Raw genomic sequence first — 144179 nt, 5'->3', positions numbered from 1 at the left:
ATCTCCTCCTCGAGGGCCCACTTGTACCTGTTCCAAAATGATGCATCTCAGTTGGGCAATAGAATGTCTTGCTTCAACAAAGTGCATTGACACTGGTGATCTTTGATTCTTAATGTATATATTCGCAACACTAGTACTGTATATTTAATAAGAATTTTTGTTATTGAAGAATGATCCTGTCTACCTTTTATCATTTATTGTCAGGTTGGCTTCTGACTGTGTTGAATCAAGGGCAATACTGTGCATCAAATGATACCACGAAGTAACTAGAATATTGAATGCTTAGGTATTTTGAATTACTGAATTGACCAGTCTTGACTGTGCTCTCCAATTTGGGGGTATGGTCATCATATACTGGCTTTAAAATATTAGGGTCCTTGTCCCAATCAGAGTGCAATTCTGGGTTATCGGCTGGCGACAGCCGATGTATGTGGTTCTTTTGTGTCTTTTTGCTTTCGAGTGGCCTCGAGAGCTACCCAGTTGCACCGGACGTTCGAGAGAAGTTCGAGTGATACGCCTTCACAGAATTAACAAGAGAGGGGGATATGTACTCTTCATTTATCATCTTCTAAACACAACCACTTAACATTGGTAGTGCTTCCCTTCCCATTTTTGTTTTGGAATTAAGACCTTTAATATTCAAAGTGCCAGCCCTAAAAAATCCGGATTTGCCTGCTAAGCTGTCAGTTATCATGGACATAGTTGCTATCTAGATGTATGTTTGTGGGCCCGAACCAATAATCAATCAACAACCATGTTATGACTCTGCATGTACCAATGTGATTACCTGCCTTAATCACTCCCTCTCCCCCCTCCTACCTCTCCCACCCACAGTCCCTATGCGGCATCCGATCCAGCTGGGTTATCCTCACCCAGTCAGTCTCGGAACACCAGCGAAGATCATACCCCTTTTGGTCCCATTAACATAACACTTCTAATAACAATGAGCCCCCCGTGTTTCCTCCTACCCCCGCTAAGTTTCCCGTACAAATCCTGCTCTCTGGTATCCTTGTCTACGTTGCCCGTTGGTTGATTGTGGCTGACCTTGATAAGGGAGTATTTTATCTGGTAAATGTCAGTGAGTTGCCATCCCGGGACGACATTCCAGCAACGTCATCGGTTTGTGGCAAAGGGTTCAATGTTCCATGTCTGGGGATGAGTTCATTCTCCTGAACTTCCTTGAACCTGGAATCTTTCTTCACCTTGGTCCTTTGATTCTCCACTCTCTGTCCCTATTTCTTCCTCCATCCAGGACCAATCCTTCCTCTTGTTCTCCGACCAATTCTGTTATGCAACTACCAATGTCCTTTTCGGTTTTTAGTTTTATCGTGCTCCCCTCCCATTCAAATGTCAGCGAGAAGGTGTATCCCCATCGATATCGTGCTGCTTTATCTTTCAGGAATTTGGTGAGTGGGAGGCATTTCCTTCTCATGGCCAGAGTGAGAGAGGAGAGGTCTTGATAAATAGATACACTTGCTGTGTCCAAGGGGATCTGTGTGCCACTTCTGGCCTTGTCGAGAACTCGAGCTTTGTCTGCATAGTTGTGGAATCGAGATAATATTGTTCTTGGGCCCCCGGTGAACCACCAGCAGGGTGGATGCGGTCAAGTTTAGGTTCATCGACAGAGTCATATTCGAACAGTAGTTTCATCAGCGTGTGCAAAGTTCTTTTTAAATCGATCTCTGTTTCCCCCTCTCTTTCCGGAACGCCAAAAGCGCATATATTATTGCATTGCTCGCGATTTTCCAGGTCGTCGAGCTTCAGGCGAAATTCCTCTTCCCTAGTTTCAATATCTGCGATCCTGGCGTCCATCTGGGATTCCAAGTGGAGAAGGAAGTCTGATTGTGCTCCATTTTGTTGATCCTATGAGTTATTTTATCTATTTTTCCACTTATATCGGCTCTCATACTTTTCATTCAGATAACAGGTCGGCTATGTCTGCTTTGGTTGCGGTGGCTTCTGGTCCTGAGGATGTCATTGCGATGTCAAGGGGGGGAGCGTTGTGAGCGAGATGTGGGGAAAACTTGTAAGCTGCAAGCCTTTCCTGAACGTTCATGTGCACAAAGCTCAAGGTGCTTGGATGGGTGGTAATTGAGAAGATGTGCGAGGGCACTACACGGCCCGGTCCGTTGTCTTCCTTCCTCGTGGAGAGAAGAGGGCACACGCCCCTACAGAAAGGGGACCCAACCTTCTCGGTAGATTATGAGGTACGAGGGCTACAGAGAAGGTTAATATTCCCCTTGGTAACTGCGTCCGATGAGAGAAACAACCGCTCTTGGTACACACTTGTCGTGCCCCACTGAGTGTTTGTTAGTTACCGGTAAAGTGTGAGGTCTTACAATGCCACAAGAGATCTACAGGAGCGGGGAGAATTATGATCCATGGTCTGTACTGTTTCGGGGGAGAGTGCCCGGACTGTAGGACTGGGGTACTGCTCCCTTTTGAGTGGGTCCGTAGGAGAGCACTTAGGAGTGTCCCAATCACATGGTTGTTGCCTGCCTTCTCAGGATGCAGATTCATTCACGTTTAGCAGCGTTGTGGTTTTCACTGGATTTTTGTGGTGGTGTGGGAATGCCTGTGTGTCGCTGGGTGAAATGCCTAACCCCTGTGGTCTTCTGTTATTGTCTGTTAATTTTGCTCTATGCGGGGTGGATCTTGTTACACCACTTGAGTGATTCCAGGCCGGCTGACCACGTGTTCAACGCTCTAGAATGCGGACAGATGTGTCCAGAATGATTCCAGGAGTAAGGGGTCTGAGAAGTACAGTGATCGAGTATGTAGCGGGCCCCTAGAGTAGGGGAGCTGCGGTGCTCCGTCCGGGTCCTTCAATAGGATATATTGCGCTGCAGCAGAGTCCCACCCTTCGTTCACTTCTGTGGTCGGAGAGAGTCTCCTGTTTGCCCACATGATATGGCTGTCCAGGGTAAGGTCCACAACGTAGTGCCGGAGGTCACTCGGGCAGGGGTCTTCATCCGTCCACGAGGACGGAACAAAGTCAGGGTCCAACAGGTTACAGTTTTAGTGTCGCTTCCCTATAAAGGGTGGGGATCAGCATTTCTTGTTACCCAATTCCCCCTCTCTTATGCAGCAGACCAGAGGTCTGTGCATACGAGGGCCAATATTGTTCGTGGGGATGTCAGTCGTGCAGAATCCCAGCTTACCAGATTCTATGCGGCGTCCGAGTGAACCCAGGAACACAATGTTTGGTTTGTCCCCTGCCTGCCAAGCACACATGTAGTGCGTAGGGTGTAGAGTTCTGGGCTGAGTTTTAACTACGTATCTGTATACATGCTATCTCCTACTTATAGCTCCAGGTGGCCACATCCCTCGCCAGAGTGTATAGTATAGGGTAGGTCTGAAGCCCTTACTAGCCAATGTGTCCGAGTAGGGTCTGAGACCCCTGGTATTTTCCCCCAGGGGCCAGTGGTGATCACTTACTGTGTCTTTGATCGCTCGTGTATCGAGCTGCCATAATGCAGTCAGAATTTCTCCAGTTGTCCGGGGTGACCTCCAGTCGGTGGGCACACCGCCTCCGGTACTCAAGTCCTCCAAGGGTGTTTCACACGCGCCTGCTGGGGTTATACAGGTCGTCCAAAGTCGGCTAAGCCCACGGGACGTCTCTTCAGCATCTCCTTATGTGCTTGCAGCCAAGGGAGGGCCTCTCCCTGCGTGTGGTGAACGATTTAGCAGTTCTCCTGTGTCTGCTGTTCATCGGGCATTCAAGCACGGTGCGCCACTGGGGCCCTCTGATCATTCACCCCAGCCCAGCCCCCACCAAGGAAAGTTACTAGTGGTCCGCTCGAGGAAGGCAGAACGGTGCAGCATCAAAGGTGTCAACAGAGCTCACCTTCAGCGCCTCGAAGTATTCGTAGTGTGCCGTTCTCTCCAGCCACTGAATTCACTGCACATCGTTCTGAAGTTGTGCGGGACGGTTGCAAGACTGGGTTTCACACCGTACTTCAGAGCGGTTCTCCAGTTCCACCGCGGGCCTGTAAGCTTCTTGTCCAGATTAACGTATGCCGCAGCGTAGAGGATCGTCATGTTCATTCAGTGATTTCTTCACAAAATCTTGTCCTGAAGGAATATATTGAGAAGGCCCTGGCCATGGGCTTCATCAGACCCTCTAAATCACCCACCGCCTCTCCCCTCTTCTTCGTCCCTAAGAAGGAGGGTGACCTTCGCCCTGTATCGATTATAGGGCATTGAACACAGTCATGGTAAAAAAACAATATCCTCTGCCGCTCATCTCTGTCCTTCTGGATCAGTTGGGGGTCCTCTGTTATCTATACCAAGCTGGACCTACGTGGGGCATACAACCTTGTGCTCATGAGAGAAGGGGATGAGTGAAAGACCGCCTTCAAAACTCGCTATGGGCTTTTTGAATACCAGGTCATGTACTTCGGTTTGTGAAACGGCCCAGCCAAATTTCATGATATGTTTCATGATTACCTTGATCAATTCATGGTGGTCTACTTAGATGACATTCTTATCTATTCTCCCTCGAGGGAGATGCATACGGAACACGTCTGCCTGGTCCTCCAAAGGCTGAGGGATAACCATCTTTATGTAAAGGAGGAAAAATGCGTGTTCAATACCACTGAGGTCGAATTTCTGGGTTACGATTTGACCAGTCAAGGCATACGGAGGAGTCAATCTAAAGTTAGGGCCATCCTCCAATGGCCTGTTCCCATCTCTTTCAAGGCACTCCAGTCGTTCCTGGGGTTTTCTATTTTCTATAGACGCTTCATCCATTCCTTCTCTGACATCTCAGCTCCCCTCATGGCTTTGACTAGCTCTAAACCTTTTCAATGGAACCCTGCAGCCCAGGAGGCCTTTGAGACCCTGAAGGCGGCCTTTTCCTCAGCGCCTGTGTTACAACATCCTGATCCTCTTTCACCCTACCTGGTTGAGGCTGATGCTTCTGGTTCAGCGATTGGGGCTGTTTTGACGCAACACTGTCTTGATTCCGGGGAGGTACACCCTGTGGCTTTCTTTTCGAGGAAATTTACCCTCTATGACTGGAACTATCCTATCACTGAACGTGAACTATTGGCCATCAAGGAAGCATTTTCTGAATGGCGGCATCATTTATTGGGGACATGTCATCCATTGACAGTATTTTGTGACCACCGCAGCTTCTTGGTGTTTAAGTCGATGAAATGCCTCATTGCTCGCCAGGCACGTTGGCATCTTTTTTTTTCCCAGTTCAACTTCTTGATTACGTACCGCCCGGCCCGTCTCAACTCATGTGCGGATGCTTTGTCGTACCTGCCTTTGGAGCCGCGCTCACCCACGGACAAGCCGTCCTTACTGCTACTCTGACGGGTGTTGTGCGGCTGCACCCCAAAACCTGTCCTGCGCTCTATCATCTCGGAATGGGTTTCCACACACCCCAAGGACAGCACTGCCCTCCATCTCGATGTGGTGCAGGGTCTCCCGTATATCCAGGGGTGCCTGTTCATTCCTCCTGGTGAGGCACACTTTCGTGCATTGGCCTGGTCTCATGACTCCGTGCTGGCTTCTCATCCTGGACAGCAGAAGACCCTGAATTCCCTGCATCATTGGGTATGGGGGCCCACCATGTCTAGAGACGTTGTTGATTATCTGGCCTCCTGTTCGATATGCACTCAATGCAAGTCCTCTCACTCTAAACCTGTCGGTCTATTTCATCCTTTGCCTGTGCCACACAAGCCTTAGTACATGTCCATGGATTTCATCACAGACCTCTCTCTGGTAGGGGGGTTGGACACTATCTGGGTCATAGTCGACTATTTCACGAAGATGGCCATCTTTGTGCCCTGTAAGGGACTTCCGTCTGCTTCAACCTTGGCGGACTTATTCCTACGAAATGTTTTCCGGTTCTTTGGCCTACCGGCTATCATCATATCCAACCGTGGCCCGCAGTTCACTGAATGCTTTTGGAAGGCCTTGACCATCTCTCTCCGCATTGATGACCGATATATAGCTCCGCTTACCATCTGCAAACCGATGGGCAGACCGAGCGGTTCAGTCTCCCTGTGGGGTTTCCCCATTATTTGCCATGTATGGCCAACACCTGCGTTCCCGGCCTTGGATCCTGCTCGTCCTGTGGTCAACCCGGCTGCATGGGCGTGCCTACCTGACATGGACACCAATCATCGGAATGTGCGCTTGCATCTGCTCCGTGCTCAGACAGGCACCGGACTCTGGCACCGGCCTACAGGGTGGGCTCTAGGGTTTGGATTGCTACTCAGAACCTAAGCATACCAGGTAAGCGTTCTCTCCTCTCTCGCTTCATTGGCCCGTTCTCGGTCTCGGCCGTAATCAATCTGGTCGCGGTACGGCTTCACTTACCTGCCTCCTGGAAGGTGCACCCGGTGTTCCACATCTCCGTGCTCAAGGCATGCTCCGCAATGGCCCGCCTCCCGGTTGGTCCTTCCCCAGTGGTTGTGGACGGTGAGGATGACTTTGAGATGGCTGACATTCTGGGCTTTCATTGTCGTAGAGGTCGGCCCTTTTACTTGGTCGACTGGAAGGGGTATGGCCCTGTGGATCGCACATCGGAGTCGCTGGAGAACATTCACTCGGCCGTCTTGTTGTGCTGCTTCCACGTCCGCAGCAGGTTGCTGCCACCTTTGGGGGTGGATGCTGTTACGGTTCAGGAGTCGTCTGTGCCCCACAGAGCACACACATGCACTCACGCTGCTGTCCGGAGTCCTTATTAGAAGCTGCAGACTCTCTTTTGCTACAGAATACTGCGCTTCTCGGCTCCATTCCATAGGCATTGTATTTGTATTTGTATTTATTTATTTATAAAGCGCAGCCAGGCCCAGGGGCATACGGGCGCATAAGTTAGATCTGGTTACAGTTGCAATTGAAAGCAGTCAATAAGGGTTACGTTACATTGCAGTTACAGGTGGGTACAAACTTAGTCGTGCAAATGAATATATACATAGTCTAGTATAAGTACATTAATTACAAAAGTGTGCCAGTGACAGTCGATCATGCTGGGATCAGGCGGTTAGGGTGTCAAAGAGTCCATGTTGTGAAGCCAACACTTCGTGTTATGTTTAAATAGGTTAAATGAAGGTTCTGCACGCAAAAGCGCAGGTATTGTGTTCCATAATTTAGAGGCTTGTACAGGGAAGCTAGCACCACCCGAGTTATGAAGTTTAAATCTCGGTATGGACATAGTGTTAGCTTGTGCTGCTCTAAGTGGTCTTGAAGAAGTGTGAGGTGTAAGTTGGTTGGTGAGGTAGGCTGGTGCAAGGTTGGCCCTGGCTTTATGTGTAAGGGCCAGAGTTTTAAGGGATATTCTGTGCTTGACTGGAAGCCAACGTAGTTTGCGTCTGGTCTCCGCGATGTGCATCTTTTTGGGGATGTTGAGGGCAGCTCTGATGGCATTATTTTGAATTACTTGCAGTTTGTTGATATTTTTGTGGCTAGTGCCTAAGTAAAGGGCATTACAATAGTCTATCTTGGATAGGACTAATGCTCTAGCAAGAGTAATGCAATTGGGTGAGGAGATGAACGGCCTACATGCAGTGATCAGCTTGCAGGTGTAAGCGGCTGATGATGCTACTGCATTAGTTTGTTTGGAGAAGGATAAGGTGGCATCGATGTAAACCCCAAGGGTTTTGGTGTTATTTGACACGGGGATGAGATTGCCATCTATGGTGAAGGATTTAAATGCGGGATTGAGATTTTTGAGTTTGGCGTGAGTGCCAAGGATGATCAACTCGGTTTTTTCGTCATTGAGACAAAGTCCATGATGTGCCATCCATGCTTGAATTACTGAGTAGATTTCATTAAGGGTTTTGCGATCTGTTTCATAGTTCCCCGAGATAGGAATGAGTATCTGGGTGTCGTCCGCGTAATTGGTATATGTGACACCCAGATAGTCAAGGATATCAAAGAGGGGCTTTGTGAATATATTATAGAGTGTCGGGGACACGCAGGAGCCTTGCGGGACTCCACAGGGTACTGGTGAAGGTTCAGCAGAATCAGTGGGAGAGAAGACCCTCATGGTTCTGTTCGCCAAGAAGGAACTGATCCAGGCTGTGGCTGCGTCTGAGAAGTGTGCTGCAGTTTGCAAGTGGTGACATAGTGTTTGATGGTTGACCCATAGCTCTCAACTCACCCGCTTTTGGCGGGTGTCACCCGCCTTGAAAGCAGATGAATCACCCGCCAAGTCCCTGAGGCGCCCATTCACTTCTATGGGCCTCTCACCCGCCAAAAAGAAAATCGGGTGTTTTCACCCGCCTTGGAGACAAAAAAGGTTGGGAGCTATGGTTGACCAGGTCAAAAGCTGCTGACAGATCAAGCAATAAGAGGAGTGCAAGTTTACCATTGTCTTTCAGGATTTGGATCTGGGTAGTGAGATCTATTAATGCAGTTTCCGTACCGTGTCTAGGTCGGAAACCTGACTGCCTAAGTCCTAGGAGATTGTTTGATTCTAAGTAGGCCTGTATTTGTAAATAGGCTGCTCTGTCCAGTATTTTTAATAAGAAAGGTACAGTTGTTATCGGTCTATAGTTAGATGGGTTGGCTGGATCAAGAGTAGGTTTTTTAAGGAGTGGGATGACCCACGCATCTTTTAGGTTATCAGGCACTACTCCAGTTTTGAAGGAGGCATTGATGAGGTTGGTTATGAATGGTGCCAGGTCGTGCGCAGCAGCTTTGATGATCGGGGCAGGGCAGGCATCACCTTGGCAATTTGAAGGTTTAAGTTTCCTGATGATGTTTTCTACTTCCCAGATTGAGAGGGGTGAGAAGCTGAAAGGTTTACAAGTTGACATAAAGGTAGGTGATTTGTTAGGTAATTGTTTGTAGTCCGGGTCAGCAAGTAGCAGGGATTTTTTTGCGTTGATTTTAGATTGTAGGCGAGCTATTTTATCTAATAAGGCCTTCTGAATATTACTACACCATAGTGCATCTGTAACATATTTGTCTATGGGGGCAATGGGGGATTCTAGTTCTTTCAAAATCTTAAAGAGTTCCTTTGTGTTGGATTCCGCTTGTGTAATCCTTTTGTTATATGTGTGGACATTGCCATGGAAACGGCCCGTTGCTGCCGTCTTCCACATCGGGCCCGGACTACTTTTCCCATCTCACCCACACCACATGCCTGCGGTATCCAATGTGCATCCAGTGCCTTGCTTCCATTGTGACAAAATCATACGCGCAACAGGAAGCGCTGCTTCCAATTGAAGTTGAAATCAGTGTTTCTGAAGTTCCGTCTTCAACTCTCTGAATCTTTTTCTGTGTACCGAACCTTCCGCATTCTCCATGGACTGCCCTTAAACCACGTCTTGTTACAACTGCGACCTCCTGTGTACCGACTCCTCGTTTTGTCCACGGACTGCTTCTGGCTTACGTGCTTCTGGTATCTGCGACCTCCTGTGTATTGACTCCTCGTTTTGCCCTCGGATTGCTCCTGGATTACGGATACCAGCTCCAGTACACCATTGCACGATTCACCTGCAGGTACTTCTCAGTTCTCCGTTTACTGCCACTTTTCCTAGCCTGTCTTCTGCATCTCCACTGCTGTTCTGGACTCTTCAAGATTACCACACGTTTCATCCACTTGGCATTTGAATCTAAGGATTGTTGTCACACGTGCACAACCGGAACGCTCTGCTGTATGTTTACCTCCCCGACACTAGAGCGATCCGCGAGCGGTCCGGGGTAGTCCCCTGTACTAACCCCCCCTTTTTTTATTTTATCCTTTCATTGTAGTACTGCTCAAAACATCTCTCCTACCCTTACCAGTAGAGGAGCAAGATAGCATAGTACATGTATTCATTGGCTATATCCTATTGCATTGTGGTCTTTTGTTCCATCCAAATACTACCCTGTGACCTTTCCCTTGCAGCTGGTTTCGTGGCGGTGTGTGCTCTCGCTCTTTTAGGTGATCGGCCTTCCTTGTCTGTCTAGCTAGACCAGTCTGGGGGCATATCATAGAAAAGAGTTTTCACCCTCAACAGAAAGGAGGCCTGGGTTTAGGTCTAACCTGGGCTCTACAATAAAATCAGGACCAGGGCTGACTCCGGTCTCTTCAGGCATCCAACCGGTGAGTGACAACCAACAGTACGCAGGAGCACTTTCCAAAGCATTGTCAGGATGTATGTGCTCACAGTTTAGTGCAGCATGTTCACTCTAATCACACAGTTGTGTTGGTTTTGCTGAAGAATGATAGTACTGCAACTGTAAGAACACACTGATGACGGCTTTGCCCAATTATCCCAGTGTTACTGGCCACTGTCTGACCCCCACGGTCTTGGCCTTGCACAATAATGCCAGTTCTTTCCCAGTGAGAACAGCCCTTTCTTGCTTTTGCTCCATAAAGCCATTACTGTATGAACACACCAATGAGCCTACGGCTGGTGCGGCCAGCCATGGGAAGTACACACTTGTCTTGACATTGCCTGATGAGGCTAGTTCTGAAACTGTAAAAATACCCCTATCTTGGCTTTACCCAGAAAGCCCAGTACAGTAAGTGTAAGAATACACACAAATGATGGCATTCCCAAATAAGACTAAGGCAATTACTGCCAAGCCCTTGAAGAACACACTTTCCCTATCTTTGCTCAATAATGGCAGTACTATAACTAAGAAAACATATGTCTTGGCCTAGCCCAATACCCTATTTGCCGTCCAAACAGGTCAAGTTCCCCTATAAATATCAACTGGTTACCCCTTTTAGCAGACCTACATCAACCCTGCACATTTTTCACTGTCAAAGTCTTTACATGACCATCTTCAATACCCTCTGACCTAACACCGAAAGCTTGCCAACTTATTTGCATTTTTATGGATACGTATCTAATATGAATATTGCCAATCTGTCATAGTTCAAATGCTTTCTCATTGACAGCGTCCACTAAGGTTACTGGAGAGAGCATTGTGAGAAGTTATTTTGTAAGTCCAATACGCAACAGCATGCAGTGTGCTAGAAACCATTGTGAGCTCTTTTTGATTAACATCAGTTAGTAAAATGTGCTCACTGTTGGCCTGTGGCATGCATTTGGTCTCCGCGATTGGGGTTGGGAATAGCAGGTTTTCTGCAGCATCCCAACATCTATCCATGAAGCCACGGTTGTGGATAGAGCTCTTGCAAGATACGGAAAAGCGCCTTTGGCTAGAAGTCGCCCTTTGGGGGTTGGTGATGCATATAACCTACTGAAGCGCCCTGAGATAGTACTGAAGCGTCCTGAGATAGTACTGAACAGCCCTGAGATAGTACTGAACCGCCCTGAGATAGTGGACTTAGTGCCAGACCCGCCTTGCGAGTTCGCTCAATCCTCGCTTCCTCCTTGAATCCTTACCCTACCCCAAACCTTTCACCCATTTGAGATTAAAAATGTATTATAAAAGTGCGAATGTTATAGCACTTAGCATATTGTAGCGCTATGTAAATATAAGGCTGTCCCTCTTCAGAAACCTAAAAAGACACAGAAATATATAAATCACAGCGTGCTCATGTTGTTGGTGAACATGTTTAGTTTTGGATGTTTTAGAAAAACATCTGAAAGTAAACATATTGCTCACATTTGTGTGACCATCAGGACTGCACTCAGCTGCAGCACTTATGGGCAATGCTGCAGTGCCTCACAAAGCGAGGCAGGGTAACTGCTGTTACCATCAGCAGGCCCGCAGAGGGGCAGCCAAACCTCTCCCCTTCACTGCTCCTCTCCTCCCCCCCAAGTCGAAGAGACACGCAGTCTGACCTACACAATGCTGAGGAAGGGTGAAGTGTGAACAATCACTTCACCCTTCCTTCATGCAACAAGGTGCTAAGCACCTAGGAAACCAACAGGCAGGCAGGGACCAGGTTCAAAGACCTGCCCCCCCCGGGTGGCCAGATAGTCGGCTATCCATCCGGGGGCTGAAACCTAACAGCCCCCACTACTATGCATAACAAATACAGAGCAACATGCTCTGAGAAAACACAAACAGTTTGTGGACCCTGAACGGGGACCCAAACACACAGGAGGTGCACTGTTTACTTAGTGCCTTCCAAAACATTTGCTTCTTTAGCAATCTTTAAGTTTGCTGTATCCGCAGCGGCTTACTCCTCTGAGCATTGTACTGCTCATGAACTTTCCGCGACCGCGAGCGAGCAGCGGATTGTTGAACAAACAAACACAGAAGCAGAGCGGGGTTTTCCACTTACCAGCACGAACGAAGAAAACTTCAGCGAAGCCCGGTGAGAGACCGTGTCAATTTCCAAGGTAAGCCACCTCACCGGGCGACGAACACATAAATGGTAACACTGTTTCCAATCGCGAACAGTTTATTTTAAACATCCGCAAGACAGCCGCTTGTTCCCGGCTTTTTGAGCACGCGCAGCATGTATCATTGACTTCAAAGCAGCAAATGTGATAACCTGAAACTGCTGGAAACCCCGGACCGGGGGCATTATTCATAGGTCCCTCTAACGGGCTACTGCTTATTTGCACGAATAGAGAGTGTGCACAGTTTATATTAACTACTGCTGGCATACAACGATCTGGTTTTTACTAGAACCCAGCCCAAAAGTGGGCACACACGAATTATTGAGAACTACACTCAAAAATACAAAGGAGTTTTGGTTGGGAAGCCAACTGAATAATCCTACGAACAACATAGCAGTTATCCAGCACGGGTGACCCCATCAACAAAATTCTAATCAGTCACAATAGCACAGCGATTAGAACTCGCCCTTTTTGACATCGTGCAGAACCTACTGATCCAGGTTCAAATCCCGGCCGGGAAAAACCCAGCCCTTTGTTTTGATGCAAAACATTTATTTCAGCAAGTACAAAGTTTAATTTGACATCTGTACAGGGACCGCTGACACGGGTGCAAATCCTTACAGGGCCAAAAATCAGCCCCCCCCCCCTTTTTCAAGATTTTTCCTTTATAATCAAAACAGGCGGAAAGGAAAGCATGGGTCCCAAACGAAAAACACGGGAACCCAAAACACCAGCACAGAAGCCCAAATCGCCCCACCTGCTGGCAGCCCTCGAGGCAGCAGAACATTACGGTTGGCCATGGGTAAGAGAAAACATGTAGTACGGACTACCAAGGGAGGGGATCCCCTCACCGCCCAGTCAAGATGACGGCATACCTCCATCAAAGAGACAGAAACTGACAGATGACCCTAAAAAAGGTAACAAAAAATCTAGCAAAATTGTGTAATAATATGTCAGAAATGCAACAACTATTGCGGGAAATGAGGCAGAAACAAGTTCCCCATACAGGGGCTCCGGGGCCCACAAATCACAATAGAACCCTTGAACCTATCATATTGGTGACCCCCACTACACCAACAACAACACAAATAACAGCCCCAGTCACATCAGTGACACAAGCGCCAGCAACGCCAGCGGCAGCTACCGCAACTGCTCCGGCAGTGGCCACGGCAGCCCCAACAGGTAGCTTGAAAGCATGGGCAACCCCCAGCACGGAACCAGTGGGGCAAACAGGACAAATCAGTTGGAATCCAGACATAGCAAAGATCTGCAATGACCAGTTAGAGGCAAAATTGAAATTCTTCCAGAGATACTAAATAGATATAAAAGATGCCTAGCATGGAATATTGATACCACAATCAAAGAAGCCATATGGGCCAAACAATTCATAGAAATATTTTCACTGATAGAAGCTGAACGCAAAGGTAAGGATGCCTTCAGGGACCCCAAAAAGATAGAAGAGAAAGCCATAGCCAGAAACTCCCAAGTAGAGCAAAACTGGGACAACTGGCTGCAGGCTGTCGCCATCCTGCCACCAATTTATGAGGAGAAATTCCCCAATGATGGCAGAAAATGCTGGACTTACATGGATAAAATACGAGAAGTAAAAGTCGCTCATAAAGGGAAGACCTGGCTAGCTTATGACATCAGATTTAGGAAAAGCATGTCGGAGAGGCCAGCCATAGAATGGGATGAAGTTCAAAATGATTTATATATGCTAAATACTGAGCCTCCAGCAGAAGAAGAGGCACCACAGAACTCCTTCAAATATAATAAAAATACCCAAGGTGCCAGGAACGATGACAATGACGAACACAAAAAGAGCGAAAAGCCTTTTCTGAAGAACCAGCCATGGAGGGCGAAGTCTAATACCCACAAGCAGAACAAAAATAACTCTGCAAAAGCCAACATTCCATGCAGGAATTTTGGAAATAACCAATGCACCTGGGGCAAAGAATGATGTTACAAACACAGTTGCACAAACTGCAACGGCGACCATGCAGAAAGTAATTGCACCAGATTACCGGCCAAAAATTCAAAAGACTAGCAACAATCATCCCCCGCCAAAATCCAGACTTGCGCCAGGCAGAACTCCCATGAACCCAAACAATTTTAGAGAAGCGCTCAGCAGCTACCCAGACTGGGTAACCAGCGAGGCAATCTGGCTGTGCTTTACCGAGGGCTTTAGGAACCCTTCTAAGGGTATGGGATCACTGAACATCCCATTGAACCTAAAGTCCGCCAGGGACAACCCCCAAATAGTGGAGAACAAAATCAAGAAAGAACTGCTGTTAGGCAGGATTTCTGGACCCTGGGATCACATGCCCCTCAAAGATTACTTAATATCACCTTTAGGCCTGGCCCCTAAAAAAGAACCAGGGAAAATGAGGCTAATTCACCACCTATCATATCCCAAAGGCCAATCACTAAACGACGGCATTCCACACACGGAATCCGCAGTATCCTACAAACAATCCAGGAGGCGGTAAGACTCATTCAAGAATGTGTAAGGTATGCCCTGATGGCCAAACTAGATATCGAATCCGCATTCAGACGTTTACCAGTCCATCCAGATTCCCAACAATGGTTAGGTTTTACTTTTAATAATAAGTTCTATGTAGACAGATGCCTACCCATGGGGTGCTCAGTTTCCTGCATCCTATTTGAGCAATTCAGCTCCTTTTTCCAATGGGCTTTTCAGAAAGAGAGACCAGGGGCCAACGTGGTACATAACCTAGATGATTTCATGGTTATGGGTCCAGCAAACTCAGAAGAATGCCATTGGGCCTTAAGGGAACTAGAAAGAATGGCCACTCAGTGGGGCATACCTCTTCAATAGAAAAAATGACCAAACCAGCCACCGATATAATTTTTCTAGGCATTGAGATTGACTCCGCTCAAGGACTATGCAAGATCCCAAAATCAAAAATTGCAGAACTCCTGGAGAAAATACAAGCCCTGCCAATAAAAGACAAGGGCACAGTTAAGGAAATTCAATCGTTAGCAGGCAGTCTGAATTTCGCTGCCAGAATAATCCCGCAAGGGAGGGTCTTTTCCAGGAGTCTGGAATTTAAAACCAAATCACTTACCAAACCCCATTTACACATCCGACTAGGCGCAGAGGTGAAACAAGATCTGGAAATTTGGGGGAATTTCCTCAATAATTTCAATGGGATATCGCTGTGGCGAACGCCTTTGAACACATGGACAAAAAGGGTACTTTTCACTGATGCAGCCGGAAGCAAGGGTATTGGAGCCATACTAGATTCAGAATGGGTGGCATGCCACTGGCCCAACTCATGACAACAGACAGGGTGGGCAAAAAACATCATCCTTTTTGAAATATTTCGCATCTGGCTAACATTATACATCTGGGGCAGGCAGCTAGCTAACACGGAACTCTTGGTCTGGTGCGATAAGATGGCAGCAGTAGGCTCCATAAACAGAAGGTCTACCAAATGCCCTCTAGTGCTGAAAGTCCTACGAGCCATCACAGCAATCACACTACAGGAAAACATTGTAGTCAAAGCAAAGCACATCGCCGTGGCGGATAATAACATAGCAGATGCTTTATCTCGTTTTCAGTGGCCAAGATTTCGGGAGCTAACGCTGCACGCCCAGGAACAGATGACCCCGATACCGGCAGAATGCTGGGATATAATGGGAAATTAATAATAACGGCATCAACGCCAACGCCAGAGAGCACAGGCCGGGATGCCCAACAAGAACCAGGCACCTCAAAAACTGGTGCCAATAATATAACGGCATCAACGCCAGCGCCCGAGAGCCCAGGCCGGGATGCCCAACAAACACCAGGCACCTCAAAAACGGGTGCCAATAAAATAACGACATCAACGCCAGCGCCAGAGAGCCAAGGCCGGGATGTCCAACAAGAACCAGGCACTTCACAAACGGGTGCCAACAACTCCCTAGGCTTCCTCACGGAGATGGCAGGGAAAGCACTGGCAAGCACCACAGCAGCTCAGTACAGTAAGTGCTTGCAAACAGTTTTTAAAGCCACAGGTATAGAACACGTAGAGTTAATAACGATTAAAGACATAGAAATATTCTTAAAATGGGCACATGAACAGGGTTTTAGGAGAGATTGGGCCAAAAGACACTTAGTTGCAGTCTCATATTTTTCAAAAATACGGGTTGATTCAGACCCCACCCAAAGTCCCCTCATTAATTATGCATTAAAAGGTTGGGGCAGATTAGAGGGCCCTCAGGTAGACACCCGCCGCCCCCTTGATTTCAACAAACTGGTACAAATTGCAAACCAACTGGAAGCCATATGCTGGCATCCATACGAAATCTTACTGTACAGAACAGCCTTTTATCTGGTATACTTTGGGGCTTTCCGTGTGAGTGAACTCATTGCGTCCAGCACCAAGGCCAGCAACGGGCTGGGCGTGATGGAACTCAGGGCAGAAGGGAGAGCATCAGCATAGAAATCCAACAATCAAAAACTGCGGCAAAAAGAACCATCAACATTTGTTGTATCGATGAGGCGGTAAACTACCCAGTATATATTACCAACCTCTACTATTTACAAAGACCCAAAGTTAGGGGGAGGTTCTTGATCCATAAGGATGCCTCAGCACTAAGCCGCTACCAATTTAAAGGGGTGCTGATGAAAACAATCACCAATGCTGGGTGGGATCCCAGGGGTTTCGGCATCCATTACTTCGGAATAGGGGCCGCCACATCAGCATGGCAAGGAGGTTTAGCCCCACAACAACTGAAAAACATAGGGAGCTGGAAATCAGATTGTTACAAAAGGTACATCAGACCGCAATTAATTTAGCCAGCTATCCTCACCCTTTCTTTCTCCCCCCCCCCTTCATAAAGAAATACCAGGCGAAGGGAGGACCACGCTTCAATCAGCATGGACAGTCGGCCACTCTTTTATCTTCAGGACGGGCCGATGGGCAGAGGAGACCAAAGAAAGGCCACCTTTCAGGAACACCATTGCGTCATGGTGGGGTTACAGAGGCCTACGATGGGCAAAAATCCACGAAACATTAGCAGAACTAGTCGCATACAGAGACCCGCCGGAATTCCTGATGATACACTTAGGTGGTAATGACCTAGTATCTTTTGGGAGGAGGAAGTTACTTGAGGACATGTGCTCCTCCCTTGCAGGCATCGCACACAATTGGAAAGGAACAGAAATATACTTCTCGGCCATTGTACCAAGAAAGAAATGGCAAGGGGACAACTGCTACAAATCTATAGACATTTCTAGACAGAAAATCAACAGAGGGTTAGAAAAATTTTGCACGGCAAGAGGGTTGGGTTTCATAAAGCACCCAGCCATCACTTTGGGTGACCCTGACCTTTTTCACAAAGACGGCACCCATCTATCAATCAAGGGCATGGAACATTACTTTCGAGAAATTACAGCAACTCTAGCCTCCAGGGGTTGTAAATAAGATATCATTTTGGGGGAACGCGGTCAGCCGTCAACCTGCCCACGTGTGGCGGCACGGGCCAGAGGGGGTAACCCCAAGTCCCGGTGCCCAAAAAGTATGTTATTTATCATGATATGTGATTATTGTTATCTGCATAACCATATCTGTACAATAAAACCTACAGCCTTCTATTGCCAACACCGACAAACAATGTGTGAGACAAATCATTCTGGTGAGGGTATGGGATCGGCAATGTATAAGTATGCATGCATATGGGTTCAGCAGTTATGGGTAATGCTGCAGTGCCTCACAAAGCGAGGCAGGGTAACTGCTGTTACCATCAGTAGGCCCGGAGAGGGGCAGCCAAACCTCTCGCCTTCACTGCTCCTCTCCTCCCCCCCAAGTCGAAGAGACACACAATCTGACCTACACAATGCTGAGGAAGGGTGAAGTGTGAACAATCACGTCACCCTTCCTTCATGCAACAAGGTGCTAAGGACCTAAGGAAACCAACAGGGAGGGAGCAGGGGCCCCAGGTTCAAAGACCTGCCCCCCCCGGGTGGCCAGATAGTCGGCTATCCGGCCAGGGGCTGAAACATAACAGCCCCCACTACTACGCATAACAAAGACCCAGGGCTCCCCTGGGTCTTATACATACAGAGCAACATGCTCTGAGAAAACACAAACAGTTTGTGGACCCTGAACTGGGACCCAAACACACAGGAGGTGCACTGTTTACTTAGTGCCTTCCAAGATCTTTGCTTCTTTACCACAAAACCCTCCCACCCTACAAATAAGGGAGAAGAACAAAGAAAAAGAAGTGCAGGGCACTGTACGGTGCCCACAACAAGTCGTGGGACATGAGAAGGCGGGCACGGGCCAGAGGGGGTAACCCCAAGTCCCGGTGCCCAAAAAGTATGTTATTTATCATGATATGTGATTATTGTTATCTGCATAACCATATCTGTACAATAAAACCTACGGCCTTTCATTGCCAACACCGACAAACAATGTGTGAGACAAACCATTCTGGTGAGGGTATGGGATTGGCAATGTATAAGTATGCATGCATATGGGTTCAGCAGTTATGCCGACTTCAGACGGGTTTACAAGGCCCTGGCCCTGTGCACATGTACAATGTGTGCAGTCATGGGCTCTCCCTCGTCTCAATGTGGCATGCTCTAGCTGTACATGTAAAAGATAAAGTTGCTGAAAGCCACAGGTTTCAAATCTGGTTGGGCCGATTGGGCCTCAGACCATTCACCGCCACCATCACCTCTTGTAATTTAATTTAATTGCATGTTATTTGATTTTCTACTGCTGATGCTGTCATCTGCATGCTTTAAAGTGCTGCGACAGAATAGGCTAATGCCAGCGTAGTGTGTCCCATCAGTCTTCCAGGTTCTCCAGTACTTTCCAGGCCCTTTGGGGTGCAGGCAGAGTGGCAGGAAGACGTGGGCAATAGGGCCCGCCAGGGGTGGACTGGATACCAAAAGAGCCCCGCGAAAGAATGTTCTAATTGGCCCCATATTAAATATTTTCAGAAATCCCCACCCTTTTCTTATGAGAAATTTGGGAGTATAACAGGTTACCATACAAAAGAGGCCCAGGATGCAAAGGTCTACCGGGAAATCTCCATAGTTCCCTATAGGCCAGTCCACCCCTGGTGCCAGCATGATCACGGAGGTCTGCGCAACAATCGGGAATGCTCAAGTGAGCATAACGAGAGTGGGGGAGCCTGACCATCTCTGAACCCTCCCTCCCCCTCCTTCATGCGAGTGAATCTCTGCTACTGTTTGAGGAGCCCCGAGCCGGCCTCCAATGGGTGTCTCGGTACTCTTTCGGAGTGAGTGTTAAAGGGGCAGTGTAGTCATCGAGCGTCCTGTTGCTTTGGCACCACGAACGGTCAATAGGTCAGAGTTCTGCTCCTATTGTTCTGACCCAGCCCTGGCTCAGGCTGCTCCGTGTCCCAGACTTCTCCCAAGCCTGCCCATGCTGCAATCGCTCCTGAACACATATAATTGAATTGGTTCTTAAACAGCCAGGAGACCTTTATGACTGTGGCTGTCAGCCACATAATTAAGGACTTAGTAAAGTGTTGTCTCCCAGTCCAATGCTCTTTGCGCATGACACATTAGTGGAGGGGCCAGATATCTGGGGCCAGATTACAGAAATTTTGCGCTGGTGCATGTGCAAAGTTGCACGGTATTAGCACTAGGGCAACGTTTACCCCATTTTTAAAAAAAACCCTGGGGCATATTAGAAAACCATTGCATCATGACAAGTGCAGTTTGGCAAGATATAACCAGCCCTGGTGCAAAATTGCAGTGGAAAAGTATACGCGTTCTCTTTTTTGCACTACAGCAATGTTTGCCCTAGTGCTTGTAACATGCCAAACTGAACTTGTCATGACGCAATGATTTTCTAATATGTCCCAGTGGGTTTAGAAATAGGACAAACTTTGTCCCAGGGCCAATACCGTGCAAATTTGCACTTGCACTGGTGCAAAGTTTATGGAATCTGCCCCCTGTCACCCGGCAAGCCTCCAAATGGAAGGATTCCATATAGAAAACACATCCGTGGCTTGGGACGTGCCCCTGCGCAGAAAGCCACCACCAAATGCTGTATCTGAGCGGGGACCTGAACACAAGCAATCATTATTTAATTATACATTCAGCATGTCCTCATCTCCAAATTCTGTGTACCCTGCTTCAGTCTGATGGCATGGGGCATTGTCAGTCAGCCTCCTCTGTGTTCAAAGCGAGGGTTGGCGCCCGCCGGCCCAAAGCTACCAGCCGCCATTACGTGTGGGATTTATGTACTGCTAACAAGCTGCTTCAACGCTGTACAAATTTAGGCAAGAATACGGCGAGGGGAGAACAGGGTATGGGGGGCAAGGAGGAATATGTGCTTTAGTGGAGTAAATGTTCTGATATCTCTGGCAGGTTTGATGGGCTACTTCAAAAGAGAGTAAAGGTCTCTTTGGGGCAATTCATGTTGGGCACACTCTCTCTACCCTACGGCCTACAGACATGATTCATTTACATAACCCTAGATTTGCATCATCCCATCAGCCCAATGGTTTGTCAAACTCTTGTACGGAATAAATGCATATATCCTATCCACTTTGTGTCATCAATAAATAGTTTATTGTGATATATGTTATAAAGAAATGTGGGTGACCTAATAAACCACGAGGCCCAATGATGAGTTATTTCTTTATATCACCCAAACCCTGAGATGGCATTTGACTACAACACACATGTTACCGGTTATGTATTTTCTAGATTTGTCACCTATAAGCCAACATTATTGAATTGAACTATAGCTAGGAGGGAGATGATGTATGAGGAAGGATACACAGTTAGTGTGTGTTTGGTTTTTATCCCACTATAGACTGCATGGCCATGCCACCCTCTATGGCCGAACCTTACCCACTACCTGCCCTCTCTGCCCAGTGCACTTCCACCTGAGATATCTTTGAACTCACTCTATCAAGAAGTAATATAAAGCTGTGGCCTGCCAGTCTTATGCCTAAGCAGTCTGGTGAGCATGTATGGCTTAATTGCTGCTGTAAATGGGCAGTCTCAGTAACATTTTTGTTTTCAAGTCCTTATTTAAAGGAATAGTGCGCTCAAAAATGTTATTGTCCCGATTGTTCGGGCAAGTCGTTATAAGCATACAGTGATCGATCGTAAAAATGTTTCCTATGCATCTTACCTCAGTTTTCCTCACTTTTACACATGCGAAAACAACGCGTTGGGCACGGCCATCTTGTGCTAATCTTATCTGTGGATCGATCGCCCTAAATTCAAGTGCGCTTGCGGAAGAAAATCCAAACACCCTCCCCTGAAGCTGACATCGCTAGATGCGTTCGGCCCATTCCACAACACCAATGCACGTCTCGTTTCAAGGTTCTCTGCAAGTTATTGACGTGTCTCCATGGAAATGGCAGGACACCGCTTTCCTCAAGAAGTATAAACAGACCCTTTCTGATCAGGCAACACTCTAGTTTCTTAGTAAACAGTTTCACTGTATTTAGTTTAGATTCCCTGTGGCTCGTTTCTGCTTGGTTGAGCTATCTTACTAGTACGAAGCCCCTGCGAACCGTTACAGTAGCGGAACGGATTTCACTCGTTACTTGAGTTTTGGTTAAATCTTTGTCGTACAATGTCAACCATACAGCCCTACCAGTACGAGCCTGAGTATTCAGAGGAGGAACTAATGGAAAGAGAAGGCTGCCGAAACGATGGGGAAGCAGACAAAAGTTTACAAGTTCAATTACCCGAGCGTGAGCCGCAGCCGAGTCGCATGGGAGATGTTTCAACGTGGTCTACCTACAATCATTGCAAGGTCATGCCAACCGAGGCAGAGAACTGCTGCTGCTGAGAAAACTCTGGATGCTCGGCCTACATAGCTGAAGAAGACACACCACCGCTTTGCGTCACAGAACTGCATGACTTCAGGGCAGCCTGCCACACAAGGTCCGTGTTGAGGATTATGATGGTGCTTATGCACGAACTTTGTGGAACAGTTCGGCCGTGCAATCCAAGTAACGAGTAAGTATACTCTAGATGTGATGTGAGTTTTACTATCTAGACCATTTGAATTTCATGTTTTTCTCCTACTTTCTCCGAATTGTGATCCATCTCTCTGTAGAAAAGCAGCTCTACCTTCCCCAGTGTCTCGCACAGCAAGCCCACACAAACCATCGCCTCCCCGGTCAGCTCCGAACGAGCACTGTTCTTACGAAAGTCCTGCCATGCCATTTTTACAATTCTGAAGTATCATTACCGAAAGAATGTGCTCTGCGGAGAGTGTGAGACCATAACAAGCCATATCCCAAGTGTACATTCATCTCCATTAAAAAGCTTGTGCCCGCTCAACCCTTCCAGTCCAGGGTCCCACCAGCCCCGACCTCACAGTTACTTTCATGCTAATACTCATCTGACCCCCTTGCACTGACCATTCCAGAACACCCACTACTGCCCTAATGCCCTAATACTAATACTAATGCCATGCATCAGTATATTCTCCCAAAAGCAACACACCTCCACCTATAACACCAGGATCCAAGCGAGGCAGATGGTAGATCAAACATCTGTTGTGTGTTATCATTATTTCTTTCAGCATATAGTGTCGACTTGTGCTGTATGGGTTCCCGCCTTCATTTTACTAAGATATGTATGTTTCTCATTCTCACGTGGTACTGGCCTATCATTCGTTTACACGGTGGCTTTATGGGAGGGTTGGATACCGCAATCGATGAGTAATACCCGCCTGTGTCGTTCGAGCCATTCGCAACAAAATCCCCAGTGACAGCGGACAGTACAGGGAATTTTCTCATATTGTACTTCAACTTCAAGTATACAATTTATAATTTGTTGGTGCCATCAAGATCACCCATTTAAATAATATACAACTGAGTAAATAAGGATATTTTTTGAGTTTTTCAGTGAGTCAAGAACACGTACACTCGTCTGAGTGTCATGCTAGAATGGTTGTTGCTGGGTGGACTGTGAATGAATGGAGGCACTGGAAATAATTTGTAAATTGGTCCTATATTACAGATTGTGATTTAACTCCACCCTTTTCCTATGCTATAATGTGAAAATAAAATACAAAATAGGAACATAGTGCAGAGGCACACAGGGAAATCTCCACAGTAACCCAGTAGCCCAGTCCAGCCCTGGCTGGTACACTTTTGTGCTCACCTTGTCCCCATCTATCCACCTTCCAGTATCGATGGTATTTCGCACCTATGACCGTGGGCTCCCAAGGGGGCAGGGTGGGTGTGACCGCTCAAGTTGTCAAACACCATGTACACTTCAAAGGCATCTGCCACATGTTCACCATTGTTCTCATGGCCTCCCCAGACCCTGAGTCTCTAGACTCCCCTCTTCAAAGCCCTGCCCCTGCAATCAACAAATATTTGTGTCCCTTCAGCATTGTTCCAGCCTTTTTTGCATTTACCTCATGCCCATCCACCCACCCTTCCAGTACCAATAACATTTCGCACCTATGACCGTGCGCTCACAGGGTTGAGGGGTGGCTGTGACTGCTCAAGCTGTCAAACACCATGTACACTTCAAAGGCATCTGCCGCTTGTTCACCATTGCTACACATGGCCTCCCCAGACCCTGTGTCTCCAGACTCCCCCCTTCAAAGCCCAGCCTCTGCAATCAACAAACGTTTGTGTCCCTTCAGCATTGATCCGGCCTTTTTGTGCTCGTCTCATGCCCATCCACCCGCCCTTCCACTACCAATGGCATTTGGCACCTGTGACAGTGCGCTCCCAAGGGGGCGGGGTGGATGTGACTGCTCAAGTTGTCAAACACCAGGTACACTTCAAAGGCCTCTGCCGCACATTTACCATTGTCCACATGGCCTCCCCAGACCCTGTGTCTCCAGACTCCCCTCCTCAAAAGCCCTGCCCCTGCAATCAACAAACGTTTGTGTCCCTTCAGCATTGTCCGCCCTTTTCGCGCTTGCCTCATGCCCATCCACCCAACCGTCCAGTATCAATGGCATTTCGCACATATGACCGTGCGCTCCCAAGGGGGTGGGTCTGACCGCTCAAGTTGTCAAACATTGATGACAACCAGGTTTGTATTTGTGTTACAAGCCTGGCCCTATTGCCCTATATGCTGTACGATTAGGCCTATGCCTGTGTGCTGGAAATTCAGCAATATGGCAGATGGGAACCATTGGGATGGAGGCAGAGTGGGTGTCTATGAAAACGTCATCCATCCACATACACACCCACTTGTGTAAGCCTTTTTAAACACATTGATGTTTACCTTTATAACATCTGGGAGATGTACTAGGTATATCGTCATCAAGCTACCTGTTCACCGGATACTTGTTCCTCTGCTTGCTGAATCTGCTTATCTGTTCGCCAAAGTAAGGGTAAGTCAACTAATTGCTTCCCTATGTTCATTGAACATATGAACATTTATGTCGATTTCCACCAAATGTACCCAAGATTTTAATGTTCATGTATCTCAAAGACTTATGCATTAGCTTTTAGTTCAGGTATTTTCTTCTCGAGAACTACCACAATTCATCACTGTGTGTTTTTTAGTTTAGTTTAGTTTAGTTTGTTTATTTGTAACACGCTCCAAGCCCAAATGCATCTGGGGGCATTGCTTAAGCAGACAGTTACAGTGGATACAAAGGCAAGATAAAATTACAAGTGTTACAGGGTACGTTATATGCGAGACATTGATATATACAGCAAATTAAATAATTACAGGGTGTGGCGGTTGTAGGCCAAGTGGCTGAGTAAACTGCAGTAGAATGTGCAGTATAATAGTGTGCAGTAGAATGTGCAGTATTACAATTGTATAATAAAGTTATCGCACAGTTCACTGGTCTAGGTCACACTGCTTTTCTGTCTTTATTCTAATTAAACTTTAAAGACAAATCTCTGGTGCAAATTGCTTTATTCACATTCATCCTGTGTTATTCGTGCTAATAGTTCATATTTCGTTATACAGATCTCACACACTTTTCAAGAATTCCATCATGTGTGGTTGTCGGTTGCACTTCTGCAAGCCACGTCAAAGATCCGGGTACCATCCTGCATGTATTCCCAGAGGATATTGATTTAATAAGAAGATGGCTTAGAAATTGCGGTTATAAAGTGGACGAGATTGAAATTAGGGCCCAGGAAATCTTGGCCGACATGAGGACCAATCGATTCCGTGTCTGCAGCCTGCTCTTCACCGAGGATATGTATGACCAGTCAAGGTACACAAAAAAAGTCAACTGCTAGTTCCTACTAAATTGCTTCCAAATGCCATCCCAACTCAATTTTTGCATGCAGTTGATGAGGTGAGTAGTGAACGTTGAGTTTGTTATGTTTGTTGGTATGTAGGACGATATTCTGCATTAATAAATATTATCTTCCATCTGTTTATCTACATCACGGTTGTTTTACTCCATTTTCCACAGTCACCGGATTCAACACAAGTGTCAAATATTTCATCTTAGTATACTTCATCTTTCGCCACTTTCTGGTGCCTCTAACCAGTAAATGTGATCCTTGATGAAAACTTCCACACTGCCCTTTAGAAATTATGTTTGGGAAATGTGTTGGTTGACATATCCTTCTTCACCTAGAGCACATTGATGGAAGAACAGACCCTCAAAAAACCACCGACACACCTTCTATCCCAATGGTGAGCCCTACCGACCGGCACAAAGTGAAATTTTATCGTGTTGCATAAGTCCACTTTTCAAGTACTCATTTTCCTATTCCATTGTACTATTTTCGGACATTGGGCTGAAAATGAAGGAGCAAGATTCTGCATCAATTTCTTTTCCGGAGTCAACATTAACCTCATACACATACCAAGTAATTATATTACTAGAGGATAAGAAAGAAAAAAAATCCATGCACACCAACTCCTAGTTCACAGAAGAATTAGCAGTCCTACGCAACAACAAACGCCTTGCCCTAGCTAAGTCGCAATCATCACCCACCCCCTCCACCCTGACAGAATTCAAAACATGCTCCACTACGTACAAAAAAGCAATTTTTAAAGCTAAATCTGAATCCTTTAATCTCAGAATAATCAATGCCAACTCCAAAACTATCTTCAAAGATCTCATTACCCCACCTACCAAATCAGATGAAATATCTAAAGATGAAGCCTGGTGCTCAAGCATTCAAATAGCCCTTGTTAACAAAATGAAACTTCTTAAAAGAAAAATCCATTCTCAATGTAAAGCCTTACCCAACCAGGGTAACTTGCCTCCATCCACCCCCTTCCCATCTCAACACCCCGCTATTCTCATTCAGAGACGTCTCAGAAAAGGAAGTCTTTGACCTCCTCCAACACATCAAACCTTCCACTTGCAAAGGTGACATTTGCCCACCTACTATCATCAAAGAGTGCGCCGACACTCTTACCCCTATCATCACTGCATTCATCAAAGTTTCTTTTCATCAGGAATTGTACCTCAAAGCCTAAAAGAAGCATGGGTCCGCCCTCTCATAAAGAAACCGTCCTTGGATCCCACATGCTCCAAAAACTACCGTCCCATTACCACAGTCCCCTTCCTCCTCAAAATCCTTGACAAAGCTTCCCACACTCAAATCCAACACTATATGGAAACCAACGCTATCTTGGGTAATAGACAATCTGGCATCCGGAAAGGTCTCGGCACAGAAACCGCCCTACTAGATCTCAAAACCCAAATCACTTACATCATGGACAAGGGCAAACCAGCCCCCCTGCTTCTCCCAGATCTCTCAGTTGCGTTTGATCTCATAGGACACAACATTCTGACCTCCCACCTCTCCAACGCAGCCCACTTCTCTACAGAAGCAACCTCACGAATAACCTCTTTCTTAGAAGGTAGAGCCATGTAGGTCTACTCCAACCAGGCCAATGCTGCCCCTGACACCATTCACTACGGAGTACCCCAAGGATCTTGCACTGCCCCCACCCTTTACAACGTGTTTACCAAGCCACTGTTTGACTTACTTGACTCGTTAGGAATAGCATACACAAACTCTACCAACGACACACAAGTACTGCTCCCCCTCTCTGGTGACTAAAACCATGACGCAGCAGCCCTCCTCCAAATCTACACCAACATACAAACTTGGATGGCAATAAATGGTCTCTGCCTTAACGGGGACAAAACTGAGCTCATACTCCTGGGTCCCAAAGAAATCTTACCCAAACTCAACAAAAAGTATGACAACTTCACTATCGACAACACTCCCATCCCTGTTTCCACCTCCTTAAAAGCCCTTGGAGTCCACCTAAATTCGACTCTCTCTATGACACGACAGGTTAGCGCCATTGCCTCAGCCTCATCCCACATCACCAAACTCATTACTGCCATCAATTCTTTCCTCTTCCCCCAAAACTACCTCTCCATCGCCTGTGCCACTATCGGAGCTATGTTGGACTACTGCAATGCCATCCTTGCAGGCACCTCAGCAAAAAATCTCAACAGGCTCCAAACAATGCAGAACAATGCGCTGCGTGCAGCTCTCAGCATTCCCAATACAGTATACATGGTTGTATACGAATTGTTCCAATGTCAATTGTTCGAATAACAATTGACCTTCTGCACAATTGACCGAATTTAAACGGTCAATTAGGATATATATGCGGGGGGAAACCTCCCGCAGCCTCCCACCCAATCCAACCCCCACCCCAACCCCCCTCCCAATCCCCTTATATTATTATTACACCAACCCAACCCATAATATATATTAAAATGACCATACGATCAATTGTGCAGAAGGTCAATTAGGACCCCTATTATTCGAACAATTGTGTCATTCGAACAATTGTAAACTTACATCATGGACGGGTAATACCATATACATTACTTAAGACAGACGAGCTGCTCACTGGCTACCTGATAAGGTATGGGGTAAATTTTAAATCCTAATCATCACGCACAAATGCATGAGTCGCACAGCACTAGCCTATCTAACTGATACCATCAACAGTCAGCTCCACCCGTCCCACAAGTAGTCACCATGCCAACCAACTGCAAGTCCCACTCATCAAAAGAGCTAACGCCGGAGGTCTAGGCTCCCCCCACATAGCTCCCAAACTATGGAATGCTCTCCCTAGCGAACTTGGAGCAGAACCATCCCTCTTCATCTTTTGCGAAACACTCAAAACTACTCTGTTCAACTAACCCTGCTCGCTCTCCTAGCAAAATCTGTAACTATTCCCCTCTGCCGCCCTATTAACCACTCAGCCATGCCTGTATTCAACAGCTACTGTATCCAATGTAAGCTAAACATGTAACTAATATCCACTGTAACCACCATGTATACTATGCCCTGTAACCACAAGCAAAGCTGCCCTGTAACCACTAAGCTAAGCTGCGGCATGTAACCACTATGCTCTCCACCTTCTTTGTAACCAGCAAGTCTCTACCGTGTAATAGTGCCACAATGCCTAAGGGCTGCTGTGCACTCTATAAATGCTAATAAATAAATAAATAAATATTACAATACTCTTTGTATGCCATTGAACTACTTTCATGTGGTATGCTTTCAATGTATACATATCAAAATGTATTATGTGCAGTACTGGCTATATGTACAAATTGGCAGGTATGGGTTTGTTTGTGTGTACCATTGTCTGCATTTCAGTTCAGTATGTACCTTCTTCTGTATTGCATTTTCTCTGTTTCATTTAGCTTTTTAATCCGTATTAAAACAAGTGCTGTATTATAGGTCGATGGTGGAACTTCGACTACTATCTCGTCCTCTTTTGGAACAGGTACACAGCTTGTGGTATTTCTATTAATATTTTGCTTTCACGAATCACAGCACATCCAAAATTGGATATACTTTGAGACATAAATGTATGTGACCATGCACTGTTTAAAACCTTTCTGATTTTGGTAGTAACGCTGCACTTCCTCCCCCCTAATGCAGAACAGTTACCAAGGACACATTACAAAGCAAAATACTTTGCAGGGCAACATTGTAATCACTATGTTTTACAGGGTGACTTCAAATCAAGTCCATGTTTGAACTCGGATGGAGATCAGGTGAAATATGAACTGAATGTTATGATATAGTCACGTACACTCGATTCGAGGTTTTGTCCATACTAACGTTCTATTTGTGTTGCGACAGCAACCGTAACTGTATATGGTTCAAAGTCTATGTAAAATACTTAGCTTGGAGGTGCTCTGTCGAATGCAAACTTTTATTGTGCACTTTGGCTGACATTGGCCCTCAATACAGGCTTTCCTGTCCGGAAACAACGGTACTGGTAACCTGTTTCTGGACCGGCAAACTACCAGCTCATTGCGGTACTGCAGACTTTCACGGAAACACTGACACCGTTATTAACAGTGCCGGTGCTTCCGTGGTCCCATTCCCATGGGTCCTATGGGACTCAAATGGGAATGGGCATTTACAATTACCGGCCCCTGACTTACCTTTGTTTGCTTTGAAATTAAATTTGCTGTATTAAAACCATATAAAAATGTTTTTTTGCAGCTTGATTTCACCGTCTGCAAAGAGAAGGCCACTGTTTCGAAGCAAATCAAGAAAACAAGGGTAAAGAACGTACCAGTTTGTTTTGCACAAGCTTCTGTGCAGATGTTTTAGTCTTTCTAGGTTTTTAGTTGCAACATCGCATGTTCTGTATGTGTGCAACACATTCAGCATCTTCTTCTATTTTATTCTTTTAGAAGCCCAGAAGTGAGAGGAGTATAAAGTCACAGACATTGCTTGAAACCAAAGATGTTGCTTGCCAAACAGATTTCACATTGGAGCAACTAATATCTCAGGCGCAGTGTGGCACAGTCAACAAGCAGACTAGTGATGCATTTGTCCAGTGGCCGGAAAATGAATGGAATGTCACATGCGACCCTTACAAAGTCCGCCTGGACCATTGCTACTTTGTGCCAGGTCGAACACATAAACATGAAGAAAGTGATGATGCATTGCAACTGCTTTCTGACCCCTCCACACAATCTACACCCACTAAAAATGTTCTGCCAAAAAAACATTCAAAGTTAGCTGTTTCTCCAATTCATGTTGAATTATCACATCATGAACTGACAGAAGTTGAAGCTTCAACGAAATTGACCGATGATCTTGCACAAGATCTCGACTTCAGTTTGCAAAGTCTTGAGGATTTGTCCACTACCGTCAACTCACAAAAATCAGTACTGCAGGAAGATTGGCTACTAAAGGAGCAAAAGTACATTGTGTTCGATAGCTGCCTGATAGAGATTGTATGCATGCTCAAATGTGAGCATACAATCGGGGCCAAGAGATGCGGGGAGCCATTGGTGAATTTGTCTCGAGTATTGAAAGGCACCAACCTGAAAATCCAAGCAACCTGTGCCCACCTCCATCTCCATAATACATTTACATGTCTGCTCAACCGATGCTTGACAACGTGCCAGCTGGGAATCTACTTTGTTCAGCAGCTTTACTGTTCAGCAGATCGACTTTCAGCAAGATTTCCAGTTTTTGTCAGTTTATGGGTCTTGAGTTCCTTGCTAAAACTCAATACTACAAATACCAAAGGGAATTCTTATTCCCTGCTATTAGTCATGCTTGGAATGTTCAACAGATGTCAATGGACAGTACATTCTCTAGCAAACGTTTCTTGCTAGCTGGTGATGCAGAGTGTGACAGTCCAGGATTTTCCGCAAAGTACTGCACTTACCACTTTCAAGACATGGAAAGTAAAAGAATTGTGAGTTCTGTCATGGTGCAGGTGTCTGAATGTTCATCGTCTGTTGCCATGAAGAAACATGGTTTCATCAAATCCATTCAACTTATGCAATCCAGTGGAATGGAAATAGAAGTGATAGCCACCGACAGGCATGTTTTGATAGCGAAGGCCATGCGAGAGCAGGCTCCACACATTCAGCATGAATTTAATGTATGGCACATTCTTAAATCAATAAAAAAAAATTAAGCTGCTGGGAAAAATAAGGGTCCAGAAAACCTTATAAAATGGTGTCAGTCCATCAGCAACCATCTTTGGTGGAGCTCAAAAACTTGTGATGGATCTGTGGAAATTCTACTTGAGAAATGGCATTCATTGATGCACCATTGTACTAAAGTGCATGCCTGGACAGAAAACCAATATTTCCACAAATGTGCACATGGAGCGTTGTCGAGGGAGGTGGAAGGGAAGAAGAAGTGGTTGGTGCCATTTTCACCTCCACCCAAAGCACTTGAAAAGATTGTGTACGATAAAATGCTTTCGAGAGACCTGAAGGGACTCACCGATTTCTGTCACACTGGAGATTTGGAGGTGTTCCATAATATGTGCCTAAAGTACAGGCACAAGAGGTTGCACTTCGGCATAGACGGTATGGAGGTGAGAACGAGACTTGCTGTACTTTGCCATAACAATAACATAGGTAGGGATCAAATGAGAACTTCAGGAAAATTGGGGGTGCCACGTTACTACAAGGCCTTTACAAAATGAAGCAAACAATGGCTGGCCAAGCCAATATACGAGGAAATGGATTTTGAATTTGTCAAAGAACTGACATTGACTGTGTTAGCCATGCATAGTCATGGACTGGAAACTGATTTTGTTCCCAGGACCTATAGAATGCCATAAAACATTGCAAACGAGCCTTGTCCTCCAAAATCCAAACTTGTCGTAATGCGTAGTTCTAGATTCAAATGATTTGTAGCTCTCTGTAAAATGCATTCACATACACATCTGGAGGTGTTATAAATGCCAAAAAATTAACTTTGAATTCAAAAGTAACTGTAATTGAATATTACACCCCTTAGTCAAACTCCCCTATATTAAATGTGATATCCTGCATCAGAGTTACTGATTTATACTGTGCGTAGCATCTGAGTTTCACTAGATCATACACATTTATTGTCCAGTTCATTCTAGTATGTGATTTCTTACAGAAAAAAAAAAAAATCATGAAAGTTCTCTCAGTACAGAGCGAATGTTGGTGCCTTTGGAAAGGCCTAGACAGAACAAGTGCTCTCCACACAGTGAGCATCTGAATGAGGATGAGATCATTGGAGGCACACCACTCTGGGATAGCAGACAGACAGTCAGAGACATACCATGTTGGCTTTGTTATCCTGTGCCACCCAGGCCTTCTGAAAACTGATCTGACGCCAAGGGCACACCCTACTCGAATAGTGCAACCAATTCGATAATACGCTAGAGCCGGCTACTCCATCAACAGGTAATCCGCTCGGTTGAATGAAATAGTTCTGGAGGAGGGTGAGGTCAGCTTTATTTGGAGTTTCCTTTTAGGGCTGATAAACACTTGTGCGTTGAATCACCACACACAAATCGTGAATGTTGACCCATTAATGTGCCGTAACATATCTTTACATGGATGTTTCAAGCTGTCCTTCCAGTTCTGAAACACTGTACCGCATCAATTCCTTTTCATTTTTTGCACCGCATTCGTTGCCGAAATCAAACGCTAAACGTCTCTGCCTTTTGAATAGGACAAATGCCTTTTTTTAATGTGTCCTTGAATGCTAGCCAGTTGCGCGAAGGACATAAGTTGTGGGGAATAGAAAAAAAAGATAAGTTTCAATATATTGAGAGCAGACATGTACCGCCAAATTAGTGTGAAAGTATGTGATACATGGTAGAGAGAGGTTGCTGATCGACAGAAACTAACCATGGAATTTCCATAAATTATGTAAATTCAAGTTTACATAAAATTGTTATTGGGATTAAAAACAGGTAGGGTGCTGTATGCATAATAACTAATTGACGGTGGGGTAAACGTCTGTGTGCACTGTGATTGCTTTTTGAACAGAAATCTTGCAAGCTTCGTTATAATGACATCTGTCCGGGGTTCAAGCTGAATGGTTGCTATGTTTGTTCTTTGTTTTCTCCATGTGGTTCTCCATTCCATTGGGAGCTATACCTACTTCACACCACTCAAATTGTATGCAACTTGTGGTCTCAAGTAGTATACCTTGTTTTCATTTGTGTTTTAAATACTGGTTGTATTGTGCTTACGATTAGGTTTCAAACAGTTATGAGTTATACAGTAGCTTGCTGTAGTAAAATAAGAACAGCTACTGAAATGCATTTTTATTGTGTTTTGTTTGCAGATACTTTGTAGGGTACTGCCCGTGCCATAGCTTCCAGGTGCCAGCCGATGGCTTCTACAATCAACACTGGAGGATTACCATAAGCAGTGTTTTTTTCGATCAGCATTATGTGGGACGATCGATATGGCCCTATATGTCCTTTGGCATTTCCAGCAATAAGAAGCAACATGTCAGCATTCATGATGTAGCAACACAGAGAAGCAAGAGCGTTGGGCTTTGAAAGTGAAAAAAAGAAATGTCTTCACCCACACGGAGCACCAAGGGGGGGTCATTAAATTGTTTTGCTGCTGTGCCATATGGCAAGACAAGGACATAAAAGGACAAAGAACATTGAGTGTTCATCATAATCTGCATAGCTGGAGAGTCATGCGATGGTCGTCACCTCTAACTTACCTGTACATTTAATAATCATTTATTTCCTATAATTTCTTGTGAACATTCTTTGAACATTGCAGACTATTATTGATTTATTATTGAAATATTCTATGCGCAAATGCTATTTAGGGAAAGACAGAGAAAGTACACTCTGTGTGAGGATGTCTGTGTTTGTCTTGTGTTTATCTTCCTGTTTCTGCAGGGATGGGTGATGACGTGGCACGTTGGGCTACGCTGGCCATGAAGTTAATGAAAATAGGTGGCGCAGATTGTTGGGACAAGTGATGTCAGCTTCAGGTGCGAGTGTTTTGATTTATTGCAGCAAGCGCACTTGAACTTAGGGCGATCGATCCACGGATAAGATTAGCATAAGATGGCCGCGCCCAACACGTTGTTTTTGCATGTGTAAAATTGACGAAAAATAAGGTAAGATCCATAGGAAACATTTTTAGGATAGATCACCGTATGATTATAACCTCGTGCCCGAACGATCAGGACAATAACATTTTTGAGCGCACTATTTCTTTAATTTGTATTGGTGATTATTATTGATCATTAGAAATTAAATAAGGACTTGAAAACAGAAAAATGTACTGAGATTTCTCATATGCAATCAGAAAATATTGCATCTGTTAATCAACAGTGACCTTATATTTGGAAGGAACTGGACAATTGTCTGTGCGCAGTGGATAAACCAAGACATTTTTGTTTTTATACTGTGTGTTAGGCTCATAAGGGGACCCTGAATCTGGATTGGCAATCCTTGCAGCAAGGACATGTAATTTAGTGGATTCAACACCTAACCAATTTAGAGGGTAATTCATAGAATTCGGCGCACAAGTGGCGCACGCGGCTGGCGCACAGTGTGCGCGTGCGGCAGTCTGTGCCAGCCGCGTGCACCAAAATCCATTTCCACGCACAGCATATTCATGGATTTTAACACCCATAACCAGCCGTGGCGGAAAGTGGCGTAGCGACCCTGCAGCAGCGCCAGTTACGCCCCCAAGCCCGCCCCGTGCGCCATGAACAGCGCACAAATCCCGTAGATGGCGCACAGACCAGTGGACCAGCATACAGACCCCCAACCACAAAAACGTGTGTAAAACTCCCCGCGCACCCCTCAGAATACAGGTATCCCCCCCGCGCTAGGGAATTTGCGTGTAAAACTCCTCGCGCACCCCTCTGAATACACGTAGCCCTCTCGCTGTAGCAAAATCGCATGTAAAACTCCCCGCGCACCCCTCCGAATACATGTACCCCGCTCACGCCAGGTAAATTGCATCCAAAAAGCACCCCCCTGTGTTGTGGGCTGCCTGTGGGGCATGCCAGGGTGGATGGGGTGCCTGCGTGTATTTGGGGGCTGCGCAAAAGGCCTTGTGCGAGCGGGGTACGTGTATTTCGGGGGTGCGCATGGAGAATCACACGCGATAGACCTTGGGGAGCGGGGTACGTGTATTCTGAGGGGTGTGCGGGGAGAATCACACGTGAAAGGCCTTGTGCGAGCAGGGTATGTGTATTTCGGGGATGCGCGTGGAGAATCACATGTGATAGGCCTTGGGGAGCGGGGTATGTGTATTCCGAGGGGTGCGCGGGGAGAATCACACGCAAAAGGCATTGTGCGAGCGGGGTACGTGTATTTTGGGGGTGTGCATGGAGAATCACACGTGATAGGCCTTGGGGAGCGGGGTACGTGTATTCTGAGGGGTGTGCGGGGAGAATCACACGTGAAAGGCCTTGTGCGAGCAGGGTATGTGTATTTCAGGGATGCGCGTGGAGAATCACATGCGATAGGCCTTGGGGAGCGGGGTACGTGTATTTCGAGGGGTGCGCGGGGAGAATCACACGCAAAAGGCCTTGTGCGAGTGGGTACGTGTATTTCGGGGGTGTGTGTGGAGAATCACACGCGATAGACCTTGGGGAGCGGGGAACGTGTATTTCTGGGGTGCACGGGAAGTTTCACATGTGATAGGCCCTGTGTGAGCGGGGTACGTATATTTCGGGGGTGCGCATGGAGAATCACACGAGATAGGCCTTGGGGAGTGGGGTACGTGTATTCTGAGGGGTGCGCGTGGAGAATCACACGCGATAGGCCCTGTGCGAGTAGGGTACGTGTATTTCTGGGGTACGCGGGAAGTTTCACATGCGATAGGCCCTGTGCAAGCGGGGTACATGTATTACGGGGGTGCTCGTGGAGAATCACATGCAAAAGGCCCTGTGCGAGCGGGGTACGTGTATTTCTGGGGTGCGTTGGAAGTTTCACACGCGATAGGCCCTGTGCGAGCGAGGTACATGTATTTGGGGGGGTGTGCGTGGAGAATCACACGTGATAGGCCTTGGGGACCGGGGTACGTGTATTCTGAGGGGTGCCCGTGGAGAATCACATGCGATAGGCCCTGTGCGAGCGGGGTACATGTATTTCTGGGGTGCGTGGGATGTTTCACATGCGATACGCCCTGTGCGAGCAGGGCACGTGTATTTCGGGGGTGCACGTGGAGAATCACACGTGAAAGGCCCTGTGCGAGCGGGGTACGTGTATTTCTGGGGTGCGCTGGGCGTTTCACACATGATTTCACTTGCAGAGCGGGGTACGTCTATTCTGAGGGGTGCGCAGGGAGTTTTGCACGTGAATTGGCAATGTGGGCCCTCCCAGGTGTGCCCTCTACCGCCTCCCCAGCCCCTGCAGACAGCCCACACCACAGGGGACTACCCTGCACCCCTGGTCATGTCCCGTAGGCAGCCCATCCACCCTGGGCATGCCCCCCAGCCAGCCCACATGTCACCATGCACTAGTGAGCACCAACTCATGTCCCCCAGCACCCCCACCCATCCAGCATTGACGAGCACCTGCCAGCAGGCCCTGACCCATGTCCCCCAGCACCCCTACCCATCCAGCATTGACGGGCACCTGCCAGCAGGCCCCGACTCATGTCCCCCAGCACCCCCATCCACCCAGCATTGAGGGTCAGGCCCCGACTCATGTCCCCCAGCACCCCCATCCACCCAGCATTGAGGGTCAGGCCCTGACTCATGTCCCCCAGCACCCCCATCCAGCCAACATTGACAGGCACCTGCCTGCAGGCCCCGACTCATGTCCCCGAGCACCAGCACCCATCCAGCATTGACGGGCACCTGCAAGCAGGCCCCGACTCATGTCCCGCAGCACCCCCACCCATCCAGCATTGACGGGCACCTGCCAGCAGGCCCTGACTCATGTCCCCCAGCACTCCCACCCATCCAGCATTGACGGGCACCTGCCAGCAGGCCCCGACTCATGTCCCCCAGCACCCCCACCCATCCAGCATTGACGGGCACCTGCCAGCAGGCCCCAACCCATGTCCCCCCAACATGTCATAAAGATGCACAATCATGGGCCTCATGTCCACCAAAATACCACTGCACGCCACCCCAGTCTTGAGACCCAATCAAGTTTAACATCTACCACACACTGAAAGGCCTATTTCATGACACAAACCAAAAGTCAACTATGTACATCAACACATGTCCATCACACACACAAACACACACATTGGGTGCCAGTGATTGTGTAAACCCACATTGTGACATGCAGTAAACCAATTAGCGAATACCACACATGGAAGTAATAAATCAAAATGTATTTTGCACAAAATGAAGGAAATGGAATGAAAACATGAAAAATATTTTAAACAAGAAAAGAAATGCATGTCCAAAAATGAAAAAAAGAAATGAAGTCTTATTCCAAAGTAATCGAAAAGAAAGTTAGTCCAAACTCTCCGTCCACCAAAGCAAATGAAACGTAAATTGTAAAATCCATTGATCCATGGTGATTTAAAATACATTTTTTGTCATAAATCCACAGTTCCACTATGTACAACGATTGATTCCAGGGTCCATGAGCCCAACGAATGAAATGAAACCTATCAAAAAACCCTACCTAATGAAGAACTATATACAAAAACGTGGGGCATTGTCCAAGCGTCCCAAAACAAATAAAAACAGATAGGAAACCTAACACTAACTAACTATATACAATGGCGGCGGGCAAGTCCTACGGCTCACTCTTGTTATGTTCCGGGCCAGGACATCATCGAACTCCATGTCGATGTCCCGAAGTCATGGCCTGTTCCAACTCCCTGCGAGTTGCCTTGAGGCACTCAGCCCGCCTCAATGCCCGGCGCATGGAGAACTCCGCCCTGACCATAGTGAACCACGCATCTTTCGCCCGCCGCCTCTCCACATATATCCGCTGGCCCAACCGCAGCCACACAGAAGACACTCCCATTCCAGGGTCCTCCTGCCCTCTGGCCGATGCCTGCCCCTCTGATGCTGATGGCCCCGAGCCATCATCGCTCCCACCTTGAGCCTGCTGCTGCTGCTGTCCATGTGCCCTGTCCGATGATGCCTGTACATTCTCCATTTGCTGGTCTCCAGTTGGTGAGGTGTCCACCCCTGCTGGACCTCCGATTCCCGACTGTGGCAGGGATGGGATCTCCACCAAGCTGGCTGTGTTGGTTAGGCCAGGTCCACAGGAGGCCCTGGTGGAATCTGAGCGGGAAGACGGCAGGGAGAACGACTGGCGTATAGTCTCCGCAGAGGACGAGAGGTCTGCAGAGTGTGCGACACATGTAGGAACCCTCCAACCATGGCCCCTCTCAACTGTGCCACGTTGCCACGCAGCTCTTCGTGATGGCATGCGTGGTCCCCCCAGGAAGCACACACGTCATCACAAATGACACGCGTGTGCAACAGGACACCAATGAGGACGGAGCCCATACGGTCATGGGACTCCTCGCCCACAGGTAGTGGAGAGCCAGATGACGTGGGCCTCCCCCCTACATGCGGACGGGCCTGGGATGGGGCATCCCTGCTGGTGCACGGTGATGCAGTCACAGGGTCAGGGACAGTGACATGCACAGGCCCCTCCGCGGCGACCTATGCTGCCTCCTGACCCTGGCCCTGGACTGCACCACTTGCACCAGTGGTACTACCCCCACCAGGCCCCATGTGTGGCTCAGTAGCGGGCTCCTCCTCCTCTGTGGAGACCACCAACCTGGATGTCTCTGCACCGTCTTCCGCCATTACAAGCCCCTGTGGGGCTCACCCGGCCCTTCTGCTACAGCGTAGTGGCAGACGCGGCACCAGTCCCCTCGCTCCTGGATAATGGCAATTCCTGGGAGGGTTGCTGGGCCTTGCGTCGCTGCCCGGTGGAGGCATCCCCGCCGCTTTGCTCCACAGCGCTGTCTCCGCTGCCTTCTTCACTCGACGCTGCGTAGAGGGAGACATAGAACACAAGCATCAGGGTACTGTACAATAGTCCCCTAGACAGGAAGCAATAACACATGAGTGGCACTGTCAAACGTCACTTCCATCCTGTCCCTCCACAACACATGGGTCAATGCAGGCGACACACATGCAGAAACAGGCACGGAGCATGCAATGAACATCAACATCCATGTACAAGGGCCTCTATTGACATAAAGGTTTGGCTTCAAACTCACATGCATCATGGCTCATACATGCCATGCACACACATCACCGGAGGGTCATGCATCAGGGCTCGTACACCACAGACACAATGGATACAAGGGTGACTAGACTGCATAAGTGAATCAACACATCATCACGGAAATGTGTCATGCATCCATGGCATTTCAAAGTCACACACTCGCTTCTCAGACACACAGACATGTACACCATACATGTACATGAGAGCAGCACCCATCTCCCACCCCCCATCCATGTCCAAGAACAGAGACAGGCATGCATTCATGTGTGCATACCGCATGCAGCTCCCCATGTTGCATCGGAACACATGCACCATCCATGTGGTTCCTGCATGACTGGTCTCACATGCAGCACCATGATGTCCCTACACACACACATCCATACATGGCCCATGTCATACATACAGGCAATTAGCTGACTACCAGCACACTGCAACATGCCCTGTTTCACACAGCAATGCATGGCCACTTACCGCTCAACTCCAGATGGGTCTGCCTGTCAAGGACCTGGGCGTGGAGCGCTGGGCTAATGCGTTCCAGGACCCTCATCTGGATGTTGCTCAGGCTGACCCGGCACCCCTCTGCATCCTCTGCCTTCATGAGGCACCGGGCCTTGCTGAGGGTCCTAGACCTGAAGTCCTCTCAGCGCTTCCGGACGTGCTTGATGTCGCGGGTTGCCACCCCCTCCGCGTTGATGGCAACCACTACATCCTCCTAAATCCTCTCCCGTCCTTCCTTGTTGGCGCGCGATGGTGTGAAGAGGGCATCATAATGCCCCAGAACTTGCTCCACCAGGATACCAACTTCCTTGTTGCTGAAGCTGGTAGCCCTCTGCCTCTCTGGCTGGGGGTTGCCAGTGGTCTCAGATGGTGTTTGCCCTGACATGGAGACCCCCGAGGGAGGTGTGGGTGGGCAACTGGGTCCTGGGGCTAGGCTGTGGAGCAATGGTATCCCAGTGGGAGTCTTCTGTTCCAGCAGGGGTGGACACAGCAACTGGACCCCTGCAGATGGCAGACGTGCAGGCACCAAATAGCAGGGCATGTGGGCAGCAGGCAGGCAGGCAGCAGCAGATGGCAGGTGGGAGCATGCTCGGGGCTCTTTGGGGCAGGAAAATGGCCTTTTGGGCAGGAGCATGGTCTCCCGTGTGTTGTCGCGTGGCCAGCTTGATAAGGAGTGATTTAGCACGTGAAAAAACTGCACGTCAGCGTGTAATTCGAGTAAAGGCCCTTAGCGCATGAGCACGTCTGTGACATAATGTGCATGGTTATTCCCCTCGTGACGGGTGCATAGCGAAACAGCTCGTGAGAAAACAGCACGTCCGCGTGATAATGCGTGTAATCCAAGGAAAGGGCCTAAGCGCGTAATTGACGCCAACGGGCGTTTCCCTCATCACGGGTTAAAGGTGAGCGGGGCCAGCAGTTCACTGTATGTGCCTTTCGTGCAGACCAACATGTGTGTTGCTACTTTGTGTTGTTTCGCGCGCCATCACAACTTCACAGCGGATCAAGGATGTATCTCTTCTTTTGGCGGGGGTATTGGCTATGCGTGTTTTTCATGATCACGCTAGTCTGACGGTGAGTCGCGCACGCTATTTTTCCCACTGCGGGTGCCCCTGTGTATCGCGTACCCGTTTTCGAGGTCATAGTAGCTTGCGTGTTCCACGCGTACGCGTTTTTTGTGTTCCTGGGTGCCACCGCGTACTGCGGGAGGTTAATTCCACGCGCGTAGGCTGCAGGGGTTGCGTGCACGGTTTTACATCAGTTTTGGGGTGCCTGAGCATTGTGGGACCCGTCACTTGATCACCGGGGTCACACACAGCCTTGCAGGTGCAGGGGTGCAGTTAACATCTTGCATCCCACCCCCTTCACCCCAATTACCCAGGACAATTGCCTTGTACACCTCCCATTGGCACCACTACATCTGTGCCGGCGCTACTCCATCTGTGCCATGGTTGGGAGGCCACGTAAGGTGAGGGGCGCCTCAGCTGGGTGTACTCCACGTGGTGGGCATGGTCAGGGATGTGGCTGGGGTGACCAGGGAGTAGGGGGACTTCAGGGTGTCCAGGGTGGCTGCAGAGGGGGAAGAGGCAGGGGTGTGCCAGCTCCGCACGATGTTGTGCCGCATGTTGGTGCAGTCATGCCACCACCCCCTGCGGCTCATGGAGATGCAGTTCTTGCATCTGACACTGGCACCCATGTGACCCGGCAGTCCGTTTCATCGACTGCCATGGGCCCGAGGGTAGTGGTAGCTGCAGGTGCAGCTGTGGACACCACCACCCAGGCTCAGGGTCTGCCGGCACGTGCTGCGTTGCCACATGAGGAGTCCATGGAAGAATTCCAGGTGCTCAGGAGGCACAACTTAGGTGCACGCAGGGCTGCCCTGACAGAGGCACGTGTCCCTGGGGCAGCTATGTCATCTGCTGCCCTGACCAGCCGGGTGTTGGCAAGTGCAGGGGCAGATGCAGCCGACACAAACCCGGTTGTGAGTCTACCAACCAGGACAGTCCAGGTCAATGACCCTGGCACAGCGGATGTTGCTGCGCAGGGTCCATTCCAGGGCACCCAGCAGCCACTGACACAAGTCAGGGCTTCACTCCATGTACCACCTACCACTCCCTCGGCTCATTCCACCAACGCCACTGCCCATACTGATCAGGGTGTCATTTGCCAGCCAGGGTCCAGACCAGCGTCCAAGAGGAGGAAGGTTGCACCAGCAGAAGAGACTGGGACCCCAGACACAGCTACGGCCTCCAGCACGTCGAGGAAGAAGCCTTTCTGCAAGCAGGAACTGGACTTCCTTGTGGACTACGTGCAGGAACACAACCATGACATGATAGTGGGGCCGAATTGTCAAACTACGGCTGCCTATAGGAATACCCACTGGAAGCAACTTGCGGATCATGTGAGTGCATTCGGCCATGAGGTGCGCACAGCGTAAGAGTGCAAAAAGCCTTGGAATGACCTCAAACGCAGCGCTAAGGCAAAGCGTGCCTCAAATTACAACATGACTCTGGTGACTGTCTGTGCGCCACCACCTGAGGAGGAAGACCTCACTTTGCACGAGGCTTTCGTTGCAGAGTTCATACCAACAGAATTGGTCGAAGGAGTGGGAGAGATGCCAGACTTTGATGCCCAGTCCAGTGAGTGTTGATGCCTGTTGTTCCATGACATGTGTGTTTTGCATGTGTGATGTGTTGTGCTTGACCGCAGCAGCATTCCCTGTTTACATGGTTCTCATGTGCAAGTAATGGAATGCTTGTATGATACGTGCCTGCTGTGCAGGATGTGGACATGTAGAGCTGACAGGACTGTCCTCACCACCACACGTGCACCCTAATCAAATGCTAGTCACCCAGCTGCCCCTACAGTCCATGTTTCAGCTCTGTGGCCCTTCTGCATGTAGCCTGGGGTGTGTTTCCTCTCAGCACTGGGACTGTGTCATTGCATGACTGACATGCATGTGTCCTCTGCAGGCATGCGGGTACTCCACATAGGCATGCTTCCTTGCCCCTCCACCGACCTGTGCCCCAATCTCGTCATTGCAGAGGTGTGCATCACGTTGGTGTACTGCAATGGCCTGTTCAAGACTCCTGTGTACATGCAAACTTCCACCAGCCAACCTGCCAGACACATGCAGTGGTTGTACGTCCTCTGCACTTCATGCAGGTTGTATCACTTGTACTGTGCAGCTGGCAGATGCTCTGCTGGAACATGATTGCACGTCCATGCTCCATGTGTATTACATGCATCCCCCTATATGTCCTTGACTGGATGATCATTGTAGTACTTGTACAGGATGCGGTACATTTCTTTGATTTTGATCATCCATTCCATGCCCACTATGGATCAGTCCCGCACCACACACATGTTTTGGGTGCCACAGTCTGTGCAGGGCACAGGCCTCACCACGTTTCAGGCCCACTGACTCTGTTCAACTGGTTTAGGGGCTTCTGCATACATGTCTGTACTACTGAGGGGTCATCATTTGTCCTGCTTTCTGTCCCAACATCATCTGCTGTGTTGTCAGTTGAGTCAGATGATACAATTGATGTTAGACAGCACTGTCTGCCAATGCACAGGTCTCTGGTCGCCCTTTCGCTGACAAGCAAAGCATCGCTTAAGTTTCACTGGGGGGCTGGCTTCTGGCAGTCATGCAACACATTGCATGCACATTGCATGTAATGCCTGGACTTGCCCTTGCACTGCCTTCAAGTCAATTGATACACATCACGATGCACTTGTTCATGTGGATAGTGGATAACGTACGCATGTCCTGCACTGCATCAAAACACTTCACAGCCATGTACCAACTTTCTGCAGGCCTAGTCCTTGATGCTATGTCAAAGCGCCGGCCATGCATGCAAGCTTCACATTTGTGTGTGACATGTGTGAATCATGTGTTTGCTGTCAGTGTGATGTCTATGTCTGTGTCTGTTATGTGCTTCAGACATGTGTACTAATGATATATTTTTCTACACTTTCCAGATGATGATGCAATGGAGCCAGAGGGTGGTGTTGTCATGCCAGACACAGGTTTGATATCACACCAGCAACCGGGCACAAGTGGGGGTCGTGGGGTGGAAGGCCACGAGAACCCACATGTGTTGCAGACCATCTTGTCTGTAGCTGGCAATGAGTCAAGCCCGGACGATCACTCTGACGACCATATCGAGTTGGATGTGCATCGGGTCCATTCATCTGGGGTGAGTGATTCTGATGTGGACGCTCCTCTGTCCGCGACACCTGTGCTGAGGGTCCAGATGGTGGTGGGACCTCCGCCTGTGGTGAATCGGGATGCATGGTCACCCTCCACACCAGTTTCTGATGTGCCTGGGGCATCACGTAGATGGGGGCTGTAGTCCTGCAGCAGCGGGCGATGCCAACCCAACAAGGTCGTCAGCGCCTTGGGCACCGCAGGTGTCAAGCCCAGCAACATGGTGGCCGCGCGCCACTGAGGTATACTGAGTGGGAGCAAGACATGACTGCCAATTCAGAACGCCAGGGGGCAGCAATGGAAAACATCGCTGTGAGCATGGAGCGTGTGGCCCAATCCGTGCTCCCCCCTGCTAGGCATTTGCTTCTCCAGCAGCGGGCGGCACAGTCCACGGCCCGCTCGCTCAGGCTGGGCATGGCGGCCTCAGACAGGGCACGCCGGGCTGAAATGTTGTCTTTGCGTGAAGCAATTGCTGCTCACGCACAGGCACACATGGAGGCCCTGAGGGAGGAGTATGCTTCCATCAGATCTACTTTGAGTGTCTTCCTGATGTCCCAGAGGGAGCGGTCAGAGGAGAGGTTTTCGCAGCTTGAGCGTACCATCTCGGCTGAGCTACATGCTTGCCGGGAGGTGCATCAGTTGTCCAGCCAGGCCACACAGGAAGAACTCTGTGTTACACGTGCTACCTTCCAAGAGGAAGCATGCGTATCACAAGAGGTTCTGCATGCTGACCTACATGTCATCGCTGCACAGAACCAGGCTCACCCGTCCGGCAGACTTGCTGCCGAGGAGGGGCAAGCTGCACCTAGCCATGGTCAGGCTCCTGTACCATGTCTACCTTTTCTGGAGGAGGCTGACTCGGAGGACGAGATATCTCCCACACAGGTCTAGCTGTGCAGGCGTTGAGCCCATGGAGGTTTTTTTTTTCTCAACATCATCGCATGTGGGTGTTCAGCAACACCCTGTACCTCCCCCCTCCTGGTTGCCTCCCCCCGGGTCGTATGTGGCCTTTTTTGATTTTTATTTTAGTTTAGTCAGTTAACATTCTGTTTGATAGTTAGTTTAAATAGGTAATGTAGGTTTTTCATAGTTAGTGTAATTAGTTAATATAGTTTAAAATTGCTTGTCTATTGTGCTTTCATGTGCCGGTGTGGTGCTTTGCAGCTTTTGAAAGCATCCACTGTCTGTTCCAGCTGGGCCCTTCAAGCTTGTCTCGTGTATGTGTTTGCAGCTTGGGGTCGTGACTCACGTAGGCCACTCCTGCTTCCCTTATCCATGAGCTTGCAAGGATGATTCAGTGTTACAGCCTATTTCACAAGGGCTTTGGACTGTCATATCTGTGGCTTGTCTGCTGCTGTACTACTTGTGTTAACACCCCTAGTGGGGATTATAGGGGTCTTATCAACTGCATTTATTCATTTGAGAGATGGGTGGTTTAATGATTCATGTGTACATTAATTGCCATACATTGTGTAGTATGTTTATTATCTTTACTGTACATGTGCTTAATGCAATTCATGCTGTAGACAGTGGCCACCACACTTTGCCTGTCAAAGTCACACTGATGGCGTGGTGCATTCTGATGTACGTCTCTGACATGGTCCACTCATAACCTGCACGAAGAGACACACACAGGGGAATTTCCAGCATTAATTATGTGTTTTGTGCCCTATCTGCAGGGGAATGAGCCTTCAGACCACCTTTGCCAACAGACATGGGCCATTGGATGTCTGGCAGATGGACACGTTCGGTGGTCCAGACATGCACATGTGTGCACAAGCAGAGCCACAGGGATTGCGCTCATACATCCAAATGAAGCAGATGTGTTTCCAGGCACTCCAGGTAAGGTGAGCAGCACAAGGGGGCCACACCGCAGCCATCCTTCCACCAGGCCAGTTGCACATGCATGCTAAGTAGCGCCACTGACGGTGAGCTTGGACAGATATTGGTGTTGAGGCGCACAGTACAGCTGAGATGCGTTGGTGGACTAATGGCAAGTTGATGTCAAAGTTGTCAGGGGCACACGCAGGGGCAGTTGCACATATCCTCCGGTCCACCATGCTCCATTGAGGCAGATGTATTAGCCCTGTAGCGTTCAGAGCCAGGGAAAGAAGCAGCGCACAGGGACACCCAGTGAGGGACAGACTCGTGTGCAGTGCATGTCATTTGCATGTTGAAATTGACACATGCACTACCTACTTTATTTGGGAGATGCCGGAAAACGACTTGTACTGAAGTCGTACCTCGCTGAATGCGTCTAGCTGTTTACCCAAGGAACATTGCATGTTGTGTCCATCTTGACCCATTGGTCTTCCATTTGCAACTCACCCACGTGCACCTGACTTACTGCATTGACTGTGTATGAACCATCATGGGGGGAATCTTACGTATGGGTACAAAGCAGCACACAAGATTGTTTGTTTGTGGAGGAGTTGGTTACTTTGGGGCATGTATGGCGGTGTGTGTGTGTGTTATGGGCACACACAGATTACTAACTCTGACTCTCTTTGCAGCATTGAACTGCTCCTGTTACCAGACCTGAGAGTGCACAGGCAGGAGGCCAGCACTCACCCCAGAGGTAAGTTTCTCTTTGACTTTCATTTGAGTCATTTGGTACTATGTGCATGATGAACACTTTTTGTCTGATTGTGTATGTGTTAATGTGAATAGTAGAAATGTGTACATTCCCTACTTTCCCTTGACAATCCTACTCCCCTCTCCTGACCCTCTTTCCGGTTATCCAGAATACCAATGCCTGTTCAGTCAACATATCCCTGACCCTCCTTCCCCACCGGGGTCTCATGGGCTTGTGTAAGTTTGACCTTACAGGCACACCGGTTCATGCCACTCCTGCGCCTGTACACCGGAGCTGTGTCACTACACATCAGTTTGTGGTGCATCATTGTTTATTATGTACCAAAGATGGTACACATCCTGTTGTGGCATTGGTTTACTGTGCTACCTTGGTTGTTCCATCATTGTGCTAGTACTTGTGCTCTGTGATTTACTGCTACTTCAAGTCATCTACTGGAGACTCTTCTGGTGTATTTCGCTGCCTACAGCCTTTTTGCTTGGCTTGTGTGTTTGGCTCCTTTGACTTCTCTTCGATTTGGTATATTTGCCAGTCAAGGTGGCCTCTGAGGGTGCTGGACACTTTCTACACACAAGGTGGAAGATGGAAACAAAGGGGAAGGGTTATCCTGTGGCCAGGTAGACTTCAAGTAAGAAGGCTACATACCCCAGGCACAGTTGTTCAGTGGGTCATGGTGATATGTGAGGGAGGGGGGCGTATTTGGTTGTTGGACAGTTGGCCCTGCCTACAGTGTGATGGTCACCCTGACATTGTAATTGTGGTGTCCTATGTACATGATGTGTTCTGCTGGTCAATGCCTGTTCATGTGTTGGGTTTTCCTTTCAGGTGTCAGTGGATTGATGTGCTTTGACATGCTGGGGTGTCCACATGGGCAATGTTCACATGTGATGTGTAGAGGACACTGATGGTCACTTGATTGCACATGCATGTATTGAGTGCATGTCCCTACTGACACACACACTCGTACTATGATCCACAACATGTACAACCACCCTTCCATCTCCACATGTGCACTCAGTTAGCCTTCTGGGGACCGCTGTGTCCCTGCAGCACATGATCTATGACCATTTGTGGATCCTGTACATGCGTCAATTGTTTTTTTATTTAGTTTGTCCTTTTCATGTGATGCTCAAGGTGTGCGTCACACACAATGGCTGGTGACTATGCTGTGTGCTGAGCAGTGTTTTGCAGGAGATGGACACAGCACACAAATTCACAGGAGGGATTTTGATGTGCCCAATGTGCATGTAAACAGGCATTCATTGTTATGTTCATGCTACAACTGTTGGTATGCATTTGGGTATTACTTGTTTTGTGTGGGAGGTAGTTGGTCAGTCATTTTATCTTATTCCATGACATGCATCATTGTCTGACGCCACTTTCCATTTTTCACATGTCAATTCGTACTTTATTGGTACTGTGTTGGGGTTATGATATTGCTTGCCATGTCATGGTGTGGCAGGCAAGGGTGATGTGGTTTTGGAGGGTTTGGGTGATATACCAGTGATTGTCATGGCCTGTTTTGCGGAGGGGGGGTGTGATACACACCTTGCATGTGTTCCTTTCGGTCACACAGGATTGGTTAGGTTTGGGTAGCTAGGGATGCACACAAAGAGGCACTTCCATGGCAACATTCTCACGGTGGTAAGGTTGTGACAGTTGACTGTGTCTTTGTCATCATCGAATGTCACCTGGTATGTGCCAGGCCTGTGTGCACTCCGCAGGGATGGGAGTTTAGGTGAAATATGTGGCCACAAGCTGGGTCCAGGCTGCCTTGCCACGTGCCCTATCTCCTCCCATGGGCAGCGCCTGTGCCTGTGGTTGGGGATGTGGGGGCACCACCATGTCCACCAGTACGCCCTGCCGTGTTGCAACACTGTGCAGGACACATGCTGTCACAATGATCCTGCACACTACTGGGGGTGCATATAGTAGCTGCCCGCCAGAGGGGTCAAGGGAGCGGAAGCGTGACTTGAGCACTCTGAATGTGCGCTCCACTATGCCCCTGGTTGCAATATGGGCAGCGTTGTATCTTACCTGTGGTGGTGTGGTGGGGTTCCGGATTGGCGTCATCATGTGGTTGCTCAGAGGGTAGGCACTGTACCCTGGAGTGCACGGGCATTTGTACTCACCTAGGAGCCATGTGTCGCCATGCTGCCCAGCTTCCAGGGACCGGCTCAGGGTGGACATTCTGTATATGAAACTGTCATGGGTTGAGCCAAGGTAGTTTGCATAGACAGAGGTGATGATTCCCTTTGCATCGCATACCACCTGCACATTGATGGAATGCCAGTGCTTGCGGTTTCGATATATGTGCTCAGTGGCTCTAGGTGGATGTAGGGCCACATGGGTGCAATCTATGGCACTGAGCACTTTGGGGAAGTGTGCCACCCTGTAAAAGTTCTGGACAACGGCCTGCCTTTCTGCGGGTGTTTTGGGCATGTATATGTGCCTGCGGACTGAGGGGCGCACAGTCATGATTCTCAACACCTGTTGTAGGCAGCGTGACTGCGTGGCCTGAGAGACCCCCCCACTATGGCAGTAGTCTGCTGAAATGACCCAGTGGCCAAAAAATGCAGGACATTGAGCACCTTCTCCAAGGGGCTCAATGCTTGGAAGCAGAGGGTGAGGGATGTAAGGTCATCTTCCCACTCCCTGACCAGGTCCAGGATGATATGAGGTGGAAACCTATACCTGCCGTAGACCTGGTCGTCCGGCATCCCAAAAAGGCTATTCCGGGGGGAAAAAATGCGGGCCCTGGCTATTCTCCTCCTCCTGCAGTGTCCTACGTTCAGTGCTGCGACAAATGGGGCATTCATCGTAGCTGGATATACGTGTTTCTTGTTAGCACGCACTTTTATACTGTGCGTGGGGACGCTTACGCCTGCCTTCCTTTGGCAGACGTGTTGATGCCTGTGAGCGGCTTTTAGCGTGCGCTTGTTTCCCGTATTCAAATCCATGAATATGAGTTGTTCGCGTGTGTGTGGGAGTTCCGTGTATTTCCCTGCAGTACTTCCCCAGTTACGCCTTCTTTTTCACGCGTTGTTCCCCATTCCGCGTGTTACGCCCTGTGTCCCGCCCCCTTTTTGGTGTGTGCGCCGAGGTCGTGCGCTTTCCCTGTGAGCGTCACGCACGGCATTCGGGTTGTTGCAATGATGTGTGCGCCCGTGTGCGCCGCGCACGGATTTGGCACACAACCAGTGGAAAACACGTGCAGGCCCTTCCTTGAATCGCACGCGTGCACGTGCGCTTGCTTTTTCACGCTTGCACCACTCTGCGCCAGCTTGCGCTTAGATTTTCGGCGCACATTTGTTCCATGAATCGGCCCCTTAGCATTTATGTTTAGTGGTTTGCGCATCAGAGTAGAAGTCCCCCCTCCCTCAGTCTATTGAGGGTTTACCTGTTTAGAACTGTATCCCACATTGTCAAGAGTCAAGAGACTATAAAGAGAAGCAGTTGTTATTCAAACCTCTTCACAGAGTTCAATTGTAGTAATAGGGGGTTTATCCTGGCAGGTGAGTGAACCAGGGAAGGGACCAGTAGCAGTTAGTCCTGGCAGGCGAGTATACAAGGAAAGAATAAGATGATTTAAAGGGTATGCAGAGAATTTACTGAATGAAAAATAGCGAATATCATGTTTATCTAAACAATTTTGCAGAAAAAAATACTGAATTGTTTAAATGTATATATGGGGTGAGGTAAGGGGTTAAAATGGGTGGGGATGGGGTCGGGGTGGCATTATAAACAAAGGGAAATGGAGGGCTTAGAGGGGTACCCCCCCAAATAAAAAAAAAAATGGTATTAATTTTGGTAAAAATGTTTAGTTAAAAAAATTTGTCATTTTTTAATTCAGTAATATCACGTGTAACCGATTGAAAGTACTGTGGCTGTGGTAAAGAAGTGTGTTGGAAAAGGAGTGTTACCTCAATCACCTTATCGTGATGGACTGTGGCATTTAAGAATCCTGACTAAAGTGTTTCTTTTGAAGAAGTATGATGTACTAACAATTGCTTGGGCTTTGTGAAAAGAGCAATTGTCCTGGGTTATGAACTTGTGTTTTGAGGAAAATACATTGGTTTTGCCAAGCAATAGACTTTGGAAAAACAAAAGTTGTTTTGATTCATGAACAAGCCTTTGGAAGCAAGATACTCACTTTGCGAAGTCAAAGACTATATTTCATGGAAAAGACCTTTTGTCCTACGTTGAATGGAACTTTGTTATTGCACAGAACTTTGTTGAATCAGAACTTGCTCAAGGTATTCCTGATTTGATCCAGGGGAAGGGAGTCCAACACGGGTCATAAGGGTTACTTTCTAAAACCTTTCAGTTTGATTGATATGTTATTTTGTGGAACTTAAGAGAGCCAAACAGACCTTACATAACGTTGCTGTGTATAGTGTGAGGGTGTAAGTTATGTCAACCTGGCACTTTACCTAAATCAATGCCTAGCGTGGGATGCACAATTGAAACCCTTAATTATTTATTTATGTCTATAAGTTCTTTTATTTCTGAATGATGTACCCTTATATCATGCCCCTCTCTTTGAATCCCCCCCGGTCACACTGAACCAGGAAGCAGGCTATTTTGCAAAGTTAAAATATTTATTTATGGATTTCACAATGTATATATATATATATCACCAATGGGGTGATGTCACGATAAATCTCTTTAATTACACAGAGTATTGATAGGAAAAATAATGCAGCATAGAAATAATACTTTTGTGTGGGTTCAATCAAAATGCAATGTGATTACTCTTTCCCCCTGCACACTAATCAGTCCCCCCCAATATGCAGTATAAAGAGGTGGAAGGAGGGAAAACAGGTTTCAGGAATACACACTCAACAAATACAGTATCAATCCCAATTTCCTCCGAGCAAACACAGAGAAAAACAAGAATGATTGCAACTTATCAAAATGGTTTTGGATGTGGCTTTGAATGGACGGGAAACACTAAAAATGGATTTAATTCACTAAAATGGTTTCAATACTATTGGGAGCCGCTTTGTATGGGATCAGATAAACACTATGAATGATTATTGAGTAACTAGCAGGTTGAAAACTTAATTCTGAGGTTGGATGCAATGTACAGCTGTTTCACACGTGATAGAATTGAGCCAAACAAAAAATGTGTGGCAAACTTTTCCCCATGTGGATTCGTTGGAAAGCTGAGGATGTTAGCTTCAATTTGACACTGAAATTTCATTTCTAGTATACACGGTGAGGAAGTTATGAAGGTTATTGAGGAGGTTGTTTTTTTTCAGAAAGAGTCAAAATTGGTAAAACAAGGTTGCGCTTTTTAAAATTACAAACAAGGTTTTTTACACGAGGGAGACTATGAAGCCACAAACTACACGACAGCACAGCCACCAGCTCAGCGACGCCTCTGGATGGTATTTGCCCGCCGAGACGCTTGCCTTTCTTCAGCAAATATATTAGCGCAAAGATGATTTTAACACTACTATTACGAAAGGACTATAGGGATGAGAGAAAGAGTTCAGGTAAGACAAAAGATTTTCTACAATGCAGTTCTGGATATAATAGAATGGGTTTGGATAGGATTACTTATGGATAATACATTTCTAGCGTCAATCCTATGCTATGGATACTCACTAACAATGTTGGGAATGGACCCGTTAGGGATCTGGTCAAATATTTCTGGACTGGAATTCTGCTAGCACACCGGACTGGACTCAAGGCACTCTGGTTCTGCAATCAGCACGGCACTCTGGACACTGCATGGTAGGATTGGACTGGATCTGACGGGTTGGTTCTGGTTCGCAGCTATCTGGTCACAGCTCTGCTCTACTAGGTTGGATCTCTGGATTCTGGCAAGTATTCTTAGCAAGAAAGCAGCAACAGCTCAGCCAGGCTGTTCTTTTGGGTTCCCCTTGGAGGTCTGGGGTAAAATCTGGTTTCAGGATTTATTAAAGGCCAAGATGAGAAGGGTTCAGCTTTGGAAATGGGCCTTTCTGCTTTCAAAGTTCTGGAGTCTGGAATATGGATTTCTCTTGCAAAGTGCTCTGCCAGCAATCGGATGGGCGGTGAATGTGTGTGTCCATCTAGGTCCTAAGCTATCTCTATTTATGTATTTTCTAAATGGGTGGGTATGCTGACTTCTACTAGGCACACCCCCTAGATATTCTATTGGTTAGGGTATTTCCTCTCCCCTGATTTGAGAAGCAAACAGGGTGTCCTGATGATGCTGTATTTCATGATCTAGGGAGAACCTCCCCTTTGTTTCTGCACATGAAATCTATTTTTCATACAAGACATATTTACAATTTTACAAACTTGCTAGCAACGGCATATTGATATCACAGATTTGGTGGAGCAAGTATTCATCCGAGCCCCATCATGGTGAGAGCTTGGGTCTATATTTGGCTATTTTTCACACTTTTGGTCCGGTACCCAATGTCAGATTTGTCCACAATTTTACAAATATGTGCGCATGACATCTCGGCATAATCATGTGAAGTTTCATGTTTCTGGCATCACCACAATTGCTACAAAACCACAAATTCTGTAGTCATGTCCCTGAACATAGCACATAGTTCTGAGTAGTTTTAAAACGTAACCAGAATTTTCATATTAAAATAATATAAAATACTGTCATTTTACACATTTTTACACTTTTGCACAGTCCTCTGTCAGTCCTTTTCAAAAATATACTTTCTTGTGCTTTAAGAATACACATAACTGTCTGTCCCTGCCCCCAAAGTTTTTGGTGGGTCAAGAGCAATCCCCGCCTCTGTCATTTGGCAGGAGTTTCTGTTGACAGTTGCATCTGCATATCTTTTGAATCAAGGGAGTCTTTTGTCTCTCCCCAGAGCAGCAGAGCAAAATCCCATCCCCTCTTCATTAACACCTGACTAGGAGTTCCTGGGCTTTGATGAGAAGCAGGAGAGATGCCTTTTGTTGGAGCAAACTGTGGAATTTGCTTTGAAGCTGGCATCAGATTTACTTTAACGTCAATTTGTTTAAATTTGTCTTTGATAAAATAAACTTACATTTTAAAAATAGGAAAACATATCTCTAATTCCAGTCTTTTTAAACATAAAGATTAAATAGTTGCAACCTATATTGTTTTTGATAGCAAGTCACTTAATTTCATCCATGTGATTTTAACTGCACAAGTTAAGCTTCCAATGTAATTAACTGACACCTGTCACACAGGCAGCCGGCGGTACTGTGCCCATATTCTGACAGATTTTTATAGACAAGCATTCCTTTTAATGTGGATATTCCTGTGATGGAATCTGCTTTTCCTGACATTGTGTGCTTATGTGGATTCTTTAAATAAAGTGACGGGTAACACCCAGCAAGGATGTTGGATCTTTTCTGATGTTTGGGAACCATTATTTTGTAATTTCAGCAATGAAGGAAAATGGATTTCAGAGCACTTCTGGGTTTCCTTGCAATGAAGTACTGCCTTTCATGTAGTTTCCCTTTTCACTCTTTGGGCAACCCAATGACAGGTTTTAGCAGTGTGGTCTCCTTTTCCACCAGTGACACAGGCAAAGTAGATTGGCAGCCAACTTTCTGGTTTCACAGCGTAATTCTCAGAGGCTTAGTGCACATAGGGCTTTTTGCGGCCATTTAGTTAGTTTTGGTGCCACCAGCACACAGTGATGTCGCAAGGCAGAGCTAGTGGGTCAGAACATCCCACAAGGGTCAGATGCTTTTTGGACACTACACATTTTTCTTTAGTCTTAGTTTGTTAGGTAGGGACATCCTTGTTAGGCTAGGGAAAGATAGGCATTCAACTCACCCCTTTCTATTTAATAGAATGACATTTTGTGAGAAAACTCTACCTTTGTGTCCATCTCGCATTTCTGACTCTTCACAGCATCCCTCACTCAGAACACCATACAGCTATAGGTCACGTCATGTAGATATCATTTCGATATGTTGATCTTTTTGCTAGGTGGCCATCACTAATTTAACAACACCTAGTATACAGTGAAACCACACAATAAACAGGCTATTTGTAATCAAAATTCAAATTTATTAAAATAACATGAAGACAAAGGTGGTCCTTGTACTTTATGCAGGGTAAATCACTGCAAGACATCAGATATACATTACATGGGCTTATTTGGTGAATTAAACTTGGCCTGCTTGTGACAATCTTGCTAAATGTAAGACACACATTCCGTCACACAATAGTACTATTCATAATAATTCTAACAATTCCAATCGTAAATAATACAAGGCCTCCTCTAAACAGCCTTTAATTCTATGATAATGGTACTGCTTATCGGCTAGTGTATTAAAGCGCTGTTCAATTAATAATTACATAAAATTGAGCCAAAACATATCAAAAACAGGACATTTTATTTCCTCCAGTATCAACAACAAACATTGGTACCTGTGGCTTACCTTTCATTTTCAGGGGTTAAGAAGCGGTGTATCTGTTTGTGCTAAAACTCCATTATCCATCAGTTAAGGTGGTGACTGTTGGGCTCCACTGCCGTTTGAACTACCCTGATCCTCTTTGCCAACTGCATTACACGCTGAAGCAGTGCTTACTTTTCATTTTCAGCAGTTAACAAGAGGGGCAGCTGTTTGTACAAGGACTCCACTATCCATCAGGCAAGGCAGTGACTGTTGCGCTCCAGTGCCCTTTGAACTGCCCTGATCCTCTTCATCAGCTGCATTACAAGCTGAAGCGCCGCTTCAGTGGCATGACAAGCCCACAAAGCATGTCACTGCCATGCCGGTAACCGTCGGCAAGGTGATGGCGGATGTGGCAGATGTGTCTCTCCATCTGAGTCTTTAGTTCAAGAACCGCTTGTATCAACTGTTGTTGCTCAATATGGTAACTGAGGTTTCTCTGACATCTCTCAGCACCAATGGCTCCAAGATATGAATCAAGACATTCTAGTACCTGTGTACCAAAAGTAATTGAAACCCCAACTGTGATACTTGTGGCTCACTTTACCTCCACCAAGATTACCAGTTTCTTCTCCTCACCTGTAAGCTTGAAGCCAAACTCCAGTTCCAGTCTCGACATAAACATCCGCATTACATTACTTCCTCGTTGTGTTTGGGAAGCAAAATGACGACGTCATTATTTCATCCTTTATTACAAATCCTCCTAGGTAAGTAAATTGCATTTCCAACACCTTGGTTTTACCCACAGATACTTCCGATTCTGTGAGCCCTGATCCCCTTGTTCATGGACCCCATAACACTGACCTGGTTGTCTCTCAATCACTTGCCCCCCTTTTTTGCTCACTCTTCCTCTATTTTTAAGCAAATAACTATGAGTATGAAGGCCCTCAATATTCATCATACTTCAGATGAGATGCTAGAAAGAAGTTTGTGGACTCCCGTCCTGTCCTTTCATAATTCCACTCTCTCAGATCAGAACATATCTGAGGCCAACATATCTGGCAGCAATATCCCTCACAATTCCAACCCCTCTGTTGTCAACCAATCAGTGGCCCTCATTACGACCCTGGCGGTAAGTAAGCTACATTACCGCCATGGCGTAATCATCGTTTACGCCATGGACCGATGGCGTAAAGAGCGCCATATTCCGACCCATCGCGCACGAGCATTACGCCATGGCGGTAATGTAAACAACGCCATGGCGTAAAGAGCCCTTACCGGCATTGAATGCCGTGCTGGGTGACCTACCGCCACCCATCATAGCGGCGACCGTAATCAGCGGGCCCCGTAATTAGCGGGCCCCGTAATTAGCGGTCACCGCAAATAAGCAGAACCGGAAGTAGCGTCATTGCGGCGGAACGGGAAAGAGCACAGCGGCCATATTTAAAAACACAATCCATTGCCATCCCACCCAACCACACTACATCCGACCCTGAAACCCTGTGAATCCCATTACCCACCCATTTCCTCACCTAACCATGCCAAAAGTTGTTAAAAAAGCCTGCGACAGGCAGCGGCAGGACCATTTCAGTCGCGAAGAACTGACTATGCTGGCAGAAACGCTGCAGGAGAAGGCAGACGTCGTCTTCTCATCAGAGATGACGAGACCAGCCATAGCCCGGAAAAAAGCAGTATGGGAACTCGTGGCACAACGCGTCAGTGCCGTAGGTACCACCCCACGCACCGCCAGACAGTGCCGCAAAAGGTGGGATGACCTCCGGCTCCGAGTAAGGGGCATACTGTCAGCAAACCGCAACCTGGGACTGGCAAATGGCGGTGGAGCAGACTCCCCACTGAAGATGCAGCCATGGGTGGAGACATGTGCCTCATTGATCGGCATAGAGTGCATCGAGGGCGTCGGCGGAATGGAGAGAGGAGCCCCGACATCAGGAGACACAGGTAGGTGCCTCCAAATCAGCCTTGCAAAACACCCTGAATCACACTTACATGGGAATCACAATGTCGCCCCATATGGCAAACGCAACACATCAGCAGAAGACCCACACCCTGCACACATGCAGCATGTACACTCTACAGCAGGCACACACATTCCTGCATGCTCAACCCACCCAAAAGGGAGACAACCTGTATGTCACGGCCTGCAAAGTCCACCATCTATCCATCTAAACCATGGCACTCATCACAATGCCTGCTCAATGTCCGCTGAACCATCAATAACACTTTCCCTCCTCTGCTCCACCACAGGCTCACACTCGGACACCGGCAGAGACGAGAGTGGCACCACCCCAGCCAAGAAGACCAGGACAGAGGGAAGAGGCCAGCAACCATCCACCTCTGCTGGACCCATGGTCAACCCACAGCAGGCCAATATTCCTGTTGCCGGACAGCCCAGGGCAGCAATTCCCCCCGAGGAAAGGGACATGATGGCACCCACGGCAGACCCACAACCACTGCTGCCCACTGAGGGGATCGTGTCTGCGGGGAGCAGTACAGTCGGGGAGACTGCAGCCATCGCAGCCTGTTCCGACAGCGATGTGGCGAATGGGGATGATGACATGGAAGGTCCCCGCCACACCCAACTTACCTCCCCACACCTGTCCCCATGTAGCCTGCATGGACAGGACACACAGGGGCAATCCCCTGGAGGTTCATGGCCATTCATGGGGAGGGGTGATTGGGTGTGTTGGGGTGTTCAGGGGGGAGGGGGGATTGGGTGTGTTGGGGTGTTCAGGGGGGAGGGGGGATTGGGTGTGTTGGGGTGTTCAGGGGGGAGGGGGGATTGGGTGTGTCATATCTGTTCAGGAGCACAAAACACTTTTACGTTTATCACAAACCAAATGTGTGGACATTGCTCATTGTGTATGTGTGCTTTATTGTTGTACAGTCTACAGTGTGCATATACCAGACACACACAGTGCCCCAAGTGCCGTCCACATGTTACATGCACACGCAGTGTGTGCTAGAAGCATTGGTCAATGAGATTCTCACGCATTTCACGGCCCTCCTGTGCATCGCTGCCTCCTTAAGGTGCTGCCCCATCCCCACCCTCATCATCCTCATCATCAGGTGGTTGCAGTTCTGCGTCAGGGGGCAGAGGCACGTTACGTCTGACGCACATATTGTGTAGCATGACACATACCATGACGATCTTCGCAACCTTCTCATGGCGGTACAGGAGTGCCCCGCCAGACCTGCTGAGGCAGCGGAAACGTGCCTTCAGTAGGCCAAAGGCCTGCTCTATCACCACACGGGTACGTGCATGGGCACGGTTGAAGTCCTCCTCATGCTGGTTCTGTGGGCTCCGGACTGGTGTAAGGAGCCACCTCTTCAGGGGATAGCCTGCATCACCTGTAAATGGGCAACAATGTATGTGTCAGGAATGAGATTGCTTTCTGAACATGACGCGCCACCATGCCTTGCATTCAACTGTTACTTTGCACCAGATTTAGTTGTGCTAATGGATTCACACTATGCAACCGGTATGTGTTCATGGCTCTCATGTACTGTTTTGCATGCCAAGACACAATGCAGGGGGGACAATTGCCTTGTGAGTGCCCATCCACTGTGTCCGTTCAGGCCATTACTTTATGTGACCTGGCACGTGTCCTGTGAGGTCAATGCTCACATGATTGCAACATTGCTGTCTGGCTCATTATGACCCCAGGGAACAATACTGGTGTCAATGGGGGGAGTTTGTGGGTCTTGCTGTCTGTGTAGTGGTGCATTGATGTTCCTGTCCGACATGTGCCTCCTTTGTGCGCAGTTATGGGGGACAGGCCTTTCAGTTGATGGTGTTTGGTGACGTGCATGTAGGTGCGTTCCTTTGGAGTCAATGTGGTCACATTTCGTACAATGCACTTGCAGATGGTTGTGTCATGGTTGGGGTACACTTTCATTCACATGTTAGGGCTGATTAGATCAGGCATCATGTATACTGTTGTCAGATGACGTGAGTGCTGCCTCAGGGTATGATCTGGCTACTGCTAGTCGCAGCCATGTGACGTATGCATCATTCCCCCCCCCTTTCTGCCAGGTGCAATATGCATTGGTACGTCGATCACCTACACACTTCGCATTTCCATGCTCATGACATTAGACTCACCGAGTAGGCAGGATCTTGGGCCTGCATGTCGCTCCATGTAGCGTGGTATTGTGGAGTTCCGAAGGACCATTGAATCATGCGTTGATCCGGGGAATCGGGCACAACAATGTGTGAAGATCCTGTTGGAGTCACAGACCATTTGCACGTTGATTGAGTGAAATAGTTTACGGTTGCGGTATGGTACCTCCATGGCATGTGGGACCACCAATTCAACATGGGTGCAGTCGATGGCACCAATGCATCCAGGTATGCCAGCTAGTGCATGGAAACCCACTTTGGTGTTGCCAATCTCCTGGGCAGACCGTGGCAATGAGATGTGGTTGTCTGTGTGCTTGAGGAGGGCATCCAGGACTTGGATCAGTGTACGTGAGAATAATGGTTGGGATATGCCATGCAAGTGGCCCACTGTGTGCTGGTAGGTGCCTGTGGCCAGGAAGTGGAGCACGGACACGACCTTCAGTAGGGGCGGGATGGCGGTGGGTGTTTCTATCATGCTGACGATGTCGTTGTGTATCATGTGCACAATGTTGGTGATGGTGTCCCGGTCCAGTCGGTACAGGGTGTGGATCTGCTCTGCGGTGAGGTTGAATGGACTGGCTCTGATGCGTGGGATTGGGGGCTGCCTGTGTGGTGCCACTGGCTGTGCTGGTGGGGCTTGCTGGCCCTGCCTTGCCCTCCTTCTCCTCCTGCGTCTCCTCTGTGCAGGTTGTTGTTGTTGTTGTTGTTGTTGTTGTTGTTGCAGTTGTAGCACTCGCATTGCTATCAGGTCCTGCAGCCCCAACATTGCTAGTCCTATTGGTATCATTGTGGAGTGTGACTGGGGCTGGTAGGGGTGGGGCGTGCTCTTTTTGCACTGGGAGAGTCTGTATTGCCTCCACCTGTGCTGATTCTGTGCAGCTTTGGCAGCTGGGAACAATGCACATGGCCATTTACGGTTGGTTCGCGATGGCGGAATTAGCGCCATGGCGGTAAGGTACTTTACGGCCTTGGCGATGGCGTTAGGGGCATGTCCGCTTGGTTTGTGATCTGCGTAGCTTTGCGCCATGCCGGTATTTACAGCATGGTGGGTCGCGCGCGCGCTACCTTGGTGCGGTTAGCGGCACCGTAAACTACGATGTCGCTATTTGCACTATCGCGGGTCATAATCGGACCTAGCGGTAAACGATTCATTTACCGGCATCGTTTTCCGCTTACCGCCTGGGTCGTAATGAGGGCCAGTGATTAGTCTTGCATGCAGTTCTTGGCCTTTGCGCATTTCATGAACGTATTTATAAATAAATGTCGGGACTTGCAAAGCGCTAGTGCGAACCACACCATTCTTCTAAATACCACCTTGGTACAGCATATTCCACGCCACCTTATTTTGAATGTGGCCTGTGAAATACCCTATATAGTGGAAATCAATGACATTAAGTTTAATGACTCCTCCTCGGATCGGGGAATTATGTTGGTTAAAGATGTGGCTTAGTCCACAAATCCAGAATCTGAAGGTAGTTTCCCCAACAATGAAAATCCATTGTCCGCTGCTGTAGATAATTAAATTACTTCTGACCTTTGCACGCTTAGTGAGGACTCTAGCGTGGGGATGTAGATTAACCAATGTAAAAATAAGCGCAAAAAAAGACAGCACAAGGCATGTTTAAAAAAAGTCAAGGCCAGGCATTTAATGGTTTTGAAGGAGCTTGGCACATTAAACAACACAGATATAATTAACTCCAACTCCAAACATTCTAAACGTGTTGTCCATGAACAAGGGGGCTATGATATTATTCCATCTGTTAGCCCTAAGGAAAAGTTTTCTCGTGAATCATGCCCTAACCAACAATCTCAATAAAAAAGAAAAGGCAACATAGAAAACAGACTCTGGGCCTTTAGGCCAAGCAACTAATACTCCCCCTCCATGCAATGCCTCTAGTAATAAAGACCTATCACAGTTTCTAGTGAAATCAACTGGTGTTCCTGCTCGATCTGACTGCTCTAATCAGGAAACCTTGTGTTAAGATGGATTTCTGAACTCTGACCTGGGGGGCAGAGGTTCAGAAGGCAACCTAGTTTCTTGGAAAAGGGTAACATCTGGACAAGCCAGACCAATCAGGGTAGCGATGGCGGCAGTCAAGACTAAGTCTCAAGAGGGGTGAGGGTGACGGAAAGACCTCAATGAGCACACAAAGCAAGGACACTTACAAATTACTCCAGACAGGTGTTATATTAAAAATATAGACACATTTATTACAAGGCCTTTGTAATATCGGCCATAGCAAAGAATCACAATAATACTAAAGTAAACCAACACATCACAATCAATACAATATGTATACAAGACCGAGGGGTCTAAGGAGTTAGGCGCACGTAATATGTAGACCACCTAGATGGGGAGGACAACAGGCAGTGCAAGTAATCATTAGACCCAGTTCGGCATTAGAAATACACCTAACTAGGAGGAAGTCCGAGCCCTACGAAGAGAGGAGCATTATGCTCCAAAGTACCGGCACGCGCTGGTGCCAATGGATAAAGTAGAGTCTCTTCAAGGGTCTCAGGCAGTTCAGGAAGGTGAATGAAGCGATGCAGATCAAGTCCCCACTACTCAAGCAAGGCCTCCACTTGTGGGCTGAGGCAGGGTGAGAGTGCGGGATAGAGTCGCTATTTCGCAACAGAGGTACAAAAGAAACAGGCTCCTGCGCGAGGGGCCACCGGTTGGGGTATGGACTACTCACCGGTCCCCGACGCAGGCAGACCTAGACTTCTCCAGTTCAGTTTGCGTTGCTGGCAGGTTCAGCTGCGATGATCAGGACGTCTCGACACCGTGTAGATTCTGTGTAGCAGGGTTGAGGGTGTCCCAAATGCAGCGGACGTGCACAGGTTGTTACCACAGCAGGGCAACACGGCAACCGCGTTTACTATGGTTCGGGCACACTTGTCTCACTTCAGAACTGGGAAAGCCATGTGTACGGAATTCGGTGTGAGGGTGCCGTGGATGCAGAGCAAGCAGTAGACCAAGTTTCAAGGGCTTCCCGAAACGGCGGCAGTGACAGAGCAAAGCGTCCTGCGTAAGCTGGTCAGCCCACTGGTTGGCCCAGGGACACTTCCGAAGAGGCTTACTTGCAGGGTTTGATGAAGGTGCCGGGAATAGTTGATCCCACTATTCCAATGGGTCAAAGCGCCTTCGCTGACCTTCTAGGACGATCAGATGCAGAGGGGTCTCACAGGACGACAGCGGCTCAGGGTGCCAAACCTTCAGCGGGTCACCAGCAGTTCCTCGACTCAGCTTCTTGTTGCAGGATACTTGGCTCCTTATCCCTTGTTTGGTGTGAACTCAGGAGATCGACATGGTAGTGGTGTTTTCAGCCTCCTCTTATCCAAAGTTCCCTTCGCGCCAAAAGAGAGAGGTCCCAATGGGAGATCGGCTCACAAACACACACACCATACGTGGACCTATCACGGACCACGGTGTTCCCAGGCATTCAGGACACTCCAGACTCTCTGGCACCCAGGATGCGTATTGGGAACAGACATCCCAGCCCTCATCCTGGAGGCATACACACAAGGCATGCAGAAGCCTGCAAAAGCGTTGGGTTTCGCGGGAAAGTGCATGACCAAATAAGGATTGACCCAGGTGGGCTCGACCTCGGGAAGGTGAAGGGGCAAGACGGTCAGAGGACAGGACAAAGAACCTTGTGGCATGGCCATTTTGGAGCCAGGCCACTGATTTGTGCCAAACGCGGTAAGCGCGGATAACATGGCGAAAAAGGGTTGAAAACACAAGAGAAACGATAGCTGCCACCAGTCCTGTCCGTGACACACTTGCACAGTTCATAAAAAGTCCACCGAGAGGTTCTAGGGCCTTTGGAATGACTAGAGACCCAAGAGCGTGGTAAAGTAAGTTACAGTGCACTTTTGTTTCACGTTGCACAAAAGCTGCAACATGAGGAATGGACTAAGGGAAACGAAGTCTCCCAGTACTGACTGTCTTAAGGGCATGTCAGTTTCCCCATAAGAATTGAGCAAAAGCCCAGAGGAGTGCGGCAGAAGGCTGCGCTTCTCTGGCAAAGTCTAGATCAGGGTGTAAAACAGCAGCAAAAAGTTTGGGGGTTGCCACATGGAGGGAAAATTACATTCAATTATGAAATCTTTCCTAACACCTTGCATAATGATGGTGCTGGTACCAGCTCCGCTAAATGCTTTATGGACTCTCTTCGATTTGTACCATCGTTGAACCACACAGTCACGTTTGACTCGAAAGACTGTGGCCTCCCACACACTCATTTGGACACACATCACGTAGTTCTTAAAATTCAAGCCTTTTCTGCTGCAGACAGGACTTCCTAAACCTTTCTACTATAATGCAGTTTTTCCATGATACACACAGTGATGACATTGAGATTCTTGATCTCGGGGATGACTCCTATTATGCATGTGCTATTGTTGATTTTTATAACAACACTGTCTTTAATCTCATTATGTCGCATGATGTCCAGTTGGGGAAACTTGGCTACAACTGTTCCATAATTAGTATTCCCCTGCAGGCCTCTGTCTTGCCACAGGATAGGGAGTCCCCAAAACATATCAGATCTATACCTTGCCTATGACTCAGGTTTTGACAACACAAAATAGGGGAAGAGACCTGATGTAAACTAAATGTGCATCTCTTTCTCCTTTCGAACTACTCACCATTGATGTTGACTCTGCTGGAACTAGTTATGTGAATTCCAATCTATATCAGGAAGCTAGAACTGACTGTTCAGTGAACCATTAGCAGTGGCTACCATCCACGTTACAACCTTGTAATCTGTGTTGTCCCTAGCAGCTTCATCTCACTTCCATCCTGGAACACCCATGGTTTCGCTTACTACTCTGAGCCTGAAGGTTTATTTGATGTTATCGCCAGGCTCTCAGTGGTGATACTACAGGACACCTGGATTCTGGACTACCTGGAAATTGATGGTCGCCAATCAATTAATAAGCCAGCAACAAGGGGATTTAAAGACAGTCCTAGGGGTGATCCAATCATCAGTGTTGATAACTGTCTCTGCATTACTAAGATTCAAAATTCCACTGAAAATGTCTAAGGAGGAATGGCCCAGTTGACCGCTCATGATAGTTTATACATTTCTTTTTTTACTAATATTTTGTATGTTCCACCTACTGGTCAAACTCACTATGACATGCTATAATCTATCGGGATATTAATCTAGCACTATGCTGATTCTCAGTGCCGGGGACTTCAACGCCAGCATACCAGCTGAGGATGTTTCTAATTCTATACCAGATTCCACCATGCAGCATTATAGTAAATCAAGGTTAAAAAGGGCAGGCGTTGCGCCTCTCTATTATTTTCTTGAGGCCATTGCCCTGGCGATATTCCTGGGAAACACACTAGAAAGATCACAAGGAGCGCTATGACCCTTAGCTGTTTTTTGTAAAATTATGTGATGTTTCCTTATGTGATGGATATGGAGGTATTTGCAAGATCTGAAAGAGACCACTTTCCCTTCTTCTGTCTTTAAGATACATAAATCCGCTCATCAGTAGTGATGCCATAGGCAATCTGGAAATAAATCAGGACCTAAATAGACTGAGTTGGCATCCTGAAAACATCAACAAAGTAACTTTTTTGATCAATGAACACACAGCAGACCCTCTGGTTACAACCTGCACACATTCCTTCCCTTCCTGTAGCGTCCATGTTGCTACTAAATATATTTCAGACTTAGATTTTTTAACTAATCAAATCGTGACACTTATTATGTGTAAATCCCAGGGGCTCTTGACCTTAAGGAATAACAACCAGAAATGAGTACGCCATAGAACTTTCGATCGAGACATTAAAAAGTGATCTGCGCCACTTTGCCAATCTTCGCTTAGACCCTGAAGACTGCATCACTGGCCTACGTCTAAGGAAAAATAAGGCTTAGACATCATAGATATACTATGGAAAGAGAACGCTGGCAAACTCTTGCATTATGCGCTCGCATAAATGATTCAAGAAGCTTCTGGCACAGCATTAATCGCTCCGACTTTGTCCCCTCTGTGCTTAATGGAGCCTCTCTTATCTCTTGGACAAGGTGTATTGTTTCCACTATAGGCAGTACTCCCTTGATTAACGTTACCCCCAATTTTGGCACCTGGCCCTGGACCCACTCCTTGCAAATATCTGACCCGATTAAAATGATTACGAGCACAATGTCCTCCCGTGCACTTGGCCCCGATAACCTCTGTAATCTCATTTTAAAAAAGAGACCCAGTGGGCCAATATTTTTCGTAGACTTTTTATGATTATTAGTAAGTGCAAAATTCTGCTATCTTCTTGGACTGATGGCATCATAGTCCCTGTCCATAAAAAAAGGCTTATGTGCGGACCCGGCTAATTATAGGAATCTACCTTTACTTGGTTTCATTTTAAATGCTCACATGATTTTTGTTAGAAGGACTAAACATTTGGATAAATGGCAATAACATAATTCCTATTAATCAGATGGGGTTTAGGTATTCCTCTAACACGTTGGACAACATACTCACTCTATTGACTATTATTCAACAGGCATGGCATATCTGGTCGCAGTCTGTGTATGTGTCCTTCGTAGACTTTAGTTCTGCGTTTGACACAGTGCACAGAGGTCTCCTGTGCCATAAACTCATTGGGACTCCTAAGAATGATCGTGGCTTTGTATAATCACACTAGAGTTTGTGTTAAGCTTAACAGACAAGGCAAGACACTTGACTGGATTGCACTATTGTAGGTGTTAAGCAGGGCTGTATTCTTGCTCCCACCCTTTTTAATTTGTATCTCTCTGATTTATCCTCCATTTGTTCTTCTGCTGCAGCCTAATCATCAACTTGTTCTGGTACGCTGATGATCTCGTACTACTTGGTAATACTCTGAAGGGCCTACAGGAGCAATTATGCCTAATTAGCGAGTGTGCGAAACTCAATGGCCTACAAATGAACACCAACAAAACCAAGACCATGTGTTTTCATTCCCCTTCTCAGAAAGCAAAGAAGGGGTTCAAATAGAAGTTAAATGGCCAAATTGCTGAAACGGTTTCCTGTTTTAAATGCCTAGTCATTTAGAATAACCAGCAATTACAATGGACCTCCAATTTAACTCTATCAAGCTTACTGTAGAGAGGCATGTTGGTGCTCAGAACGTTTTTATATAATATGGCAGATATTCCATCCTTTCGATTTTGAAAGAATACAAAGCCAAATTTGTTCCAATCTTAATTTACAGGGCAGACATGTGGGCCCATAAATGTAGTTGAAAATAATTTGGATCTACTTGAAAGCAAATCTCTAAAAACCTTAATTAGGCTACCAATTGGTTCTCCTGTAGAATACATTTTTGCTGAATTTATCTTATGCAGAGTCAACTCTTTTCTTGTAACAAGATTCATTAATTACCATCATAAATGCGTGGCTGCCTCTGGCTCCCCTCTGTTATCCTGGATCATGAATGGATGGATATCTGGCCCTACCATCACTTATGAGAGGTAGTGTTACAGCGCAGTTATTCAGTTCTGTAAATAAGTGGTCTCCAAGCCTGTGTAATATCCCAGCTAATGCAAGTCACGCTCTATATAAAAAAAATACATCGAAAAAATGTATTCAAGATTCATGCTCTGAACAAATCGTGGTTGATTTAGCAACCAAGTCTAGCAGGGCTGAATACGAATATATATTATTAGTTCAATCGTATGTCCACTCCCTTATATATCCTTTCATTTCCTAACAACAAATATCTGTGTATGTATTATTTAAAAGTGAAATTCAACCAAGTTAATTCTAAGGAAGTGACTGCTTCTTGAATTGGCATATCCAGACCATTGCGTCAGTGCAGATTTTGTGGCGACGAAACATTGAAAGCGCAAGGCACTTATTAAATGCAAATGTTTCAGCTCTTTACTTAGAAGGGCCTGACAGGCATATGGTATTATAAATCCGGATTCTATAAATTGCATTGATATTTGGGATCATTATATGTCGTGGAATGGCATCTAATCTATCATAGAACAAAATTATGGGATCCAATATCACAATTAATTGATGAAATGTAATTGACTGGTCATTGATCATCTTGTGGTCTTTTTTTCTTTTCTTCATAACTGTAAAATTGCTGAGTGTATCTTAGAGCTACGTTTTGTTTATAGTGATATCTTTTTTATGGAAAATGTATACACAGTTGTACAACCATATTATACTCATAACAAAACAAATATTGGTACCTGAGAAAGGCTGCATAGAACAATGACATTTATATACACACATGTACATCACTTTGCACCTCTGTCTGAATGTGGGGTTGTGAATTTCTAAACTGCACATACAATTGAAAATCAGGCTAAAATTAATTGCATCAGAATATTTGCAGGTTTGTGTCTGAAAAGCAGTGCTATCATTTTAGGGTGGTATTTTTATATTGGGATTATTTTCCATGGGAATGGAATGAGAATGGATAACACTTCAGCCACTTTTAAATGTCTATCACAAGTGGCAAATTATCAAGAGTTTTGCATTTAGCCTATAAACCGTGGCCACTGACTCAGTGCAAAGTATTAGACTGTACCTGTACATATGCTGGATCCATTTGAACTATCACTTACAAAATGCTATACTATCAACACTGGGAAGTGTTCCCTGTTTTACACAGTGCACGGAGAATGCATTTTTGTATTTATTTAATGTACTTTCACTCAGATGTACGTACAATGAAAGCAGGATGTTTTTCACACCAGCAACGTACATTATTCTGTTCTCATTCTGTCAATAATATTTGATCTGACCCTGTGCTCTGTGCACATGAAATACTATGTTGTCTACAAGAAGCCAAATTTGCTTGGCCTTAAATACAGTGAAAAGTGCAGTGCATTTTTCCACTATAATAGTAGGTATTCTATTTGGAAGGAGCGCCCCCTTTGGAAGCCGCCACCAAATTCCCTCCCACTCCAGAGATTTAGCAGGACAATGATTCTAGGGGACCTATCTAACTATAATCAGGGGATTTCTTTTGTATATTGATTTTAAATAATTATTTAAGGGACAGAGTCAGCTGAGACCTTCAAGTGTTCCCAGGGAATTCTCGGCCAGCAGGAGTCTCCTGGTCCCTTCCTCCCTTTTTCGGGTAAGCTGGTCTAGCTAAAGTTTAGCTGGTTCAAAATCCCTTATGGACAAGGTCCAATTTTTCAGATGGTATCCGATTCAGCACTCATCCAGTGGGGACAGATGTTCTTCTCCTCTGTAGCTTTTAATTCCAGAGTGAGCTCCCATTTCCCTGTGTGTTCCAATTTTAATCATCAGCCATTTCCCCACACTTTGTTAGTGATTATGTCACACTTCTTGATTTGTGAAATTGTTCCATTGTCTTGCCTGATAGAATGCACATCCCCAATCTTCACTGGATAGTCATCATTTCTATACATGAAAAGGTGGATGCCAATTTGCTCTTAATATTTTTGAATGTTAAATCATTTGTAAAACAGGAGGGGGAGGTCTGGGAATCTCTCTACCAGCACAAACACAGCCCAATGACTTGCTCTTGGATGAGTAACCCCTGGGAGAGACTCTACCAAGTCTTTAGCTCACTGTCCCTTTCACAGAGAAGAAATTTCCCTGCATATCAGTCTTTGTCCTGCCCGGGGGCAGTCCAGCACCTAAATACTAGGCAATTCTCCTCTGAACAAGAGTACCAACAGCAACCCCATACACGTGTGGGACTGGACTGTGGCTTTCCTCTTCTGGCTCGGTCTAGCCTCCCCCTTCCACCAGGTCAATAACTCAGTCTGACTCCTGTTACAAAGCAAATAAGATTCTTGATTGCCCTGATCATCCAATGATATCTTGGACTGGTGTCCCTCTAACTGCCTTCCCAACTCTAATTGCTATTGGGTCTGCCTGCCTCTCTGATGTCTTTCTCAGGATTATGGACTTCTCTCCCTCAGCTATATGTGCTTATTCCCTCTACTCAAGTTATTACTCTTAATTGAACCTGGCATGGTGGCAGCAAGAGTTAGACACAAACCTTCCATCTTACCTAACCATAGTGGGGTGGTTTAACTACGTGGCTCTGGAGCCATGTGCATGATATCCATGAGGTTTGTGTTTTGCCCATCGGCAAGCCAGTTCCAGGTTGTGTGCTGTAATTATGGTTCAAATCCTGTCAGTTTGTGCAGGCGCTCGCCTTTCATCATTCTGCCTCCGGATTCCCTTCAAAGGTTAGATAGCAGTATAAGCTCAGGGACTTTTGAGAGGGTTTTCTGTAGATGCTCAATCAACTTTAGTTGGTGAGAGCTTTTGGATGCATGGTTGGTGCATTGATTCTAGGTCTATGGGAGCCCTGATATTGTTACCCTCACCTGGTCTCTGCAGGGATGTTGGGGCACGGTTGGAGCTCTCCCTGGATTCGGCTCCCCGGGATCGTATCTCTCCCCCAGCTGCTGACAAGTACACTGCTCTGGATGTTGGTACTTCCCCTGCGAGAACACAAGAGGGAATGAGAAGGGCATGGAGATATCGTGACTCCCCTCGGACCTTTCGTGCCAAAATGAGGTAAGTAAGCGTTTACCCATATAGGCTCACTTGATATATAATGAGGGGAGCTCTCCGTCCTGCTTTTCATCAGCAAGGGCGCTTCGAGATAACCGAGTTGCTTCACTGGTCCATAGATGTGGTGGCCCCAGCCGGCAGTGACCGAACCACTTCGAAGGTAGCAGTCTTTTGTGATGATTATTGTTCTATAATTATTAATGTCTTGTCACATTATTTAAGTTCATATACTTAACAATGTCTCTTTCTCCCTTATAGATGATGGCGGCCCAGCAGAGCCGTCGTGCCGGTGGAGGACTTGAAGTGTTCCTAAGAAGATGGCAAGTTGGAATCTTAAGGGAAGCGCTAGATGCGATGGCGCGCGACCATAACAAATGTCCCTAATTAAGTTTCTAACCTTGTTTGTTCTTTCCTCCTGCAGGTATAGTCTGGCGGCGCTTGGAGAAGAGTTGCAGTGCGCGGACCTGCCGGCGGGTGAAGGATGCCTGCGACTGCGGCAAAGCTGACCGTGTAGAACTCCCGAGTTGGTGTCCGAGTTGAGGGTCAGGTAAGGCGTGCAGCTGGTGGTTGTATTCCACGAGCCAGGTAAGTGTGCTCTGGTTGATCGCGGATGGAGGCACTGCGAGCAGGTAAGAGGCGCTTCAGCGATGTTCAACTGGTTCTGATGGAGGAAACAGGTAGGTAGCGCTTCCGCTATGGTTGTGCTGGCTCTGCAGGTGAGATGCTTCTCTGCGATGGTTTTGCTGGAAGACAGGTAAGATGCTTCTCCGAGATGGTGTCACTGGAAAACAGGTAAGATGCTTCTCAGGTGGCGGTGAGTATTACGCTGCTTAAGCAAAATAACGCAAAGCGTTGGCCTGCGGGCAGGGCAGGCTTAAATAGCCTGGTCCCGGCCACGCCCCCTTGCTCTGCTAGATGGTTCCACCCTGCCACTCCCAAATGATGCTGCACGTGCAGTTTCATTGATTCCTATGGCCACGCCCGGCCCAGATGCACGTGGATTATTGCTATGAGATGGAATAACACGTGCCCAAGGAGAAAAGTGTGCAGAGCACACTTTCCTATGAGCCTGGCGCCAAAGGCGCCAGGACTGGGTCCAACTGTACCTTTTGGGGGATGTGAACTGGGGTTCCTGTCCAGTGGCCATGACAGATATAAACCTTTTCCCGGAACTATAGGCAGGCTGAGTTTGGTACCCCTATGTCAGTAGGAAGCACAATGTGTTGAGACATGTGAGAGGCTCTGCAAAAGTTAATTACTCAGCTGGTGGGCTTCCCTGGTCCCCACTGTCCCTCTAGACCCAAAGGAGGATCATGCAATGTGACATTGTTACAGTTGAAAAAAGGTACATCTGGCTTGGGTACTCATTTGTTTGGTCATACTTAGGCAGTTGTTTAGGTAGACACCTTATTGTGGGTGAGAAACAGCAAACGATTTTGAGTGTCTGTAGGTGGTGTAGGGTGGGTGGTGACTACGGGGTGGAGCATGTCTCATAGGCCAAGCAGGAGGACATTTGTTTAGGATCAGTTGACTTTAAATCTGATTCTTAAAGGTATCCAGATATGTGTAGGTGTGAGCAAAGTGATCTTGTGCTCCATAAATACTATTTAATCTGCTGCTCATCTGCATTGACGTCGAAGGGACAATGTGCTCTTGAGGGGGAGCCGAACAACATTTTGTGGACACCTTAGGTGATAGGGATGAAGTCGTAGAGCAGCAAGCTTAGTTTCACCTGCAGTTCCTCTTGTCACAGAAACGCCACATACTGTTGTAATGCTTGTCCTGATGCACCTGTGGCATTTTTCAAGATTTTGTGGTGGTATATTATGCCAAGAGCAGTGAAGAGGTCTTTTAGCTCAAGCACAGTCTTCCAGAAATTGTTATGGTTGTCACTGCATTTCCCAAAGCTAATGGAGATCCATGGCAAACCAGTAATGGGGTAGTACTGCACTACCGCTGCTGGGTCTATAGATGTTTATTAAATATATATTGGCTGATAGGCCTACCATTAGTAACTGGTTAAAGTTCATCAATCTATTAATAAAATGGTGGTAAAGTTTTTAAAGGTAATATTTATTATTTTATTGGACAACTGTAACAGAAACTGCTACCCACCAGGCAATCATGACCATTTGTCATTATCCATATACAGTCCAATTTAACCCTGGATTCCACCCCCCTCCCGGAGTATATCATAAACCAAAATGCAAAGCGACATGGAAGGTACCTCAGGTAGTCAATCAGCTTTGTTTTACAGCTACATTTCAGATCTATGAGATTCAGGGCTCTTAGTCTTCTTGGACATGATAGGGCATTACAATCTTTTCCCATGTAGTCCATAAAGGGGTACCATGCCGCCATGAGTTTCGCCATTCCCAGAATCGTCCACACTTTGTCCATCCATAAGTGCATTGAGGGAACCTCTAATGATCGCCACAGTTGTAGGATTGCTATCTTTGCTGCCAACAGAAGGTGGGTTAGCAGTTTCCTCTCAGCCAATGTGCAAGATGGCGGCAAGGTGTGAAGAAAACCCAGTGTAGAAAAAACTGGGTCATTTAGTATGTCGACCTTAAGGATGCCCTTCAGGTTCGACCTCACCCCCAGCCAGTAATCTTGGAGCATTGGGCACACCCACATAACATGTAACAGCGTCCTTTCCCCCTTAAACCCTTGCCAGCAGAGTTTGGAATTAGCTGGATGACAGTGGTGCAAGCGAGAGGGGTTTTATACCATCTCATCAATACCTTAATCTGGGTTTCTGCCAATCTAGGACCCGTCTGTAGATAATCTCCCATTCCTCCACGGTTAGTGGGTTTCTTAGCTCCTGTTCCCAACCCTCACAGTATGATCTACGTGAGGGGTAAATAGTGAGTTGTTACACTTATATCATTGAGACATAAGCCCCTTAGAGTCAGCCTGCATTTTGAATACCCTCTCCAGTTTTGTCAGTGGTATGGTGTGTAAGTGACTTCAATGCAGCACTCCAACTAAGTCAATGCCTAGTCTGGGATGCCCAATGGAAGCCCTTATTTATATATTTTGATGTCAAAGTTCTTTAAATCTGGATGATGAACCCTTATATAACGCCCCTCTCCTTGAATCCCCCTGACCTCACTGAGCCAAGAAGTAGGTTTGTTTTGCAAATTAAAAGATTTATTTGAAGAATTAAACAATATATATATCACACTTTCATGAACAAAATAATATTTGAATAGCCATCTTATGAATATGGACGGTAATCAACAATGGGTAATATTCCAAAATTAGCAATCTCTTTAATCACTTAGGAGTATGAATATGGAGGATATAGCAGAGAATACTTTATGTGATTCAAGGAAATGCAATGATGGGAAAAAATGCAACCCAGAAATAAACTCAATGTGATTTCAATCAAAACATAATATGGTCACTTTTTCCCCTGTGAGTACTCACTCCCCCCCTATGCAATATGAAGAGATGGAAATGAGGGCACACAGGTTTCCGGAATACAATCAAGAAGGCTGTTCAATTCCAGTACCCCCAGCAAGCTTAGAGAAATAGGTATAATTTTAAAACAGGCAAAAATACTTTTGAATGTGATTGCAGTGAAAGTGAAAATATGCTAAATGGATTTTAATTCACTAAAGGAGATTCAGCACTAGTAAGAATTACTTTATGGTTCAGGTCAACACCAGCAATGATTCATGAATGATTATCAAATTGAAAACGAATTTCAGCAATTGAGAACAAGAAACAACTATTTTTACAGAAAATGAAATTGAGCCAAATTGCAATTCGCGGCAATTTTTCCACGGGCGTAAATCGCGATTACGGAAAAGCTATAATGAATTGGAATGTCGTTTTGGGTTTGTTGGAAAGCTTAGGATCTTAGCTTTAAAATGACAGTTAAATTGTTACTGAGGTTTTTGTGAAGGTAGGTTTTTCTGAAATAAAGTCAAGATTTCAGAAATGACAGATCGCACTTTACAGATTTGGAATCAACAGGATGGACACAAGATTCTAGAATGCAGTTCTGGACAGGTTAAAATGGTTGGAAGAGTATTACTTTAAACTAAGAGATTGGTTATGGACAGTTCTAGACTAGATACTGGCTCCTAGGCTTTGGAATGGAATGGGCCCCTTCAAGATCTGGTCAAAGGTTTGGTCTTACTCGCCACCGGACGGTTTCAGGCACTGGTTCTGCTCACAGCACGGTCTCTGGTCTGCTCGTACTCTCGGACTGGATCTGATGGGTTCTGGGTTACCGCACTGCTCTCTCTGGGTCTGGATCTTGGTTCTAGCACAGGGTTCTTAGCTAGAAGCAAAACAGATTGCCCAGCTGTTGAAAGGTTTGGTTAGGCCCCATGGAAGTTTAGGGGTGAGAATCAAGTTTGCAAAAGATTCTAAAGCCTGCTGAAAAGGATTCAGTTTTTGGTTTAGGCCTCTCTGCTTCAAGGTTCTAGAGTTTGGGTTCTAGAATTTGGTTCTATCTGTAGTCTGGATCTATCTGGAGTCTTCCGTCAGGGTGCTTCGCAAGAAATCGGTGAGTAGTGGAAAAGAGTAGAAAAGAGTGTTCCTTTCTGGGTCTCAGCAGTCCTTATTTATGTGTTTCCAAAGTGGGTGGGAAGGCTGATTCTACATGCCCAACCCTCTAAGGATTTGATAGGTTAGAGGATTCCCTGTCCCCTGACTGGAGAAAGGATCAGCGTGTCAGAATGAGTCCAAGCGATGCTGTGTTTATGGCTTAGCTGAAATCCCTCCTCTCTGCTTTTACATAGAAAATCAATTTTTCCCAAAAAACATATTTTCCAGATACACAAGTTGTTCATAATACATATACACATCACAGATTGATTAAGGCATACCTCTGTTCAAGTCCCATGTTCCTACGAGCTTAGGTTCAGAAATGACCACTTATTTGTGCTTTTGGTGGGTTTCCCAATATTGGTTCTGCACCAAATTCTACACAGACATACCCACTCCATCTGAGTACATCTGTCATTTCTTATGTTCATAGCCAAAACACTGCAGCTGCAATATTAATAAATACCAGGGTTTACATCACACAGCGTCCAGCTTAGTCTTAAATTGTGAGTGAATTTTTCATTTTAAGAATCCCAAAGTTTCATATTTTTGTAAACTTGGTACACTTTGTTATACGTAATTTTATAAAGCATATATTTGCTGGGCCATCTGAATCCAAAATGGTTTGTCTCCGCCCCCAGAGCTGGCTGACTCAGAGGGTCACATGTCCTGTCTCTCCCAGAGGGTTGTTGACCAGTCACACCCAAATCAGCATATTCCTATTCATCCCAAATAATCCATTGTCTTGACTGAGAGCAACATGCCATGGTGCCTTGGCTAGTTCCTGTTCACACCAGTCTGTCAATCTCTTGGCCAAGGGCAGAAGGAAGCTTCTTTTGTCCAGGGAAAAGGTGTGGAATCTGTTTGATCCCAGTGTGGGAAACTTTTTTAACTCTGCAACCAATGTCTACAAAATGTCTTTTCTTACAATAGAACCCACATTTTTAATACATACATTAAACAATTGCTTCCTTCAAGTCATTTCAGAATATAGTTTTACATTGTCTCCACCCCTTAGGCTTCTGATAGCAAGTATTTCTTTGGCATAGTTTAGGGTTCCATGTTCAACTTTACAAGGAAAATGGTTTAAAACGCCGGCTTTCTGGTAGAGCTGAGTAACGGTATTGCACCCATTTTTGACAGCTGTCTTTCCATCAGTATCTTTAAAAGGGGATTTTGTTTGATAGCATATGATTCTTGCTGACATTGTATTGATGTGGATTCTTGCAGTAGAGTAATGTGGAGCACCAAACAAGAAGGTTGGATCTTTTTGGTGGTTTTGTGAGCCATGATTTTAGCACATTTTTGACAATCAAGAAAATGGATTCCCAAACAGCTCTGTGTTTCTTTTGGCAATTGGCATTGCTACTTCCAAGTGGTTTCAGGCTACTTTGTGGGTAGCCCAATGGTGGTTTTTGGCAGTGGTCTCCTGTGCTCACTAAGATAGGCAAAAGTGGATGGTGGCCTAATTTTTAGGTTTTCACAGTGCAATTTCTGGTGATTTCAGGCGAGCAGCATGCTTTCCAGTGGCCATTATGATGTTTCTGCTGCCAGCAATGCACAGTGATTTTTCAGGGCTTGGATGAGTGGATTGGTACATCCCACAGGTTGCTGCTGCCCGGTTGGGCAGGTGTAAGACCCAGCGCCTGGCCTGAAAATATCTAAATCTATCAGTTTCTTCCAGGCCCAGGGAAGTCTTGAATTCCTCTAAACTGCGGGTCTTTCCACTGGCAAAGGAGTCTCCAATCTTCCCCAATCTCCTCTCCATCCACTGTGTGAAACCTCTGTCCAATTGTCCGGGTGTAAAATCTGTATTGTGAATCAGGGGAGTGAACGGGGAAGGAAATGTGATGGTCCCCTTCAGTCTACTTGCACTATCCCCCTCCTCTAGGGAACCTTGTGTAACCAGGTTTACATATAAGCTCTGCGCTCGGGCCAGGCGGGGTACCCATGGTTGGGACCATATGTGGCCACCAGCTACTGCCTGTTCCATGCTAATCCACTGCTTATGTGTGTTCCTCTTTGCCCAGTCAAATATTGGCCTAATCTGTGAGGCCCTGTAACAGTCTCATCATTTGGAAACTCAACCCCCCTTTAGCATTAGCAGCATATAATGTTCCCGTGTTGGACCTTGGGGAACCCCTTTCGACAGAAACTGAATGAATTAGAATAGAATCCCACATCTGCAGCGTCTGCTTCGGCCTGGGAACGGGTAGAGCCTGAAAAAAAGTGCAACATCCGGGGTAAGCATTTCATCTTTATGACCGCAATCTTATCAAACCAGGAGAAATGCAGGGTACTCCATCGGTCCAGGTCCCGCCTTATGTCCCTAATTAGTGCAGGATAGTTGACCCGAAAAAGCTCCCCTGTCTTGGCTGGGATATTGACCAAGGCATACATTCGTTTTCAAAAATTGATTAGCAGAGTTTGTCAATTAAAATGGTATTGATTAGCAAACAGACCTATTTGATTAGCAATTTTATACTAGTATTGTTAATGTTGCCAGAAGGTATTTGTACCATATACATAAAATGAGCAACAACACCGCACGTTTGTGTACAGCTGATATAAGACATCAGTGAGAACAGTTGGGACTTGCAAATGCGGTCGGGTAACTTAGTTTATTTATTCGACCTAAGAACATGCACTCAACCCATAGCAATGGATTACAACACATTTAAATGTGATATCAGTAAAATGGTGCATGTCACTACAAACGTGCTTCATGGTTGGCACGCTGCTACCCAGAGGACAGCTATGCACAGTGAAACTTTTATTTGACATTTACTGCAAAGTAAATGATAAATACAAGTTTCAAACATCCCTTGCAAATGGTATTTGCCCTTCAAAAAATCTACTCGACTATGCGAGTGGCCGAAAAGACTTTGCGAGCCGTGGATGAGTGTCTGTAAAATGTAAAGGGTTAGCTGCATGAATGGACATAAAACGATATGATGAAAATGCTCTGAAAACTGTTTGGTCACTGTTTCTTGCAGGTGCTATTATATAATGCAATCATAATTATAAAGCACATTGAGCTCTGTATGCTCACTACGATGTATTTAAGCTCAGTAGATCAATAGATGTAGCAACTGGATGGAACTATGATCACTACTTCGTGTAAACTTCTAGTTAGCTTTGTGTATTAATTATGTATGAGGAAAGAGTAGGAAACTACGCAGCGTGGATGGTGTAGCAAGCAGAGAACTGGGAAAACTAGGTGGAATATTGTAGTTTGTGGTCATCTCGCTTTCAGGGTTGCTGGAATGAAGCTAAAGGGTGATACGATAGAAATTCAATGAGTATGGGATCATCTTATGGGTTGAGCACCAATTACACAGATATATTCAACCAGCACGTTACAGAACTAGGTTTGCCATCAAAAGCATTTGATTGTGTGATCATGTACATTTTTCAAAGTGTTCACTTGTCAATATGATGCATTTTCTTCAACAAAATTCAATATGAGATTTAGATACACTAACCTAATATTTACTGTAATGCATGGAGACAATGCAGTGTTTTACAGTGTCAATACTGTAATTATGCATTATGTAACAGCTGACATTTTTATGAACGGAATTGCAGGACTGTTTTAAAAAAATATATAAAGTTAACACATACAGGTCTTTACCAGACAGGATATAGTTAGCTTAATAAAAGTATCACTAAAACCATCACCCCAATTACTTCTCCTTTGCAATTGTTTGAAAAAGCACTCCAACACAGGTGTTTGGCACAGAGGAGATGATTACGGCTGCACTTTCTCTCCACTAGTACTTGAAGTGAACAGAGAAAAGAGTGAAAATAGCACTTAGGGCAAGAGAGGAATGTAGAGCTACCTGTGGTTTCAATGAACATGGCAATTTAAATAGCAAGCTTTGCTACACAAGTGTCAATTTGATTAGCAAACCTACAGAATTGCATAGAAAATTGCTATGCGACACTGCTTATTGTATGCCTTGTTGACCCCCAGATATTTCACTGACTTAAAATCCCATGTGTACGAGTAGGCCTGCTCCAATTGCGATTTCCCTAGGAGGGGGAATATGGAGGCACAGGATTTCAGATTTAGAGGTGTTAATCTTGAATCCGTTAACCAGTGCATATGTGCAAATTTCTTCCGCTATATGTTGCAATGAGGCCATGGTATCTGTAACGGATAGGATGACGTCTTCCGCAAAAAGATGTATCTTATGCTGCACTCTGCCAAATGTAATACCCGATATACGATCCTTCACCCTTATTCTTGTGAAGGGTTCCATTGCCATTGCAAACAATAGCGGCGACAATGGACACCTTTGTCTTGTTCCCCAACTTGTATATGGGATCAGTCAGTGTCCAATTAATTATTAGGGTCGATGGTGATAAATAATTAGACATATTCATGTGACACATCCAGGGCCCGAGTTTAAATTTATGGAGGCCCTCCTGCAAAAAATAGCATTCAACCAGGTCAAAGGTGTTTTCGGCATCGAATGCCAGCAGGAGAGAATGCGCCTCATTACGACCGGATTTATCCACCAGATGGAGGACCCCTTTAATATTGTCTATGGTGCCCCTCCCCCACACAAAACCTGATTGATCCACCTCTAGAAAGGCAGGTAGGAGCTACACTAGACTGCCAAAATCTTAGCAAATATTTTGGCATCCAAATTTAAAAGAGCAATTGACCTGTAAGTGAGCACAAAGTGGGATCCTTCCCTGAATTTAGTATCAGTATAACGTGGACGCACCCTCATTCACTGTGGCAGCTCTTACACCTCCCTTATAGAATTGAACAGGTCACATAGGGGCTTCGCCAAAATCTGATTAAGAGATTTGTAGAAGGTAGCTGTCAGTCCATCCGGGGTCAGGGCCTTATTAAGCTTAAGCGTTTGAATGGCTCGCAGGACCTCTTGGATTTCTATTGGGGCCTCTATAAATTCACTATTCCTTGGTGATGGGCAATTCAGTTCCACCCTGTTTAGGCTATCTGGTCTTCCCGTAAGGGAAAGCTAGTCTTGTAGAGAGAGTCGTAGAAGTCTCAGGAGATTTCCCTTTTCTTATCATCCTCCCTCCATTCCTTCCCTTCCTTGTCTCTCACCATATGGGTGAAAGAGTGACTTGCTTGCTGCCAGAGGAGGCTAGCAAGCTACTTGCCCAGTACATTTCCCTGTTCGAAATACCTATGCTGCTGCCCCAGCAATATCCTTTCTGTTGTTTCCACCCTTAGCAACTTCAGCAGCCATTTGGATGAGCTCAGCAGTTTGAAATGATGCTGGGTCGGGTCTGCTGCATAGGCATTATCTGCTGCCTAACCTCCTCCATCAGCTCCTTTTTGACCAGTCCTATGGTCCGTTTCAAGGCCTCTGCGCTCCCTATGATGTGTCCCTAGCAACCGCCTTAAGGGCATCCAAGCAGTTCCCATTGCTAGTGTCCTCTGCCGTTTTATTCCCCAAACAATCATGCACTGTGCTCTTCAGCTTCTCCAAACAGACCGGTCCCTTAGAACACCTGGGGGCAACTTCCATTGGCGCTGTTTCCAACAACCTCCACAATCCTAAAGATGAAGCCATACCATACTGTGACCCCGCATGGGTTCAATACCCGATTAAATGGTCATTCGTGCTACCACAGAGAATATCAAGATTTAGTCGATGTGGGATGCTGAGGTATGTAAGTGTGATAGAAGGGTAAAGGCAGTCTCGGTGGGGTGGTGCATACGCAACACATCTATAAGATTGCATGCGGATATTCGCTTCCTGAGCAACTGCGATGCTGCTCCAGCTATGGAGTATGTTGTTTGACTCAATCTATCCTTCTTAACATCCATGACTAAATTCATATCTCTGTCTCTATGAGCTCACCCCGCTCTCTCAACTCCAGGTTATCTATCACCTGCCACATAAACTGTTCTTGCATCGGGTTGGGTGCAAAACAAGAGTATCGTTATTGGATTCCCTTGGATCTCCGACCCCACTGTAACATGTCTACCTTCCGTGTCCCACTTTGTGATGGTATGTTTGAACCCCAGGTCAGCATGTAGAAGGATCGCTACCCCCACCCTTTAAGTAGGGGCTGAAGAGAAGAACTGGAGTGGGTAGTTCCTATTCCTAAAACGTGGCTTATCTTTGAGTAGGAAATGTATTTCCTGCAGGTCCATCACCTGTATTTGCATACACCTAAGTACCCGGAAGAGCTTGCTCCGTTTGCCTGAGGTACTAAGACCTTGAGCGTTCATGGTAGCTATCTTAATCACCATGCCTCCAGCATGTTCTCCCCCTCTCCGTCATGCCCCCTGAAAAAAGCAATGTCCTCATCTCTCTGATAACCGCATAAGATGCACTATTGCCATGTGATACTGAAATAACCTGTGTACCTTTCCCGTCATATAAACCCCCCCTTTTACCCATGCAGAACATAAACTCCTGAAGAATCCCATATGCATCCTCCAATACTCCACAACAATGGATTAGACGATGTAACCCCACCCCTCCCAACCGACCGTCCATGCCCCCCCCCCCGGTGAACTATAGCAATTCAACCCCACAACCATTCAACTGCAAATTGGAGAATAACACAAAACAGGTTATCCAAGATCGGAAACAGATTAATTCTGAAGAAGGGCTGTCAAGGGTTTTGACCCATGTTGAATCAATAGACTGGGTAGATGTGGGGATGAGCTGTCGCCGCCCATTATTTTATCCCAGAACAAACTAAATCAATAGACTGGGTGGATGTGGGGATGAGCTATCGCCGCCCACATTCACGCCAGAATAGGAGAAGTGCGCAGTTGGCACGAGACCACTCCAAAGATACAACCTTCTTGTGGGGGGTTCCACATTACCACTCTACTGTAAGGATGCCATCAAAACAATGTTAAGCAAGGGCCCTATACTATCAAGCAAAAGACCACTCTATTGAAATGCAGTAATTCAAGACAACTCAAAAATGGATGCAGTACCGACAAATTCCCCAAGGTGGCGCTAGCGATCTAAACTCTGACAGGGAAACTGTATTTAGGAGTTGCAAGAGGGGCAGGGACTTCAAAGCTTGTTGGTTAATTGAAAATCTTAGCCACCTGCTGTTCCCAGAGGCCAAGAGGCTGAGAACTCTTAACACCTCAGAGATTCCCACACCAGGAGGCAGGATATCACATGACCCTGTTGATTGATTGAGGAGAGACTTCCAGGAAGCCTGCTGGAGCCCACACAAAAGGCTCTTTCTGTTGAATGGGGTATGTTAATTTTGAGTGTTTCCTGTCAACAGCCCTCTGCCAGCAAGGAGAGACATGTGATCACTGACCCACCCAGACTTCTGGAGGCGGACCCAAACACTTGGGGAGTTGAATTGCAACAAATATATATTTTATAGAAATAGTGATAACTTATTGTAACCAAATGACAGGAATGTACAACTTTGAGAGTCTTAGTTTGAAAAATGCCCTCACGATTTGAGTCCAAACTCCAATTTGTACCATGTTCTGGGGCAGAACCCTGCTAATTATGAATATTGTAGACAATGTATTTCAGCTAGAGACATGGAAAGTTACTGGGATATATGTGGAAGGGAAATGTACCTTTGTATAATTTTTGATGAAAAACCAATGTTGCAAAACCCACTAAAATCGAAAATAAGTTGCCATTTTTGAATGCAAGCTCCTAGAAATGCCAGAGTCGGGAAAGGGACTATCTTTAGTAATATATGATGTGTGTATGTAATGTCAACCACTTGTGTACCTGGGAAATATGTATTTGAATCAAATATAGATTTGTGGGCAAATTGACCAGAGGAGGATCCTCTGACCCATAAACAGACCTCATCACTCTGACTCACAGCCCAATTCCCCCAATCATGGGAGAGGGGAGAATTGGGCCAATGACAAGTAGAGAGGGGCAGGCTCAGTTATGCCATGCACACACCCACTTCCAAAACACATAAAAAGAGACTGCTGGGACAGGTAGAGACATTCAATTCCATTTGCTGCGGAGCATGCTGACCGACGACTTCACATCCAGAGATCCAACACTTAGACTTCCAAGCTAAACATAGACTACAGAACTTTGAACCTAGAAGGCCCACTGCAAGCAAAAGTATTCTCAGCAGGCCTTCAGAATCCAGCCAACCTAACCAAACTATTCAACATCCGGGCGAGCTGTTTGAATTCTTTGCCAAGAACTGTTGCCGGAACCGCAGACCAGACCCAGACCGCTGTGAGCAGAACCGGTGCCTGATTGACCCGCCGTATCCAGAGAGGCTAGACCAGCAGAGCAGAGCTGACCCAGACGCTGTGAGCAGAACCGCCCAGTCCAGTCCAGTTGACCAGATCCGTGATGAGGCCCATTCATTTCAAAATTAGGAGTGAGTATCCGCCAGAACTGTGCAGAACCCAATCTCTTAGTTAAAATAATCTAATCCAAACTATTTTAACCTAATTAGAACAGCCTCCTAGAAATCGTGTCACCTGTCATTTTTAAAGCTGCACTACTGTCACCTGTCAATTCTGCAGCTGCAACCTGTCACCTGTCATTTTGAGTTTTACTTTAAATCCGAAAATCTACCTTTATTAAATTGTCTGTATCTCCGGAACCGTTTGTCCTAGGAACGTGGTTTAACTTTCATTTTAAAGCTGTGATTCTAGGCTTTCCAACGATTCTAGACTTCCTACTCCTTATACTTTTACCGCAATAGCGATTCACGCACTCGCAAAATTTACCGCGATTTGCGATTTGGCTCAATTTCTCCACTTGTCAAAATAGCAGCTCCATTGTTTCCTTTGTTAAAATCCGTTTGCAACCTGGTAATAACTCATAGAGCATCGCTAAAGTGAGCCTGAACTAATTCCAACAAGCATCTCTCACTCACCCTGAATATCTTGAGGGAATTAAAAGCATTTTTAGCACATTTCTCACTTCATTGTCATCACATTCAAAGCATTTTTGGGTCTGTGTTTCAAACCTCTACCTGTTTTCCTCTAAGCTTGCTGGGGGGGGGACTGCATTTCGTATTGCATTTTGTTGGGATTCTTGAAGACTGTGTGCTCCCCTTCCATTTCTTACATTGCATGGGGGGGAGTGAATTGTCAAGGAAAAGTGATTACATTGTCTTTTGTTGAAGCCAATCAAGTTATTTTCTGTACTGCATTTCATTCATCATTGCGTTTCTCTGAACCATATAAAGCATTCTTTCCCACCTTATTCTTCTGTTCCTATTCATAAGTTACCTCTTGCTGATTACTGCTCATATTCACAAGTGTAATATCCATTATCAATTTATTTATAGAAGTGTGATATATATATATATATATTGTTTAGATTATCAAATAAACCTTTTAATTTGCAAAACAAACCTACTTCTTGGCTCAGTGGGGTCAGGGGGATTCTAAGAGGGGGGTGTTATACAAGGGTTGTCATCCAGAGTACTGAACTGGACATAAAAATACATCAATAAGGGTTTTCCTCAGCATCCCAGACTAGGCATTGACTTGGCTGTAGTGTTGATTGAATATCACTTACAAAAGTGGGGGCTCGGAGCCGGGATATTCTGGGTTAGATTGACCACTTGTGCAGATTAATACAGTGTGCCAACTGACCAGATACACATATCCGGTTAGATCACCACGCTGTTTTACACTGTGAAAGCATCCCTCAAATGAACGCTCTACGGAAACGGTCTGTTTTGCAAAATAAAATAATAAACTTCTGTAAGTCAGGAAGGAACTCAAATTCCAGAATGACAACCTTGGTAGATATGAAAATAGCCAGAGAGTACTTCTTACATAAGCTATTTGTGAGAGGTGAGTGGACTCATCAGGACCAAACGGTCTGGTTGCAGGCAATCGCGCAACAGGTCACTGAAACAGGGTCAGATATATGGAGAGATCAGGGTCCATTACATGTGGCCCTGAGTGAATTATATATGGCTTCTAAGGCCAAAGATGAACACAATAAGATTGCCAGGATAGCGGCATATTTGTATCTATATATGGGAGCCATGCAGGACAAATGTGCTGAAGGCCAAGATCTGGCAAATAGGCAACAGATGGTCTCTTCTGAGCAGAGGCTGCAGGGGAGCCAGGAGTCAGAACATGATAGTAGGCAGTATATCATTAAAATAAAAGAGGACATGGATATACTGCAACAGGAAAAGACAGACCAGGATACCAGAATTCTGGCTTTGCAGAAGGAGCACCAAGACAGTTTGGACTCCTTACTGCAGAGCCAGAAAAAGCTGGAGCAACAGATCAATTTCAAAAGGGCATGCACAGAGCAGGTAGCCACCCTGCAAATCCAACTAGACAGAGAGAAAGAGGAAAGCAATAAATTGATTTTGAATGACCTGGATACCCAGGCAGAGTTTGATGAAGAACGCCAGAAAGCTGGTGCCTTTCAAAGGCAGAGGGACGACCTGGCGTCACAAATGCAGGCTCTTGGTCAGGAAAGGGATACCTTAGGCCAGGAAGTCTGCCATTTAAAAAGAAAAATTGAAGAAAATCACTTGGCCCTCCAGGGGCTGGGTGACCTCCAAAAAGAGCATCAGGGCTTGCTAGATCACACCAGGAGGGTGGAGGAGGCTCTGGCAAGAAAGGAGCAGGCCAGTAGGGATGGGACTGAGGAGGTAACCATCCTGCAGCAGAGACTGGCCCAGTACTCCAGGACCAATCAGGAGGCACAGAGAGAGAATGACACTCTCTGCCAGCACAATGATAGGCTCCAGCAACAGGTAGCCATGCCAGAGAGACTGATAGAGTCTAGTAAGGCCTTAACTGCGGAACTGAAAGCACAGGCTCTTGCATTGCAACAGGGAGCAGGGGCTGATAGAGACGAGGTTCGCTGGGAAAGTGAAACGCCTGAGCATAAACTCAGGAGCCCTGGTACCAGAGGCCTTCATCTCTCCCAGTCCCTGGACTCTGCCACCCCCATGTCCCCTCGCGCACATGAGCCCAGGGCCACGGGGATGGCAGATTACTATCCAGCTAGAAGTATGGGGCTCATAGGCCAGTACCTCCCAGGAATGGATGTGCGGGCATCCCGGTATGGGCACCAAGCACAGTGCAATTTAGTGGGGAACCCCAGGAGAGTAGGCCCATTAAGGGCATCCTGAAAACCTCTGCCCAGTTAGGTCAGTGGGGGGGGTACCCATCAAATCCTGGCAGCAAGGAGGGGTCTGAAGACTCCTCTGAGCATTACAGGACACAGGAGACCAGGTCCCCACATTCTGCCAGCCATTCCCAGGCTCGCAGAATCCGGGAAAACCTGGAAGATCAGACGGGCACCTCTGGGAGCAGTGCTTCTGAGTCAGAGGATGAATGGACCAGGGTTACCCGAACCAAAAAGGCCAATAAGCCAAAAAGGGCCTTGCTTAAGGACCCATTGAAACAAATAAAGGCAATAAGGAGCGTCATCACGCCTTATCATAAGAACGCCAAGTATTCTGTTTGGGAAAACTTGGAGCTCTATGAGCAAATGATGGAGACTTTCCATTTGAAGGACAGCAGTAGCTGCATCCAGTCCGTCAAATGGACCTTCTCACCAGAATACTCCAGTTTCTTTGCAGGGCTGGAGGATCAAAACCATTCAAGGTGGTCCACATACAGGGCGGCCATCTTGAAACATTTTTCTGTGCACAGAAATCCTCAAGAGGCTCGCAAGGCAGCCTACAATTTGCAATGTGGGGAGGATCAGGCCCCACAAGAGTTTGTGCAAGAATTAAAGCGTGCTTTTGCGCAGACCACCAGAAGGGCGCGCACGGATAGCAGAGAATTTATCAATATGTTTTTCCATGCCTTACCCAAATACATCATGACCCAGCTCGTGAGAGATTTTCATGAGAAAAGATCTTTAGACTGGGTCATTGAACAGGCTACCTGGATCTATGAGGTGCAGAACCCCATCAAAAATAAAAATAGTGCGCCGAAAAACCCCAAAAACAACAGCACCCCTGCTGTTGCCAAGGTGGCAGAGGTAAAGGTTACCCCCGTTTTAGATTTGGAGATGGGGGGGCCTAAAAACCTGCCTGCACCAAATAATTCACAGCCCAGAAGGCCCTCGAGCCAGTCACAGACAGGGAGTCGAGGAGGTAGCCCCACAAATGGGGTCCCCCGCTCCCCTGACTATGTAAGTCCCGCTACAAGGGAAACCGACCAATCCTGGGTTATGTGTGGACTCCTCCAGCCCAAGGGGGGGATCCAGCCAAGCACCTGACCCGGGGAACTTCCCTCCTAACTTCCCCCAGGAGGGCAAAAATTCACCAAATCCTGGGCAGAACTTTTTCTAAAGATATCCACCCAATTTCCAGCCCCAAAATCATCCATCCTTCTTTCCCCAATTCCCTGAGCCCAGACAACCTAATCCGGGAGAGGGGAGGCCAAGGGTGGAGGGGTACCAAAATCTTCCCAACCAGGGTTACTACCAGAGAAGGGATAGCTACCCTTCCCGGGATCAGCCCAGGGGAGAAAATAGAGCCCCGTATCAGCCTGAGCGGGTTTCACAACTTGAGCGCCAGGTCCAAAATATGGCACGGGATCTGGGTCACATACTGAGGGCTCAACAGAACCCTCAGATGAGCATGCCACTGCAGAATGCCCCAAACTCTGGACCTGGTGCTCCAGAACAATGACGGGGGCAGCACCCTGATAACCCACCGGTTCCCAGGGAGGAGGCACAAGGGGAAGGGGGGTGTAAAGCCTTGGAGGAAGCTTCCTTCCCAACTTGTAAACAGCCCCTGGAAAACCAGGAACTGGAAACAAAATCTCCTGCCCCTGAAAGCCTGCCTCCCAAGGAGCAGAGGGGGGGTGGGAGAAACAAAGGACCCAAACAGACCCACTTTGTGGAGGAGGTACAGGTCTTCCAATTTGAGGGAGAGGGATCCTCAGAAGATCCTGGGAAAGGGATCTTCTCCTTCAGAGATGGGGGAACTCCTCCCAAGGAAAAATGGGTCCCAAGGGATGCCAATTCAGACTGGGGAGATGTGGAGACTGAGCTACCGCCGCCCATCATCTCATCCCAGAACCGACAATACCAAAATCCCATGGGTCAAACCCATCCTGATGACTGCCTCCAAAAAGGGGGGGCGGTCCAGAACCGGAACCATGGGAACCCACACTGGCTCTGATCTCCAGTTGCCAATTTTTTCTTTCAGATTCCCCAGGCTCTTCACAGAATTCTGCCCAAATTTCTGCGCTAGCAATGTCCAAAACCAGAAAGTTAGCCCACCAGTTGTCCAAAAAAGTGCATTATCTGTGCCCCCTTGAGGAGAAGGAGGGAAGATATTATGCCCTGGTACAAGTACAGGGGCAGGGTACAATTTTGGCACTGGTGGACACTGGATCCCAAGCTACCCTTCTGTCCAAAAGGGCCTTTGATGAACTAAATGCAGGAAGGGGGGAGAATTACCGTATTCCTCTCACCTCTCTTCCTGGACAACTGCAGAACTTTGACGGGAAGGAAATTCCTGTCGAGGGGACTGCAGATTTGGACATCAAAATTGGGCGACACAAGGTGAAACACCCGGTCATAGTAGTGACTCCAGAGGGCACCCTTTGTTTACTAGGGAACGACCTCCTGAGAAGGTTGTCACCCCTAATAGATTGTGTAAACAAGGTCCTCTGGACCCAGACTAGCCGACCAATCAAATTAAAACAGAGTGTCAACCATGTTAGTTTAAATGGCACCTGCCACATGGTTGAACAAAAATCTGACCAAGAAAGATTTCACTTCCAGAACAACCAAATTCCAGACGGGACAGTAATAGCAGTAGGACAACAAACTGGTGATGGGGGTCCTCTCTATTTCTGAAAATAAATCTTCCTTCCAGTCTAAGGTGGTATTCCACACTGGAAGGAAAAACTCTGAAATTCTTTACCAATCCACAATCAGATATTCCCACTCCTATAGTCCAGAAAGATGAGAAATCAGCTCAAAGCTTAGTTGATATTCAGGAAATTGGAGAGCAGTTGTTCATCCCTGTTCAGTTAAATGAAGGGAAGGACTCTGTTCTCGCCCGAGTGTGGGTGAACAACGGTAAGAGCTTAATCAGCGAAGCCATGTTCCGCCAACTCCCAAAAGATCCAGCCATTCCCACATTCAAACTGATAGACAAATGGGAAATGGATCTGGAAAAACCAAATTCCAAACATCTCCTGCCAAGCAGGTGTATGCTCAAAATCTCCATTGGCAACAAGAGCATAGTCCATAATTGTTGGGTCGTGCGAGACGTCACTGCCGCCTTTTACTTAGGTAGTGACATTCTCAATCGCTTTGCCATTAGTTTGGACCTAATAAACTTCAAAGCGTGGTCCCGATTAGCGGATAATCCCATGGGCTTTGATGATCCAGAAAAAGCATTTAGGTCAGCTCAATTGCTACCTTATGCAGTTGAAATTCAGATTAAAGAGGAAGTCACCATCCCTGAAAGGACCCGACAATTCTCCCTGGAAGTGAAAGTTAAAAGAGGACAAATATTGAAAAACCCTGATGCTTACATACATCTAAATGCTTCTCTCCAACAGCAAGGGTTGGGGGTAAACCCAACTCCATTAGTCAACATAGAATATGACACCATTCCAATAGAGGTGGATAACAGCGACTTAAAGAGTATTACTCTAGCCGCAGGCACCATTATTGGAATGGCGGTTGATGACCGACATTTTTCTATTGATCTAGGAAATGAACTGTTAGGACCAATCCCCAAGGACTGTTTTGACAGTGACAGTGAGGACAATACAACACCAGACAGGATTTTCACCCGGCATGGGGGGAACTTCCTGGTGTACACTTCTTGCCCTTATGGTAAGGAAGATGTGACTTGTGACTTCAGGAGGGATGAGGTGATTTTCCAGGTCCATAAGGGCTGCCTTTCCCACCTGAAGCTTCCAGTCCAAATCAACACTCTGACCAGGGACTTCTCCACCCAGCTGGAGGAGGCCGCTGAGATAGCCAAACCAGAAGTCTTTCCAGGCTTCAGGCAGATGGTGGAAGAGAGAGTCAACCTAGCTGATGCTTGTGTGACTCTGGAACAGAAGCAAAAGTTGAAACAAGTTTTCTTGGATTTCCAAGATCTCTTTGCGGTAGACTCATATGACTGTGGTCGCACCGACATCCACACCACAACAATTCCCACGGACCCTGGAATGACTCCAGTGTTTGTGAAGCAATATCATTTGCCTCTCGCATCCATGGAGTCCCTTACTGAAATAATTAAGAACCTTGTGTCCCGGGGAATAATCCGTCCAGTACACAGCACCTTCAATAATCCGGTGCTGGGAATATTGAAGCCAAACGGCCAGTGGAGACTCTGCGCCGACCTTAGGGAGCTCAACAAACAGGTCCATACTTCCCGATGGCCTCTTCCCTACATTGACCAAGGGCTGGCCCAGATCCAGGGGTCACAGGTATTCACTGCAATGGACCTGACCAATGGGTACTGGACCGTGCCTGTCAGTAGGGAGGACCAATACAAGCTGGCTTTTACCTTTGGGGGCCAGCAGTACACATGGACCCGGACTCCCTTCGGATACCTCAACTCCGGCAATGAATTCACCATTTTCCTACATAAGGCCATGCCCGACCTGGGTGCGAGGGGTAACCTGGCTTATGTAGATGATGTCCTCATCAAAAGTTCATCTGTGGAGGAACATATAGCAGAGATCCGTTATGTTCTGACACAGTTGAGGGCCGCCGGAGCAAAACTTTCCTTTCAGAAAGCACAGTGGTGTAGAACCTGTGTTAATTTCTTGGGGCATGAGGTTACTCCTCAGGGTCTCTGTCCCCAAGAAAGGAAAGTGGAAGCACTTCAGAAACTGAAGGATCCCACAACTCTGCGGGAACTAAGGAGCCTCCCTGGACTGACTAATTACAGCAGAAAGTTTATTGAGGGCTACGCAGAGATCACTAGACCCCTGATTCATCTCTTGAAGGGGGGGTCAAGTGGGAATGTGGTCCAGAACAATCCGAGGCAGTAAGACAACTCAAGAGAAGCCTCTCACAAGTGCCTTGCCTAGCTTACCCTGTCAGAAACAAGAAGTTCTTCCTGGAGACAGGGTTCTCTAATATGTGCTTTACGGCAGTATTAGACCAAAAGCATGACAAGGTCAATAAAGTAATCTCCTATGCGAGCAAAACTTTATCCTCTGTGGAGGAAAAATTCAACGATTGTGAGAAGGCACTCCTGGCAATGGTGTGGGCATTGAAGAATTACCGCCCGTTTATCCAGGGGGAACACATCATAGTGGAGACTCCACACCAGCCTCTGCAATATCTCCAAAGTGACAGAAACCGGGCTGGAAATGTGAGTAATTTCCGAATTACTTCCTGGATTCTGTCAATGCAAGGCTTTCCTGTGGAGGTCAGATATGGCCAAAACAAGAAGAGTTCCCTTGCGCAAGGTCTGGCTGACTTGCATGATTGTGCCAGAGAAAACTGTCTCGAGGACGAAAGTCTAAAAATCAAGGACAACATGGAGGCATACCTTAATTCCCCACACAAAGTCTTTGAAGAAGACAAGTGTGAGGGAATGCTCACTGTCTATGTGGATGGATGCTCTTACCATGTTGACAACAACCGGGAGAAAGAACTGGTGGCCGGAGTAGGGAACGCATGGGTGAATGAGTCCCCAGAACCCTCTGCTGGATACAAAATTGGTCCCAGAAGTAGTCAGGTGGCAGAATTGATGGCTGTGCATCAGGCCATCCTCACTGCTGTCCAACATCAACTCCACGAACTGGTCATAATCACAGATTCAGATTATGTACGGAACAGGTTCGTGGAGCACCTGGTTAATTGGAAAACCAGAGGCATGTTATGTGCTAATAACAAACCCCTGAAACATGGGAAGTTAATCCAAAACATAGATGATCTGGTCACATCGAATGGGATGACCATCTACTGGAAAAAGATCAAGGGTCATTCCAAAGTAGAGGGACCAGACAAAACTGGAAATGACTTAGCTGATCAGCTGGCCAAAACCGGGGCCATCCAAGGGGATCTAATAGAAATAGAGTCCCTGTTGGGGGAAATCCAGGTCACTGCCATCACTAGGTCCCAGACCAATGCTCACAATGATCTTTCAACTGCACAATGGAGTAAGGAGACCCCTGATGCTGATTTGATTACAGCTCAGAAGGGGGATCCAATAATTGGTAAGTTTTACCAACACATTGAGGACCCTGAGAACTTTCCCCTGACGGATACCGATTACATTGGGAAAGAGGACCTAAGAGTGTTGATGAAATGCCCAAAAAGGTTCCGAATCCAAGACGGTTTGTTGGTAAGGAAATCACAAGCTGGCCATGATCAGCGGGTGGTCCCTACCTCATTCCGAAGCCTGATGTTAAGTCACGCCCATGATGCGGCCACCGCCGGTCATAGGGGGTTTCACATAACACTGGAAATCTTAAGAGAGGTTGCATACTGGCCATACATGGGGCAGGACCTCGACCAATACTTGAAGGGGTGTCTTGTGTGTGCACAATTTCAGCCATCATCCCTCACACACTGTGCGCCTCTCCAAAAGAGGGGGATGACACTGCCATGGTCAGATTTGCAAATCGACTTTGTAGGCCCTGTAATCCACTCGTCTAGAGGAAACAAGTACATGTTGACCGTTACATGCTTGTTTACCAAGTGGGTGGAATGTCTCCCAGCCCCAAATTGCAAGGCAGAAACAGCAGCTGCCCTGATGATTAACCACATCTTTTCCTGTTTTGGTCTACCTCAAAGGATTGACTCAGACAGGGGTAGCCAGTTCACCAGTGAAGTAATGACAAAGATGTGGGAGATACTGGGGGTGAAAAGGAAGCTACACATTGCTTACAGGACAGCTTCTTCTGGAGCAGTGGAGAGATACAACCGAACCATTGTGAGCATATTAAAAAAGTTTGTGGCAGATTCTGGGCCAAGTTGGGATATCCGATTACCTCTGGTCCTAATGGCCATCAGATCTACCCCTACATCTGCAACCAAAATGTCACCATTTGAGTTGATGACCGGACGCAAGATGGTGCTTCCCCAGCATCTGCTCTACAGGACCCAAGAGCAGACACTGATAAATGCCTCCACAACTCATGAGTATGTGGAGAATTTAAGGAAACACCTTCAGAATGCTTTTGCCTATGCTCAGCGGAATCTAGAAAGATCAGCTGATAGCATGAAAACCCACTACGACCTGAAGACCACCAGGAAGGAATATACTGTGGGGGACCGGGTCTATCTATACAATTTCCAAAGGAACCAGGCCAAACAGCGAAAATTCTTGCCTACATGGAAGGGACCGTTTGAAATTATAGACAAGATCTCCCCTGTTGCCTATAAGATCTGCATCCCCAAAGGCAGTTTGGCAGAGGGGGAAGATAATTGGGTCCATATAAATCAGCTAAAGTGTTGCCATCCCAGGCACACTCTGCAACAACTGGAGGAGTCCTCTGCAATACCAGAGGGGACCGCCCCAGAGTAATTCAATTCCAACCCTAAAATATCCCACATATAGTATCTAAAATATTATGATTTGGAAAAAAAAAGTCTTATAATTGTATCTTGTTTTTTGTTAAAATAAGAACGCAAATGTTTTGACTATAAAATGTATATGCCACGCCACTATATCAATGGTGGGGAAGAAATGTCTACGAATAGGTATTGCCGCTTTCCTTTGTCGTCCTAGAAGAAAGAAAACCTGGAGACTGGCCAAGGAGGACGATCCGGAGACCGGGAGCAGAGACCCAAGGGGCCCGGGGTACCGCCCAATATTCCCATCAGGACCGGCGAGGAGAACCGATCGATCCAACTGGGTGGAGGAAAAGATGCTGAACTGTGCCATCCCGAGAATTGGAAGAAGATAATAGGGACATACCAGCGCAAGGGCTCAAAACCTCCTTTGCACCCGACTTCCCCTTGACTTGAATCAAAGCGCAGTCGGGCGGGGGGATTTGTCAAGGGTTTTGACCCATGTTGAATCAATAGACTGGGTAGATGTGGGGATGAGCTTTCGCCGCCCATTATTCTATCCCAGAACAAACTAAATCAATAGACTGGGTGAATGTGGGGATGAGCTATCGCCACCCACATTCATGCCAGAATAGGAGAACTGCGCAGTTGGCACGAGACCACTCCAAAGATACAACCTTCTTGTGGGGGGTTCCACATCACCACTCTACTGTAAGGATGCCATCAAAACAATGTTAAGCAAGGGCCCTATACTAACAAGCAAAAGACCACTCTATTGAAATGCAGTAATTCAAGACAACTCAAAAATGGATGCAGTACCGACAAATTCCCCAAGGTGGCACTAGCGGTCTAAACTCTGACAGGGAAACTGTATTTAGGAGTTGCAAGAGGGGCAGGGACTTCAAAGCTTGTTGGTTAATTGAAAATCTTAGCCACCTGCTGTTCCCAGAGGCCAAGAGGCTGAGAACTCTTAACACCTCAGAGATTCCCACACCAGGGGGCAGGATATCACATGACCCTGTTGATTGATTGAGGAGAGACCTCCAGGCAGCCTGCTGGAGCCCACACAAAAGGCTCTTTCTGTTGAATGGGGTATGTTAATTTTGAGTGTTTCCTATCAACAGCCCTCTGCCAGCAAGGAGAGACATGTGATCACTGACCCACCCAGACTTCTGGAGGCGGACCCAAACACTTGGGGAGTTGAATTGCAACAAATATATATTTTATAGAAATTGTGATAACTTATTGTAACCAAATGACAGGAATGTACAACTTTGAGACTCTTAGTTTGAAAAATGCCCTCACGATTTGAGTCCAAACTCCAATTTGTACCATGTTTTGGGGCAGAACCCCGCTAAGTATGAATATTGTAGACAATGTCTTTCAGCTAGAGACATGGAAAGTTACTGGGATATATGTGGAAGGGAAATGCACCGTTGTATAATTTTTGATGAAAAACCAATGTTGCAAAACCCACTAAAATCGAAAATAAGTTGCCATTTTTGAATGCAAGCTCCTAGAAACGCCAGAGTCGGGACAGGGACTTTAGTAATATATGATGTGTGTATGTAATGTCAACCACTTGTGTACCTGGGAAATATGTATTTGAATCAAATATAGATTTGTGGGCAAATTGACCAGAGGAGGATCCTCTGACCCATAAACAGACCTCATCACTCTGACTCACAACCCAATTCCCCCAATCATGGGAGAGGGGAGAATTGGGCCAATGACAAGTAGAGAGGGGCAGGCTCAGTTATGCCACGCACACACCCACTTCCAAAACACATAAAAAGAGACTGCTGGGACAGGTAGAGACATTCAATTCCATTTGCTGCGGAGCATGCTGACCGACGACTTCACATCCAGAGATCCAACACTTAGACTTCCAAGCTAAACATAGACTACAGAACTTTGAACCTAGAAGGCCCACTGCAAGCAAAAGTATTCTCAGCAGGCCTTCAGAATCCAGCAAACCTAACCAAACTATTCAACAGCCGGGCAAGCTGTTTGAATTCTTTGCCAAGAACTGTTGCCGGAACCGCAGACCAGACCCAGACCGCTGTGAGCAGAACCGGTGCCTGATTGACCCGCCGTATCCAGAGAGGCTAGACCAGCAGAGCAGAGCTGACCCAGACGCTGTGAGCAGAACCACCCAGTCCAGTCCAGTTGACCAGATCCGTGATGAGGCCCATTCATTTCAAAATTAGGAGTGAGTATCCGCCAGAACTGTGCAGAACCCAATCTCTTAGTTAAAATAATCTAATCCAAACTATTTTAACCTAATTAGAACAGCCTCCTAGAAATCGTGTCATCTGTCATTTTTAAAGCTGCACAACTGTCACCTGTCAATTCTGCAGCTGCAAGCTGTCACCTGTCATTTTGAGTTTTACTTTAAATCCGAAAATCTACCTTTATTAAATCGTCTGTATCTCCGGAACTGTTTGTCCTAGGAACGTGGTTTAACTTTAATTTTAAAGCTGTGATTCTAGGCTTTCCAACAAACCTAGACTTCCTACTCCTTATACTTTTACCGCAATCGCGATTCACGCACTCGCAAAATTTACCGTGATTTGCAATTTGGCTCAATTTCTCCACTTGTCAAAATAGCAGCTCCATTCTTTCTTTTGTTAAAATCTGTTTGCAACCTGGTAATAACTCATAGAGCATCGCTAAAGTGAGCCTGAACTAATACCAACAAGCATCTCTCACTCACCCTGAATATCTAGAGGGAATTTAAAGCATTTTTAGCACATCTCTCACTTCATTGTCATCACATTCAAAGCATTTTTGGGCCTGTGTTTTAAACCTCTACCTGTTTTCCTCTAAGCTTGCTGGGGGGGAACTGCATTTCGTATTGCATTTTGTTGGGATTCTTGAAGACTGTGTGCTCTCCTTCCATTTCTTACATTGCATGGGGGGGAGTGAATTGTCAAGGAAAAGTGATTACATTGTCTTTTGTTGAAGCCATATCAAGTTATTTTCTGTACTGCATTTCATTCATCATTGCGTTTCCTTGAACCATATAAAGCATTCTTTCCCACCTTATTCTTCTGTTCCTATTCATAAGTTACCTCTTGCTGATTACTGCTCATATTCACAAGTGTAATATCCATTATCAATTTATTTATAGAAGTGTGATATATATATATATATTGTTTAGATTTTCAAATAAACCTTTTAATTTGCAAAACAAACCTACTTCTTGGCTCAGTGGGGTCAGGGGGATTCTAAGAGGGGGGTGTTATACAAGGGTTGTCATCCAGAGTACTGAACTGGACATAAAAATACATCAATAAGTGTTTTCCTCAGCATCCCAGACTAGGCATTGACTTGGCTGTAGTGTTGATTGAATATCAGTTACAGGCCCTTCTTCCCTCCTTGCTAAGGTGCCCAGGCTCCACCCAGGAGGTAATCACATGTAAGGTGAAAAGAATTAGGTGGGACAGCTTCAATGATCAGTCCTCTTCTTCCCCCTCTGGGCCTTTTGCCAAGAGCCTCTGGCCTCGCTTCTCTACCTCTGGCCTCATCCCCGGGCAACCCAGTCTTACCCAGGGCAAGACCCAGCAGACCGGTGCCGTCCTCAACCATAACAATCATACATACTGTATCCTTCCACTTGAACTGGAAACCAAAGGGGTACGTCCACCTGTACCTGACATTCAGTTGGCACAGTTCCTCAGTGACTGGTTTCAGTGCTCTGCGTTTGGCAAGTGTGGCCTGGGAGATATCCTGGTAGACTTCTGAGTCACGGAAACATATTCTGTTGGCCTTCCATGCTGCCACCATGATTGCCTCTTTCACCTTGTAATTGTGGAATTTTACCACAATATACCTGGGGGGACAGTTCTTCCACTCTCTTTTCGGGCCAACCCTGTGAGCTCTGTCTATCTTGATACCACCCAGAGGCTCTGCACCGCGATTTGGAGGAAGAGCTGGCATTCACAGCCCTCAATATCCTGACCCTCTGCTCCCTCGTTCAGAAATCGTATCCTCAGTTTGTCCCTTTGTGCACTGTTTTCCAGGTCGTCACATTTCAATCGTAGGAACTCGTTGTCCTGCTGCAAATTATCCCCCAAGTCCTGGATGTCTCTGATTTCTGACTCCAGTGTGGTCAGGGAACGCTCATTATGGTCAACTCTGTCCCCAAAGGCCCCCACGTCCCTCCGAAGTTCAGTTATAGATTCCAACATCTCCTTGGATTGTTCTAACTGCCCACTAGTTTCAATGAGTTTCATCGAAATGTGCATTCTGGTGATATGTTTATGGTGTTTTTAAGTTGTATGTGAAGACAATCGGTCAATCTCTACCATCCCCCGGGTCGTAGTAGTGAGGGGTTTTCATGACATTTTTAATGTCGGTTAATACAATATTAACATTTTCTTTAATCATATCCTGGGCAGATGCATACATTTGTAGTCCTAGATATTTTAGATTGTTAGGACACCTTCTCATACCAAATGGTAGAACAAGGTGTTTAGTATAGTGAATATTTAGAGGTAGTTTTTCTGATTTGTCCATATTCAATTTGTAACCTGAGGCTGAAGAGAAACATGATGCAATATCAAGTGCAATCCCCAGACTCGTTTCAGGATTGTTAGCACAGGATTCCAGTTTGACATGGAAATCACCAAAAGATATTTCCTGGCTGCAAGGATGTAGTCTAATAGATTCTAAAAATGGTTCAAGGGCTAAAGTAAATGACAGAGGACATCCTTGCCGGGTACCTGTGCCTAAAGGGAAAAAGGGCAACATCTCACCATTAATACAAATAGAGGTTTTAGGTTTAGAGTATAGAACTTTAATCATGGATATGAAAGTCTCATGAAAATCATGCCAGCGCAGCGCATCAAACAAGTAGTCCCACTCCATGCTATCAAACGCTTTTTCAGCATTTAAGGCTACCGCTGCATAGGGATCACTTAAGGGCGTTGCAACATTTAAGACATTTACAAAAATTCTAACATTGAATGCTGAAAGTCTTTTTTTCCATACCCAACCTGGTCTTGTTTTATTAACTTGGGCAAGAAAGGGATACATCTATTTGCTAAGATCTTTGCAAAGATTTTGCAGTCAGTATTGATTAGGGAAATAGGTCTATAGCTTTGTTTTTGTGGCAACTCTGGATCCTTATTAGGTTTAGGAAATGCCAGAAGCATAATTTCAGTAAAAGTGCCTTCAGATTTTGAGTTTGAAACAAAGTGAGAGAAAAGTTCATATATTTTTGGGGTAAGTAATGACTTGACATGAGCATAGAAATCAAATGAAAAGCCATCTGGTCCCGGTGCTTTAACGTTTTTAAGCTCTTGTATAGCTTTGATAATTTCATTTTGCTTAATGGGTGAATTAAGTGAGTCAACATTAATAGTCGGATACTTTGATTGTTTCATGTTTTATAGGAAGGCAGCAATGTTTGGGATATTGGGTGTAGATTCAGAAGAGTATAATTGATAATAGAGTTACTGAATACATGAATAATTTCTTTATCTGCACATTTTCTACTGCCATTTGAATCCTTTATTACTATCATTTAACTTCTTTGTTGTTTGATTTTGAGGTAAGAGGCTAGAGATTTGCCAATTTGATTAGAGAATTGATAGATTTTAGATGTATATTTAAGTAGATTAGCGCATGAGTATTCAGAGGTGAGTTTTATTTAATTCTTAGCTGTAGTATATTAAGATGAATCGCTTCAGAAGAATTAGAAATATATTGTTTCTCAAGGATTTTTTATTTTCTTAAGATTTCATCAGATTCATGTTTCATATCCTTCTTTTTTTCAATAAAAGACATTATTTCTCCTTTCAATACGGCTCTATAGCAATCCCAATTATTAGGGACAGATGTATCTTCAGCTTTGTTAATTTCATAATAAGTATTGCAGACATTTGTTAGAAAAGAAGCACAGTTTTTGTCATTTAATAGAGATGAATTAAATCCCCATCTGTTTGATTTGGAAGCAGGATTAATATCACTAAATTTAATGTGGACAGGGCATGATCTTACTAGGATATAAAATCTATAGAATAATCTATTAGGTTAGCAGTTAATGAGTTGGCCAGGAATATATAATAAATTCAGGAAAAAGAATCACGGGGAAGCACTGAAAGGTGAATTCCTTATCTGACGGATGATGTAAGTAGCAAGCATCAGCAAGGCTTAATTCAGAGATTAACTTTAGAAATTGATTATTTTGAATAATGAATAGAATTGGAGAGAGACCTATGTCATCAGTTTCTGAGCAAATGATTTTTCAATCAAAATGTTTCTTTACCAGGGTAATGATGGCATTTTTCTTATCCTGTGCCGCACTAGCAAATATTTTAGCCATCCAGAGTTTTTTAAGTTTAGCAGACCTGGGGCTGAGAGGTGAGTTTCTTGAATACAAGCAATTGCAGGTTTGGTTTTGTTGAGATAAGAGAGTACTTTTCCTCTTTTGATGGGATTATGCAGACCTTTAACATTCCATGATGATATATTTATAGACATAGGGCTTCAAAGGCAAACAATATGAGCTTAAACTAAATAGTAAAGCCAGAATTGGGAGAATATGCAGACAAGGATTTCCATATGATTTTGATATAGAAATCAATTACTATGCCTACTATTGTACCCTTTGCGGAGAGACAGAAGAATAAGGAGAAACATACGCAGTGAGGGGGTGACAAACAACAACATGAACATGAGTCAGAGTAGATTATAACTCTTAATAAGACAAAACTGTATGGCTATCTGGAAACAGCCAAAACATTTCATGTTGAAGAGAAAAATCAAAAAACAGGGCGGAGCGTCCAGCGAGTCCAGGCCTTCCAAGGTAGAACTCCCGCACAGTTACATTAGAGAGTCGTAGAAATATTCATTTCAAAGGTTTTAGGAGACATTATTTGAAGAAGGGCCAGCGGTATCCATTTCATCCAATCTTTCAGACTGAATACATTGTCTTAGATCTCCAGGATTGTCAAAAGAGGTTGTATGACCTTTAAAAGTTACTTTTAAAGATGAAGGATGAAACATGCCATATCTGGCGTTGAGTTTTCTCAAAGCTGACATTAGTGCAAGGAGTTATTTTCTTCTTGTGGCTTTGGTATTTGCAACATCTTGAGAAAAGAAAATGTTTCCATTGCAAGTGAGGTGTTTAATAATCTTGACTTTTTTCAAAATAAGTTGCACATGTTTGAAGTCTAGGAGAGCAAAAATAAGAGTTCTTGATGTATTTCTTGTACTAACCAACGAGTGCATACGACCAATTCTGTGAGCTTGTTGAATGTTAAGTTGCAGTGAAGGGGAGGGATCCAATAGCTTGGGTAACATGTTAGTGAGAAATAGTATGGCTTCATCTCCTTCAATACCTTCCAGAAGGCCTACAATGCAAAGATTTGTTTCTTCTATTTCTGTTTTCCAAGTTTTCAGAATGTTTTTGAAGCATTGTGACCGAGTTTTCTAAATTGGCAACTCTATTTGTAATATCTTCTGCATCACTAATTCTCTGCTCCACCTCAGAAATCCTGGATTCAAACGCTGACCCATCATCATCCAGAAGTTGCAGTTTATTGTTAGTTGCCTCCATAAAATGTTTTAGGGCTCTAATTTCATTTAAAATAGTAAGCATGGCTGGGTCCATACATTCTTCATTGGGTGTGGGCGATTCGCTTTTTTGCCTTTTTAATGTCGTGTCTGTTGTTGAGGTGGAATCCTTGCCCAGGGTTTTCTTGGATACAGCCATATTTATTTGGTATAGTTGATAATCTTGCGGGGTATAGTTTAAGACTTAGATTTCACCTTTTAATATTGTAGATCCTCGAATAAATACTAGGATTCTGAGAGTACAGCGTCAGTCAGTTTGATGAGGAAAAGTACATTTGCCTTTAGGAGTCGATTTACTGCATTAACGTGATGGGCAACTCTGCAGCTGTTCTCCAGAGATCCTGTGGGGTAACTCCGACTCCCGTGGCATGGGTACCCCCAGGCCATGATCTGGTTCTGCGTGATCATGGCCCATCAGGGTGACCTACTGCAACTGTATGTGGTGGGTGCCCTCATCACCCCACGGGCTGGGGCGTGTGCCCGTGAGACAGCCCGACATGTTCACAGGAGGTGAGCCGTCTAGGTGCCCCCAGCAATGAAGTCCTGGACACTGTGCCCTGGGCATTTATTTATTTATTTATTTATTTATTTATTTATTTATTTATTTTTATATTTATAAAGCGCGCAGACAGCCCAGGGGCATTGTGGCGCTGTTACTTGCAGGAACTTAGTTACAGGGGGTACAGGATTGGTAGCAGTCGTTGGCACATTATGATTGCTACAAACAGATTAGTCATTACAGCTTATGCATCTTTGGTTATTAAATTACAGACAGTTTATTGGCAAACATGGTGCTGCAAGAGACCTTATGTGAAGAGGATGGTTTTCATAGAGTTCCGGAAGGCAATGAGGGAGGGCTCACCTCGGATTGTGGGAGGTAGGGCATTCCAGTGTGATGGTGCGAGATAAGGGAAGCTGGATCCTCCCGCTCTGGCTCTTTTTATTAGTGGCACACAGAGCATGTTGGTATATGGTAACCTGGTTGGCCTTGTGGAGGAGACGGGGTGGATTCTTTGTGAGAGGTAGACCAGGGCGGTGAGGTGGATGCACTTGTGGGTCAGTGTCAGAGCTTTGAAGATGATTCTTTCCCTTATTGGTAGCCAGTGGGCTAGTTTTCTGGCCTCAGAGATGTGTTCTCTTTTCGTGATACCTTGGGCAGCGCGGAGGGCATTGTTCTGTATGATTTGTAGCCTTTCCAGGTTTTTGTTGGAAGTTCCTAGGAAGAGTACATTGCAGTAATCTAGCCTGGAGCCGGTGATTGCTCTGGCTATGTTTGTGCAATTCTCTTTGGAGAGGAAGGGTCTGACTGCGTTGATCAGTTTGGCGTGGTACGCAGCTGAGGAGGCTATTGTGTTGACTTGTCTGTCCATGGAGATGTCCATGGGCATTACATTGGTGATGAGGAAGAAGAACCCTGCAGGCTGTCAGTCACCCACAGGTGAAGAAAGAATGTTGGAAAGATGCTGAGCGGCCTCTGCCTCATCGTGGAGAGGGAGCAGGATGCCTGCAGTGCTTCTGCAAGAAAGTGTGTTATAAAGAAACCTCCCTGCTTGAGAGGGAAAGGAGGTAAGGTGCAGCCCAGCCCTGGTGATCGCGAGCTGTGGCACAATCCTGCAGGCTGCCGCATCGCCAGAGCCCAAGGAAAGATCCCGGGCTGCCCGGAGGTGAATGGAATCCAGCACTCCAGTGTCGGAGCTCAGGGAAGAGAGGTCCGGCTGTTAGATATCGATCCCAGGTTAGCCGGCGGTGAATGCGTATGTGCTCCAAGGCAAAGCAAAATGAAAAAGTAAAGTGCTCCATGCCGGCGCTCCATTCATGTTCCATGGCTGTGCTGGTGCCCCAGGTGTGGCTTTAAAATTGACTCAGTAGCCATCCATATAAAGACTGGGAGCCTGTAGACCTCAGACATGCTTAAAGTGGCCCCAGCTAAAATGTTATGTGAAGCTGTGCTCCTGCATATTGTGGGCATGTTTTAAATCGTGCCAGGAGCTAACAATAGTGTCATTCAAGTTCCACTCACCCAGTTTAATAAAGGGTTTTCCAAATGTGGAATATTTGTGTCACCAGCAATCCACCTTCCCTGACTGTCACCCTAAACTGTGTACCGCCGCTCAGTGTATGTTTTATGTTTGAAACTACCAAAGTATGTTGTAGGCAGTGATTGTCACAACCTGGGCTCCAATATACATCTGGATTCCAAGTGTTACTGTTTGTGACTGTTCATTGATTTGATGTTCAGTGATGCTTGCCATTTGTTTGTTCGTTATGGAAAAGGAGGAGTGTGGTGTGCCACCCACTGTTACAGAATGAGCTCCTCCCAGGGCTTGTGCTAATGTCACATGTTTGTGACCATGTGACTTACTCAATAAAAGGGACAAGCCTTTTCCGGCTCATCAGTCGATGCCAACTGACTCATGACTGTGGTGTGGTCCTTTCAGGAGCACTATGCTGGTTCTGCATAGCAGGCAGAGGGCCTGCCTGCAGAGCCCTGCGCCATGACAGTGCCCCAGGTAGGCAACACTGTCCCTGTGAACTGGGTTCACAGAGCCCCTGCGGGGCAACTCTGCAGCTGTTCTCCAGAGCCCCTGCGGGGCAAATCCGGCTCTCACGACCTGGGTGACCCCATGTCATGGTCTGGTTCCGTGTGATCATGGCCCATTAGTGTGACCCTCTGCAATTGTATGAGGTGGGTGCCCTCACCACCCCACTGGCTGGCATTTGTGCCCGTGATACAGCCCGACAGGTTCACAGGAGGTGAGCTGTTTGGGTGCCCCCAGCAACGATGTCCGGGACCCTGTGCCCTAGGCCCAGGACATTACACTCTGGTAAATAAGGTATGCAAACCTGTCATTCATGGTCGACATTGGAGAAACCAGAAATAGCCCTAGTGATCATAAAAATATATTTGTGTTAAAACGGCTAAATAAAACTGCCTGAAATAATATTCAGATCTTCTCTTTCTCAAATATACTGATGTTTTTTGCCAAGCTTCATCACCTCTTTTGCTTATTGTTGAGCTAGCCATCAACCTTACTGGAGTTCGACTTCGCACTGGTGCAAGAATAATGATCACTAGTGCAAATATTACCCAGATGCAAAAAAACACATTCTTTCAATGCATATATGCACCAGGGCTATGTTTGTCCTAGCAATAGAATTAATGTGAAGTGCAACAATGCATATAGGGCCTCATTCAGGGAATGTTTTGCACAGTGCAAAGTGACTTTTCACTGGTAACAAACACCCTGATTCATGGAACAGTGCAAAGTGTCTTTTTGCTGTGCGCGCTGCAAAAATACACTTTGCACTGCTCCATGAATCAGGGTGGAGCAGTGCAAGGTGTATGTTTGTAGTCCAAGGGACTTTGCACGGCAACAATACACTTTGCACTGTTCCATGAATCAGGGTGTTTGTTGGCAGTGCAAAGTCATTTTTCACCATTGAAGCCACTTTGCACTGTGCAAAAAATCCCATGAATCAGGCCCAGATGTTTTTGCACAAGGGCAGTTTTTGTCCTAGTTTTACCGTTGCAAAGTTTCTGTAATCCTCATATCACCTTCTCTTTTCGCACTTGCCTTATTTGCCGACAGTGGGGACATAAAAACAGGCAGGACATTATGTGAACGTTTACATTTTCTTATTCCAAAGCGTGGGCTGTTTCTTAAAAGCAGAGTTTACGTTTTTTTTAAACTGTATGTTTTTCTTCAACCAGGAGAATGAGAAGTTCTGTTCTTTGAAATACATTGCTGTCTGGTAGCATAATTGCAATCCTACTTTTTTTTTTTACCACGTTTACAAACCGTGTGATTCTAGAAAAGTAGTTTTCTGCTTCAACTTGGAGCACTTAGAAAGACAACACCGGTATTGAAACCCATATAGAGCTGAACAAATCGGAGGACAAGAACAGCGATGCTGCTGGCTGGCTCTGTGCACGTTCTCCTTCTTATCCCTGCGCTTTCTTTTTTCTTTCGTGTTTGATGGCAATGTTCGGCAGGTGCGCAGGTTGCCTCTCTGACATGAAAGGTTAGGAAGCCTCGGAGCCCCAACCAAACCACATTGGTTACCATGAGGTGAGCCTCTGCGATATGGAGGGCATTCCCAGCCACTGTGGCCTCTGATGTGGCTGCCGGCAGTTGGCGCAGGTGGGCGCATAAAGGTGAACATGCCAACGAGGGTTTCCTGTCTATTGTGCATGCCTTGCTGCTGACTGGCTGGTGCTTTAACGTAGAGTCCCATCTGAGGGTCTTGCAGGTGTCTCCCAAGGCTGCCCTTTAGCTACAAGGCAAACCTCAAGAGGTTCTGACACGCACTTTAGTTGAACATTTGTCAGAAGTCAACCCTTGTGCTCTCTACGATTGATGACAGTTTGATGTGGTCACTGTTGTTGGGCACCCCTAAGAACAGGAGGGTTGCAGGTGCACCCTTCTGCTCTTAGGTTCTCCTCAGTGAGTTGCAGAATTATTGCTGCTAAGCACTGGTGTGTGTCCCAATGGCTAAATGTCCAACACTGGCACCATGTGACTTAAGTCTTAATCGTAGTTACCCTACTCAACTCACATTTTATGATCCTGGGCCAATCAACTAATCTTCCTATGCATTAGACCCAACATCTGCCAAACTGGAGATATTCTTGTGGGTGACATTATTTCTTTAAGGATTGCAGACTGGGTGTACCACTCGGTTCTGGATTTAGAGAGTTCGAGATCTGTGTGTCCAGCACCCTGATTAACCTCCCTACACAATTGGTTGATCAGGTTTGTGCCCATCAATATTAAGTTCTTTCAGTGGTTCTAACTGAGGAACCAATTTAAGCAAAAGTAATTGTAACAAGATTCGAAAAAAGTGGTTGGTTGAGGGTAGTCAATTACTTAATGGCACTTAAATTTGCAACTTCACTTTTCATAAGTACATTATCTCTGATCTACCTTAATATTGTAATTGGGAATTGCCCGGACCCCTAGGAAAAGGGTTTTGGACTTAGTGTAATAACAATCCATATGTAATAATTGTAATTGAGGGCCTGATTCACAGGACGTTTCCTATGGGACTGCACCATTATAACACACTTCTGTGAATCAGGCCCTGAATTGCGTAGTGGAAATAACACTCTGTATTGCTCAGGATTTGCTTCTACCTTGAAGAAAAATGTTTTTTTTAAAATACATAATCATCATAAAATATTTCTTACAGTCTTTTTATTTTTGATTCTTATAAGTGATTATCTGAACGTATGGCTGAAATAAATATATGTGTAACCAATATAATAATAATAATATTATGATTATTATTATTATTATTATTATTATTATTATTATTAATAATAATAATGATGGTAATGATGTGTTCAAGACACTAGTGGTATATCCAGCGTGGCGTCTTCTGTCTCACACCAATCTGGCAAATGTTCCATGATGAGAGGAGGCAGCACATGTGGGAACCTTTCAAGGTCAGCCCGGTGTACTTAAAAACCTGGCAGCTGAATGTCCCAGAATGTACCTCTGCTGATCGAAAATTGAAAATTCCCCACGAGTTAGCATACAAGACGAAGTTAACTTACCTGCCCAAAAAGAAACATTGTTGAGCTTGCTGTGCATTGGGCCTGTTGGGTAATAGGAAAATTCGACAGGATTCATTGAGTGGGAAGAAAAGGGGGAAGGCTTGGAGAGCTTTGTTTGAGATTTGGAGCATTTCCCTATGTCTTCCAGAGGTGAGGGACTACTCCAATATCTATACGTGGAAAAGAGGTGACCAATGCTCTTGGAATTAGATGGCCAATTGTTGTGCGTTGACTCTAGAAGGGGGTAGCAACCACATGCTCTTGTCTATAATTATGTCTTTGAGTTTACAGAGAGCTATTTATTATCCATGGTTACACCTTTTAGAGATATTGAGTAACAAGAAAATTGTAAAATGGAATCTCTCAATGATAGAGAAATGTACCCAACGGATGTATAGGTTATATTGCAGTGAAATGGGCAAAGGGATGTTTATGGTGGATATGATAAAATGTAACATTTGATACATGTCTTAAAAAGCTGACTGGGAAATTTTCCATCAGGGTCTTGAGGAAGATTACACGTTGTTTTGACTCCAGGCTTGCTAATGCAAAGGCAATGAAAAATTGCCTTATTTGCAATTTGGGAGCCCAGTTTTTGACCAATGAGGAGTTTGCTTCTTCAAAGAAGAAGGTTTGTAAGTCTTATAAGATCCATATTAAAATACTTATTTACTAACATATGAAGAATGATAGTCAACAAATTGTTAAACATCTGATATAGGTGAATACACAATTTTGGAAATGTACCAATTCTAGAGTTGATTGGAGAACCAATGAGGATTTGTGTCCTATTGTTGATAAAACATGGGTGGAACAGTACACTAAGGTCTATGCCAAACAATGTTCCTGTTGTTAATCTACCTGTTATTATGGGGGCGATAATGTTAAATCCACTAGATCTGGAAGGATATCTGGGAATTTATTTTCAGGAGCAAATCGTCTAGGGCTCCAGGCCCCGATAACTTAGCCCCTGTTACTTTAAAAAAAGACCCTGACTTATGGGTACATATATTCTACCACTTGTTTGAGGAAATTTGGCGAACTGGATGTTTGCCGCCCACCTGGAAACTAGCCTACATTATCCCGCTTTTAAAGGGGAGTCTTTAGATCATGTTAATTACAGACCTATCAAGCTCCTTAATGCTACAAGTAAGATCTTAGATGCAGTTTTACTGCGAAAAATGGAAATGACAGCTAAAAAACATAGGGCCTCATTACACGGTAGGCGGTAACCATGGCGCTATTAGCGCCATGGTTGCCGCCAGTATTTTACCGTGTCCGCCTTGGTGTATGGCAGAATTACCCCCTACTCCAGGGTGAGCGGGGCGGTAATTCCCCATTCACCAATGCACTTCCCCATTCCCAATTTTGCCCCCATAGGGCATAATGGGAATGGGAAGGAGCTAATTATGGTACCGCAAATTGCGGTACCGTAATTAGCACTGAGGTCCCTTTGCGCCACCCTACTTTAGCGGCTGGTAAAACCAGTCGTTAAGGTCGGGTCTCTCAAAGGGAACTCATAGTAAGGCGGTAAGGGTTTACCGGTACCGGTGCCCCTACCGGTACCGGTAAACCCTTACCGCCTACCGTGTGATGAGGCCCAAAGTATTCTAAGTATACACAAGGTGTGCTTCCGTAAGAGGCAGGGCACCTCCCTTAATGGTATGGTGTTGGTGCATATAGATGTCTCTGTCCATGATGGTACCATTGGTGTGATCTACGCGGCATCCATGTACATGTCCTGCATGTTCGACATAGTCAACAGGCGAAGACTCTGGCAGAAATTACTCAATTTGGGGAGTGCCCAGATCATTGGTTAAAGCAATTTCCTTACTTTAGTCAGACACATATAGATAGATCAGGCTATCAAGGGACGAGATATTGACTAGACCAATTGAAACCTTGTTGGGACTAAGGCAGGGCTGCGTGTTTGCCCCCCTACCTTTTAACATCTATATTTCTAACATAGTCATTTTGGGAGACCCTGAATTCCTTCCCTGTTAGATTGGACACTTTAAAATTACATTGGTTTGCTTTGGCTGATGATATTATGTTTTTTGATTTAACTCCGTTGAGACTACAAAGGAAGCAGTCATCTTTTTAGGTAACACAGAGGATAATCTTGAAGTAAATGAGAAAAAGTCATAAATTGTTATTTTTACAACCAAACGCAAGCCTAAAATCAATTTATGGTGAAAAGAGGGTCCTCAGGACGGCCCTTGGGTCCCCTATGCACATGACAGCCCAAACGATGAAAAACGAGAGATGCCAGTTGCTGCTTGGCCAACCCCGAGGGGGGGCAGTGTATACTGTATATGGCAACAGATATTCTCTTAGGCAACCGTTCAAACCCTATCCAGCTGATATCTTGGCAGATACAGGTGCCTCATCACTTGACCCGGTTGACTGTTGATAAATATCCAACCGTGCTTACATCATTGGTGACAAACCGACATAGCAGCGCTAGTCATGTAGTAAACTCCCATCCCTGCACACACGAAGAACATGCACACGCCATTCTGTAGATTGAGGACCGATATATATACATACTGTCAGAATCCTTTCCTTTTTTAACTAGCCAAACGCAGAAATGCAAGAAAGCAAGGTTCACGTGGAACAAGCTTGCAGACGCTCAGTGTACCTAACCATATGGAGTTACAGGAACGTATAAGAAACCTGGAAGGAAATAATACAATATATATAGAGAGAGAGAGAAACCATAGAATGACTGTAGTGAATTCACATGAAGCCACAGGCCTCAGACTAAGGGAAGAAGACATGCAGACTATGCAGCGCCAAGCCCAGAGCCAATGCTCGTAGCAAAGGAGAAGGACGGGTGGAAAAATTCCTGGCAGGGAGCCACCAGTGAAATAACAGAACAACATTCTCTGTAATTGCAGACCAGAAGACTTAGCCTTGCGGTCCTCACCGACATGACTCAGCTGAGCTGAACAATGGCCATTTACCCGCGGTGTGAAGAGAAGCCGTTCCCAGTGAAGACAGACAGAATTGATACATGTGTGGTCCACCAAACATTGCAGTGGGCAGGCACTCTCTCAGGCTGCGTGGCTATGTCAGTAGCAACAATGGGGACAAACATTACCTTGGAAAGCATAGGCACCCTCCCCGTCTTTAGTCGTGCAAAGAATAAATGAGACACTCCCCAGACGGGGAATAAGGCTACAAAGACAGGTTGCGTGAGTTCAAAAATAGTTTATCTGGTTGCCATCCAAAGAACTCTTCTGCCTGAGAGCGCTCAGACAAATATTGCGGTTACATCATGTTATAAAGACACATTTTGTCATACATGACGCAATTAGTATATGGTATCACAGTGGTACAGGATTGGTTGTACAGTATAGATACATATGTTGATGACATTGTCGTCCCATCTGGATTGGTTGCTTGTCTGGCAGGAGGGTGGTCATCACGTGGCTATATTGTCCGTGTCCAGGAGGGGTGAAGGTCAGGTTGCTGTGAGGCGGGGTGATCACTAACTAAGCTAGCATAATACATATCTATGATGCATGCACTAAATTATTACTTTGAAATACATTTATTAAAACTTCCACAAATCACTGAGAGCCTTGTACTTATTTACACAGTTAATTATCGTGACTCATACGGGTCATCTAGTTATAAAGGTTTTGACCATCATGATAACATCGATTGAAGCTTGGGTCTGGATCTGAATCTAAGACACACTGGTATGTGTTAGTATTGGAAACGATATATGGTGACAGAGGTGCAATGTTAGTCAGCGGTCTTCCTGGTAGGCATCGTGGTGGGGTCACATATTTGGTACATCAAGTGAATGCCTCGCAAGGACACAGGGTTACTCTGGCAGTAACTTTCCGATGGTGAGGGTGAGGGGGCATGGACAGGTTTGTGGAGATGGATGCTTGGCTCAAACCGGTTCACACACAGGGCAGTGATCTCAGAGGAAGACTGGGCTGTTACATTTGTTCTTTGTTGCAATTACCTCCGGCTTCAGCGTGAGAATGGAGTCGCTGACTTTTCCAGACATAGTGAGAGGAAAGGTGGGGGCCATGTGTGCTGTGTGCTGTGTACGTGTGGCACTGCAAAAGGGGAGAGAAGCCTTTTCGTATTATCGCAGTGAGGCCTGGTTACCAAGATGGCGTCAAGGGGGCACAAAGATGAATGCTCTATGTCCTGCATGATGGTCTCATCTACGCTGATGCCAGTCAATGTTGACATTGCATAAGGGCACGGGGGCATTCCCCACCATTAGAGGCACATGGTCCACATTTGTACTACAGAAGTGAGGGAAGGGGGGCCTGCTGGCCCCTTACTCCCACACATTCCCCACTTTCGTTACATCTAAAGTAACAAACTGTTCTCGTTTCGGTAATACTCAGCTTCAGCTATTGCTTCATCCCAGGCTGGTGTACCTTTTATGGGCATCCATGCTCTACATACAGTTTTGAGACTGTGCCCTTTCTTAGCATACTTATCAGGGTTACATGTCATATATATTCCTCCATCCTCATCCAGGTCCACCCATACTTCATTGTATCACTGTAACTCTCTTGGTTCTTTTATAGTAGTGTGATAAAGGTTGTCAAGCCTATCCCCATTTTGATGGTATACTGCAGTCATGCGATATTTAGGTGTGTTTAGTTCCCCAGTCTGCTTTTGGGCATCTATCATGGTTGTTACCGTTGCCTGAAGGCCCATTGACACCATCATCATAGCTGAATTAGGCATAGATTTTGCACAACATCGGATACCTAATTGGCACACACAGAAAAATAGCATTATGAAGACGAAGACAGGGATGAAAATTTTCATTACGGTGTTGGACCAGGATGGTATCCAGCTGAACATGTTGTCAAACCAGGTGGTAGGTTCTACTCCTCCTTCTTTCGACATTCTTTCTCCCAAACTATGCACTGCTGATATGACATGGGAAAGTGTTCCATTGTCTGTGTCTTCAGATGGCACAAATGTGCAACACACGCTACCGATTTTTTGGCAAACACCGCTGTCCATCGCCGTGAGGAGGTCTAAGACGTACCGGTTCTGCATTGTCATTAGGCGCAAGGCACGGAGTTCCACCTTGATCACGTTGAATCCCTCTTCAGCGTCATTAGCCATTTGGATCAGCTCCCAGCGCGCTATCTGTAACCACTTGGCGTTTGTTCGAGCCTAGAGACCTGGCATCAGTATTGAAGCAAAGAATGTCTCTGCGGAGTTGAAGAGCTTGTATTTTGGTGGGATTGCGGCAAGAAGAGCCGACGATTCAAAGGAGATGTAGTTGGATGATCTCCTTTTGCGAGAAAGGTTTTCTTTTAAGTCTTTTTCTGACAACAGTTCATATGCTGGAGGCTCTGTTACTTCTGGGGACAAACAGTCTTTCTCATTACCTTGGAAAGTATAGGCACCCTCCCCATCTTTAGTCTTGCAAAGAATAAATAAGACACTACCCAGACGGGGAATAAGGCTACAAAGACAGGGTGCGTGAGTTCAAAAATAGTTTATCTGGTTGCCATCCAAAGAACTCTTCTGCCTGAGAGCGCTCGGACAAATATTGCGGTTACATCATGTTATAAAGACACATTTTGTCATACATGACGCAATTAGTATAGGGTATCACAGTGGTACAGGATTGGTTGTTCAGTATAGATACATATGTTGATGACATTGTCGTCCCATCTGGATTGGTTGCTTGTCTGGCGGGAGGGTGGTCATCACGTGGCTCTATTGTCCGTGTCCAGGAGGGGTGAAGGTCAGGTTGCTGTGAGGCGGGGTGATCACTAACTAAGCTAGCATAATACATATCTATGATGCATGCACTAAATGATTACTTTGAAATACATTTATTAAAACTTCCACAAATCACTGAGAGCCTTGTACTTATTTACACAGTTAATTATCGTGACTCATACGGGTCATCTAGTTATAAAGGTTTTGACCATCATGATAACATCGATTGAAGCTTGGGTCTGGACTCATAAAGAATCTAAGACACACTGGTATGTGTTAGTATTGGAAACGATATATAGTGACAGAGGTGCAATGTTAGTCAGCGGTCTGCCTGGTAGGCATCGTGGTGGGGTCACATATTTGGTACATCAAGTGAATGCCTCGCAAGGACACAGGGTTACTATGGCAGTAACTTTCCGATGGTGAGGGGGCATGGACAGGTTTGCGGAGATGGATGCTTGGCTTAAGCCGGTTCACACACAGGGCAGTGATCTCAGAGGAAGACTGGGCTGTTACATTTGTTCTTTGTTGCAATTACCTCCGGCTTCAGCGTGAGAATGGAGTCGCTGAGTTTTCCAGACATAGTGAGAGGAAAGGTGGGGGCCATGTGTGCTGTGTACGTGTGGCACTGCAAAAGGGGAGAGAAGCCTTTTCGTATTATCGCAGTGAGGCCTGGTTACCAAGATGGCGTCAAGGGGGCACAAAGATGAATGCTCTATGTCCTGCATGATGGTCTCATCTACGCTGATGCCAGTCAATGTTGACATTGCATAAGGGCACAGGGGCATTCCCCACCATTAGAGGCACATGGTCCACATTTGTACTACAGAAGTGAGGGAAGGGGGGGCCTGCTGGCCCCTTACTCCCACACATTCCCCCCTTTCGTTACATCTAAAGTAACAAACTGTTAGGTTTTTTGTTCTCGTTTCGGTAATACTCAGCTTCAGCTATTGCTTCATCCCAGGCTGGTGTACCATCTATGCTCTACATACATTTTTGAGACTGTGCCCTTTCCTAGCATACTTATCAGGGTTACATGTCATATATATTCCTCCATCCCCATCCAGGTCCACCCATACTTCATTGTATCACTGTAACTCTCTTGGTTCTTTTATAGTAGTGTGATAAAGGTTGTCAAGCCTATCCCCATTTTGACGGTATACTGCAGTCATGCGATATTTAGGTGTGTTTAGTTCCCCAGTCTGCATTTGGGCATCTATCATGGTTGTTACCGTTGCCTGAAGGCCCATTGACACCATCATCATAGCTGAATTAGGCATAGATTTTGCACAACATCTGATACCTAATTGGCACACACAGAAAAATAGCATTATGAAGACGAAGACAGGGATGAAAATGTTCATTACGGTGTTGAACCAGGATGGTATCCAGCTGAACATGTTGTCAAACCAGGTGGTAGGTTCTACTCCTCCTTCTTTCGACATTCTTTCTCCCAAACTATGCACTGCTGATATGACATGGGAAAGTGTTCCATTGTCTGTGTCTTCAGATGGCACAAATGTGCAACACAGGCTCCCGATTTTTTGGCAAACACCGCTGTCCATCGCCGTGAGGAGGTCTAAGACGTACCGGTTCTGCATTGTCATTAGGAGCAAGGCACGGAGTTCCACCTTGATCACGTTGAATCCCTCTTCAGCGTCATTAGCCATTTGGATCAGCTCCCAGCGCACTATCTGTAACCACTTGGCGTTTGTTCGAGCCTAGAGACCTGGCATCAGGATTGAAGCAAAGAATGTCTCTGCGGAGTTGAAGAGCTTGTATTTTGGTGGGATTGCGGCAAGAAGAGCAGACGATTCAAAGTAGATGTAGTTGAATGATCTCCTTTTGCGAGAAAGGTTTTCTTTTAAGTCTTTTTCTGACAACAGTTCATATGCTGGCGGCTCTGTTACTTCTGGTTTGGGCGCTGCCGATCCTTCAGCCGATTGCCCTGCTGCCGATTTGCTAGCCGATTCTCCTGCAGCCGATTTGTCAGCCGGTTCTCCTTTCACACCTTGGATGTGACTTTCAGGTATCACGAGCTGAATATAGTGTTACCATGGCGCAAGTGCCCTTCCATGAGGCTGGGAGATGCAGGTATGCTTGTTTGCCGCAGATCCAATACATGTCCATGAGAGCTGCTGTTCCCTTTTTCATATCTGATATTATGATCGTCTTATTGCAATGTCTGTTTGCTCCCATGGGCACTTTCCCCTCTCCGTGAAAACACAGTTCATGTGGTATTTCTTTCTGTGTTTTGATCGGTTTTTCTAGTGCTTTAACCCATGTTAGTTTGGCATTGTGTTGAGACCATACGGGTGTGCACGCTTCCTTTATTGTAAGTGGTTTCAACCCAGCACTCCAACTAAGTCAATGCCTAGCGTGAGATGCCCAGCTGGAACCCTTCATTTATATATTTTTATGTCAAAAGTTCTTTCATTTCTGGACGATGTACCCTTGTATAACACCCCTCTCTTTTAATCCCCCCCGTCTCACTGAACCAAGAAGTAGGTTGTTTTGCAAAGCTAAAAGGTTTATTTGATGAATTGAACAATATATATATCACAATTTTATGAATATGAAAAATATCTAGATATCACACTTCTTAATATTTATACACTGATCAGTAATGGGTGAGATCACAACAATCAACAATCTCTTTAATCAATAGGAGTATGGGTGAGAAGAATAATGTAGCCGAGAATAACTTTGTTTGGGTTCCATGAAATGCAATGATATGAAATTAATGCAGCACAGAAATAAAACTTGATATGAATTCAATCAAAGACAATGTAATCACTCTTTCCCCCTGTTACTACTCTATCTCCCCGAATATGCAATATGAAGGGATGGAATGAGGGCACACAGGTTTCAGGAATATACAATCAACAATGCAGCTCAATCCCAATTCCCCAGCAAGCTTAGAGAGAACAGGAAGGATTTTAAAACAGGTTAAATGCTTTTGAATGTGATTTGAAATGAAGGGAAAAATGCTGAAATGACTAGTGGGAGCTGCTTTGGATAGGTTCAGGTAGACACTAGCAATGATGTTTGGAAGACTAATAGATAGGAAGCTGAATTCAGAGATTGCATGCAAGAAATAGCAATTTTATATGGAATGAAATTGAGCCAAATGCAGAATCGCAGCAAACTTTTCAGTGCGTGAGAAATGCGATTACAGAAACAATATAAGGAGTTGGTTCTTAGTTCCTATGAATGCTGAGGATGTTAGCTTCAATTTGACATTTACATTTCGTTCCTAGCACGTACGGTTCAAAAGTTATTAAGGTTTTAGTAAAGGTCGATTTTTCAGAAAAGAGTCAAGATTTCAAATGAGAGATGCACTGTTCAAGATTACAAACAAGGATTTCTTAAAACTAAGGGGCTATGAAGATGTAAGATACCCAATGGTCAGCCGCCAGAACAGCGGCGCCTCCGCTCTGACTTTTGTCCGCCAAGACACTTGTCCTTCTTCAGCAAATATATTTAGCGCAAAGATGATTTATCACTACAATTATCACAGGACTATGTGGATGAGAGAAGGAGTCAGGATAGACAAAAGAGATTCTACAATGCAGTTCTGGATATGTTGGAATGGGTTGGATAGGATTACTTAAAACTAAGATTGGCTATGGACAGTTCTATGCTAAATACTCACAACTATGGCTTTGGAATGGAATAGGCCCGTCAGGATCTGGTCAAGGGTTTTGGACTGGAATCTGCTAGCCACTGGACAGGATTCAGGTGCTTGGTTCTGCTCTCAGCAAGGCACTTTGGTCTGCACGGCCTCCTGGACTGGATCTGACGGGTTGGTTCTGGGTACAGCTCTGCTCTACTGGTTTGGATCTCTGGGTTTTAGCAAGGGTTCTTGGCAAGAAGCAGCCAAAACAGCACAGCCAGGCTGTTGGATTTGTGATGCCCCTTGGAAGTTTGGGGTTAAAATCAGGTTGCAAGATTTTAAAGGCCAACTGAGAAGGGTTCAGCTTTTTGGATTGTGCCTTTTGCTTCAGGGTTCTGGAGTCTGGATAGTTCTGGAGTCTGGATAGTTCTGGATTTAGATTCTCCTTCAGAGCGCTTTGCCAGTAGATTAGTGATGGGTGAATGTGTGTGTGTCTCTGTGCCCTCAACAGTCCCTATTTATATATTTCTCAAGGGGCTGGGTAGGCTGATTATACTATGCCCAACCCTCTAAGAAGCCGATAGGTCAGAGAATTTCCTCTCCCCTGATTTGAGAAGCAACAGTGCATCATGATGTGTCATGATGTGTCATGTTTATGGTCCAGGGAGAAAACCCTCCCCTTTGTTTCTGTACAGTATATCTTATTTTTCATAAAAAGCATATTTATAATCTCACTAATTTACTAATACTACATATTTACATCCCAAATTAAATAAGGCACACATCCGTCAAAGTCCCACCTTCTGGAGAGCTTTGGTTCAGAAATGACAGTTTTTTGCACTTTTGGTCAGTTACTCAGTGTCAGTTCTGTACCAATTTTTTCACATACATGCACATACCATCTGGGCATAGTCCTGTAAAGTTTCATATTTTTAACATTATCACAACTGCTACAAAGTCCACATTTTGATAATTCTGTCTCTGAATATCACATAAGTTCCAGAGTAGTTTCTACTTGTGAGCAACATTTTCATTTTAATAACCTCTAAATTCCATATTTTTACCAGTTTGGCACATTTTTCAATAAGTCTTTTTCAAAAAGATATTGTCCATGCTTTCTGAATAAACACAAATGCTTGTCTCCGCCTCCATGGTCTTGGCCCGGGCTAGAGAGCAGTCCCATGCCTCTCTGACTTTGGCATCTGGTTTCAGCCTACACCCGAATTAGCATTTCCTTTGAGTCAAAGGGAGTCTTTTGTCTCCTAGCAGAGCAACAGGCCAAAGTGCTCCTCCCTTTTACTTTTGCACCGCTCTGCCAGTTCCTTAACAGAGAGCAGGGGCAAAGATTCCTTTGTTTGGGAGAAGGTGTGGAATGTCTTTGAAGCCCAGTGTAGCTGGCTTTAACTTTTAACACAATGTTTAAAATAGTCTTATCCTAAAATACAAATTACATTTTTAACAAATATATCCACCAATCTCTTAATTACAGCCTTTTTAAAATATAGTTTTAAATTGTATCCACCTCTATTGCTTCTGATAGCAAGTCTTTCCTTTTCATACTATGATTTCAATGTATCAGTTTAAATTGACAGGTTAAGTAATCGCCAGCTTCTGACACAGGCGAGTACCGGTACTGCACCTATTTTTGACATATTCTTCCAAGCAAGCATCTTTAAATGTGGATTTTCATCTGATCAAATATGTTTCTGCTGACATTGTGCTTAGGTGAAGTCTTTATATACAGTGATGTTTAACACCCAACAAGGATGTTGGATCTTTTGTGATGTTTGAGAACAAAGATTTGTGCACTTTCTTCAGCCAAGGAAAAACAGATTTTTAAACAGCTCTGTGTTTCTCTTGCAATGCAGGACTGCTATTTCAAATAGTTTCATTTTCCTCTGTGGGCAGCCAAATGATGGGTTTTGGCAGTGGTCTTCTGTGTTACCACGGACATAGGCAAAAGTGGATTGGCGGCCTAGTTTTCGGGTTTTCCTGCGGTCTTCTGGGTGATTTTTAGCGCGCATAACGCTTTCCGACGGCCATTCTGAGGTTTCGGATGCAAGCAGTGCACAGTAATGTTGCAGGGCATGGACTAGTGGGTTGAAACATCCCACAAGCCCCCCCTCTTTCGATTTGGCATTGATCATCCATCAATGGGAATTCACAAGACTGGGATGTCAGTCTCATCTCTTTTGGTTCCAAAAATGGCAAAGTTCATCATCTTTTCCTCCATCAGGGGTGGATTGACCGGTTCTCCTCGCCCAGTCCTGATGTGAGTATTGAGCGATACTCCGGGGCCCTTGGATCTTTTCTCCCGGTCCCTGGGTAGTCCTCCTTGCTTTGATTCTCCATGGTTTCCAATCAACTATGGATGACAAAGCAAAAACATATTTGTAGACATTTCTCATCCACTATTAATGTAGTGGGGCGGACACATACATTTTGATAAATCAGGACACATTTTTTGTTGTTGTAAGTTATGGACTATGTATGGAATATTTTATAGTTGGAGTTTTATGGAGCTGGAGTGACCCCCTCCAGGGTTCCAGAAGACTCCTCCAGTTGCTGCAGAGTGTGTTGGTTAATATGGACCCACTTATCTTCCCCCTCTGCCAAACTGCCTTTGGGGATGTGGATTTTGTAGGCGACTGGTGAGATTTTGTCTACAATTTCAAAAGGACCCCTCCAGGTAGGCAAAAATGTGTGCTGTTTGGAAAGGTTCCTTTGGAAATTGTATAAGTAGATCCGGCCTCCTACCTTGTATTCTTTTCTGGTAGTCTTTAAGTCATAGTGGGTCTTCATGCTGTCTGCAGATCTCTAGATTTTGCTGAGCATAGGCAAAGCATGTTGAAGGTGTTTTCTTAGATTTTCAACATACTCATGAGTTGTGGAGGCATTGATCAATGTCTGCTCTTGGGGGTAGCACCATCCTGCGTTCAGTCATCAGCTCAAACGGTGACATTTTAGTTGCAGATAAAGGGGTAGATCTGATGGCCATTAGGACAAGAGGTAATCGAATATCTCAACTTGGCCCAGAATCTGCCACAAACCTTTTTAATATGCTCACAATGGTCTTGTATCTCTCCACTGCACCACTAGAGGCTGTCCGGTAAGCAATGTGTAGCTTCCTTTTGACCCCAAGTATCTCCCACATCTTTGTCATTACTTCAGTGGTGAAATGGCTACCTCTGTCTGACTCGATCCTTTGGGGTAGTCCAAAACGCGAAAAGATGTGGTTGATCATCAGGGCAGCTGCTGTTTCTGCCTTGCAGTTTGGGGCCGGGAGACATTCCACCCATTTGGTAAACAAGCACGTCACAATCAACATGTACTTATTTCCCCTAGAGGAGCGAATCACGGGCCCGATATAGTCGACTTGCAAATCTGACCAAGGCAGTGTCATCCCCCTCTTTTGGAGAGGCGCACGGTGTGTGAGGGATGTTGGCTGAAATTGTGCACACACAAGACACCCCTTCAAGTATTGGTCGAGGTCCTGCCCCATGTGTGGCCAGTATGCAACCTCTCTTAAGATTTCAAGTGTTGTATGAAACCCCCTATGACCGGCTGTGGCTGCATCATGGGTGTGACTTAACATCAGGCTTCGGAATGAGGTAGGGTCCACCCACTGATCAAGGCCAGCTAGGGATCTCCTCACCAACAAACCGTCTTGGATTCGGAACATTTTTGGACATTTGATCAATACTCTGAGGTCCTCTTTCCCTATGTAATTGGTATCCGTCAGGGGAAAGTTCTCAGGGTCCTCAATGTGTTGATAAAACTTACCAATTATTGGATCCCCTTTTTGAGCCGTAATCAAATCAGGATCTGGGGTCTCCTTACTCCATTGTGCAATTGAGAGTTCATTGTGAGCATTTGTCTGGGACCTAGTGATAGCAGTGACCTGGATTTCCCCCAAAAGGGACTCGATCAGAAGTAGATCCCCTTGGATGGCTCTGGTTTTGGCCAGCTGATCAGCTAAGTCATTTCCAGTTTTGTCGGGTCCCTCTACTTTAGAATGACCCTTGATCTTTTTCCAGTAGATGGTCATCCCATTCGAGGTGACCAGATCATCAATGTTTTGAATTAATTTCCCATGTTTCAAGGGTTTATTATTAGCACATAGCATGCCTCTGGTTTTCCAATTAACCAGGTGCTCCACAAACCCGTTCCGTACATAATCCGAATCTGTGATTATGACCAGTTCGTGGAGTTGATGTTGGACAGCAGTGAGGATGGCTTGATGCACAGCCATCAACTCTGCCACTTGACTACTTTGAGGACCAATCTTGTACCCAGCGGAGAGTTCTGGGGTCTTATTCACCCATGCATTCCCTACGCCGGCCACAAGTTCTTTTACCCCGTTGTGGTCAACATGGTAGGAGCATCCATCCACAAAGACAGTGGGCATTCCCTCACACTTGTCTTCTTCAAAGACTTTGTGTGGGGAATTGAGGTATGCCTCCATATTGTCCTTGATTTTAAGACTTTCGTCCTCGAGACAGTTTTCTCTGGCACAATCATCCAAGTCAGCCAGACCTTGTGCAAGAAGACTCTTCTTGTTTTGGCCATATCTGACCTCCACAGGAAAGCCTTGCTTTGACAGAATCCAGGAAGTAATTCGAGAATTACTCACATTTCCAGGCCCGGATTCTGTCAGTTTGGAGTTATTGCAGAGGCTGGTGTGGAGTCTCCACTATGATGTGTTCCCCCTGGATGAACGGGCGGTAATTCTTCAATGCCCACACCGTTGCCAGCAGTGCCTTCTCACAATTGTTGAATTTTTCCTCCACAGAGGATAAAGTTTTACTCGCATAGGGGATTACTTTATTGAACTTGTCATGTGTTTGGTATAATACTGCAGTCAAGCATGTATTAGAGAACCCTGTCTCCAAGAAGAACTCCTTGTTTCTGACAGGGTAAGCTAGGCAAGGCGCTTGTGAGAGGCTCCTTTTGAGTTGTCTTACTGCCTCGGCTTGTTCTGGACCCCACTTCCACTTGACCCCCCCTTCAAAAGATGAATCAGGGGTCTTTTGATCTGTGCTAGGTCCTCAATGAACTTTCTACTGTAATTAGTTAGTCCCAGGGGGCTCCTTAGTTCCCGCAGAGTTGTGGGGTCTTTCAATTTCTGGAGTGCTTCCACTTTCTTTTCCTGGACACAGAGACCCTGAGGAGTAATCTCATTCCCCAAGAAATTGACATGGGTTCTACACCACTGTGCCTTTTGAAAGGAAAGTTTTGCTCCGGCGGCCCTCAACTGCATCAGAACATAACGGATCTCTGCTATGTGTTCCTCCACAGTTGAGCTTTTGATGAGAACATCATCTACATAGGCCAGATTACCCCTCTCACCCAGGTCGGGCATGGCCTTATGTAGAAAAATGTAGAATTCATTGCAGAAGTTGATGTATCCGAAGGGAGTCCGGGTCCATGTGTGCTGCTGCCCCCCAAAGGTAAAGGCCCGCTTGTATTGGTCCTCCCTACTGACAGGTACAGTCCAGTATCCATTGGTCAGGTCTATTGCAGTGAATACCTGTGACCCCTGGATCTGGGCCAGCCCTTGGTCAATGTAGGGAAGAGGCCATCAGGAAGAATGGACCGGTTTGTTGAGCTCCCTAAGGTCAACGCAGAGTCGCCACTGGCCGTTTGGCTTCAATATCCCCAGCACCAGATTATTGAAGGTGCTGTGGACTGGACGGATTATCCCACGGGACTCAATGTTCTTAAGTATTTCAGTAAGGGACTCCATTGATGCGAGAAGCAAGCGATATTGCTTCACAAACACTGGAGTCATGCCAGGGTCCGTGGGAATTGTTGTGTGGATGTCGGTGCAACCACAGTCATATGAGTCCACCGCAAAGAGATCTTGAAACCCAAGAAAACTTGTTTCAGCTTTTGCTTCTGCTCCAGTGTCTCACAGGCATCAGCTAGGTTGACGTTCTCTTCAACCATCTGCCTGAAGCCTGGAAAGACTTCTGGTTTTGCTATCTCAGCGGCCTCCTCCAGCTGGGTGGAGAAGTCCCTGGTCACAGTGCTGATTTGGACTGGTGGCTTCAGGTGGGGAAGGCAGCCCTCATGGACCTGGAAAATCTCCTCATCCCTCCTAAAGTCACAGGTCACATCTTCCTTACCATAAGGGCAGGAAGTGTACTCCAGGAATTTCCCCCCATGCCGGGTAAAGATCCTGTCTGGTGTTGTGTTGTCATCACTATCACTGTCAAAACAGTCCTTGGAGATTGGTCCTAACAGTTCATTACATAAATCTATGGAAAAATGTCGGTCATCAACCGCGATTCCAATAGTGGTACCTGCGGCTAGAGTGATACTCTTTAAGTCGCTGTTATCCACCTCTATTGGAATGGTGTCATATTCTATATTGACTAGTGGTGTTGGGTTTACCCCCAACACCACTAGTGTTGTGCTGTTGGAGAGAAGCATTTAAATGAATATAGGCATCAGGGTTTTTCAATTTCTGTCCTCTTTTAACACTCACTTCCAAGGAGAATTGTTGGGTCCTTTCTGGGATGGTGACTTCCTCTCCAATCTGAATTTCAACTGCATAAGGCAGCAGTTGAGCTGACCTAAATGCTTTCTCTGGGTCACCAAAGCCCATGGGATTATCCTCTAATTGGGACCAAGCTTTGAAGTTTATTAGGTCCAAACTAATGGCAAAGCGATTGAGAATGTCACTGCCTAAGTAAAAGGCGGCAGTGACGTCTCGCACGACCCAACAATTATGGACTGTGCACTTGTTGCCTATGGAGATTTTGAGCATACACCTGCTTGGCAGGAGATGTTTGGAATTTGGTTTTTCCAGATCCATTTCCCATTTGTCTATCAGTTTGAATGTGGGAATGGCTGGATCTTTTGGGAGTTGGCGGAACATGGCTTCGCTGATGAAGCTCTTACCGTTGTTCACCCACACTCGGGCGAGAACAGAGTCCTTCCCTTCATTTAACTGAACAGGGATGAACAACTGCTCTCCAATTTGCTGAATATCAACCAAGCTTTGAGCTGATTTCTCATCTTTCTGGACTATAGGAGTGGGAATATCTGATTGTGGATTGGTAAAGAATTTCAGAGAGTTTCCTTCCAGTGTGGAATACCACCTTAGACTGGAAGGAAGGTTTATTTTCAGAAATAGAGAGGACCCCCATCACCAGTTTGTTGTCCTACTGCTATTACTGTCCCGTCTGGAATTTGGTTGTTCTGGAAGTGAAATTTCTCTTGGTCAGATTTTTGTTCAACCATGTGGCAGGTGCCGTTTAAACTAACATGGTTGACACTCTGTTTTAATTTTATCGGTCGGCTGGTCTGGGTCCAGAGGACCTTGTTTACACAGTCTATTAGGGGTGACAAACTTCGCAGGAGGTCATTCCCTAGTAAACAAGGGGTGCCCTCTTGAGTTACAACTATGACCGGGTGCTTCACCTTGTGTCTCCCAATTTTAATGTCCAAATCTGCAGTCCCCTCGATGGGGACTGCAGAGTTCCTTCCCGTCAAAGTTCTGAAGTTGTCCAGGAAGAAGGGTGAGAGGAATTTGGTAATTCTCCCCCCTTCCTGAATTCAGTTTATCAAAGGCCTTTTTGGACAGAAGGGTAGCTTGGGATCCAGTGTCCACCAGTGCCAAAATTGTACGCTGCCCCTGTATTTGTACCGGGGCATAGAATCTTCCCTCCTTCTCTGCAAGGGGGCACAGGTAATGCACATTTTTGGACCACTGGTGGGTTCGTTTTTTAGTTTTGGACACTGATAGAGAAGAGATTTGGGCAGAATTCTGTGGGGAGTCTAGGGACTCTGAAAGAAAAATGTGGCAACTAGATATGGGAGATATTTTGGGTTCCCCTGGTTCTGGTGCTGGGCTGCCCCCCCCCTTTCTGGAGACAGTGTTGGTTCTGGGGTTGGATGATGGGCAGCGCTAGCTCAGTCCCCACATCTACCCAGTCTGGATTTGAATCCTTTGGGACCCATTTTTCTTTGGGAGGAGTTCCCCCATCTCTGAAGGAGAAGATCCTTTTCCCAGGATCCTCTGAGGATCCCTCTCCTTCAAATTGGAAGATCTGTACCTCCTCCACAAAATGGGTCTGTTTGGGTTCTTTGTTTCTCCTACCCCCCCTCTGCTCCTTGGGTGGCAGACTTTCAGGGAAAGGAGGTTTTGGTTCCAGTTCCTGGGTTTCCAGGGGCTTTTTACAAGTGGGGAAGGAAGCTTCCTCCAAGGCTTTACACCCCCTTCCCCTTGTGCCTCCTCCCTGGGAACCGGTGGGTTGTCGGGGTTCTGCCCCCGTCATTGTTCTGGAGCACCAGGACCGGAGTTGGAGGCATTCTGTGCCGGCATGCTCATCTGAGGGTTATGCTGAGCCCTCAGCATGCGAAACAGATCATGTGCCTTGTTTTGGACCTGCCGCTCTAACTGTGAAACCCGCTCAGGCTGATACGGGGTTCTCATTTCACCCCTGGGCTGATCCCGGGAAGGGTAGCTATCCCTTCTCTGATAACACCCCGGGTTTGGAAGATTTGGGTACCCCTCCACCCTTGGCCTCCACTCTCCCGGATTAGGTTGTCTGGGCTCAGGAAAGTGGGGAAAGAAGGATGGATTGTTCTGGGGTTGAAAGTTTTGCGGGTACCTGCGGAAGAAGTTCTGTCCAGGATTTGGGGAATTTCTGCCCTCCTGGGGAAGTGAGGAGGGAAGTTCCCTGGGTTAGGTGCTGTTTGGTTGGATCCCCCCCCCCTTGGGCTGGAGGAGTCCACACATAATCCAGGATGGGTCTATTCCCCTTGTAGCGGGGACTTACATAGTCAGGGGAGTGAGGGATCCCGTTTGTGGGACTACCTCCTTGGCTCCCTGTCTGTGACTGGCCCGAGGGCCTTCTGAGCTTGGGATTATTCTGATTTTGTGCAGGCAGGTTTTTAGGCCCCCCCATCTCCAAATCTAAAATGGGGGAAACCTTCACCTCTGCCACCTTCACAGCAGCAGGGGTGTTGGTTGGTTTGGGGCTTTTAGGATTATTCTTGCTTTCTATGGGCTTTTGCACCTCATAAATTCGGGTGGCATGTTCAATGACCCAGTCTAGTGATCTTTTCTCATGAAAATCTCTGACTAGCTGGGTCATGATGTACTTTGGTAAAGCGTGGAAAAAAGTATTGACAAATTCTTTGCTGTCCGTGCGCACCCTTTTGGTGGTCTGCGCAAAGGCACACTTTAATTCCTGCACAAATTCTTGTGGTGCCTGATCCTCCCCACATTGTAAGTTGTAGGCTGCCCTGCAAGCCTCTTGGGGATTTCTTTGTACAGAAAAATGCTTCAAGATGGCCGCCCTATAGGTGAACCATCTAGAATGATTTTGGTCCTCCAGCCCCACAAAGAAACTCGAGTGTTCTCGTGAGAAGGTCCATTTCACATACTGAATGCAGCTACTGCTGTCTTTCAAATGGAAAGTTTCCATCATCTGCTCAAAGAGCTCTACGTGTTCCCAAACAGAATATTTGGAGTTCTTATGAAAAGGCATGATGACGCTCCTTATCGCCTTGATTTGTTTTAAGGGGTCCTTAAGCAAGGCCCTTTTTGCCTTATTGGCCTTGTTGGTTCGGGTAGCCCTGGTCCAATACTCCTCTGACTCAGAGGCACTGCTCCCAGAGGTGCCTGTCTGGTCTTCTAGGTTCTCCTGGATTCTGTGAGCTTGGGAATGGCTGGCAGAATGTGGGTACCTAGTCTCCCATGTCCTGGGGTGCTCAGAGGAGTCTTCTGATTCCTCCTTACTCCCAAGATTTGATGGGTACCCCCCCACTGTCCTAGCTGGGCAGAGGTTTTCAAGATGCCCTTAGTGGGCCTACTCTCATGGGGCTCCCCACTAAATTTCACAGTGCTTGGGTACCCATACCCAGATGCCCGCCCATCCATTCCTGGGAGGTGCTGGTCTATGAGCCCCATACTTCTGATTGGATTTAAATCTGCCATCCCCGTGGCCCTGGGCTCATGTGTACCAGTGGACATGGGGGTGGCAGAGTCCAAGGACTGGGAGAGATGAAGGCCTCTGGTACTAGGGTTCCTGAGGTTATGCTCAGGTGTTTCCCTTTCCCAGCGAACCTCATCTCTATCAGCCCCTGCTCCCTGTTGCCATGCAAGAACCTGAGCTTTCTGTTCCTCAATCAAGGCCTTACTAGTCTCTATCAGTCTCTCTTGCATGGCTACCTGCCTGTGGAGCCTCTCATTGTTCTCACAGAGAGCCTAATTGTCTCTCTGTGCTTCCTGGGTTGTTTTTGAGTACTGGGCCAGTCTTTTCTGCAGGAGGGTTACCTCCTGAGTCCTGTACAGACTGGCCTGGTCCTTCCTTGCTAGAGCCTCTTCCACCCTCCTGGTGTGCTCTAACAATCTTTCATGATCTTTTTGAAGGTCACCCCGTCCCTGAAGGGCCAGGTGATTTTCTTCTACTTTCTCTTTTAAGTGAGAGACTTCCTGGCCTAAGGTGTCCCTTTCCTAAGCAAGAGCCTGCCTCTGTGCCGCCAGGTCGTCCCTCTGTCTTTGAAGCGCACCAGCTTTCTGGCGCTCTTCATCAAATTCTGCCTGGGTATCCAGGTCTTTCAAAATTAATTTATTTCTTTCCTCGTTCTCTCTGTCTAGTTGGATTTGCAGGGTGGCTACCTGCTCTGTGCACGCCCTGTTGAAATTAATCTGTTGCTCCAGCTTTTTCTGGCTCTGCAGTAGGGAGTCCAAACTGTCTTGGTAGTCCTTCTGCAAGGCCAGAATTCTGGTATCCTGTTCTGCCTTTTCCTGCTGCAGGATACCCATGTCCTCTTTTATTTTGACTATATACTGCCTGCTTTCATTTTCTGACTCCTGGCTCCTCTGTAGCCTCTGCTCAGAAGAGTCCAGATCAGTTTGGGCCTTTTCTAACGCCATCAGTTGCCTACTTGCCAGATCTTGGCCTTCAGCATATTTATCCTGTATGGCTCCAATAGATAAATATAGATATGCTGCTATCTTGGCAATCTTATTTTGCTCATACTTGGCCTTAGAAGCCATGTATAGTTCGCTCAGGGCCACATGTAAGGGACCCTGGTCTTTCCATTTTTCTAACCTTGTTGCAGTGATCTGTTGTGTGATTGTCTGCAACCACACATTCTGATCCTGCTCAGTCCATTCACCTCTCACAAATAACTAATGCAAAAGGTGTTCTCTAGCCATATTGATGTCTACCAATGTCGCCATTCTGGAAATATTGATTTCCTTCCTAACTTACAGAAGTTTATTTTATTTTTGCAAAACAGACCGTTTTCTTAGAGCGTTCCCTTTTGAGGGGTGCTTTTACAGTGTAACACAGGGTGGTAGCCCAACAGGATTTATGTATCCTATTAGTTAGCACACTGTGTTAAGCTTTCACAAGTGGTATATCTAATCCAGAAATCCCGCGATGAGCCCCCAATCTGTAAGTGGTTTCAACCCAGCACTCCACCTAAATCACTGCCTAGTGTGTGATGCCCAGCTGGAACCCTTTTTTATATATTTTTATGTCAAAAGTTATTTTATTTCGGGACAATGTACCCTTATATAACGCCCCTCTCTTTTTATCCCCCCGGTCTCACTGAACCAAGAAGTAGGTTTGTTTTGCAAAGTTAAAAGATTTATTTGATGAATTAAACAATATACATATCACACTTTTATGAATATGAACAATATCTAGATATCACACTTATTAATATTTATACACTGATCAGCAATGGGTGATATCACAACAATCAACAATCTCTTTAATCAATAGGAGTATGGGTGAGAAGAATAATATAGCAGAGAATAAAACTTTGTGTGAGTTCATTGAAATGCAATGGTATGAAACTAATGCAGCACAGAAATGAAACTTGATATGAATTCAATCAAAGACAATGTAATCACTCTTTCCCCCTGTTACTACTCAATCCCCCCTATTATGCAAGATGAAGAGATGGAATGAGGGCACACAGGTTTCAGGAATATACAATCAATAATGCAGTTCAATCCCAATTCCCCAGCAAGCTTAGAGAGAACAGGAATGATTTTAAAACAGGTCAAATGCTTTTGAATGTGATTTGAATTGAAGGGAAAAATGCTAAAATGTCTTTAATTCGCTAAAAGGGATTCAAAACTAGTGGTAGCTGCTTTGGATAGATTCAGGTAGACACTAGCAATGATGTTTGAATGACTAATAGATAGGAAGCTGAATTCAGAGATTGCATGCAAGAAATAGCAATTTTGTATGGAATTAAATTGAGCCAAATGCAGAATCGCGGCAAACTTTTAGTTAAGGTCGATTTTTCAGAAAAGAGTCAAGATTTGAAATGAGAGATGCGCTGTTGAAGATTACAAACAAGGATTTCTTAACACTAAGGGGCTATGAAGATGCAAGATACCGAATGGTCAGCCACCAGAACAGCGGCGCCTCCGCTCTGACTTTTGTCCGCCAAGACACTTGTCCTTCTTCAGCAAATATATTTAGCGCAAAGATGATTTATCACTACAATTATCACAGGACTATGTGGATGAGAGAAGGAGTCAGGATAGACAAAAGAGATTCTACAATGCAGTTCTGGATATGTTGGAATGGGTTGGATAGGATTACTTAAAACTAAGATTGGCTATGGACAGTTCTATGCTAAATACACAACTATGGCTTTGGAATGGAATAGGCCCGTAAGGATCTGGTCAAGGGATTTGGACTGGAATCTGCTAGCCACCGGACAGGATTCAGGTGCTTGGTTCTGCTCTCAGCAAGGCACTCTGGTCTGCACGGCCTCCTGGACTGGATCTGACGGGTTGGTTCTGAGTACAGCTCTGCTCCACTCGTTTGGATCTCTGGGTTCTAGCAGGCAAGAAGCAGCCAAAACAGCACAGCCAGGCTGTTGGATTTGTGATGCCCCTTGGAAGTTTGGGGTTAAAATCAGGTTGCAAGATTTTAAAGGCCAGCTCTGCCAGAACCTGAGGAAGAACATTTCTTTGGAGAGTCCACATAGCCAGAGGGTCTCCTCATTCCTAAGGCTGTTCAGAACTTCCATTCCAAAGCCATAGTTGTGTATTTCTCAAAGGGGTAGGTAGGCTGATTATACTATGCCAACCCTCTAAGAAGCCGATAGGTCAGAGAATTTCCTCTCCCCTGATTTGAGAAGCAACAGTGTGTCATGATGTGTCATGATGTGTCATGTTTATGGTCCAGGGAGAAAACCCTCCCCTTTGTTTCTGTACAGTATATCTTATTTTTCAAAAATCACTAATTTACTAATACTACATATTTACATCCCAAATTAAATAAGGCACGCATCCGTCAAAGTCCCACCTTCTGGAGAGCTTCGGTTCACAAATGACAGTTTTTCGCACTTTTGGTCAGTTACTCAGTGTCAGTTCTGTACCAATGTTTTCACATACATGCACATACCATCTTGGCATATTCCTGTAAAGTTTCATATTTTTAACATTATCACAACTGCTACAAAGTCCACATTTTGATAATTCTGTCTCTGAATATCGCAGAAGTTCCAGAGTAGTTTCTACTTGTGAGCAACATTTTCATTTTAATAACCTCTAAATTCCATATTTTTACCAGTTCGGTACAAATTTTCTATAAGTCTTTTTCAAAAAGATATTGTCTGTGCTTTCTGAATAAACAAAACTGCTTGTCACCGCCTCCAAGGTCTTGGCTGGGCTAGAGAGCAGTCCCAGGCCTCTCTGACTTTGGCATCTGGTTTCACCCTACACCCGAATTAGCATTTCCTTTGAGTCAAAGGGAGTCTTTTGTCTCCTAGCAGAACAACAGGCCAAAGTGCTCCTCCCTTTTCCTTTCGCACCTCCCTGCCAGTTCCTTAGTAGAGAGCAGGGGAAAAGATTCCTTTGTTTGGGAGAAGGTGTGGAATGTCTTTGAAGCCCAGTGTAGCTGGCTTTAACTTTTAACACAATGTTTAAAATAGTCTTATCCTAAAATACAAATTACATTTTTAACAAATATATCCACCAATCTCTAAATTCCAGCGTTTTTAAAATATAGTTTTGAATTGTATCCACCTCTATTGCTTCTGATATCAAGTCTTTCCTTTTCATACTATGATTTCAATGTATCAGTTTAAATTGACAGGTTAAGTAATCGCCAGCTTCTGACACAGGCTGTTTCTGCTGACATTGTGCTTAGGTGAATTCTTCATATAGAGTGATGTTTAACACACAACAGGGATGTTGGATATTTTGTGATGTTTGAGAACCAAGATTTTTGCACTTTCCACAGCCAAGGAAAAACGGATTTTTAAACAGCTCTGTGTTTCTCTTGCAATGCAGGACTGCTTTTTCAAATAGTTTCATTTTCCTCCGTGGGCAGCCAAATGATGGGTTTTGGCAGTGGTCTCCTCTGTTGCCATGTACATAGGCAAAAGTGGATTGGCGGCCGATTTTTCGGGTTTTCCTGCACACTTCCAGGTGATTTTTAGTGTGCATAATGCTTTCCAGCGGCCATTCTGAGGTTTCTGATGCAAGCAGTGCAAAGTAATGTTGCAGGGCATGGACAGGGCATGGACATCCCACATTATCCAATTAAAGTTCTCTTCAGACAGTCCGCGAAGTGCCTCAGCTTTGCACTCGATTGTTTCGTCATACCATTTATTCTCTGTAAATCTTGTTCCTTTTATGACAAAGAACGGTTCATTGATGCAAATTACTCCTTGCCGCCTGCTGGTGCATGTTCTCTCGTTCTCCAACATTTCTATTGTTACTGTGTGTGCCTGGAAGGTGCTCTGAATCCTACACAATACGAGGTGAATTAAACACTGGGCATCTGGCAAGGGTACCTCTTGAGGCACCAGTATTTTGTGTGTTCCTGATGTGTGTGGAATAAGGGAGAAAACGTAACAGCTTTCATTGGATGCTTGTTTTGCTGTGGCACTCATGTCTGAATACCATTTCTTCTATTTCATCTAATCCCAGACCATGGCAGATGTGATACCTTTCCCTATTTTCCCCCCTTTTCCCCCTCCTCTTGTAGCTTCGCACTTTTCAATAATGTATTGGAAATACCCCAGACCATGCTGTGTCATTAATGTTATTTACTGTGTCCTTGGTTGATAGGCCTGGTGATTCGTGGATAGCAGCAACATAAAATGAGGTAGGGTCACTGGTTGTCTGTGTATTAGTGTTTTGTTCAGTTAGGTTATTGGGCCAATAATAATCACCATCATATTCGTTCCACTCATTGTTATTGTACTCTCTTACTGTGGCAGCTGATGAGGTGGGGACGGTGGACGTATCATTAAAGTGCATCATAATGCGTGTTATATTGTCGCCAGTGTCATTAGCTGAATAGTTTTCTCTCCACATTGTTTTAACCCCTTTCCAAATTAATGTTGAGCCTTCCCGTATTAGCTGGGCCCTGCTCCCCCCTTTTTGCATGTCATGGGCAAGGCATAAGAGCGTGTAGTACCATGCAATGAAGAATAACATTCCAGATAGCAATACTGCAGAATATTTCAGCATACATTTGACATTGTTATATTTCTTAATTCTATTAACAGTCCTATCCATAACTAACAGTAAGTCATTCTCCTGGAGTGCACTCGTTTCGGCCATTGTGTCACCTGCATGGGCGATATAAAACTGTTAAGTGGCAAACATATATTCACGTTTTACTTTGCATACGTATACTTAATTACTTTTGCAATATTCAATTTCACTTCATCTCAACACGGTTATACTTTCTAGACATTAACGTCATTGTACTATTTATGTCATTTTTATATTTATACCTGTGAGATATATATATATATATATTTTTTTTTTCTTTTCTTCAATTTTATGTGATGTGGAAGTCAAGAAAAGAGTAAAAAGGACAGAATGATCGAAACAGTAGATTGGAAAAGGAGAGCGAGAGAGAGAGAGAGAGAGAGAGAGAGAGAGAGAGAGATAATCATGTAGCATTTTGTGATGCATCCCGTCTTTAAAATCTGTCATAATTATTTTTCAGCAGTATTCCCCATTTCAGTGTTGCTCACTTGTTCACACTGTGGGAGTGCTGTATCGCGCGCCCTTCCTACATCTGAGAGGTGCACCTAATACTTCAGTCCCTTTACTTTTACAGCGGTGGGTGTACAATACACTACTTCATATGGTCCATGAAATCTCAGCGAGTTCCATCAACCGCACAAAACTGCGCACATACACGTTACCACCTGGCATTAGTGGGCCATTTGGGCTCTCTGCGGCTGCATGTGCTGTGTCTGTCGCGGTGTTTTCTGTAAATGGTGGGGCAATCTGGTGCGCTATACTACGTACTGCACGTGTCAACTGTGTAAAATACTCCTTAAATTCTTCCCCCAACACTGTGGCAGCTCGGTGCACATCCGATGCTTTTCTTATTGGGGAGAGTGGCGTATGGATACGTCTGCCAGTTACAATTTCATGGTGGTCCTTGCTCGGCTGCGTTCTGAGCTGGAACAGTGCTAGGGGCAGGCAATACACCCAGTTTTTCTTGAGTGTGTTGCACAGTTTGGACAATTTACTCTTCAGTAGACCATTGATCCTCTCCACCACCCCATTAGCCATTGGATGATAAATGGAGCACAGTTTGTGCTTACCCCTCAGAAGTGAGGTTACTTCCTTGAAGAGGTCATTCACAAAGTGTGTGCCTTTGTCGGATCTTATGACATCACAAATCCACCATCTGGAGAAAACTTCCTGCACCAAAAACTTAGCCGCATTTTTTGTGTCTGGGTGGGGGCATGGTCCTGCTTCCACCCCCCTCGGAAACGGGCACACCACCACAATCAAGTATCTTGCTCCATTACATCATTCTCCCATGTCCGCATAGTCAATGTGGAGCTCTCTAAAAGGCCCCACAGGGCGCAGTAAGGTTCCTCGTAATGTTCTTATAGTCATTCCTGAACTGTATGTCTGACATGTGGTGCATTCAATGATACATTTTGATAAGTGTTCCTGCAGGTTGGGAATAAACCAGTGCTCTTGGATGTCTGCTGCAATATGTTGCTTCGTCACATGGGCCGGAAAATGTAGTTGCTGGAATGCTACCTCTAATAGTTCCACTGGCATCACTACTTTCCCACTCACTTCCTGCCTCCAGATGAGATCTGTAGGTGATTGCTTACACCCTCACTTAACCCATAGTTCTTGCTCTTCCACTGGTGCTCCCCTCTGTAGTTCTATTATCTGTGTTACAGGTGTGTTGCTATACCCTTCTTCTAATGGTTGTGTAGTGGGGGCCTTAATGATGCATTCAATGGTTGGTGGGATATTAAAATACGAGGCCTCTTTCGCTGCTGTCTGGGCTGCCGCGTTCCCCAATGAGATTGCATCTATGTTGTTAGTATGGGCCTGGCATTTCACCACTGCCACTGCTGACGGTTCTGCTAATGCTTCTATCAGTTTGTTCAATAGTGTAGCATGTTGAACTGGTGACCCATCTGCTCTTTGGAACCCTCTCCGTCACCATCGTGATAATCCTGAGTGTACTGTTGTTGTGGCATAGGCTGAGTCTGAGTATATGGTTACTACACATCCTTTTGCTATGTGCAAGGTTTCAATTAATGCCATTAGTTCAGCTGCTTGTGCAGAGAAATGAGATGGAAGGTGTTTTTGTACTATAGTTTCATAGTTATCTTCTTCCATCCTTACCACTGCCATCCCTACATCTTTTTCCCCTGTTTCAGTGTCTATGGACGCTGACCCATCTATGAAGTATATTTCTCCTTTCTGCAATGCGTTCTCGCTCACTTTGGGGATGTCGTCCTCTTCTCCCTCGTAGGTAGCACAATTGTGCTCCTGCATGTCTTCTACAGTGCATGGTTCTGTGATGAATGTAGCAGGATTTACAGTTTTAAATCTTACTATGTGTACATTTGGGCTGGAGATTATTTTTTCATAAGCTGTCGTTCTCTGTGTTGTTAAGGTTGATTTTGACCGTTTTAATATTGCAAAGAGTGAATGTTCTGTGTACAGTGTTACCCAGCAGCCCATTACAATTGTGGTGCTCATTTCAATCGCAAAGGCCGCTGCAGCAAGAGCTTGTTCGCATGCGAAATAACCTTGCATTACTGCGTCCAGCATTCCGCTGTAGTAGGCCAATGGCTTGTGGCATAGGGACGCTTTTTGGGTTAGTACTGCAGTCATCAGTGTTCCATTGCAATGTGAAAACAGATAAAATTCCCTGTCATAATCTGCATTCGCGAGAACTGGCGCATTTCATGATCATGTCCTGCAATTTAAAGTATTGTGTCATCATTTCATGTGTCCTTTTTATAGGGACATTATTCATTTGGGACTCCTTTAATGCTTGTAATAATGGACGGGCATAGGCTGCATAATCAAGTATCCAAGCACGGCAGCAATTGCAGATGCCTAAACATTTCTGCATATCTATTACAGTTTTTGGCATTATCATGTGGCGTATGGCTGTTGCCCTGTCAGGGAGTATTCTCTTACCATCTTTTGATATGAGCAGTCCTAGGTACAGCACCTCTGCTAGGCAGTATTGCAGTTTTTGTTTATCCACCTTATATCCTTTTGTAGCAAGTAGATTCAGCAGTGCTATAGAATCTTCTCTGCACTTTTCTTCAGTTGTAATTTAGATGAGCAAATCATTCACGTATTGTGTTATCTCACTCTCTACATCAATATTTCCAAGATCCTCGTGTAAATTTCTATTGAAAATTCTGTGGCTTTTGCAATATCCCTGTGGCAATCTGCAATGTTCATACCTGTTTCCTCCTAGTGTAAATGCCGTGAGGTAACGGGAGCTTTCGTCAAGTGGCATTGAAAAGAAAGCATTTTTCTAATCCACAACTGTGAAGCACGTTGCCTCTTTGGGAATGCTGCACAGTATTGAGGCTGATTAGGGACCAATGGGAACTCTTTCTGAATGACGTCATTAAGTGGGCGTAGATCTTGTACTATTCTCCATGACCCTCCTTTTGCTTTTTTGATCGGAAAAATCGCTGAGTTACATGGGAAGTTGGATGGCACTATTATCCCTTGTTTCAACAGGGCACTTATTGTTTCTTTTATTCCTTCCTCTGCCTCTTTTGATATCGGGTACTGTTTGACCCTTGGGAGTATTGCACCTGGCTTCAATTTTATCTTTATGGGAGTTATATCATGTAATAACCCTACATCATGTGAACCTGTAGTCCAGACCTCTGGCAGTACTCTTTTCATATCCTCATCAAATATTGTAGGTGGGACGTTTACGCTGGCCATGAGTGTGTTGTGCACTTCCCTATGTTGAATCATGATGTCACATGGTATGGTTATTTCCATTATTATCTCCCCATCACTCTCATTGTCAGTGAACAGCTCTTCATCAGTTAAATTGCGCAACATTATGTTTGGCTCTATACACAGTACTGTTGTCCATTCACATCCATGCGTGTCCAGTCCTATATCCACAATGCGTTTACTTGAAACCTTAACCCCCTCTAAATCTATAGATAGGATGGTTCCTGGTACAACATCTGTATTCACAATTGGACGGAAAATGAAATCTGCGTGCACCCTCCATTACTTTCTAGTTAGTTATTTCCGAGACCACTCGAGCCACAACTCTTATGGCATAAATGAACATGTCCATGTCAATTGGTACCCCTCTTACCACCACCTCATTTGTCATTGTGCTGATCATTAGCGTCGCTTGTACGGGGCACATTCTTGGAGTCGAACATACTATTCCCCGCTCAGTAAAGGAGATGTTCATGTTTAACTTGCTTAACAAGTCCCTTCCCAGTAAATTGATTGGCGCGTCTTCATGATACAGTAAGGGAGCACGCACTGTCTTTCCCCCCACCATTATGTTCAGACCTTTTGTGTAAGGAACTTTTAAAATACACCCAGAGAACCCCTGCGTTTCCAAATGTTTTCCTGAAAGCGGAATCCGACCTTCCATGAGGCACAATGAGGCTCCTGTGTCTACCATGAAGATAAACTGCTTGTTTCCTATCTCTGCTCCCACTAGTGGTTCCTCTTCTGCACGTAGGGTAGTGGATAGGACTGGACACGCAAGTGCTCTATGTGGGCTGTCCTAGTCTGCAAATGTGTCAGATCCTGGCACTCAGAAAACATTATCTCCTATCACTGCTGTGCCGCAAAAAGGCGCAGGCGCACCATTCGCTGATAATGCAAAAATGTTATTTGTACTATCTACTGTATTTTGTCTGGCCATGGATTGTGGTGCACCTGTCTAATGTGGTGGTTGTGGCTGGGATTGTTGTCTCTGCTGCATTTGAGGCTCACTATAGTATTGGTCACATTGTCCGCCCCCTCCCATGGGTAACCCATAGGGGCTACCTGGATGTGGGTGTCTGTGTTGTTGCTCGTTTCTCATTGGGGGCTGCCCTTGATAATACCCCATAGGTTGCATTCTACAGTCTCTCGAATAGTGTCCCCATCTACCACAATTCCAACACGTTCCTTGTGGCCCTCCTCTCATTCCGGGCACTCCAAATCCCCTGTTCCCCATTCCTCCGAATCCCCCTCATGCCTCTCTCTACCCACCTCGTCCTCTTGCTGGTCTTCCTTGCCACTGAGGTCCTCCGTACTGCTCCTCTCCGTCCCACTGTTCTTGCCCTTCTGCAGCCCATTCTGCAGCCATCCTCACTGGCGCGTGTCCTGTTCCACCGTCTCCTTCGCTGCTCCTATCTGTCGATGTGGTTGTGTTCAGCGCTGCGACCTTCACTAGCTTATTCTGCACTAACTTTGCTTCGTCTGCCAACCTTTTCTCATTCTTTGATCCTCCTGCAGTGGTGTACAATTATGCTTTGAATCTCTGGCCAAACCTTGGCTTCTATCCCAGCTATTTTGTCCAAGGCCTTCTGTACTTCCTTCGGGAGCCCCTTTTTAATTATAAAATAGAACAGGGTGGTGGATTGATTCCAGCGGCATACCCGTTTCACTCCTCCACAGGTCTTGCACCCGGAGGATGAATTGTGTAGGCTCTTCCTCCTCTCCCATCGTGCACTGCATCACTAGTTGTAAATCTGGTATGTCTGGAAACGTGCGCCACAATGCTTACCATACTTGTGTTCGAACGTTGTTGAATGGCGACCCATCATGGCGGTCACAACTCATAGTTACTCCCGAGAACCTCGCCTTCACGCATACTGCATCTGCTTGATCTCCAACTGCAGACACTAACAAACTTTTCATGTCCCCTATTGCTAGTGGCACTCCGGCTGTGTTCTTTTCAAATGCGTGTATCCATATTCATGCCCCTCCTGAAAGTGGGGGGAGCAGTTTCAGCAAGTTATTTTTATCCATTTGGGCCCACGGGATGTAGTGCGGCCTCCCTGCTCCTTTGTGTATAAATGGCATTTGTAGTTTATGTTTTCTTCCCACTTTACTTACCGTCCCCTTCTTTGTCTTACTCACCAGCATATTCCCTACTTGTTGTCTTAGCCGCCCCTGCCACCTTGGTGGCGATCTTTCATTTAAGTCATCAAAATGAAATGGCAGCAGGGATCCCACTGCTGCTACCCCTTCTTCATATTCATCGAGGTCACTCCATACTTCGTCTATTTCTTCTTCTTGCTCCCTCTCTTCTGGTGTCGTGGGGTGTATTATTCTTACTGGCTTCCCATTACATGGAACAGGAACTCTCCTGATTGCCATTCTTGCTCTTGTCCTCTTGGTACCTGTCCTGCCTGTGATGGTGCTGATCGTGACGGTATTGGTGTTGCCGGTTTTGATTCTCCCACTACACTTGGTGGGGTAGTTAGATCAGTCGCTGCTAGTGGTGGCACTTCCCCTCCCCCTGGCAACATCCGACTTTTATTGCACAATGCTCTCAATCGTGTTATTTCTATCTGGGTGTGCGCAATTTGTCTATCTAATTCCCCAGTTATTCGAGCTAGGTTTACAGGTGGGGCACTGGTTGGACCATATAGCCCCCCTCTATCGTACGATGGTGGTACGGTGGCTGTTGTTTCTGCAGAGGTGGTCGGAGCGGAGCTTGCTGGAACATATAGGGGCTTGCTGTATCCTACTGCTGGCCTTGTCAGCAACGGGTATATTTTGGTGGTGTCACTCTCATATTTGGGTGTCGTGCACTCTGCTCCCGCTGATCCACCTACCTCTCCTGCCATTTTCTCCTTCTCAGTTTCTTTAGTTGTACTTACCTCACTTGGCATTATTTCCTCAAACATCTGCCACACATCTAACACTTCCCTTCTATTCTGTAACTGTTTCCCTTATAGCTGGCCATTAGATGTGTTGTAACTAAGTCTAATACCCTTTTATCAAAGGATCCTCCCTCTGGCCATATCAGAGTTACACTATCTCCCTTTATCTCTGTCATCCACTGATCATGATACTTTTGTATCTTTTCACTATACAATGGGAGGTGTTGATAAATATGTGCTAAGGGTGTTACTCCCCCCTTGATACCACGATTACCTATGTATGGGTTCACAAACACTTTGTTCACGCTCTTCTTCTGTTCAACGTGTGTGTAACCTTTTTCCTCCCCCTTAATATCAATGTTTTTCTACAATTATTTCTCTTTTACCACTTACCGGTACCATAAATTATTTCAACCATGAACATTCATCACTTACTATTATTCAAAACATTTTTTTACACATTGCATTTCTCAATGTTCTTAATCAACCTTAATCACTTATTGGCATATGAACAGTTATTGACGAATTGACATGTAATACCTTGACATATACGAGAACATATAACATGAAGACACACCACACATAACACGTACTACCTGTGCGCTTTTACTCCCTCCTTTGATTTTTTCAGTTTCTTACCTCTCTATTCTATTTTTCTCACCCACTCCCCACCTCTTATCTTCCCTCACTACCTCACCAAGAGTTCTGCTCACACGGAAAAAGAATATTCTAAATTACTACTCCGAGTCTACTGGATATATGAGACCCCTACTATTTTCTCTTTATCGCCACTTATTTAACTGCACTGGACGAGACAATGCTACTAGGCTCTGCCTTCTACCCCGTTCGGGCTAGAATTCCTCACTCTTCCTTTACTTCTTTATCTCCAAAAACCTAATGGCCATATAAAGGATAGATCAGAAAAAGCCTCAATATCATTCACACAGACCCTAACTTTCTTTTAATCATTTGTTATCTGTTCCCCTTTGTTCTTAACCCCTCCCTTACCTCTTGGGAACTTACGCAACCGGTACTCACGTGTTCAGTTGGATGGTCCGAGTGTCACCATTCACGGGTCATCCACAATCTGGTCCGCACCCCAACCAAGCCGTGGCCCGCCTCGGCGAGCAGCTTTTAAAGTTGGGTATTCGTTAACCGGGAAACCTTGACCCCTTCTCGTTGTGCGCACAGGCTGGTTGGCCGCGGAGGCGATGGTTTTGCTGGGGGGCGTCCTGGATCTCGCTGCACTGCACGGGCCTCGAGGCACCCATCCCAAATCATGTCACAGGGGTCACCAAAAATGTAAGCGCCCTCCCCGTCTTTAGACGTGCAAAGAATAAATGAGACACTCCCCAGATGGGGAATAAGGCTACAAGGACAGGTTGCGTGAGTTCAAAAATAGTTTATCCGGTTGGCATCCAAAGAACTCTGCTGCCTGAGAGCGCTCTGACAAATATTGCGGTTACATCATATTATAAAGAAACATTTTGTCATACATGATGTAATTAGTATAGTGTATCACAGTGGTACAGGATTGTTTGTTCAGTATAGATAGTTCAGTATAGATACATATGTTGATGACGTTGTCGTCCCATCTGGATTGGTTGCTTGTCTGGCGGGGGGGTGGTCATCACGTGGCTTTATTGTCTGTGTCCAGGAGGGGTGAAGGTCAGGTTGCTGTGACGCGGGGTGATCACTAACTAAGCTAGCATAATACATCTCTATGACGCATGCACTAAATGATTACTTTGAAATACATTTCTTGAAAAACTTCCACAAATCACTGAGAGCCTTGTACTTATTTACACAGTTAATTATCGTGACTCATACGGGTCATCCGGTTATAAAGGTTTTGACCATCATGATAACATCGATTGAAGCTTGGGTCTGGACTCCTAAAGAATCTAAAACACACTGGTATGTGTTAGTATTGGAAACAATATATGGTGACAGAGGTGCAATGTTAGTCAGGGGTCTGCCTGGTAGGCATCGTGGTGGGGGTCACATATTTGGTACATCAAGTGAATGCCTTGCAAGGACACAGGGTTACTCTGGCAGTAACTTTCCAATGGCGAGGGTGAGGGGGCATGGACAGGTTTGTGGAGATGGGTGCTTGGTTCAAGCCGGTACACACACAGGGCAGTGATCTCAGAGGAAGACTGGGCTGTTACATTTGTTCTTTGTTGCAATTACCTCCGGTTTCAGCATGAGAATGGAGTCGCATAGTTTTCCAGACATAGTGAGAGGAAAGGTGGGGGCCATGTGTGCCGCCTGCTGTGTGTGTGTGGCACTGCAAAAGGGGAGAGAAGCCTTTTCGTATTATCGCAGCGAGGCCTGGTTACCAAGATGGCGTCAAGGGGGCACACAAATGGATACCCTATGTCCTACATGATGGTCCCATCTACGCTGATGCCAGTCAATGTTCATATCACATAAGGGCACAGGGGCGTTCCTCACCATTAGAGGCACATGGTCCACATTTGTACTACAGAAGTGAGGGAGGGGGGGCTGCTGGCCCCTTACTCCCACACAAAAGGTACAATCAGTGCTGTGAACAGAACAGAATCCCAGGCCTGAGGAGACCTGCCCCAGCCAATCACGAGGCCCAAATGCCAGGGTGGTGTATGAGGATGCAAGGGCCAATGGTAGTCCTGCGACCCTGCAACAATGTAATAGATAGTTTTTGGGGAAGTCTCAGGTGAACCCACCTGACATGGGAAGAGTAATCTAACAACCCCTACAGGGGATCTCTATAGATGGTAGTACCCGAGCTATGCAATTGGTTTGGTTCTTAGTTTTTTTGGGGGAAGGGTTGGGAATTGTGACATCACTATGGGATAAAAGCTTGTGACAAGGGCTCAGGAGCTGTTATTGCTGGAGATTGTTGCATTTCCTGTATGATCCCTGTCTGTTCAGAAAATTAAAGACGGTTCTAACTTGCCCCATGGCTGAGTCCTCCATCATTGCCTGGGGAGGGTTTGATGGGCCCTGGATACTTTGCTAAACTGTGATTTTGTGGTGCAAACCCTCTGTCCTCTGGCATACCTTTACAATGGTCTGTTGGAAGAGCATGTGTAGAATGTGCCCACTGTATAAAATATCTGGGACTTGATATAGCGAATGACAACTCACAATCAGCTATAAAGGATTTTTTGATGTTAAATTACCTTCCGCTATTTGCCCAGCTGAAAAGGATTCAATCGACCTTGTGAAGAAGGTCTCTCATCGCCTTCCGCAATTCTAATTTAGCAAAGATGGTGCCTGTGTTGGCATATGGTATGGAGATTATATTGGCTGACATGGGTTCATACCTCAACATGCTACTAGGAAATATTTGGAAACAAGTCTTGGGACTACCTCAATCAATACCCAACTGTATAATCAGCCATGAGTTTGGGATTTCATCTTTGGTGACAGATGTGGCATGGAACAAATTATGTTCATTACGTAAGAATCTAGATCCCTGGATGATTCATTATTGGAACTTTTCATAAGCTCTTGGAGATTAAATCTATATTCTCCTTGAACAACGTTCATCGTGTACAGTTTACTGTTTTTTCTAAATTAGGTTTACACCAATCAGTATTGATTTTTAATCCACTTAAAGTAAAAAAGAAATTATATGAATTAGACAGGGGGAGACTGTGAATCAAATGAGTACTTATACACACTACATTGAATATAGTCTCTTTGCTAGAAAAAAACATCCTTGTCATGATACATTAGTCTATTTCCATGCCTTAAAGCCAGTGAAGTCTATCTGAGATTTAAATGTAATCAATTGCCTACCTTACAATTTATTGGTCCTAGGATTAAACTGCCAGAAACTAAAAGTGGATTAGGATGTCTTTTTGACACGGATCCCTTATCTTTTCTTACAGCTGGATTGTATGAATCAACATTACAAATTCAGAGGTTTTGAGAGGCATTGCCTACTTAAATGTAAAATACTGTCTGGGTTGTAGGGGCAAAGCTTTGTGGTATCTAATGTTTTGACATGAACAAATTAATTCTAATGAATGTATCTAATATTTATTTTGATTGTAGCCTACTGCACTTCTTATGAATTCTTATGAAATTAATTGATCCCGAAACTTGGATTCGGGATACAAGTGGACCATCTATCAATCTAGCAGTTCCCATGGGTATCTCCTTTTTCAGTGCTAACCGTAGTTCTCGTGGCAGAGTGGCTATCATTGCTCAAATGGATTTAGGACTTTTTCCAGCTCCCGTCTCATGCATCGGATGTGAAGTTCTTTATGTTAACATGGCCCAGACTAATAACAATTGCATTAACATCCTCATCTACAGTCCTCCTAACCCTATGCCCGATTTCAACAATGAAATTGTCAATGTCCTAAACAATCTGTCCAGATCCAATTTGGCTACTCTCTTCTTGGGAGATCTGAATAGATGGAGGGGGAACACACTAGATAAAGAATGATTGAATTAGAGTCCTCATTTATCACCATAGGTCACAAAGTACAGAATAACAAACCCACCACAGCAAAATATTACTTGATTGGATTGTGATAAGGAATCTCCTAGTTAACAACATCTCAACCATCCCTTGCATATGTCTGATCATTTCGTTATCTGTTTCAATATCACAAGCTGCCACCCTTCACCTAAGCCTCCTAATCTCATAAAAACAATTACCAGTCGAAACTTCAAAAGAATCTCACACCAGGACTTGCAGTCCTGTTTAAGCAATATTATGAATAAAATAAAGCCAGATGATCCAGCTGACAGCATGGTATCATCCTTCTCTAAACTAGTCACCAAAGTGCTTGACCAATCAGCCCCCATAAAAACAAAACAGGTCAGGGAGAACTCAACACACCAAACCTGGTTCACCCTGGAACTAAAACTCCTGAGGAAACATAAACAAGCCTTAGAAATCTTCTGGCTCAAACTTCAATCTAATGACACCAGGAATGCCTGGAAGGAGGCTGATAAATTATACAAATCTCTAATTCTGCAAACTAAGAAGAATTTCTTTAATGCCCAAATTGAGTCCTCTTCCAATCATACCGGGAAGCTTTTTGAAATCCTAAAGTCTCTGGAAAAACCTAAGGTATCTCAGATCTTCTTCACACCAACTAACTTAGACTACTCTACAATTCAGGCTGCTCTTGAAGCAAAACTTGTAAATGCTTAATACAAAATAACAGCTACTCAAGTTCACAACCCCTCCATTATGAAACAAGAGTATCCACTACCCAATGGTCGGGATTTCCAAGAATTCACATTCTCCCAAATCTCTATCCAAGACATGTTCATCATGCTGTCTTCCATGAGCCCTACGTCTTGTCCTTATGATTTGCTGCCACCAAAATTAATTCCAGAACACAAGGATTTGTGTTCTCCCTTTCTAACATATCTAGTCAATGCTTCTTTTAGGGACATCTACGTACCCAATGACATCAAAATCACAATCACCCCTTCCATAAAAAACCTAACATTGACACAAGAGAACTCAGAAATTTGAGACCCATTACTAATTGTCCATTTCTTCTTAAAATACTTGACAAATGTGCCACCACCCGGCTATAATCCTTTGTGGAGTCCAATTGCGTTCTACACAATAGACAATTGGGTTTTCAACCCTCATTCATTACTGAGACCGCCCTTGTCGACCTTCAGACTCAAATGCTGGAGATCATGGACAGAGAGAAGGCTGGGATGTTGATCTTATTGGATCTCTCTGTGGCACTTGATCTCATTAACAATGGACACCTTCTTACTTTCCTAAAAGACCTAGGGCATTGCTCCAAGAAGTTTGTGGACTGGCTCCATTCCTTCCTCACAAACTGAGAATCCAGAATAGAGCGGGGATTGGCTTCCTCTTCCTCTGCTCCTATCCACTGTGGAGTGCAACAGGGAGCATCTATCTCTCAGGTGCTGTTCAATTTATACATCAGATCCCTCTGTGCACTCCTCGACAAGTTGGGGGTCATTTTTACAAACTATGCCGACAACACCCAAATCGTTCTGGAATTTACTGGGTGTTATGCCACAGACTCCAGTACCTTGTCTAACGGTCACATCGACAGCTGGATGTCTGAGAACTGGCTGTTCCTGAACGTCAGTAAGACGGTGCTGATGATCTTTGGATCTAAACAGGCTTGGGACAAACTGAGCACAGACTATAGTAGTTTCCCAATAAAAGACAACATAATCAAAACCCAACAGAAAGTAAAATCCTTAAGGGTTTAGCTGGAGGCCTCCCTAAATGCTGATGCCCACACAACTTATGTGAATCACACAGGTAACTACTATTTATGCCTCCTCAAGAACATTCGGCCCTGTATCTCTGAGAGAAAATGTGCCACAATCGCATGAGCTAACATTCTGACCAGATTAGATTACTGTGATGCCCTACATATCGGTGCTTCATCCTCCAACATTAAGAGATGTCAAGTGATCCAAAATTATGCGGTTCGAATTGTGACCAACACCCACAGAAGAACTCACATATCAGAACATTGGAGGAAACTGCACGGGTTGCCCATCCGGGAACAGATTGGTTTCGAAGTGGGCACCTTGATCCACCGTTGCCTCTTCGGCTTCATAGCAGAACATCTCAAATCATTGACTCCACTATACCAACCCACTAGATCCCTTTGCTCTTCTAGCTTAAGGCTGATTCAGGGCCCTGTGGCAAAATGTACCAAAGGCCTTGGTAAATCCTTTCAGGAAAGCTTTAAAAACCCTTCTATTCATTTGATTAACCCTTGAACCATTTCAAGCGCCCTACCTTTGCCTGTCTCGTTTTAACTGTTCTGTTTTAATTGTGTCTATGTCTGCACCCCGATGACTGCGGGCTGCCGGCGCATTATAAATACACAAATAAATAAATATATAATACATTTTGCAAATCCTTTGAATATTTGTCTACTTTTACCATATCCACATTTTTGAACTCATGATTTTTACATATATTACATAATTTGAGCATAGATGGTCCCGGTAGATTATTCTATGACCCGTGTTATTTTGCTGTGTATTGTTGTGGCTCAGGCACTAGCCACACTCACACTGATTGCTCCTACTGAAAGAGATATTGAGTATTTTACAGAGAGCTTTCCCTCAGACAATAGAGCGACTATTTAAAATAGAAGGTTGAAGATCTTGCTTAGTGCTATACCTCAGACATGTTCAGAGACCAAATGAGAGAAATATTGAAGAGCTTATTGAAAGTATTTCAGAGACTAGGAGC

At 45.7% G+C, this 144179-nt stretch overlaps 1 protein-coding gene across 1 annotated transcript; it reads left to right on the top strand.

Annotated features, from left to right (window-relative positions):
* Window positions 1-30510: 30510 nt before the first annotated feature.
* LOC138505016 (uncharacterized) lies at window positions 30511-69878 on the top strand. Its single transcript, XM_069625367.1, has 4 exons — window positions 30511-30607; window positions 31067-31473; window positions 69631-69692; window positions 69794-69878. The coding sequence occupies exons 1-4, from the start codon at window positions 30511-30513 to the stop codon at window positions 69876-69878; spliced, it is 651 nt and encodes a 216-aa protein (XP_069481468.1).
* Window positions 69879-144179: the final 74301 nt, after the last annotated feature.

Source organism: Ambystoma mexicanum, chromosome 11 (genome assembly GCF_040938575.1).
Source record: "Ambystoma mexicanum isolate Mex_15411 chromosome 11, UKY_AmexF1_1, whole genome shotgun sequence".
Taxonomy (NCBI): Eukaryota; Metazoa; Chordata; class Amphibia; order Caudata; family Ambystomatidae; genus Ambystoma; species Ambystoma mexicanum.
The sequence above is the reverse complement of the archived record's forward strand: the minus strand, read 5'-3'. Positions and strand labels throughout refer to the sequence as shown.

What these genes read in the sequence shown, in the direction of transcription:
- LOC138505016 (XM_069625367.1), top strand. Translation starts at nt 30,511, where the DNA reads ATGTCTGCTCAACCGATGCTTGACAACGTGCCAGCTGGGAATCTACTT. An exon ending in TCGGCATAGACGGTATGGAG is followed by an intron (nt 31,474 to 69,630) that starts GTGAGAACGAGA and finishes TCTCCCTTATAG; the next exon opens with ATGATGGCGGCCCAGCAGAG. An exon ending in GAAGTGTTCCTAAGAAGATG is followed by an intron (nt 69,693 to 69,793) that starts GCAAGTTGGAAT and finishes TTCCTCCTGCAG; the next exon opens with GTATAGTCTGGCGGCGCTTG.